This window comes from Chrysemys picta, chromosome 4, assembly GCF_011386835.1.
Source record: "Chrysemys picta bellii isolate R12L10 chromosome 4, ASM1138683v2, whole genome shotgun sequence".
Classification (NCBI taxonomy): Eukaryota; Metazoa; Chordata; order Testudines; family Emydidae; genus Chrysemys; species Chrysemys picta.
The window spans coordinates 14,068,609-14,185,267 of NC_088794.1; the positions used below are offsets into that span (position 1 = coordinate 14,068,609).

The following is a 116,659-nucleotide window of genomic DNA, read 5'->3' on the forward strand; positions in this document are numbered from 1 at the left end:
CACTGGCCTGCTGGGTGACCTTGGGCAAGTCACCTCCCCGCTCTGGGCCTCAGTTTTCCCATCTGTAAAATGGGGGCGATGATCCTGACCAGTTTATAAACTTGTTCAAGATCTACAGCTGAAAAGCATGGTGTAAGGAATAGATATTATAGATGAGCTAGGTAGTAACAGTTTTTATTGGACCAACTTCTGTTGGTGAGAGACACAAGCTTTCAAGCCACACTGAGCTCTTCTTCCGGTCTGGGAAAAGTACTGCCAGCATCACAGCTAAATGCAAGATTGAGCAGATTGTTTAGCAGCGTAGTTAACACACGTTTCCTGTTATTTACAGCAGAGGCTCAATATCACAGGATTGGGGCCTGAAGTTGGAGTTCTGAGATAAGCAATTGTGCCTGCCATTATTCCCTCCCTCACCCCCATGGTGGGAATTCCCACCAGGCACCAACTGGTTGTGTTTATTCCCTGGTTTCCAGGGAAGTGGTTTGCGGCTCCCTCAGGAGATCAGTGGGATTTAGCTCAGAGGATTTAGCAGTACCTCTGCAGGAGGATGCGGTCAGACCAGTCACTATCACAGTGCTCAGACTGTGGGTTTGGCAAGTTTCCAAAGCAGGAGCCTACTGCCTGACGCACGGAAACAGAGGTGACGGCCACGTCTCTCAGACAGAATGTGGTGCTAAGGGTGGTGGCAGCACAGACAATGCCTTCAGAGCAGCAGAGACAGCTCCCTGCTCCACAGCTTGGCTGTTACAGAGCATGCAATTATCTCCCTCAGACACGTCGGACTGGTCCCCAGGGCCGCCCCGATGGATTTTGTACAATCGCATTTGGCACCTGTCAGCTCTTTCACTCCTGGGAAGTATGCCGAGCTAGCTGATTAAAATGACTCAAAAACGGTGTCTTCCAAATAAAGCTTTATTTATTCATTCCCCAAAAGGTACAAATGGCAGAGAGCAAAGGGTAAAAATCAGGCACCGGCCTCTATGCTTTAGTCTGTCTTACACCTTCTTCCTTGCCGACTTGTCAGTTCCCCTCAGCCCAGCTAACCCCCATCTTGGGCTGGGCGTGGCAGACTGTCCTGCTCCCAGCCTGCTTGGCCCCGGGCCAGCCTATTGGCTTTCACTGGCGATCCTAGACAGCCGCTGGCCACTCACTCGAGCGCTAGGCTTGGCTAGGCCTGGGAGTTCTCGAATGGTTTAGTGTTCCCTTGGATCTCTCTCTTCTTGGCCTTGGCAAAGTAACTACAGCAGCAAGATTAGGGCCAAAGAATCACCTCTTCACCGCTATAAATCTGGCTGCAGGCTGTTCGTTGGGATGCTCCTTATGTAGGCCCTTGTTTTCTCTTTCCTGCTTGGTTCCTCAAACACTCCCTGTCAATCTAACTCCATTGCAGGTAACCCCTAACGAACACACACAGCGAGGTCTGCACCCCATTCATACATACTACAGTTACTCCCCTCCTGGTCCCAGCCTGCTTTCCTACCCAAGCTCTGAAGCAAAAAGCTGAACTAACACTCTTCGGTGTGTGTGTCCTTTAATAATTGCCCCCAACTACACAGCAGACGGAGTTAGAAACGTACTGTGTGCTGCATTATTGGGCTGATCCCATCCTGTGTGTGGGGAAAGAACCCCAGCTTCCTGACAGGACAGCAGAGAGCTGTAACTCCCACTAAACACAGCTGTGTCTGTCACCCCAAAAGGATACAGGCAACTCCCCCCAAAACTCTCAATGTTTTGAAAATTCTGTTCCCCCTTTGGAAAATCATGTGTTATTAAAGATTCGGGGGGAGGGGTCCATCAAAAATTGAATTTGGCAAAACATGGAGTCAAAGTTCAGAAGGCTGCACCCAGCTGCCTTAATTGGTGTGACCAGAGGCACAAGAGAACAGCCCACAGCTGCTCCCATCAGGCACCCACTACACAGCTGGCACTCCCGGTGCTCTCAGGGAGCTGCTGAGCTCTTTTGAATGTCTGGCCACATCAGCTCTGTGCCTAACCAGGAGCCAAGTCCTTCAGAACCCTGGACCTCCCCCAAACATGCCCCCCTGCTTCCCTGCCAGCCTGGAAGAACTAAACTGACATTTGGGATGGAGCTCATACTTGGTCTAAACCTAAGGCTTCTCCGGAGTCCTACAGCAGGCAGCCGTGTGTATGAACAGGCAGCAGAATGAGGACAGGAAGAGGTGTAAGGAGTGCAGGGCAAAAATAGCACCTTAGATTCCCAGGATCCCCAGGGGAACAGAGGGACTGTGGAAATGCTCTACCCTGGAACCACTCACACAGCAGAGAGAAGGGAAAGCACCTTCACAGGGAAGATTGGGGGCCAGGGAAGGGCAAATGCATCTCCCCCTCCTGTTGCATTTGTGCCCAGGCCATCAAACAGCCCCCACATAACCCTCCTTTCCCAGAGCAGTGAGCAAACACCCAGCAAAGCAAACCCACTCTGAGCCTCCTCTTGAGTGCGACAATCAACAGCCCAGCCACCAAAACCCCCCTTCTCTTCCCCAGCACAATAACAGCCCCAAGAAACACCCCAATCCCTTTCAAAGGGGAATCAGGGCATCCTCCCCTCCAGCCTGATCTCTCCCCTCCCACACTGTAGTGAGACTGTCCGTCATCCTCCTCCTGTTATACAGGGCCCAGACAGGCTATCGGGACCAGCTGTGTGTGTGCCACGCCCTTTAACCCTTTTCTGCCTGATGCTGTGCCCATGGAGATCACAGCCCATCACAGCTGCTTCCCGGCCCCTGCTGCTCATCGTACAGATAGCGCAGGGCCTGGTCTGTGCCTGCTGGGCTAGTTCCCAGTCCCGCGGTGGCTGTGCGCAGGGAGAGAGGCCGATCCTGTTGCCTCCCTGGTCTAAGACGCCACAAACTCCCCAGAATTGGGGCTGTGATTGTTCAGATCTGGGAACTTCCCTGGGCCCCCTCTTTGACTGTTCTTGGGGTGAGCTGAATCTTGAAGCTTTTCACATCACACACAGAGTGGATGCAATTCTGGTTTTGTGAGAAATGTTGCCACTGACTTCAGGGAGGCCAGGATTTCACCCTGTTTGTTTCAGCTGCGGTGAGCTGGGAGGCCCGCAGGAAGCGTTTCTATGTTCACTCCACTCCCTGCCTGCCCTCCTCGTCCAGCACCGCTCTCTTCCCCCATTAACGTCTGTCTGAAAAGCATCCAGATAAATTATTTATAGTTGTAAACAAGCTATCAATAGGCAAGCCAGACTGGATTACTCCCACAGCCGTTTGTTTCAGACGGCCAGTCCCCAGCGCCTCCTCATTTCCTTGTCTGGGTGCATAACGGAGGGGCTTGCATCCCATCTCCACTGCTCCCCCACCGCAGTCCTGGTCCCAGGTTGCACAGAGCGATGACTGTTGAGGCCCGTCTTTAAGAGGGGAAGCAGCCCAGCTTTGGGATACATTTGCAGGGTGGTAAAACACGTCTTCCTCCCAACAAAGGAGAGACGCCAGCATTCAGCCCCGCCAGCAGCAGTGCCATCCAGGAGCCATGGAGCTCTTGGCCTTTCCATGCCGGAATGGATCAGGGACCCAGCAACACCTGGGACTTCAAACAGTAAAATACCCAGCGGACTGGAGTAAAGAGACGGCCCCTGCTTCCTCAGACAAGATTAAAGGGGGATTTATTTAAACATTAAATCCTGGTAAGCTGTTCTACGTAATTCCCACCGTTCTTGGGGCCTTCCTCTGGGGCAGGGGGGCATCTGGGTCGTTCTGACACATCAAACGAGTTAGGCACAAGTCGGTGGAACAAGGAGTAAAAGGAACTGTTATCCTGAGCCTTGTAACAGCTGTCCCACTTCAACTGCACACACCATCCAAATGGCCAACTCGACTCAGGTCCCCGTGGTTCCAGGGATAAGCTCTACCCTGCCAACACGGGCTTTGCACTAACAGTGAGTCACCCTAAGGAAACCAATGGGCTGCTCAGCTATGCAGGAGTTATGGCTGCAGCATTGGGGTTGGAACAGGCACATTTGGATTTCAGCCGTGAGGCCTAGTGATCGTGCACTGGTCTGGGACTCAGGAGACCTGGGTTCTATTCCTGGCTCTGCCACTGACCTGCTGGCTGACCTTGGGTAAGTCACTTCACTTCCCCGTGCCTCAGTTTCCTTATTTGTCAAACGGGGATAAAGATACTGACCTCCTTCATAATGTACTTTTAAGTCGACTCATAAAAAGCACTAGATGAGAGCTAGGGATTATCACTATTCATTAATATTTTTATTGGCACGGTGGCAGTAGAAGCCCTGCCCCCCTTTCCCCCTCTCCGCATACTAAGGCCAGAAATGAGAGAAGTGGCTAATGGGCTTGGGTGCCTCTGTTCAGGCGTGTCCTGTCTGAGACTCCTTGGCTTTGATTTTCCAGAGGTGCTGTGCACCCGCTGTGACCATTGACCTCAGCTAGAGGCAGGCGTGCTCAGCAAGATGTCTCACAGTGGGCACCCAAAATCAGCAGCTCCTGCTGTGCTCAGCGTCTGTGAATGTGTCACGTTTACCGGGGAGGCTCCTGCCTCAATATGCTGTTCTACAATGCTCCTGCCAGAACATAGCACGCTGCTGCCCTTCCTTTGCAACCTAATTGCCAAGCCCAAGTTGGTCCAATAAAGGTATCACCTCACTCACGCTTTCCTCCACCCTGTGGCTGTCTGGTCTGTGAAACTCTTTGGGTCACAGACCATCTACAATTCTGAGTTCACGCAGCCCCTAGCACAATGGGGCCCCATTCTTGGATGGTCTGAGGCACTGCTGTAATAAACCTGATTCATAACAAGGGGTCCCAGCATGGCAAGGCTGACCAGAGGCAAGACAATGCTGTTGGATACTACAGTGATGAGCTTGGAAGAAGGACCTTTAAGTAGAACAAATACTGTTATCATGTTAGCAGCCTATGACATTAAGGGGCTGTATGTCCATAAATTATACAGTGTGGCAGGGGTCCTTAATTTTGTGGGTTTGTTTCATTATTACAAAGTGTTAAAAGCAGTGGGCGGGTCTTGAAAATCACCCAAAAAAGCATTATAGAGAGCCCCTAATATGCAGAGACCTATCAACCAAACCGGAATAGGACATTGTCTCTGTCAAGTCTTAACATTCCAAAGCTGGAAAATAGAGACTGGGACAAATTCATCCTTGGTGCTACTTCAGTGAAATCAAGATTAAGTTCAGCCTGCTGTGTGTAACATTGGGTGAATCCAACACTGTTCAGGTCTGGTTTGCTTACATGAAAAGAATATGCCTTTTTAATCCAACATTAGCCTGTGTAACTGACAGCCACAAGATTTTATTGAGCGAAAGAATGAGAGATTTCTATGAATAAAGAGAGCATCTGCAGTTGCATTAGCTAATCTAGAATGTATCATGGATGAACATTCTCATGCTTCAGGATGCACACAAACCACTAACTGCTGGGGGTCAGGAAGCAACTTCTCCATCGCTATGCTCTTACCTAATTGTCCACTTGGGAGTTTTACACTTTCCTTTGAGACATCTAGGACTGGCTGCTCCAGAGAGGGGATTCTGGAGCAGGTGGGACGGTGATTTGACATGGAAGGGGAACTCCCATTTCCCTATGTTCCTAAACATTGTTTTCATCTAAAGCAGGGGTCGGCAACCTTTCAGAAGTGGTGTGCCGAGTCTTCATTTATTCACTCTAATTTAAGGTTTTGCGTGCCAGTAATACATTTTAATGTTTTTAGAAGGTCTCTTTCTAGAAGTCTATAATATATAACTAAACTATTGTTGTATGTAAAGTAAATAAGGTTTCTAAAATGTTTAAGAAGCTTCATTTAAAATTAAATTAAAATGCAGAGCCCCCTGGACCGGTGGCCAGACAAGGGCAGTGTGAGTGCCATTGAAAATCAGCTCGTGTGCTGCCTTCGGCACCCGTGCTGTAGGTTGCCTACCCCTGATCTAAAGTCTATCTGAGCTATCGAAACCTCTGCCGTCTGCCGAACTGGGTTAGAAATATCACAAAACAGGCTTTGGTATGTGAATTCCCGTATTCTGCTTCGGGTTCAGAGCACAAACACTCTTTGTGGGGTCTAAATTATTCAGTGTCACAAGTGAGTCAGGGAAAACCCTACTCCGCAAGGGGCTCCTCATAGAAGGGAACAACCCGAAACCCACACGGGGCCTAACAGAGCTCCCTCTGAACCCAGGGGCATTTTGTCATTGACACCACTGGGAGCCGGGTCATGCCTCGGGTCAAGAGAGGAATGCGTGAGAGGTGCAGCTGGACTGGGAGAGGTGAAGGAACCAGGGCCGTGGAGAGGTGCGTGTGGCAGGGAGAGCGAACATTTCTTTTAGAAGGGGAAACCTGAGCAGATCCAAAGCCTTTGGGATCTGTCACCTGATAATGTGGGATAGTGAACTCCTGTTGAAGGCTGTGTTCACGCTGATGTCAGCACCCCGACTGGCTTGCTGTGAGATCCTGGCTCCATTAGAGACATGAAAGGAAGGGCTGATTCACAGCCCATTTAGGTCAAGAGGAGTCTGTCTGCTGACTTCAGCGTGCTTCGGCCCAGGCCCTATATCCTGGGTATTGCAGTGATTACTCCCTGCTCTCCCCTGCGCCAACTCTCCCGATTCAGTCGGCCCCACGTTCTGCGCTTGGAGCTCATCAGCCAGCCACCCTCGTTTGCTTCCATCAGAGATTCACAAAGGCCCTGCTCGCTTTGTCCTTGTCGGGCGAGGCGGGGGAGGGAGTAGGGAAGGGGGATTGGTGATGTGGGGTGCAAAGGGAAGACCACTTGAGAAGCAGAAGGAAAAGCGCCAACTACAGTAGTTTCTGCCTAATGACTGCAAGTACACTGGTGTAAGAACTCCTTGTCCTTGTGCATACAGCATAATGCAGAGACAGCGACAAGATAGTTACTGCTTACCCCACATGTACAACTAGGGGCATTAGCTTTGTTTGGAACTGGCCCAGGACTGTTTGATTTTAGTTATGGCATAGTAGCAGGACGTTTTCACTGGCCATGGGCTGTGCCACTCCGTTGTCTGGTTTCATTACAGGAAGATTAATGGGGACCTTTATTAGTCTCCTCTCATGTTCCGTGTCCCTACATGTGACCTCAGCTGTCTTAAGGGCCAAGGCTGTTTTTACTTAGGGCCTGATGGTGAGTTTGTGCCATACTCTGAGGCTGGCATGAATCTTGGTGCTCCAGAGGGGAAACTCCCTCAGCTGTAAATGGCTCTATAAGCAATTCTGACTGGAGTTTTGTTTGTGTTTGGGGGCTGCTGAATCACAAATGCTAGACCTATTACAGTGAGGTTCTACTAACCAAAACTGGCACTTTCTCACGACATCTGCTCCCGGTGTAGGTTTGGAGTCTGCTAAAAAAATTAATTGCTACTTACTTCTGCTAGCCCCGCAGAGCCAATACAGCTACAGGAGACTGGAGTCTGTTCCTGCTTGTGCATCAACAGAACTGCGGACTAAATTCAAGTCCATGACACGCCCACTGAAGACAATTGGTTGCACAGCCTTTATTACTAGTCATAATGCATGAGAAGGCAAGAATCCAGCTTCATTTTCCATTTGCAGGGCTGGCAGCTAAAGAAAAATATCTTTTTACTTGTTACACTGACTGCATTTGATCATTTGGAATCATAGACAATAAACGAGGCCCCCACTGTGCCATTTTTACAGTCCCATCTTGTAGAACCCCTGATGACAAGGCAGAATTGTGCCGTATATTTATATTCTCCAGGGCTTTGTCCGGTCTAATTTAAAATGCCTCAGGCAATGGGTCTCCCACCACTTCCCTTGCGAGGCTATTTCAAAGGCTAATGGAGCTCATTGTTGGGAAGTTTCTCCTGATATTCAGCCTGTCCCTGTTTGCAAGTGCAGTGTCACTGGAGGAGAGTTTAGTGCAGGATGGACAGAAGCGTCTGCTGAATATGTATATTAAACACAAACAATGGAATTGTATAATTCCTGCCATCCTCTGCAGCTCCTAAATCCGATTCACAGAAATCACATCTCTAGGTTCAGTCGCAACGTATTGTTCCCTCTCAACCACTCACTAAAAGAATTAAAAGAAACCCTAAGTCCCATGTGGTGTAGAAGCTCAGAGGACTAAAAAGCCAGCCACATATTTGAATACCATGGGAAAATAGTTATAAATCTTCCTTCTCTGATGACACTAGAAATCATTTTTATGCATTACAACCACTAATAATGGCTTAAGGGTTTCTCTTTCTCCAAACAGCAACGTCTCTGTACACAAAAAAGTTACTGCCATCCATGGCCAGTGCAAGCATAACTCAGGGATGCCAGAGAGAGAGAGAGGACGTGTGGAGCTAGAGAATTAGCAACGGCTCTTCTGACTGCATTCATCAGAGTGAAACACGAATACATCAGAGGCGTCTTAGGCAAATAAATGGCAGAAAGCTTATCAGCATGACAATAAACAGCTCTATTTTATGGAGCAGCTTTCGTGTTAAATGTATCTCGTAACCTGTCATAGAATTAATAATCTGGTTACAGAATGATAGAAAGGGGTAAATTATCTTTTTTTTTTAAATGAACATTGTAAACAATTCCTCCTGTTAAAGGGAAGCTCTACCAAAACAGATGATCATTCCGTCCTAGCGTTCACCCCAAAGGACCCCGAACGGCATGCAGAGCAGGCACAGACATGCAGCCACCTCTAGGAAGGCGGGAGGGCCACGACGGGGGGATGGGTGGGGAAATTGGATCAAAGACACTGAGGCAAAGCCTACAAAAAGCATTTGGTGTCCATAGAGCACAGACAGGTTTCAAAGTCCCATCTCAAAGAGGCACTTATAGTAAACTACACAGCACTGTGGAGAGCTGAGGGATGGTATCATTAGCTGTCTGCCTATCTATTTGTCTATCATCTTAGTAGTATCTAGGGGCTACTCATGAAAGATGAAACTTCAGGCTTTGGCCAGACAGAGAAGGTATAAATAACAGAGGAGCTATTGCATGGTATCTGTCCATCTGTCCAGCCAGGTACTTATGCGTCCCTCGTTATCACAGTGGCTGAGTCCCTCCCATGACCCAGCAGAATGGGGACACGTCATCCAAGAGCAGAACGAATAATTAAGAAGGATGCAGAATGGAGTTAGCAGCAGCCAGTGGGAAAGAGGGGGCTAGTTGGTCATGGACACATCTGGACGTGATAGGTGCCCAGGGAGGTCACAATCCACTTCTGCTTGAAAGTGATGAAGCACATTCAGTGCTTCCTTGCTTTTCCTATTCAGCAAGAAATACAAATCTGACCAATAGCTTGTGATTTCCCTGTCAGCCTCATAGCTCGATGTCAGCTACTAGGAAGCGTTTAACGCTTCCCTTTGGCTGGTGCAACTGATAATAGCCACAGGCCCCTAGGTATGGAGGGGCGCCAGAGTTTCTGCATACTTCACTCCAAAATGTTAGTGAGGCTTGGCAGAAATCTCCTCTTGATAGGTTTCCAGCTCAGGCATCAACCCTGTCAGACGCTGTTAGTTTTAGATCGATGTAACTGAATAATCTTGACCTCTGCCTTACAGGCAGGAAGCGTTACCAGGCATGTGACCACAGTGATTGCATTAATCACCTGACCGGAGGGGTATACCAGTGACAGCGGGGCATCTCCCTCAGCCCCGGCTGCTTTCTCTCTCAGAGGTTGTGTGACAGCAGGTCCCATTCATGCCAAATGGGCCTCTATTTAGGAGGGCAATATTTTTTTTTATTTTGAACCAAGTATCTATTGTTTTTACCACTCGCTTTTTCCAACATTCTCTCCTGGTCCAACGGAGCTTAGAAATGTGTCCTCCTTTTTCCTCCCTATTTATAGCTCTCAGTTAGCAGGGCTGGGATGTGCTGTTTGCATTAATTTCGTGATATTCTTTCAGAACACAACAGAGGTCAGGGTTGGAGGGAAATGCTTAGCCCTCAGCTCAACACTTAGGCTAAATGTCCAAGGCTGTCACTCACCACCCATCTCTCCACATCCACAATACATAATTAGACAATACGCAAAGCAGCACAATCTAACGCCTGTAGAACCACAGCCATGTAGTGCCATCATTATTTTCAGCCCTAAAGAAGGGAGAGGCAATGTCCCAATCTGATGACAATGAATCACCTACATGAGAAGGGCAGCTCCAAACCTTGAATGGGGATAAACAAAGGCACCAGAGACCCGCGAACAGAATGGAATTACACAGGTAAAATGACTGCTGACTAATTGACAAGAAATATCAAAAAGATCAGGCATCGTCCAGTGAAAAAGGCAAATCACCTTCCATTTTATATCCCTCACATGCCCCTCCCCAGAGCAAACCAACCAGACTACCCCCCCCCATTCACCCACCAAACACTTCATGGCCAAACCCCACCTAGGGAACAATGATCTGTAGTATTTATATGGTGCTTGCCATCCGTAGGAGCTTTACCAAAGTGGTTACATATTGAGAGGCCCAATTCTCATTGACGATATGACCCCTTTGCACCACTCTGGCAGTGTTAAGAGGCCTTCACATGAGTGTAACTGTAGCTTACATCTACTTCAAGGTCCTTTCACCCTAGCAGAGGGACTTCAGTGTAAATGAGAATCAGCCCCATTATTTCTAGATTGGAAACTGAGGCATATGAAGATGAAGGGCCTTAGCCAAGATCACCCAGTAAGTCGGCGGTAGAGCTGGGAACGTAAGCGAGGACTCTCTGTTTGCAGTCTTGTGACTAATTCGCTGCCTCCATTCACATAGCAGACCTATGCAAAACATATGCATGCCTATGCCTAGAAATCAGACCAACACAACCCTCTATGTGGAGCTTCACATACCAGCCTCATACTGTTCAATGGGCCATTAACTTACTTAAGAAGCATCCTTAAATATTAATGAAATTAATACAAGCCCAACTTTTTCACGGCATCTCCCTCAGGCAATAAAGTATTTGCAAAATGTTTCAGCAAGACACTGGAAGCTCATTCTTGTAAGTGGTCCCAATTTTCCAGCATTCTGAATGCAGGCCAATTCCTTCCCTCACTTACACTGTGCAATCCTAGGACAAAGTCAAAGTAAAAGCAATGGGGTAAGCAGGCGAAGGCAGGATTTGTCCCACTGGAACCATCGTCCTTCTCACAGTTATTTCCTATTATTATCCTCTAGGGTCTCAGAAGTGTGACTCTTGGAGGACACTGACTTGTCAATGGCCAGCACTGTGCCTAATGAAAGCGCAGAAGATAATCACGTGCAAACCCTGGTTTCTTGGGGCTTTTCGGAGATCATTCAGCAATCACTTTCTTGTATGCAGAAGCAGATGGCACCTTCCAGAACCGCCCAGAAGAAGTCATTAACCAGCTGGACAGAAGGATCATCAGAATCTCATGCAAAATCTGTGTGTTCATGAAAACACTTGTAACTGTGTAAAAAGGCTCCGGAGAGTTACTGCACGTTAGGTGCTGTTTCCATTCTGGCTAGCTACTCATTTTCATTCTGCACCATTGTTTACTATTCATATAATTGCTGCTGCCATATCACATAATATTTCTGTTCCCCAGAGCATCCTCAGCCTTGGCACGTCACCCCTTCCTGAATGTGCCACATGTATCTTTACCCATTGCAGATGCAATCAAGCACTTTGGATGCTTGAATATCATAATGTTTAAATCCACACTGAATGCTTTTGCCTCTCAGCTTCCCATTCGTATAGCTATCTATTCTAAGTCTGACGAACAAAAGTTTTCATGCTCCCAGGGAGGCATAAAGATCCCAATGTCTCTGCAGCTAAACCTTCTTTCTGTGACAGTTCCCTTCTCCCCTGCTGCTGCTGCTTGGAACAAATTCTACCGCAAAAGTATTATCTAGGTAGGGAGCATCCAGCCAGTCCTTCCCTTAGCAAACAGACAGTTTTCCCTGCCCATAAAAAGGTCTGTTCTGGCATCCAGTCTTGGTGCAACACCCACTCCTGATAGCAGGAGTTAGGTGCAAATATCTAAAGCAGATAGGACCAGAGAGAGAGTTCGGTGTGTCTTGTGCAGGGGCGGCTCTATGTATTTTGCCGCCCCAAGCACGGCAGTCAGGCGGCTTTTGGCAGCGTGCCTGCGGGAGGTCCGCTGGTAACGCGGATTCGGCGGCAATTCGGTGGCGGGTACGCCAAAGCCGCGGGACTGGCAGACCTCCCGCAGACATGCTGCCGAAGGCTCCCTGACTGCCGCCCCCACAGCGACTGGCAGGCCGCCGCCCCCCCCCGCTTGCCGCCCCAGGCACGTGCTTGGTGCGCTGCTGCCTGGTGCCACCCCTGGTCTCGTGACACTTGCTGCTCCTGCATTTCACTCACAGCGGGGAGCAGGCACTTTTCCTCTCTGTATACTTTACCAAGTTCCTATGGCATTTACTGATTGATTTTTCAGGGGGAACTGCTGTCTGTCATTTGAATATACCAGCAATGAAAATTCCTGTGAGCTGCACCAGCTGCTCCATGAAGAAAGAGTTTTGAACTAGCCCTGGGCAAGCTTCAGTGACTTATCCGCTTATTAACCTAATGACAGAAAGCCACATCCATTACAAATGGCCCGGTCCTTCACCCACACCCTTCAACAGCAGTAGAATCTGCCCCAGAATAAGGGCCTCACAAACCTTCTGCCCTTGAGTGGATTGATTTGATAAATACTCTTCAGCCCCCACCCTTTCTTTTCAAAAATGAAAAGATCCTTTGCAGAGATTAAAATGAATTTAATATTTCACAGTCTGGTATTTACATCGCATCTGACGCAGGGATTACATACCCCGCTACAAAAACGTCCCAGTAACAACTCCAGCAGGTTGTACAGTTGTAGCATAGACACCAGGCTGCTGCAAAACAGAACAGAGCCAGGCTGCGTTTGAAATGTGCTGCTGTTTGCTCCTTGCCTAGAACTTCCCACACCACTCCCTCCTGGTATTCCTGGAATCCATGTCATCTCCGCACCAGGTTTTGCGTCAGTCATAGGTCCCCTTTGGGTTACACTTTGCATTGTAGGCAACCAATGATCATACAGGTATTTTCACTTCCGAGGCTTAAATCCATGGGCCTTCTTGAGTCAAGAGAACCATAATGGTACCAATATCTAGGGGTATAACACAGCGAGGGTTGGATTTGAAAGACTTTTTAGGGAAGAGTAACAAGGTTTCCATTGAGGAGGCATCTGTTACTTTCACTACTACTGTCGGATTAAGTAGGTTCTAACTTCCCCAGCAAACCAGCGTCTACAACAGGCTTCTGTGACTGTTGGAGCTGGGACTCCCAAAGGAGCAAAAGGGGGGTTTAAGTACCACTGCAATTCTTCTTTGGGAGCCCAAAGCCCAGTCCTACTCCACTGACTTCAATGGCAATTTCTCCACTGACTTCTGGGGTGGGGCAGGAGATTAGTCCCCCAGACCAAAGAGTTTTTCCTTGTGATGTTTACAGCTGGGAGAAAGGGGGTAGATGGGGCTCCCCCCGCATATATTGTAGCAAATTTGGAAAAATAGTTTGCCCTGGGAAGGGATTTGAGCTCATTTCAGGAGCCTGGTAGGTTTTTCTCTCTTTTGAATGAATGGAGCTAAGCCATTTCAATCTTTCTCTGGATAACAAAGTAAACTGCACCAGGCACAACAGACCAAACAGAGAGAAATTTGCCCCCCTCTTCCCCCCCGCATTACTCTGAAATGCTATTGCAAACATGAGCAGTAATTTGGCTCCTATGACTTGGATCACAGAGCTCAGATTTGGAACTAACAGCCTGATCAGTGCAATTAATGAGCAAGGAAAACCCAGCCTTGCTTTGCTCAGCGAGTCTATTGTCTCACGTCAGGTGAATTCAGCAAAGCATCAGATGTTTCAGTCTGCACTGTCATTTCTGCTATACAGGAGGCCAGATTCTGATCTTGATCACCCTGAGACAAAGACAGAGCATCTCCCCACTGACTTCAGTGGAGTTACTCCAGTTTTATGCCAATGGAAGATAGATCGGAATCTGGCCCCTGTCTGCAGGAACTCTTCCTGGAAACCGGTCTTCATTAAAAAACAATGAAACAAAGATGGGGAAGATTTAGACACTGATTTCTAAAACCCATGACAATGACACCTATTCAAGACCTTGGCGGAAAATATGGTTCTCCTGGCAATTATTTTATCCTTTCTGAATATGTGGCAGGAAACGAAGGAAGCCATTTTTTCTCTTTGTAATTGTCAACAGATTCTATGTGACTCAAGAATTTCTTGGCATGTGCATCCCTGATGCAGAGGGGAAACATGGAGTGAAAGGGAGTCTTGCAACTGCATTCGGAACCCATTACTATTGCCTCAATAGCATCGCTGCTTCAATACCTCAGAGGTGGCATTAACCAGTAGCTGGCACGGTTTTTCACTTCCAGAAAGGAAGGTTTCCCAGTATGCCAGGCCAGAGGAGTGCATCCGTCCCCTTCTCTGTAATCCTCAGTGCTGCTCCAAGGAGTACGCACAAGTCCGCTGTCAGATGCACTGTAGTCAGAACCATAAAGTGCTCAGAGGGACAGCCATCCTGTCCCAACACTGCTGCGTTCCTGCCGCCACCGGAAAGTCCTGTTCACGGCTCTGCAGAACGCGACAGGAACTTCCCGCAACTGAATGAACATGATATTGTGCCATTTCACAATGCTGGCCGTCGCAACGCAGACGCCTGTCAGAGAAACCATCAGGAAAGAGTTCCACAGTAACTACCGGGTGACCTGTGAACAAAGGAGAAGAGCACGTCACACCAGAGCCTGGCAGCCTATTGACTGGCAAGGCAGGGCTAGATTTGGGCTTTCTCCTAAAACCGACGCGAACTCATATTGTTTTCCAGACCTACTAACTTTTAATTGCTTCCTGCATTCCCTAATGTAGAACACTGAGAAGGGATTTGGAAGAAGGCAAGATTTTGTTTCCTTGTGTTCCCCTGCCGGTCTGTATCTGCCTGAGGGCTCTGATACGTAGATGTAAGCTCTTTGCCGCTTATTGTTCTGGATTTGTAGGGCATCTAGCATAAGATGGGCCCGGTCCTTGATTCTACTGCACTAGATCATAGAATATCATAGAATATCAGGGTTGGAAGGGACCTCGGGAGGTCATCTAGTCCAACCCCCTGCTCAAAGCAGGACCAATTCCCAACTAAATCATCCCAGCCAGGGCTTTGTCAAGCCGGGCCTTAAAAATCTCCAAGGAAGGAGATTCCACCACCTCCCTAGGTAAAGTGGTCTCCAAACTTTTTTGATTGCGCACCCCTATCAGTAAAAAATTTTTGAGCACGCGCTCCCTGCTGCAGCAAAAAAAATAAAATAAAAAAAGCCACTCGGACTCCCGCCTGAACTGCCGAAGCAAAAAACCCCACAAAAACTGCTCCTCCTGCCACGCACCCCCAAGGATCCTCTTGAGCACCCCCGGGGGGTGCGCACACCCCACTTTGGAGACCACTGCACTAGATAACAATAAAGTCTTCAGGGCCATGGTGTTGGGAGAAGGAGGCAAAACTTAAAACCTAAACTGGGGTCATTGCCTGTGGTAAAAACAGCAGCAGGGGATTTTCCAAGGCTGGTTTCCCCCATATTTCCCTCAGGACCTGATTCTCCATTGTCTAGTGTAGCCACTGACCCCAGGGCAGAAGGGTGTCAAATACCATCATTCTGATTTGGAAGCACCACACACTGCTGCCAGTGACTACACAGTGTTGGGCCAGGCCCAAGCTGTTTTCATATGAGGGTGTGATCACAGTGGGAGGTGTGAGGGGCTTCTGCCCTCACCCCTGTAGCTCCTGCCCTCACCCCTGCAGCCCTGCTAGAGCTGGTAGGACCATGTGGGTGTAACTCATGGAACCATTAGACCCCAGGTGTCGTATCTGAATCTCCCCGAGTTCACACTAGCAGGGTTTCAGTCCCCCTCTGCACTCACTTTGCAAAGATTTCATTGACAACACAAGGTGCAGGACAATGGGGAATGGGTCACTCCTGATTTACATTGGTGTGCATTGGGGGTACCTCCACTAAAGATGACCCTTACACTCGTGTAAAGGCAGATTAAGAGCAGAATCAGGCCCACTGCACTGTACTGAAATGGCAGATCTGAAAGGTCGCTCTGTAGCGGGAGTGCTGTCTAGTGGTCATAGCAGAGACTGGGGCTCAAGAATCCTGAGCTCTATTTCTTGCTCTAACTCGTTGCATGGCCTCGGATGAGTCACTTCCCCTCTGCATGCCTCAGTTCCCCAACTGTAACCAAGGGGTAACAACCCCACTGCACAGGACTGGCCTGTGGCCTATTCAGTTCCTGTTGGTGGCAACGGAATAACAATCTAAATGCAATTCTTGCACCCTGCAATCTGGAAAAGAAGATGAAGCCTGCACAAGCCCCTTAGACAGGCTGTAGGGACGTGGGCGTGCGTAAGTGTGTGTCACATGTATGTATATTTCAGAGAGAAAAAAAAATTATTTAAAAATTGTCTCCCAGCCTTTTAAACGTTGGGTTATACGAGTGACCGTGGATAGTTTTACAGCCTTCAAATGTTCATATCCTATTTACCATAACAATGTCCTTTCTTACTGATTTCATAGCAGGTCTAGAGATTTCTCTCCAGGCACCCATCAGAGGTGTAGATGTATTTGAAATATTGCAATTTAAATTCCATTCCTGGCCACTTGTGCATGCCAAGTACCAGGCACGTTCAGCAGGAACAATTCAGCAAATCTATTGCAAAATGGCAGGAAGATCAAACTGGAAGCATTAAAAAAAACCCAAACAAAACAGGATAATTTGTGCACAGCACAGACCCACAGTTACAGGGACGAAATGTGCTTATTACTCAACTAGCCAGCTGCTAATACAGCACAAGTTAAACCCAAACATTCAAAGAGGAATGGAGAGAAGAGAAAGGAGCAGGGGAGCTGATTTAAATGATGCAGAGAGAGGAAGGAAGAGTGAGTGATTTTTCCAGTAGAACTGTTCAGACATTTTTCATCAAAACAATTTTTGATTAAAACTGCCCTTTTTGTCTAAATCAAAACGTTTCTAAAAATGTGTTTAGGAGGAGGAGGAAAAGGAAAGGAAAGGAAAGGTGGAGACTAAGAACTGGAGGTCAGGCTCAGTGGGAGTAGGAGTCTCCTAGCTTGTGGTAGGCCAAGCAGTTGTAAAGACTGTTTATAGTTGAAAACTTGTGATGGGAAACTGATCATGAATAAAGAACACGGGTGTTGCGCCAGAATGAAGTGTCCCTGATTCACAGAGGAGAGGGGCTTCAGAGGGGAGCAGCGTGGGTACCCCATTACAGGGTGGCAGCATATTTTCAGTGCTGCCAACTCCAGCAATTTTTTTCATGAGTCTGCTGATATTTAATGTTTTCCTTAACGCCCCAGGTCCTGGAGTCATGTGATTATGAGAAAATCTTAGCTTTCATTTATTTAAAAAAGAAAAATAAGTTTCTAGCTTTCCTGGTTGCAGAGAAAAGCTTGAAAACATGTCCCTTTAAATATTCAGAAACCAGATGGCAAATAAAAATAAACCAACATTTATTATTTTTTCATTCTTATGATTTTTAAATCAATGCCATGATTTTGGGGAGTCTGTCTCATGAGTTCTGACCACTCAGTGTTAATGATATTGTATTTTGCAGGGGTCAATTATAGAGTTTTGACAGGCAAATCCCCTCCTGGCTGAAAAATAATTTGTGACAAAGTTCTCCAGAGGAATGAGATCTCCCTCTTCGCACTCGGGGATGAACTGTGCCAACATCACACTCTCCTCTCATTTATCTGTAGTTTGAAATTATTTACCAAATGAGTTCCCTGAAGAATACTTGCTCTGGAGATTGTTTGCTAATGGAAATGGTCAAACTGCCGTGAGCAAGCAATCCAACACATCCAGCTGATTTTCCTGCTCGTGAACGGTGACTGAACAGACTTGAATAGATGCAAACGTATTCAATAGTTGCAATTATTTAACAGGATGTTTGATGCAGATTTCCCCCTGCGGATTGTTTATGCACACTCTGCTTTGACTGCTGCTTCCAGTCTTGACACGTTGTAATTTGCTATTCATGTGGAGTGGCGGGAGTGTGCCCAGAACTTTCTGAAAACCAGGCCTCTTTAAGCGGTCTCAAGATGAGCACCAAAAAACACTGGGTGCTTTGGAAAATGCCGGACTCCATCTCCAGCTTGCAGCTAGTCCAGAGCGAAGGGCAGAAGACACCAAAGTGCATGTTCGGAGGAGTACCATAAACAGCTTTGTCCCCTGGCAGTGCTGCTGGGGGAGACACCTGAACAGCAGCAGCTCCAGCACCCTTCACAACTGAACTGTCCCTTACAAGAACTTGGAGCCATCATGCTGACGTCAAATTAAGATAGCGATGCGGGGTGGAGGGGGGGGATTAAATAAGCAATATAAATGGGGGAAATGAGAATGGTCTGGAAATACAGCTGCAATTGCTCATCAGTATTTGAGGCCTGTGCCAGGGGAGGCAGCTCTGACATTCATAAAAACAGTTTAGCAGGAACGTGCAATTTGTGGAGGAAAATAATAATAATAAATAAATCCCTGCCTCACTTTTTTTGAAGGATAATTTTACAGCAGGGGGTGCAGGGTGAGCAAAGCTAAAGCATAAAGAATAATTATACTCAACTGTATGAACAATGATTACAAAATTATGCAACTGATTAACCATGACATACATGTAATTACTAATGAGTTTGATAAAATTTTAATTATACCTTGTTCTCCGGGGCATTCAGCAAGCCATGAAAATAATAATCATGTAGCTCTCTGTCACAGATGATTGCTCCAGCCGGGGGAGCACTGACATCCAAGAAAGCCCTTGACTGAATCACACTGCTGTGGCAGAAGGCAGGCGATGAGGAATCTGCTGCTTGGGGAATCTAGCACCTCACTGCAATGCCAGGACATACTGCAAACCAGTCCTTTGTTAACCAAGGACTAGCCTGGGAGCTGCTCTGATATCTTCCCCAGGAAAATCCCTCCACAGCTTCTACCTGGTGGCATCAGGTAACCACCTAACAAAAGCCACCAAAGGAGTTAAACTCAGAACAAAACCCAGGGCACTAACATGACGTTTGCCACTGTCACGTTGTTCACTCTGCTTGTGTGTCACAGCCCTGGCCCCACCCTGTGTCTGGCGGGTCTATTTAGATGGTAAGCTCTCCACGCCAGGCACTGTCTGCTACGCTGGGTTGGCGTGTGGCACAGGGCCCCATTCTTGGTTGGTGCTCGGGCATTACCATAATCAGCATGAAAGACAGAGAGATGTAAAAACTCTGGGCAAGGCGCCTCGCTTCTCTTCCTGCACCTGAGCGCTGTGGAGGGACATTCATGGGCTGTGAAAAGAAGGGACTAAGCGCACTGACGTGAGGGAAGGGTGGAAGCTCCTCACACCAACGCGGCCAAAGCACTTCGGTTCTGCCCTGCCCAGCTCTGCCAATGCCCCCTGCTCCGGATGGCTCACTCCATTTTCTATGGCAAACGTCTGGCTCCAGACAGCACCGCACACATACCTTGGTCGTCTTGACTTTGTTGCCAGTACTGCAGCTCCATCCCGACAAGTCGGGCAGCACCTTACATTCCTCCCCTTCTAGACACGGCTCCATCTGACACCACCACTTCTGGAGGACTATGGAGGCTGAAAGGAGAGAGGGCCAGTGAGGAACAGAGCAGATACGGGCAGTGTGCCTACAGTTGGGCTGGATGAGGGGAGAGATGGAGACAGGGTGAGGAGTTAGTATTTACTATTAGAGACGGCCGGCATTTCATCAGCAAGAAGCTAGTTTATGGAGCAGATAATGGCTTTTTGCACATGATGGAAAGTTTTCAAATTGTTCGTCAACACTGAATCAAAAATTTGGGTATTTGTTTTATTTCCTCCTCCCACTCCCTGTCCCCACCTTCTCCAGTGGTAAAAAAAAAAAAAGGGAGAGGAGGGAGAAAAATCAAACCCCAAAAGGAAAGCGGATACTACTTCTTTCAATTCAAGTCCAACTGAAACACATTTTTTCATTTTGCTTTGATGAAAAATCAAAAATGTCTGTGAAAATTTAAAAAAAAAAACATTTTTGATAATTTTTGCACCATTTTCTGGAATCCCTGTTTATTTATATTCCATCTAAATCAAACCGCTTTGTGAAATTGGGTCGATTTCACCAGACTTTTGTTTAGAAATGAAAAAAAGTTCCAACAATGTTGGAATGTCCCGTTTCGACATTTTCTGAACAAAACATTTCCACTTTTTATTTTGAAATGACTTTTTGTTTTGAATTTTTTAAATGTTGTATTATATATTATAATGTTTGCATAATTATATATTATACTGTATGATATAATATATAATTATACAACCACTATGTATATAAATATAAAATACTACCATGGGGCATAGCTGCCCCATAGCACACCCTACTGGCCAAACATGGCATTGCCAGTGCTTTCTGCCTCAATTTCCTTCCCTGAGGTGGGTCTCTTTGGCTCTCCACACACTGGTCTGTGCTGGAGATGTGGCTTAATCCCCTGCCAAGTCACAAACAAATGTAAACCCTTCTAGGGCAGCAAATGTCCAAACTATAAAGTCCCAACAAACAAAAAGATTCTTCTGCCCTTCAACCTTCCCTCTGGGCCCTGTTCCCAGCTCCTTTCTGGATCTGGGATGGAGCACTCACCCCCAGGCTGGTTCTCCTTATGGTTCCACGCCAGACTGATCTCTCTCAGTCCTTTTTCAAGGCCTACCTGTCCATTAAGCTAGGCTCACGCCCTCAGCTGGGACACAGCAAATTAATGATGGCACAGCTGTGGCTGGCCCCATCTTGCCTTACAGAGGCCAGTCACCCTGTGACAAATATATTATAATGCAATGCAAAACATTTTGAGAGTCTAAATTGAGATGAAACATTTAGAACGAAGCGAAATGGACACAAAGTTTGGAATTTACCCTTGTGGGGAACTTGGGGGTTTTCACTCCCATCAGAACAAAGCCTGATTTTAGAATCTTGAAATGTTTCCCAAAACGGCACGCTCCCCCTCTGCACAGCTCTAGTCCCACATGCTTCCAGTTAAAGTGCCAGGGCGTGAGACTCCGTTGTCGCCGTGTGCTGGGGTGCCCTGGCAGCCGCAAGCACAGCTGGGTGAGCGTCGTGTGGCCGTTTCTCTCCTGAGGTGGCAGTTCAGGGCTGTGCCACAGAGCCCGTCCCGAGGCCACCATGAAAGCAGGGACAAGCAACTGAACAAAGACAGGGCCCCCAAGTGCATTTGACTCACCCAGGAATCATTAGGCACAGAGCAGCCATCGTCAACTGTCCCAGCCCACAGCAAGCCGGCATCACCCAAGGACAGAAGGCATGCAAAAGCCCATCACCATAGTAACCTAAAGTTCAGCAACAGTGTGGTCTAAATTGACAGAGGCCAGAGAGGAGGCACCCAATGAAACAATGCCAGAATCACATTAACAGGGAGGTCATTAAGAATCAGGGATTCGACAGGAAATACCGGGCGGGCACGAGGCATACGGAGAGGCGTTTAACTGTGCTGAGCCACTGCTAGGTCTTTTCCAGTTTGCTTCTGAAGATGAAAAGCTTGTTAACGGTGGCAAACAAAGAGCAATCTTACCCCTCCTTGCAAATCTAACGGAGTCCTGCCTCGCTGCTCTTCCACCAAGACCCCTCAGCGTCTTTCATCCCCACAGCGGACTCCTTTTATGTGCATTCTGTCCCCAGCCGCCTGGCTGTTCCTGGTCACTGCCCACTGCACCTGGGCCACATTTTAATGCCGAGCAGAAGATGACTCGCTTCCTTTTTAATCTGCTTGTCTTTCTTCTGGTGCTGTGGGGGGTTCCCAGCGCCAGGTGTGTGTATGTGGGGGGGTCCCTCACATTCTGTCCTTCTATTCTTGCCCCTGGGGAAGCTATGGGAGAGAAAAGCACTTGGGAGGCCTAGAGGGAGGCCCCGGGGAACTGCGCAAAGTTGCATTGTCTGCTGTGATGTCAGCTGCTGGCAGCAGAGTGGGATGGGAGGGGCTGGCAGTGGATTGGATGAGTAACACTCAGAAGGCTGTGAGAGTTTAGGCACCTGAGACCATCTTGCAGGTGAGCCGAGCGGGGATTGGCGTCCATCTCAATGACGTGAGAGCAAACAGAGCCAGAGCCCTGGCCAAGATTATCCATGGTGGTTAGTGGTGTCAGGTGTCTAGAGTGCCTGACCTGTGAAATCAGGCCCCTTTATGGAGTCTCAGGTTGGGCTCCCCAAATGGGCTCCTAAATCACTTGTCACTTTGGAGAATTTGGTCCCAAGCTTCACTCAGAGCTCTGCTTTGCCCAGAGTCTCAATACAGGGGCTGTTCCTAATTGGCCCTGTCTGGCTGAAAACTGCTGCCAGGCACAGTGCCAGCAGGCCCCCTCGTGAGCATCCAGCCTGGTGCATGGCTTTAAAAACAGTCATGAACACGGAACAGTATCTGGAAACAGCTTTCAAACACGTCCATCCCTGTCATGTGGGCAGGGCCGTCACAGTCAGTGTGACACAGGCACGGACAAGTCCTTGGTGCTCTCATCAGGCTGGGCAAACATGAAACAGCTCCAAACCAGGGATAGGGAGGCAGGGCTAGGTTCTATTTCCGGCCCTACCACTGAGACCTCGGGCAGAATTCCTCTGCCCCTCAGCTCTCCATTCTAATAGAGGGAAATAATGACACTCACCTCCTCCCAGCTGGAGGCATCATGAATGAAAGTGAGAGCACCTGGGACAGATGGCACTAGACCAGTGCCAACTAGTTCTGTCTAGACTGCTGCACTTTGGGGAGGTTCGGGGTTATTTTAATTGTATTTGTAGGCAATCTCAGGAGTACCTAGAGTGTATGTACGGAGGGGTGCCCTGTTCAGTGTTGAAGACGTTCTAATGAAATAACTCAGGGATAACTACATTTTCCTGCTCATGTGGCAAGAGACTGGCACACCCAGGGGCACGAAAGCCGTCTCTGACACTTCTGCTTATCAGGCACTTGGCAGAGACTGACTGCGGTGGGAGAACTCGCCAGTTCAGCACGTTTGGATTGGGAATATTTTTTTTAAAACATTCAGTGTTACGGATGTATGAAAAAATCCCCACTGCTGGCAAAACGGGGGAGAATAACCCCATCCTCAGAGGCTGGAGGGAACGTTTCCTCCTAGTCTTTCCCAGCAAAACCAGAAAGCGATTACTCATCTGTGAAAGGCGGCGTGTACTCACCATCCACGCAGGAGGGAGCTGCGCGAGTCGTCCCCGCCACCTGCCCCGGGAAGCAGGAGCATTTCACCGTCTGGGAGCGCTCTTCGATCTTGTTCTTATTGCAGCATCTGTGGGCGGCGATGACTTCGCACGTGCCAGGCTCTATGTGCACTGTGGGGAGGCAAACAACCGCATCTGACCCGGAGCTGCGTGGCCGGAGCCCAGTCCCAAACTCTAGTTCAGCAGTTAGCCCGAGCAGGCTCCAGTGAACTCCTTTTACACCAGTGGAGCAATGAGAAAGGCCTCTCCGCTAGAAATAGACGGAGAAGCCCCATGAGCTGCACCAACACCAGACAGACCATGCAAGAGCCAGGCTTGGGGGATCCTTCCTAATGGGCATCGTCACAGACCCTCCACCATCTTGCCCTCAGTCCACTGCGTAACAGGGCAACGTTCCTCCTCAACGCAGAGCGCATGGGTGGAGACGTGCAAGGAGCTGGCATGAGCTCCAGATGTCTCAGCCAGAGGAGGGGACCCCGTTAGCTCAGCGGGGCAGCCTGGCACTCTGTAAGTCAGGTTCTTACGCCCCGTCCATCAGGGTGGTGACTGAGTGCTGACGGCTTGGGATGGTCAGCTAGAACTGCAGGACCCCAGATGTTCCACCATCATGTTCTCTCCCTCACCAGGGTTTGCGCTCTGGCTCCAGTAAGATGCTGGGGACACTGGTGCACACAGAGCCAATCCAGCCGCTGGCTCTCAGCCTGCACCAGTGCATTAAGTCCACAACATTGTCCCAACAGCAGTGAGCAGGTGCAGTGGGAAGCTCAGGGAAAGACAGAACATAGGGTAGCCTGCCCTCGCTAGCTAGCCCACTCAGTAAGAGCCAGCGGCACACAGGCCAATGGGAGTTTCACCATCTCCCCAGCAGGAGAGCACCACTCCATGGCTGCAAGTGATGAACGCAATGTTTCCAAGCCAGGGTGCCTGCTGGAAAATTGGACATCTAGCCAAGTGCTGCTGCTGAAGGAGTCTAAACCAGGCCTCAAGGCTGCTAAGGACACCCGGGTGGCTGTGTCCAATGGCTCCCCGGCCCCTCTCAAAGTAGGAAGAGCGCTGACCCTGGCTTAGTCTCATCATACTGCTTGAGTTCTATTTACTCCTAATCACCCGCCCTGCTGAGCAGAATTAATAGCCTCTCCCCATAGCTGAGGGAAGGGCTTTACTGAAATCAGCTAGTTGGTTAGTTAATTGGAACTGAAAATGAGATGCAAACTTGATACGAGCCCACAGAGAGAGAGGACGATGCCTCACAGTGCCTGTGGCTTCAGTCAAAACACCATCAGTTCCAGCCCCGAATGTTACCACCAAAGGGATGTTCATTTCTGGCACCGTATCAGTGTGCAATCTGACATGAGTTCCAGCCACGGGTGTATCTTAACTGCACAGCAACGCTGCAATTTCTTCCTGTTCAGCAGAAAGGGAGACCGTTGGTCTGCTGTTCTTTGCCCCCCCCCCATTAAAATATTAAGGAAGAAGGAAAACGAATGCACTGGCTTATCACCTCTGGGATCCCAGCTTAGAATCTAGTTAGCATCACAAATCAATGCATTTCACTGGGTAATGGCTCACACAGCCACCATACAAATTAGCCAAACAGGTCTGGATAGACTTTGATCCCATGACCTGAGAGTGAGTGATCCTTGAAGGTCTTGTTTAATGAGTCCTGAAAGAAGTGACTGCAGCGCCACACACGATGACAACATCCCAATGTGTTACCAGGAATACACTGTCTTTGATCGATGCAGTGATCAAGAGTCAGGCTGTGATGGGGTTAAGGCTGTTATGCTTTTCCTATGCACCAGCACCATTATGCAGAGATGTATACGGCACGTTTTCAAACCCTGCTGCCTAGCTGGACCCCCAAACCTTGCTCACACAATGTAGTTCCTGTTCCAAATGAACAAAGACTGCTTGACCCTGCAAGGGGCAAACAGACACAGTAAAGGAGAAAATCTTAAACTGATGGGCTCTGAATTCTGGGGGAGACCAAGCACCTTTCGAACCAGGGCTCTTTCTAATGACAGCCCAGCAATCCCGAGAGGAAAGCCGGTCGGCTCTGCACTGTCTTCTGTACCCGGCTGATTTAATACTGATTTAGTAACTGGGTGAAAAAAACAGTCTTGTTTTTAAGGCAAATTATTCATTTGGAAACATGAAAGACATTTAATGGATGAAACATCTTCTGCTGTCTCTGCCACAGGGCCCCCTACGCTGCAACATCTTCAAAAGCAGCTATGGGATTTAGGAGCCTAAGCCCCACTTTCAGAAGGGATTTTAACACTTGGGCATGGGCTACACTAGCGGGGGGGGGTGGTTCAAACTAAGATACGCAACTTCAGCTTCGCTACTCGCGTAGCTGAAGTTGAAGTATCTTAGTTCGACTTACGTGGCTGTCCTCGTGGCAGCGAGTCGACCGCTGCGGCTCCCCCGTCGACTTCGCTTACTCCTCCTGCCGAGGTGCAGTACGGGCGTCGATTCGGGGATCGATTTATCGTGTCTAGATGAGACGCGATAAATCGATCCCCGATACATAGAACACTACCCGCCGATCCGGCGGGTAGTATAGACGTACCCTTAGGAGCCTGCACTCCACAGCCTTTCAATGACAAGTGGACTCACAAGTGCCTCAGACATTTCTGAAAACAAGACTCGGGCTCCCAAATCACTAAGGTGCTTTTCAACCTTTTACCTAGAGTCTCATTTTTTTGCTGTCATTAATAATAAAAAACAGATAAAAGCCCATTTAAGTTTACCTGGATTTTCACCTTGCAAATGTCCAGACTCCCATGGTTGAGCAGCCAGCCAGCCAGATCTCTGATGCAGGGGCTCTGTCACCTCTACTGAGGACACACCCTGCTCACTCTGATCTCTCTACGGCAGCAACCACCTTCGCAGAGGTGCTGAGACCCTTCCGCTGTGACACCGCGAGCAAGTCATCAACACACGTCTCAGCCAACGAGCTGCCCTCAAAACTCCGCGGCAGCCCTGCGGCCGTTGCCGCCACACCAGTTGCAAACAGAGTGCAAGGTAAACTGCACAATGTGGGAAATCCACGTTAGCTGGATCCTCTCTAGCGAATGGCCAGGCACTAAATGCCATGGGAGCCTGATCCTGTCAGTACTGGGCTTTGTCCCAGAGGCCCCTGGCTTGGTCCTCTTTGCAGTTCAGCGCCCACATTCGGACACTGTCCCTTCACCCTCTTCTATGTTGTGCCCCCAGTGAATTGGGGCAAGTCTAAGACTGGCTGCTGGTCATAAATTAATCTCTTACATCTACTGATCGGCCTGTGCACTTGTTTCATCTCCTGGTGCTAGAAGCTGATGAACACCGGTGTAAAGAAATAAACCAATGCGCCCGAAGACCGAAGCGTGTGTCTTAGCAATCACAACACTCCCGGCTCAGCGCTGTGCCCGCCAGGCAATGCTTTCACTTGAGAGTTCATCAGGAAGATATATGAGTGAGAGCCATTTGATTTCAAAGGAGACACAGAAACTGAGAGGACTGTGAATACTGACCCCTGTGCTCACCACTAAATCACCTGCAAGATCTCAAGCTTCAAAATTGATCTAGGATGTATAGAGTGGTAATTTACAGCCCCCAAAAGTATTGCTGTATGAAGCCTGTAAACACAGTAATGGCAAGTTAAGTGCAAAAATACTCTGGGTTTCCCAAGCCAGGATCTATGGGCTGTCCAATGCTCTGCACACTGCAATAGCTGACAAAGATATTCAGCTCCACCTCCCTTCCTAGCTCTTACAGGACATTCATTACGGAGTGGGGCATTATGGAGAAGTCCTACAGCATTTAATAGAGAATACCAACCTTGCTGAAGGTAATCAGTCTGTAGATACTCATAACATGGCTCCCACTCACTGTTAACCCCCACAGACTGGGTGAGTAAGTTCTGAGGAATTCTATTGCTTTTATTTCTCTTTGATTCCATAAGAGTTCTCCCTAAAGATGGACACAGAGGTTGAGGAATTGGTCTGAAACTTTGCTCCAATTTGAATCCAAGTCAGAATTCTTTTTAGGATGTAAAAAGATGGTATTTTTATATGGAACATCCATTTCCAGGAACTCTCGAGAGACCCCAAGCAAGCACAGTCTCACTGGGGGTTGGGCTAAGATCAGATAAGCACAGAAACTGGAGGGTGCACCCTCTTTAGTGGCCGGTCCATCATAGCAACAGCAGGAAGATGGAACTGAGTTCATACTGAACACACTGTGGCTTGGTGGGTGGGAGGTTACCGTGAAATCCCTGGTTCCAATCCCTCTCTGAAGGATTTGGTGCCAGAGGAGGCCAGGGGTCAGGCCCACGCTGCTCTGTGGGTGGCCTTTGCATTTCTCTTGTTAACACAGATTTTGTCACTCTCTATGTTGAAGTTCCCTACACTGATCGGGGTGGCTCTAGGCACCAGCAAAGCAAGCAGGTGCTTGGGGCAGCCCATTTGCAGGGGCGGCAGCTGGCAGGGATCCAGTCTGGAAGCTGAGAACCAACAGCGGGGCCCTGGGAGCTGTAGTTCCTTGGTTAGCTCCCTGTCTATAGAGCCAGCCCTGGAGCAGGGAAAGAACTACATTTCCCAGCATTCCCGTGGCCGCTATCAACAGGAAAGGGAGGGGGAGGGAGTATGGTAGCTGAAATCTCATGCTGCAGCTTGCTGTGAATGGAGAGCTCACAGCTAGAGCGGGGTGGCACTGTGAATGGGGAACAAGTATGCCAAGGTAGAAGGCTTTGGCCCAGATATCCCCTTCAGAAGACATCCCCAGACTGGATTAGGGATACTGGTGTGACCTCACCTTGCAGCCCCCAAAGAAGGAATTGGGTGGACTAGATGGACAGTGCCCCCCTCTATCTGAAGCCTAGCAAGGGAGGTATGTGGATCCCGCTAGAATTTAAAATGAAAAGTAAGGGAGGGGAGGCTCTACTAGACTGGGCAGCTTTAGATACAGTACCAGGCACGTAGGAGGATTTCCACTTCTGAGCCATGGAAGCAGAAATTGACTTTTCCTTTCCAGATTTAGCTAATATTCAGAAAGGGAATCTAGCACCTGCCTTCCAGATTTGAACACCTCAAAATTCAGGAGTGCTCAAGCTCAGTTTGGGCAGCTGTTACTTCATTTCTCCCAAATCAAATATACTGATCCACTGTAACTTGCTGTAGAAAAAGTCGGATAAAATTGAGCAAGAAATGCTTCCCAGTGGTTATTAGGACTGGAATTGCTATTTTCAACAGCCATTGCCTTTTTTTAGTTTTATTTGTTTAAAAGGAAGACAGTGATATTGCATTGGCAAATTCCTCATAGAAACAAAGAGTGGAACAAAAGAATAATAAAGGCACCTCAACTTTTCCTCATTTATGGAGGACAGTCTTATAATATGCATCCAGATATCCTCCAGTCACACAAGCTGAAAATTGTTCCACTTCACTGCAGTTCTGTAACGATATGGGAACCAATCCTGTCTGTGTTCTGTGCACATCCAAAATTCCTGCTGAATGACCCGCCCTGGGAGCAAGTTACCAGTGACCCAGGGCTGGGGCAGAAGGAGGGTGCAGGCGGGGGTGGGGGAGAGAGTTCAGGGCTGGGGTGGCAGGGGGTGTGGGTGGAGGGGGCAGAGCCCAGGGCTGGGATGGCAGGGAAGTGCGGGTCGGGGGGGGGGAAGCCCAGGGCTGGGGCGGCAGGGGGGTGTGGGTGGGGAGAGGCCCAGAGCTGGGGCGGCAGGAGGTGCAGGTGGTGCGGGGGGGAGCCCAGGGCTGGGGTTGGGGCAGCCAAAAATGTTTTTGCTTGGGGCAGCAAAAAACCTAGAGCCGGCCCTGTTACTGATGGGTTATAAAGGGTTTCCACATGACTGGTACCAGTGATGGGCACGTTACAGACATGAGCACGGGTGTTCTACACGCCAATAAGGACATCAGATGGAGGAGATACAGATGGTTATAAGCCATGATTGTAAGCGACCTAGCAACGAAGCGCTAGCCCACTGATACACTACTGATTAACACATCTCTGACTCATGCGTTAGCCCTTTATAAGCTCTCTGTACACGGAACCTCGATACGAAGCGTGACCCATGTTTCATTAGCACTAAGACAGAAGTGCAGGCTTCTTCTTTGCATCAACATCATGTCAGGGACCTTGGCGCCGCTGAGCTGTGCCAACGGGAGCCCTGCAGACTGAAGGCCCTGCTAACCCATCCCAACAGGCTCATGTTTCTCTCACACAGCCCCTGGCCACCCTCGCTCAGCCCTAACCTGGAAGGATCCCTCTGCGGGGTGAGGGGCGCTTAGTCTGAGTCGTAGGGGCCCAGGCTGTCCGGGGTCTCTCTGCCAAGGGGGACAGAATTTCATGGTGAGGAGGAAGTGGACCAAGAGCAAACCCCATTCCCAGCCATCCCACTGTACCAGCCTTTGCTCACAGCTGATTCGGCTGGATGTGCAGCAGTGCCCTGGACTTACTGGTTCAGCTTTCCCACTGGCTTGCTCTGAGGCACCCAGCTAGACGGCTAACACCCCGCCAGAGGAGCACTGCAGCCCCTCCCGTCCAGTCAGACCGTCTGAGAGAGGCTGCCGTCTCCTGCCGTTCCAAAGCTCTTCTAACCTGGCCACATTTAAAGCCCAGGGCACCAGGCAGAATTCACCTCCTCCAGCATGCCGGCCTTCCAGCCCCCACAACTGTTAGTATTTCCCTGCCCATCGCTTTCTCTTTGCCAGCTGCTCTCTTTTTGTGGACATGCCCCCCTAGTAAGGGGGGGGGGGAGGAATAGCTCAGTGGTTTGAGCATTAGCCTGCTAAACCCAGGGTTGTGAGTTCAATCCTTGAGGGGGCCACTTGGGGATCTGGGGCAAAATCAGTACTTGGTCCTGCTAGTGGAGGCAGGGGGCTGGACTCAATGACCTTTCAAGGTCCCTTCCAGTTCTAGGAGATGGGATGGGCTGTTCAGTTCTGCCCCTCCCTGCTCTCCTGCCACTCTCTGTGTGCACTTCTCTCCCCTCAGCCCCTGCCCTGCAGGCAGCAGAGAGCTGCAGCATGGTGGCTGGCCTCTGCCCCCGTCAGCGTCAAAGCTAAATTAGCTTGAATTTTCCTCCATTCACGAGCGAGCTGGCTTCCCGGTGCGCTCAAGCCTCCGTTGGACACTCTGGAGAATTGTGCAGGGCATCAACCTGCTCTCTACCCCACTCCAGACTGTGAAAGGTCTCTAGTGGTCAGCACCCCTGGCCCCAACTCATAAGCCGTAAAAAGAGATTCGGATACAATTTTTCTTTGCGCTGCTATTAGCCCAAGCCTTCTTTCAGAGCTGCTCCTCAGACCCTCCCATCAGCCTGTGCTCTGACTTAGGGTTTGTCCATCAACCCAATGCAGCTAACAACACTGAACAGCACCATTGTCATTGGTATTGTAGAAACACTGGGAATGGCTCAGCACCTGCAATCTCTGGGCCTTGCTCAGCGCTTCAGTGGAGGTTTTGTTTGACCAGAGAGTGAGGCCTGGTCTACACTAGGCGTTTATGTCGAAGTTAGCGCCGTTACATCGAATTAACCCTGCACCCGTCCACACTGCGATGCTATTTAGTTCGACATAGAGGTCTCTTTAATTCGACTTCTGTACTCCTCCCCGACGAGGGGAGTAGCGCCAAATTCGACATGGCCATGTCGAATTAGGCTAGGTGTGGATGGAAATCGACGCTAATAGCTCCGGGAGCTATCCCACAGTGCACCACTCTGTTGACGCTCTGGACAGCAGTGCGAGCTCGTATGCTCTGACCAGCCACACAGGAAAAGCCCCGGGAAAATTTGAATTGGAATTCCTTTTCCTGTCTGGCCAGTTTGAATCTCATTTCCTGTCTGGACATCGTGGCGAGCACAGCAGCACTGGCAACGATGCAGAGCTCTCCAGCAGTGATGGCCGTGCAGTCTGTGAATAGAAAGAGGGCCCCAGCATGGACTGATCGGGAAGTCTTGGATCTCATCGCTGTGTGGGGCGATGAGTCCGTGCTTTCCGAGCTGCGATCCAAAAGACGGAATGCAAAGATCTACGAGAAGATCTCTAAAGACATGGCAGAGAGAGGATACAGCCGGGATGCAACGCAGTGCCGCGTGAAAATCAAGGAGCTGAGACAAGGCTACCAGAAGACCAAAGAGGCAAACGGACGCTCCGGATCCCATCCCCAGACATCCCGTTTCTATGAGGCACTGCATTCCATCCTCGGTGCGGCCGCCACCACTACCCCACCAGTGACCGTGGACTCTGAGGATGGGGTAGTGTCCACGGCCGGTTCCTCGGACATGTTAGGGGACGTGGAAGATGAGGAAGGAGATGAGGAGGGCGAGGCAGTCGGCAGCGCTCACAACGCTGATTTCCCCGACAGCCAGGATCTCTTCATCACCCTTACAGAGATCCCCTACGAAGCGTCCCCAGCCGTTACCCCGGACACAGAATCTGGTGAAGGATCAGCCAGTAAGTGTTGTAAACATCTAAACATTTATTTTTAACAAAACAGGAATATTAACAATTTAAAGAATGGGTTGTTCATGATTAGTGTGCCCTATGCGCTTAACGGTTTAGTCATGGGCAGTGCAAGTTTTGAAAAAAAATCTAGCAATGTCCGGTTTTCAGTGATTGTCCTGCACAAGCCGCTCTACTGTTTATTCCCTGCTACTGCAGCTACAGTAAAATGCGGTCTATATGTCCGGGGATAGAGCAGTAGTCCTCCTGGGATATCTCCACGAAGCTCTCCTGGAGGTAACTTGAAAGCCGTTCCATGAGGTTCCTGGGGAGAGCGGCCTTATTGGGTCCTCCGAAGTACGAGACGTTGCCGCGCCACGAGACTATCACGTACTCGGGAATCATTGCTCTGCATAGCAGGGCGGCATACGGCCCTGGTCTTTGGAGGCTTTCCCGGAGCATTCTCTGTCTGTCGCTCTCAGAGATCCTCATCAGGGTGATGTCGCCCATGGTGACCTGCTTTTAATTAGGTAGGGGAATGTTAGTGTTGGGACTGCTTTCCCGTTCCTTGACAGAACTGTAACCGCTGGTTTTTAGCCACGCGGTGGAGGCGGGAGAGGGGCAGCCGAAAGGGATCGTTCCCGGGGACAGCCGCGAGGGGGTGGGACAGGGGCAGAGTTCCCGCTTGCCGGATTGCTGGCTGCAGGAACTGACATAGCTTTAAATGTGAAATGAGGCCAGTGGTAATCTAAAAGTTTTAAACTGCCACAAGTGTACGGCTTACCATGTCTGCCTGCAACAGAAATTCCGTTGTGCTGCCCCGCTTCTCAAATGTGCTGTGCAAGACCCCAGGCACTGAATGCGAAGGCCGAAAATTCGACCTTGTGCTGAGTGCGCATGTGATAGGTGCTGTGCATGGTCTTGTTCACAGAGAAAGACTATGTTCTTTGTTCACAACTACATTTTTCTTTCTGAGGAATTCACTCCCTTTTTCCCATTTCCACAGCCCCATCTGTGACTGTCTCACAACCTAGCCTGGAATCACACTCCCAGAGGCTAGCGCGGATTAGGCGTAGGAAGAGGAGGACACGGGAGGACATGTTCTCTGAGCTTATGGCCTGTTCCCAAGCCCAGGCAGCACAGCAGACCCAGTGGCGGGAGAACTTGACCCGAATGCACCAAGCCAACATGGATCGGGAGGAGAGGTGGCGGCAGGAAGACCAGCAGGCGACTCAAACGCTGCTTGGACTACTGAGGGAGCAAACGGACACGCTCCGGCGCCTTGTGGATGTTCTGCAGGAACGGAGGCAGGAGGACAGAGCCCCGCTGCAGTCCATCTATAACCGCCCTCCCCTGCCACCAAGTCCCATACCCACCTCACCCAAAGTGCAAAGAAGGAGAGGTGGCAGAGTCCCTGCTAACTCTCACTCCACCCCTGCAGAGAGCTCTAGTAGCAGAGGCTCTCATTTCCCAAAATTTGAACAGTTCTTTCCTTCCCGCCTGACACAAGCCCCCGTCCAAGTTTCACCTCCCAATGCCATGTGTAGTTGATAATAAAAAATATGTTTCTGTAAACTACTGTTTCAATCATGTTCTTTTGGAGGAGGATGGGAAAGGGGGTTGGTAATTGGACAGGACAGTCACCTTTGGCAGGGTACATAGTCGGGGGCAGGCACAGCAGCAGGGCACATACACAGTGCAGTGATGCAGTGACTAGTTACCCTGGTTAGTCTGGGAGGTTGTTTTCATGTTATGTGGTGGGGGGTGGGTTGCTCTGTGACTTTGTGGCAGGGGAGGGCAGTTACAGATCTTAAGCGGCGGTCCTTAGGCAGGATCACAGAGCCACACAGCAGGGGATCTGTAACCGTCCTCCCCCTGCCACAAAGTCACATAGACCCCCCCATACACACAGTCCCGATCAGGAGGGGTGACAGGCTCCGTTGAAACAACCATCCCACTGCAGCGGAGCCTGTCAATCCTTGAGTTTAGAAGCTGCATTCGCGTCACTACACTACACCCGCTCCGCACCACAGTCTGCGTCCCAGTTTTAAAAAATTCCCGCGAAAACAGTATTAAAGAAAACGGTGTGCTTTAACAAAGTTGAACTATTTTTATTTCGCAACATGTGTTGGAAGGGGGGTGAAGGGGGTATGTAACTGGATAGGATAGTCAACATTACCTGGGTAAAGAAACGGGGGCAGGTTTAGCTTCTCAGTACACAAACTTTAAAGTCACAGGTTACCCTGCTCACTGAGGAACTTTGCTTTCAAAGCCTCCCGGATGCACAGCGCGTCCCGCTGGTCTCTTCTAATCGCCCGGCTGTCTGGCTGTGAGTAATCAGCAGCCAGGCTATTTTCCTCAACCTCCCACCCCGCCATAAAGGTCTCCCCCTTGCTCTCACAGAGATTGTGGAGCACACAGCAAGCTGCTATAACAATGGGGATATTGGTTTCGCTGAGATCACAGCGAGTCAGTAAGCTTCTCCATCTCCCCTTGAGACGGCCAAAAGCACACTCCACCACCATTCTGCACTTGCTCAGCCGGTAGTTGAAGAGTTCTTTTTCAGTGTCCAGGGCGCCAGTATAGGGCTTCATGAGCCAGGGCATTAGCGGGTAGGCTGGGTCCCCGAGGATGACTATAGGCATCTCCACATCCCCAACAGTTATTTTGTGGTCCGGGAAGTAAATACCTTGTTGCAGCCGTCTAAACAGACCAGAGTTCCTGAAAACACGAGCGTCATGAACCTTGCCCGGCCATCCCACGTAGATGTTGGTAAAACGTCCCCTGTGGTCCACCAGTGCTTGCAGCACCATGGAAAAGTAGCCCTTTCGGTTAATGTACTGGGTGGCCTGGTGGTCCGGTGCCAGGATAGGGATGTGAGTTCCATCTATGGCCCCACCGCAGTTTGGGAATCCCATCGCTGCGAAGCCATCTATGATCGCCTCCACGTTTCCCAGGGTCACTACCTTTGGCAGCAGTACATCAACGATTGCCTTGGCTACTTGCATCACAACAACCCCCACGGTAGATTTGCCCACCCCAAACTGGTTCGCGACTGACCGGTAGCTGTCTGGCGTTGCAAGCTTCCAGAGGGCTATGGCCACTCGCTTCTGTACACTCAGTGCAGCTCGCAACCGGGTGTCACTGCGCTTCAGGGCAGGGGACAGCAACTCACAAAGTTCAAGGAAAGTTCCCTTCCGCATGCGAAAGTTTCGCAGCCACTGGGATTCATCCCAGACCTGCAGCACTATGCGGTCCCACCACTCAGTGCTTGTTTCCCGTGCCCAGAATCGCCGTTCCACGGCATCAACATGACCCATTGCCACCGCGATGTCCTCGGCGCTGGGTCCCCTGCTTTCTGACAGGTCCGTGCTACTCTCAGACTTCAGGACATCACCGCGGTGCCGTAGCCTCCTTGCCTGACTTTTCTGTATCTGCCTCAGGGAAACCTGTATGATAAGCTGCGAGGCGTTGAGAGCGGCCACAACTGCAGCGATGGTCGCAGCGTGCTCCATGCTCGCAGTGCTGTGGCGTCCGCGCTGTCAATGACTGGAAAAGTGCGCGAAATGATTTCCCGCCGGCGCTTTCAGGGAGGGAGGGCAGGAGTGATGGACGGATGACGACAGTTACCCAAAAGCACCCTCGACACATTTTGTTACCCAGAAGGCATTGCCGGCTACACCCAGAATTCCAATGGGCAGAGGGGACTGCGGGAACTGTGGGATAGCTGACCACAGTGCACCGCTTCGAATGTCGACGCTTTCACCATTAGTGTGGACGCACAAAGTCGAATTACTGTCCTTAGTGTGGACACACACGTTCGAATTTGCAATATCGATTACAAAAATTCGATGCAAGTAAAATCGAACTACTCTCGTAGTGTAGACAAGGCCTCAACATCTGGACGACATCAACATCTGGCCTATTGTCTCTAGAGTCTTGTCTACATTAGGGGAGGTTTGCAAAATTGTCCTGCTGTTGTTAACCATGTTGGGAGCCCACTGGCTGCTGCTGCGCGTCACCTCCGTTAGAGCCATTAGAGCAAGGTTAGATGACACAATGCTCAGTGCACCAGCAGGCCATCTAAGCCAGAGCTCCCAAGGGTGCTAAAACTGGGGGGAGCTGACCTGGGGCTGCCAATGGTGGGAAACTTTTGCAAAATTCCTTTAGCACAGGTAAAGCTTTGCTGTGGGCAGAGTGATCCCTCCCAGGGTCATTATCAAACTGCCTCTGGACGGGAATTCTAATTCAATGGGATTAGAAGGTTACAGACAACCAAACTGCTTATCAACAGTAGGGGGAAAAAAGAAAGAAATCCCTGGGTGTTCCTGCTTCTAATAGACCCTTGCAGATCATTCACACACCCCCCCCCAGGGAGATTTCTGCTGGCCACAGGCAGCAGGGTGGCTGCTGCGGCAAATGCTAGCTGAAAGGAGAAACTAGCTGTCTTCCATTTCCAGGCTGATAAATACCCACTAGCAAGGTGCAGCTTTCCCTGGTTCAGCCCGGACTCCTGTGCTACCATTGTCTCATTCCTATGGGTGCTGGGAGGCGGGAGGTGGTAAGTGACTGGGCACTCACTGGAGGACAGAATAAACCTGTTTCTCCCCAAATTCAAGCCACCCTGAGGTGACAATAGCTTGCATTCCTTAGGTGCAGCATTAGGTCAGGCCAAGTCACCATCCTGCACTAAGCATTTGCAGCACACCTTACCGCCAGGGTAAGAATTTGGCTTCTTTCCTACCAACATGAATTTTGCTGCAGACAGGAGTTAGATAAAGGTAGAAGTTCAGCACAAGTTCAAGTCTCTGAATGCAAGTTTCTCACCCAGCATTTCCAGGCTTTCCACTTCATTCACACTGCGATTTTTTTGTCCTGGCAAAAGCCCCTCACGGGCCTCTGAGCTGTGTTATCAAACAGGAAGAGTCATTGGGAAACGTCTCTGGCTTTTCAGGCACATTCAAGTGAAGTTGACTGAGAAGCAGTAACACCCGGTGCCTTCCCCTGGGTGGCATTTCCATGATTCTGAAGGGGAATTTACTCTGCTTTACAACAATGCTTTCAACTCCCTGCTGGGAAATAACAACAAAACAGACCCTACTGGGCTACAACAGTGAAACCTCTCTGGTTATGCTGTTGCTACGGGTCCCTGATTTTAAACTCTGTGTGGCCTTGTCAGGGCCGGCTCTAGGCACCAGCTTACCAAGCAGGTGCTTGGGGCGGCCACACCAGAGAGGAGCGGCACGTCCGGCTCTTCGGCGGCAATTCGGCATTGGGTCCCTCACTCCAGCTCGGAGCGAAGGACCTCCTGCCGAAGTGCCGCAGATCGCGATCGCGGCTTTTTTGTTTGTTTGTTTTTTGTTTTTTTGGGGGGGCGGGGGGGGGGGCCGCTTGGGGCGGCAAAAACCCTGGAGCCGGCCCTGGGCCTTGTTCTGAATCGTTAATTTACACCCTGGATTACAAGCCTGTTAATTACAATCTCGAGGGGAGGGTTGAGTGACTGGGGCCACAGTTCGTTCCCATTGCATTTGCATTGTCTCAAAACCAACACCATCATAAAGCCAACACAAAGGTGTCCATTGTCGCAGTCAGGCAATGAGTCCCCCGAGCAGAACCGGCGCAGAGAGTTCAGACAGCTAGAACTTCAACATGAGCGACCTAAGGAGAGGGCGAACCAGACAACACGGTGGTGAAGTACTCTGGGCCCCCAGTGCAGGGTGAAATGGAATCTTACTACTGATGTGATGCAAAGGCGCATGACAGGCAGAACACCTGGGCACGGCTAGCCCCACAACACTGCACCCCGGGCAGTAGAGCGCATTGTGTTCTAACATTTTGGTGTACCTGGAACATATTGTTATGGTCCCTTGAGAGAAGTCACAGCTGCTTTGGTGGTTTGTGCAATTCACCTGGCCCATGTCTCATGGAGCCCTGCTGTGCCATGGCCTTCTGTGTTCTGGGAAGTGTACGGTCAGTTGGGGAAAGAGTGCAGCATGGACAGAAGCTGCTTCTGGGCACCCTAATTGTCACAAGCCTGCAGGGATTATTGCAGGACTAGTAAATTCATTCTCAGTGCACACTGTACAGGCCCACAAAGTGCCTCCTCAACACAGCGCGAGCGCCGCAGCCCCTTGCAAGAACGCTGCAGCTAGTGCCCAGGTGTGACATTCACACAGGTCACTGCTGTGGGGCACACAGCACACACACAACTCAGTGTGAGCTCACTTGGGCTGCCCCCTCCCACACCCTGCCAGAGATACACGTCCTGCGTTAGAGTCCAGCTCTGGTGAAATTCATCCCTGGGCAACAGGCCAGAACGCGGCCTGTGCACCACTGCCGTCCCACCCAAGTCCTGTCCTGAGGCCATCCGTGACGGTGACACGTGGGGCTTGCGCAGCACAGGGCTGAACTCCACCCTCTGGCAAGAAAAGCAGCAATATCATTAGGGTCGATAAGTGAGTTAGGGACAGAGTCTTATCCCCCTTGGCTACAGGGCTGCGTCGCTCCCCTGCACAGGGATTTCCGGCAGACCCTGCAAGCTGTGTCTTTAATCGAACACTCTCCTATTCCCCGCTCTGAGCTGGTTTTATTACAGCATTGGTAAGTAGCGTCCCTGCCACTCCAGAGGGAGCAGCCACCGCGTTTAATAGCCAATTTACCAGCCCTGACACCGCACTCTTCCTTCTTCCCCAGCTCGTAGATTGGCAAATAATTACCACGACAGGAAGGCATCAAATATTTATATCCCCTTAACCCAGGAATTTGTCTGGGCTGAGCTGCCGCTGATCTGAGCAAACAGCGCATTAGAGCGGGGTGCCTCACCAGAGGCATCGCCACATCACTGGGTAATTTCTTCCCATACAAGATGTTGCGGCTGTCTCTATTAATCAATTACTCCTAAGCTCTGCAAGCTCAGAGTGGCTTGGTATTTGATGCACCTTTTATGCTAACACCTATCTGGCTGCAAGAGGCAAGGGAGCTGAGAGGCTCTGGGGACAGTCTAGCTAACTAGGGAGCTATTCGTCCTCTTCCACCACCACCCCAAATCTGGGCACCTGCCCAGCATTTAAAAAGAGGTAACAGGCTTCTAGGGGCTGAACCACACCCACTTGCCAATGACGTCAATGGGATAAGTATCAGGAGCACAGGGTGGCATTCACCCTGTGCAGAGGGCTCATACAAAGGCTATGCACTGCTAGGCCTGGTCTACACTAGGGAAGTAGGTTGGTATAACTACATCACTCAGGGGTGCGAGAAATCCACCCCCTAGAGGGATGCAGTGACACTAACCTAACCCCCGGTGTAGACAGTGCTAGGTCAACAAGAGAATTCTCCTGTCAGCCTTGCTGCTGCCTCTCGGGGAGGTGGAGTACCCCTCCTGTCGGCGTAGGTAGCGTCTGCCCCAAAGCGGTGCAGCTAGCCGCTGTAGTGGGTTATGTGTAGATGTACTCGTCGCGAGCGAGCCCATGCTCTGTATGTATGGGGCCCCAGATTCCATACCTACACTCTCCAGCCTCTTCCGGGAGCAGGAAGTTTGGTCTAGGGTGCAGGGAGGGAGGTAAGTGTTAGGCGCTTAGGCTCTACATTGGGAAGGAGGTTTAATGATTTCTCGGTCATGTATCAAGTGCATGGCAGAGCAGGAAACTGAACCCAGGAGTCCTGACTGCCAGTTCTCTGTTCTAACCACAAGATCAGGTTACATCCTCTTGTCATGAAGTTGGGAGCTCGGTTCGCCTCCTGCTCTCCAGGCCTTCTCAATGCAAAACATGCTGTCCACTATTTTCACACCTGGGTGTCTAAAATTACAGCGCCAGCATCAACAATCTCACATCTCAATGAAAGTGGCCTGGTTTTCAGAGGCATTAAGCACCTGCAGCTCCCGTTCAAGTCACCAGGATCTGGGGAATGGGGGGGGACACCTCTGAAAGGTCAGGTCACATTTATTGGGATGCCTCGCTATGGACGTAGGTGCCTCACTTGGTGTGCCCAGCTGTGAAAATACTGGCCATGCTCCCACATGCGGAGGTGGTAATAACAATGGACAAGGCCACTTTCGGTGTCATATTAGGAACCAGGAGACAATAATGCAAACCTCTGAAAGTGGTAATAGTGCCTACGACTTAAAAATACCCTACTGACTGAACCCAAGTCACCAGCCATTCCAGGGTTAAAATCTATATACCAGTATACCCCCCATGGTCTGGCTTGCAATTTCCATCAGTTCTATTTGGCTTTATTTATTGTTATTTCATGGTCATTTTCTGCTAATGAACCATCACTTCCATTCCTGCCCATAATAATTACACAATTACCTATCCTGGAAGTATTTTGTAATAACGTCTCCGGCCGTAAATTTTATTCTTCCTTTTCAATTCCATCATAATTCAGTTTTAATGAAGGTTTGAATCTTTTCTGAATGTGGAAATGACAGACTTTGGTGAAAGTGAAAAGAAAAGTAACTTGTGGTGGACCAGATGTGTCTGTATTCTGCCGCAGTTTTAATAGTTAATGGGGTTGGCTGCATAATCTGAGGAATAAGCAGTGATCCTTGGACTTGCTTTATTGTGAACATAAATGCAGATCTGTGCGGGCCCTTCCTGCAGTTGTGCCTCTGGACATTAAAGATACTGTTACGGGGAGCTGTTGAAAAGGTACTTAGATCCTTGCTCTCCTTTACAATGAAGTGCACTATGTGCATGTCTCAGGGATAGAGGCTGTTACAGCGCCATCCCTTCCTTAAGAACAGAAGAACAGCACTCGGCACCTGCCTAACATCTACCAGCTGAAGATCTCAAATGACTTTCAATCCTGCAGGAATTTTTTATCTTCCTGTCCATCTGTCCACTCACCATGCTGTCCACCATGCCTGCCTGCCACTCACACAAATCCAGATGGAACAGACAAGAACTGACTGAAAAGGCAAAACCCATATTAGATGCATCAGTGTTCATGCTGTGGGGTGCTCCCAGATAACTCCACTATCTTCTTCCTTTTGGGTTGGAAGCAAACATGCTTAGGGGGAACACAAATGGTGGGTGTCGTTCCTGACTGCTTAGGAGTGGAGTTCTTGCCTGTCTATCACTAAGTAATTTCACTAGTCTGAATATTTTAAAAGGAGGAGGAAAGGCAAACAAAACCAAAACACCAGCACTCCCGCTTGCAGCCCAATGGCCTCACACTGGCCCCGAGAACATGTTAATCTAGGCCCTGACTCAGGAAAGCATCCCTGTTGAAGTCAATGGGATTTAAGCACAAGTTTAAGGTTAAGCACATGTTAACGTGACCCTGAATCTGAGCTCTATGGAGCAGGCTGGATATCTGATGGCCATTAGCAAGATTTCTGGACAACTCAGCGCAGAGCAGAGCAAAAACTTGCCTCTACAGCCAAGTAGCTTAATGCAAATGAGAAGGCAGGGGCTGAAGGGAAGGGGGCACAGGACCCACCACGCCGCAGATGTGCTGTGCTGCTGCCAGCCAGGCAGCCCTGGGAATGTTCACAATGTGCAGAAGTGGGAGAGTTCAGGGCAATCACACCGAACCCACTGAAACACGTTCACTCTCTCCTCTCACCTCGTAAACAGGCCTGGTAAGTGCTGCTCGTCTCCTTCGCTTCCTCCTTTTGCACTCAGCCAACCCTTTGCAGTGCTTAGTGGGCGCCTTTGGCTTGCTTAGCCCGTTTGTTCAGAAGACTTGGCAAGCAGGCAGGCAAAGAGAGCGCAGAAGCTAACAGTCAGCGCTCAGAGGCATGCAAAGCTCGGAGGAGACTTAGGTGTTTGACGAACCGTAGGCAGCTTCCCCGTCCCAGCTCCACGCCTGCCGCAGCTCAGCAATAAAATAACAGGACGACAGCCAGGAAAGAAGGGACTGAGGACAGAGCCGGGCCCTTAGCGTTTAGCTAGCAAAGTGGACTGAGTATGCCCAGAGAAAGGCTGGAGGCTTAGGTGCAGTTAAAAGCAGAGAAGCTGAGACTACAAGTCTGTCTACACTGGGAACAGGGGAGCGATCCCAGCTCGCACAGATGTGCCCACGCCAGCGCCGCTCGAGCGAGTGCACTGAATAGAGCTGTGTTGCCAGTACCATGGACAGCGGCAGTGTCTGGGCAGGTTTGTACTGCAGACAGCAACTGCTATGGCTACACTACTGTTTTTAGCATGCTAGCTCCATGAGAGCTGGCGCAAGTCTGTCTGCACACGCTGGGAATCCCCCCTTAGCTCCTCACGCAGACGTAGTCCCAGAGAGACCAGGGAAGGTGGGATTCGCAGCACTAGTTCGGTCCGCTGGCTCATCATGCTGGAAAGGCAACGCAATCGTCTTCTGGGCTTCTGCAGTGGGCTCCTTTCCCATAGGTCCCATTACCCACCTTCATGCCATGTGCCGCCCAGCCACCTGGTGAAGAGCAAAGCGAGGCTCAGAAAGGTTAAAGGAAAGATGGATCAATCTGGGTGCTGGGCAGACAGACACGTCTATAGACGTGACCTGATTTTCAGAGGTGCTGAGCCCCCTCCGCTCCCATGGATTTCAGTGAGAGCTGGGAGCGCTCATCTGGCCTGAAATTCAGGTGATACAGTTATCTGCCTCACTGCGGATTTGGCTTTATCACCCTACTTGGCAAATGCTGCCCTAAGTGACTTGCCTGTGGTGGGGGAAGAGCCAGGAACCCAGGAGTCCTGACAGCTTAATGCTGTTCTCTGCTCATGAGGCAACACTCCCACCCACAAGTTTTCTTCCCCTTTCTACATCCAAAACCCCATACAGCACCTGCACAACTCTGTGATGCTCCACCCAGCAAAAATACATCCTGCTGGATCCTAGGACAATGATACGTCACTATTCAGCCCTTTCCCTCTGCACCTACTGTGGGTCACACCCAAGATTTAATATCCTCTATCCCTCAGCATTCACACACACAAGCATACACTAAGTAACACATCTGCATGCTCACATGCCATGCACACACACACACACACACACTCCCATGAGCTCACACAGGTGCATGCATTTCTTCAAGTTTTTACACAGCTGACCTATAAAACTCGGGTAGCAGAGTATTCCTGTGAGGGTCCCCATGGGGGTGGAAGGGCACAGACCCCAAACTCCCCTCCAGGCCCTTTGACCTCAGGGCTCTGTCTCTTTTCATTTTCAGTGTGTTGGAAGGTGCAGCAGAGAGAGCAAAGGGAGGCAGAATGGGGGAAACAGCTCCTTGGGGCCATTCAGCAAGCGGCTCTGCCAAGCGCACTCATGCGCCGAAGCCTTTGGAATTTCCTCACCAAGGTGCGGCAGGGAGATAAAGAGAAACTTGATTCCTGGAGTTACTGTCACTGGCTTATCCCAGCAACAGCAAAAATGAGCTAAGAGACTCTAGGAAGCCTGGCCGCCCCTCCCCCACTGCCCGAAACCAGTCCCATTAATTTTGACAGGGATGCCCCATCACAGGCTTTGGCTGTTATTCCGTCATAGATGGGTACAGCACCCGTGCGCCACGGGGCGCTGTAAGCGTGGCGGGTGTGCGCCTCGGACTTGCTGTCTCGAATAGAAACACGGAGCAATGGGGACACAGAGCAATGACAGTTAAATGCCCCTACCAAACCAACCCCCCACTGTGCACACGGCTCTCCCCACAGGGGCAGGATGAGAGGATGGCCCACAGGTGACACTTCTACATCAGAGCGGCTCAGAGACTACCGCCATGAGGCCGTACACAAACCTGCCTAGAACAGTATGAAATCACAGACTCCTAGAAATGCAGGGCTGGGAGGGACCTCAAGAGGTCGGCTAGTCCAGCCCCCTGCGCTGAGGTAGGACCAGGTGAACCGAGACCAGCCCTGACAGGTGTTTGTCCAACCTGTTCTTAAGCACCCCCAAGGATGGGGATTCTACAGCCTCCCTTGGAAGCCTGGCCCAGAGCTGAACTATCCTGATAATTAGGAAGTTTTTCCCAATCTCCCTTGCTGCAGATTAAGCTCGTTACTTCTTTCCCTATCTCCAGTGGACATGGAGAACAAGTTTTCATCCTCTTTATAACAGCCCTTAACACATCTGAAGACTGTTCTCAGGGTGTCTACACAGTATTCTGGAGGGAGCGGAGGATGCCTCCCAACCTGGGTCGATAGATGAGTTATTAAGGCTCATGCTAATGCTCTGAAAATAGCAGTGCAGTCAGCGCTATGAAGCCGTGGCGGGCTCTGAAGCCCATCCTGACCACAGGCTTCAGAGCCTGAGTTCCAGCCGGAGCCACAACTTCCATGTGCTGTCTGTACAGCTGTTTTTAGAGTGCTAGCGTGAGCCCCGCTACCCCCTCCCCCGTCTATTGACCTGGGCTGGGAGGCTTGTTCCCACAGGTCCCAAAATGCTGTATAGAATTTCCCACTGGAACTCCAGACTAAACAGGCCCAGGTTTTTAACCTCTCCTCCAGGTCAGGTTTCTTAAACCTTGGATCTTTTCCTTGCTGTCCTCTGGACTCTCCCCAATGTGTCCCCATCTTTCCTACAGCATGACACCCAGAGCTGGACGTGGTACTCCAGCTAGGGCTCCACCAGTGCCGAGCAGAGCGGGACAGTTACCTCCTACGTCTGACCCACACAGAACAGAGCAGCTCTGAATCGAATGGAATAGGCTCCTGAGCTAAGACCCTCTCTGCAAAGCACTTGGGCTGAGATTTTCCAAGGCTCTTAAGGGAGTGAGGTGCCCAAGTCTCACTGAAATTCAAAAGGAGTGCTTCTAGCTCCTGTCCCAGTCCCAGGCTCCAGCGCATGCTAGTGATTAGTCCCCACTGACTTTAGTTCAGGGAGCCTAGCCAAGCCGGTGATTGCTTTAGACAGCAGTGCTTGGAGAGACAGCAGGGTCCTACTCTGCCCCACTGACTCTGTGTGTGCTAATCCACGCTGAAGTGCCTTGCTGGGCAGGGCCCTCAGGGGGAGGGAGGGAGTGTCTCTCCCGTTCTAGAGTAACAGCCGTGTTAGTCTGTATCCGCAAAAAGAAGAACAGGAGTACTTGTGGCACCTTAGAGACTAACAAATTTATTAGAGCATAAGCTTTCGTGGACTACAGCCCACTTCTTCGGATGCGAAGAAGTGGGCTGTAGTCCACGAAAGCTTATGCTCTAATAAATTTGTTAGTCTCTAAGGTGCCACAAGTACTCCTGTTCTTCTTCTCCCGTTCTAATGTGTCCATCACTCCCGTGCCCTCCTTCCCCCACAGCCTGCGGGAGATCTCCCCGCGTTTTCGTTCCCGTTTGCTCTTCATCCCACGGACATTTTTTGCAGCTTCGCGTCTCCGATTCCTTGTCCCTCTGCTCTCACGACAGCCAAACTCGCAGCACAGAGTTGGCACAAGGGAAAAGGCAGATCCATTCCTGTCCCGGTGCCAACGGGGCTGCTCCGGCGGCTATGACACGCTACAGCTTGATGCATGCCGCCGCGTGGGGCTGTCCCAGGTCCATAGCACACAGCAGCAATGAGGAGAGGAGAGGACGCAGCCTAAAGCCACGGGGGAGCAATGCAGGGACTAAGCGAGGAGACGAGCAAACAGTGTCATCCTCAGCCATGAAGGGCTGGGAGAGAGCAGGCCCCTGACGCCTCTCTGAACACTGCTGTCTGCAGCAGTCACCAGCTCGGCTACGCCTCTTGCCGCCTGATCAGAACCCACCATTCCCCCCCTCCCGCCCCCCAGGCTCTCTGGGATGAATCCCGTGTGGGCTGCAGCTCTGAGCACATAGAAATGCTGCTGCTGGATGCGTGACCTCAGCGGGACTACGCCTGGACTTCAGCGTAGGCACAAGCCAGCCCAGGGGCAGCTCTGGGAACAGAACCCAGGCATGCGGCTGTCTAATCCATTGCTCTAGTGCCCAACCCTCACTCAACACATGCTCTTCTGCGTATGCCCCACCGCCCTCTGCCAGGGGGTGACATCGGACATGCCCATGTGTTTATCACTGCGCCATTGTACCTACTCCTACCGGGAGCTACAGCAGCTTTGTTAGAGGCCGGCCTTTCGGGGCCATGGTCATGAGTTGTATGACAGAGGCACCTGACTGGGGTCTGTGCAGGTGCTGCTGAAGCCTCACAGACATTGGCTGTGTGCAGAAGCGAGAGACGAGCGCCTCATTTGGGGGATTGGTAAAAATCCAGCCTCTGGTCAGCGCGCAGCTTTTCACACGTTCCTCGATTCCAAGGCCGGGGGGACCCCGGAGATCTGATCCCCTGTAGCCCACAGGCCAAGAAACTTCTCCACTGTCATTCCTAGAGCACCTGTCTATGGCCAGTGTCTAGAAGTCAGCATGCAACTGTGCCTGGGCATCTGTCCATGGGGCCCCATGGGGCAAGGATAAAACCCAGCTCAGCCTAGAGAGGCTGTTGTTGGTGAGCCCGTGCCTCCCGCCCCGCTCCCAGACAGTGCTACCAGCTGCCCTTAGCCAAGCTGTTCGGCAGGCACCTGAGGCCTAACTGGCAACACCTGCTTTTCAAACAAATCAGCCCCTGTTCTGACAGCAGGCGGGCGCCTTCAAGCCAGAATTCTCAGCAGAGCAGCCCTGTGCTTCATCTGAATGGCATGAACTCTCCCTCTGAGCCAGTCGGCGGGCAAGCGCCTGACGGTAACGGACTCAGGCAACTAGCTCTGTGCACCCAGGACACAGCACGGCACACAGGGCACGTGGTCGCTGCCCAGCATACAGTAACCGTGCTCCTTGCCAGCTGCCACATGGAGCCACGAGTCAGACGCAGGCTTTGTGCTGCTCCAGAATTCAGGCCCCGAACAGCTAATCTGCACAAGAAAAGCGGGAGTTGCCAGGGAATCAACGTGGCATCCCCAGAGACAGGTCTGTTGGCGCTAGCCCAGGAGGCTCTGCCCACAGCCACCACTCCTGCCTCCCGTGTGCGCGCCCCACGGCCCGAACCCAGCTGGCTGTACTTCGCTGGCTTTGAAAGCGCCGTGCGGGAGAGCAGTGATGGCAGCGCACGTTTCCACTGGGGCTTGGCCTCCTGGCTTCAAGCTGGGAAAGGCTCTTGTTCCGTCAGTGATGGTGTGGCCTCTCCCCACCCGTTTCCCTGTCCTGAGTTGGAGATTTGCCCTGTGTAGATCAGGCCCTTTGGGCCGAGGCTATCCACCTCCAGCCGGGGCCCTGGGGCAGACACACGGCATTAGCTGCCCAGCTGTAATTGCTCCCAATAAAACCGCAGGCTACGCTGAAAGTGCTGGGGGCCTTTCCCTTTGTAGTCTCATAACACCAGCCCGGGCGGTGTAGCTGCACCCGGCGCAGTCTGCTAGAGACATTAGGCAGCCCTGTGGCTTAGCTGCCTTTGTAATAGCTCATTACTGCTCCTCTCCAGACTCAGGCAGCCCCGCTCCCACCCCGTTGTCCGTGGGGAAATCGCACGCAGCCTGCCTGGACCCCGCAGTGCGGTGTACAAACCTGCCCGTGCTGTCAGCAGGTCAGGGTTTGAACCATTGCCATCTGGGGGAAGGGAGGGTCTGAGTGGTGATGGTGGGGTGTGTGTATGGGAGGGGGGTGTCAGAGAATTGGGTGGAAATGAAAGAAAACCTTTGTATCTGATGTAAATAACAGGCTGCCTCTGCCAGCACTCCCTCCTTCTGGGCACAAGTCCAGCTCTGGCTTTACTAGGGCAGCAGAGACGCTTCTGTGAATCTGTTTTGGGGCCACCAATTATCCCAGATGACTCAACTGGGCTTCCATATTTTTCAGGCAGCTGCTCACTTGGTGCTCGAGTGCTGTCTGTATCACATGTTACCTGCTGTCAGAGCATGAGCAGGAAAGCCAGGAAAGCTGCTGCCCGCTCTCTGTTCAGCTCTGGGCCAGATCTGGGTCCTGCTGAGAATCTCTCAGCACTGGAAGCAGGATGTTGGGGAGGAAAGCAATGGTGAATGCATGCATCCTTAATGCCCGCTTTCCCTATACCCACTGGAGTGGAGGGGCAGGGCTCAGCTCAGTTGGAGGGGAAGGAAGAGCTTGCAGCTAAAGCAGTGGACGGGCACTCAGGCCATCTGCGTTCAGTTTCTGGTGTGGCCACAGACTCCCTGTGTGACCCCAGCCATGTCCCATTGATTTACCGCAGCTGAGGATCTGGCCCTTACTCTCTTCGTCCTGCAGCTCCCTGTCTGTACAACAAGGATACTAATCCAGCCTTTGTTTATTGCACGCTGCTAGGGACAGGGTCTGTCTCTCACTGTATGTTTGTACAGCGCCTAGCACAGCAGAGCCCGGATCTCAGCTGGTGCCTTTGGGAGCTGCTGTGATAAGAAGGGGAAGGGAATTATCAGCCTCTGCTCTTGTGAACTGTGCCACGGCCTCTTTAATGACTGCACGTCATGTGCAGGGCCTTGCCTTTCTGCCCCCTCAGACAGATTTGCATTCCTGCTCGGCTTCAGCCTGGCTGGAAATACCACAAACAAACAGCCTCCCCTTAGGCTTTGCCTTCGTCCCAGCACAGGTAAAAATAAGAGTTAACAAGAGCTCAGAAAACATGGGGGATGGGGACAGGTAACAACTTTGTCAAACCTCCAAAAGCGTGAGTGATTCAAGTTCCCTTTCAGCAAGGGGCTGGGGGGTGAGATCTGCAGCAGTTCTTATTTCATCTGGACCAGGTTTGCCTTATGCTAACCGTGGCCAACATGGGCTGGGTATTGTAGGACAAAGCTCTGAATTGGCCAATTCCCAGCCTATGACTAGGAAGATATTTGGGTTTTTTTTTTTACTCGATGCAAATGAATCATTTGGCATCAAATACTTTGATTCACAGGACTGGAACACGTGACTTTGCTGTTCCCTCATTCCAGAATTTCAGCTTAATGAACAGCAGCTCGTCAGGGCTGATGCTGGGCTGTGACGGACAGCTCTGGAGAGATTAAAGCCAGTTACGGGTTATCCAGGTGGAGGCAGCAGTTGCTTACCCAGGGCTCCACTGCTCAGCTCCACACTAGGTCTCCCTTTGCTGTCATTCAGCTGTGCAGAAAGAGACCTGAGTTGGGGAACAAGAGCAGTCAGAGCCATAGGATTTTTCTGAGCTCGCCTACAGGTGCTTCCTTTTTCTGCTGAGCTGTGGGAAACCTCCTATTGGTTCGGTCTGAAAATGCAAAGCAGATCCTGTGTTTAACCCTGAAAGGTGGGAAACCCTCAACGAGCCCAGGACAATTTCCTGGCTGCTTGCATGCCTTTTGTTCCAACCTAACTGTTACGTCCCCCCTAGAGCCCTTTCAAAAAAATGGATCTCCTAGAAGCACAAAGGATTGTAAATGCACCTGGCTTTTGAATCCTGCATGTAAAAATAAAACAAAAGCGGTGTCCTATTCTGGTTGACCTTTAAGTGAACAGCCGAACGTGGTTTTTATGGCATCACCTGAAACGACACAAGCTGTCTAGCCCCGGAGAGATGCAGCCTCTTCCCAGCTCATTTGATGTACATATCGCTCCGTTTACAGGTGAGGAGTGTTACAAAGTGCAGACAGAGAAGCTGAGAACATGACTGCGATGTAAACCCAGACTATTCCCGGGCAGGCTCCCTCCTCCCGTGTGGCTGAAATGAATCTGAGCCTGCCCACAACCAGCCCTGAAGAGCTGCTCTGCACCACCATGGAGCACACACGACCCCACCCCCCACAGCACATGGGTCCAGTCTCTGTACTGAGGGCCTCCCTAGGAATCCAGAGCCCACATAAGGCTGCTCAGGTAAGCCCTTCATTGTCCAGACTCTTCTTTGGGGACAGCGTGGTCTAATAGCCAGGGCAGCCGAGTAAGCATCAGGAGACCTGGGTCCTGTTTCCAGCGTGGGGCTGGGTGACCTTGGACAAGTCACTTCCCTTCTCTGTGCCCACATTCTCCCTTTGTCTGGCCTGTCCGGTGAGATGGTAAATTCCTCTCTCTTTATCTGCATTTCTACAACACTTGTACACTGGGGAGCTGGTCTCTGTTGGTGTTTCGAGGTGTTACCACAACGCAAAGGATAGTAACATTAAGGATCTCAGTATTACCAGCAGTAGCTTGGTGTGGGATGCGTACCCACCTGCGTTCTGTAATCTGCCCCAGCGAGCCTCAAACCAGAGAGGAAATTCTGCCTTGCACAGATTTGAAGACCGGTCCATTCATCCCATGCTACTAGTGATGTAAGCAGCCTGTATGCTGTGCCCTGTGCGATACACCACAACTACTGCTATTCACTAAATAATTAAAGTTTTAAACTCAGTACTGCCTTTTACACATACATTATTAAATAGTTTTGGAGAGAACCAGACCTGTTTTTATTGCTCATTATCACTGCACCTCTGTTGGATTTTTTACTGCACTGTCGTAGCAAGACAACAGAGCATACTGTGTTTCCTTTGCTAAAGTCACACACGCAAAGGCAAACCCACAAAATGTGCACATACAGACTCTCTCAACACAGAAAAACAAATGCAAGGACATACACGCAGTGCTGCAAGGATTAATTAGTCTGAGTTTGTACAGAGAGAAATCTGCCCAGAAATACTGAGTGCCTCCTACACATAGTGCTATTAAGGCTGAGAGTCTCAAAGCCACGAAATGGGAGACAGTGTGGCCTAGTGGATAAAGCACTGGACTGGGGTCAGGAGACCCGCATTCTAGTCCCCTCCCTCTGCCATTAACCAGCTGGGTAACCTTGGCCAAGTCACTTTCTTCCCAGTGCCTCAGTTTCCCTATGTGTAAAATGATACCTTTCTTTGTAAAGCGCTTTGAGAGCCACTGATGAAAACTGTGACATAAGAGCTAGGTGTTAGTATTACTATTGTTAATGATTAGGACAGACAATTCCCATTCATTTTAAATGGGAATTTGGCATCAAAATCCCATATACAGATTTGCAAATTTCCTCTTCAATGTCCAGTGGGGAATGATCCTGCACTGGCAGGGAGATGGATAAGATGACCTACTAGATCCTTCTCTTTGCCATATGCCAGGGCCTGACTCTCCCTTGTCCTGCCCCTTGGGTTGTCATTTGCACCTATGCAACTGGGTGTGAAAAGCTACTAAATCAGAATGCAAGCACTTCACACCTGTTGTGCACCTGGTGCCAATGACTGGGCAAGGTGCAGGGCACTGGAGAATCTGGCTTTGTAGTTCATCCACACATAGCTGTGCAAACACACACACAGCAGGGATTGCAACAGTGCCTGGCATAGAAGGACTTGGCAGAGATGCGCAAGTTTCATCAGCAAAGAGAATTGTTTCTATTCCTCTTCTCCTAGATCACTAGCATCATCAGGCAGGGCTCTGCATGCCAGCCTTTTCAAATGACATTCGGTCCTTTTGCTTCTGTCCTGTCTGAAGTAATTTTCCTGCTGAAAACTGCCATGTTTCTTGTTAAACTGAAGCTCCTAAATTATGGGGGGCTGTTTGCTGTTTAATGGGAGTGTAACGGGGCAACTAATGAAATAGGCAGCCTGGAGTCCAGGGTTCCTATCCAGGCGAATGCCTTACCACTTCCATCCAGCAACAGCTACCCAACATCAGGCTTCTTAAACAAGTAATAAGCCAGGGTACCAGGATAAAGAGAGAGTCAGAGCTGAAGGCCAGACGAGATCATTACGATTGTCTAGTCTGATCCCCTGCGTAGCACAGGTTAGAGAGCCTCGCCCAGTGATTCCTGCATCACATCTATTACTTGGCTGAGCGAGCGCAGATCTTTCAGAGACACATCCAATCTCGGTTTAAAGCATTCAAGTGCTGGAGCACGAACCATTTCCCTAGGCAAGAGGCAACGGATCAGCAACATAACAACAGAAAATATCAAGCTGCTGCTGTCAGTCCACATGATGAGACACCCGCTAGTAATTCTTTCAGCAAGTTAACCACAAAGCTGGGGACTACCCACACACAAAGGTCTCTGGTGACTAACCACATTTGCCCACACAGGCGTTCAGCAATGGACTTATATCCACGTGAGGATGGCGCTCTGATGATCAGCGCTAACAAATTCAATCTGGCAATGCCGATAATAACGTCTTACTAAAAGCATTATATGGACCAACAAACCCAGCTTGCCAATTAGAGGCCACCAACCTGTGCAGGGGATTAATTTCCCGGTGAGCCATTCTTCACCAAAGTGCTTCCCTATTCCATTTAGAAATGTCTTAATCTTAGCACTTGATTTATGTGGCTATTTAAATCCAACCTCGTAATCAAGGAAGCGGTGCTAGATCCCGACGTGTTAGCATTCTCTGTGTGCTAGGTGGATGTTAGTGATTAGATCTTCTTTCCAAAGCCAGACGTTTAAAATTCATTGTTTTCTTGAATTTGCACAGGCTAAAATGAAAATCTGAAGCGGGGGTGGGAGGAGAGAATCTGTAAATCCAAGAGGCTGGAGTGAGGACTATGGTATTAATTTAGGGTGACCAGATGTCCCGATTTTATAGGGACAGTCCCGATTTTTGGGTCTTTTTCTTATATAGGTTTCTATTACCCTCCCCCCCACGTCCCGATTTTTCACATTTGCTGTCTGGTCACCCTATATTAATTCCAACCCTGGGAACTTGGCATCACAAACCACCACTGCTGTGGTTCAGGATACCTCCACAACCCAGCAGATCATGGGAATCCATCCACGATCCTACATTTAGTGATGATGTAGAGAGAGAGAGAATGTGTGTGTGTACATTACTGGGGGTTTTAGTCCAGTCTTCCCCTTGCTAAGAAGTAGTGTGGCCTAGTGAATAGGGCCTGGGAGTTCTATTCCACGCTCTGCCACTGATCTACTACGACACCCTGGGCAAGGCACTTAGCCTGCAAGCTCTGTGTCCCCAGGACTGTCTCTCAGTCTGTGTCTGTACAACATCCAGCACAAGGAGGCCCTGATCTTAGCTGAAGTCTCTAGGAGACGCTGAGTTTCCTGTTTGCTCACCATGTTGCCAGCTATCGCGAGTCGCACAGTAATTGGTGCTTTTCGCAAAGCCTTGGCTCCTAGAGTCATGTTATTACACAAGAATCTCAGATTTCATTTTAAAAAAACTGAGTTTCTAGCCCTCCTGGTTGCAGAGAAAAGCTGGAGAATGTGACCCCTAAAGTTTCAAAAACCAGAAGGCTGTTTGGGGAGGCACAGCCTTCCCTACCCGGCCCTCCATACAGTTGAGCAACCCCGATGTGGCCCTCGGGCCAAAAAGTTTGCCCACCCCTGATCTAACTGAATAAACACATCTGCAAACACTGCATTTATCGTCCAGCAAGCTTCAGCCAAAGTATGTCTGAAAGGACTATTTCCCCAGCCAGGGCTGCATTTTCAGTTTCAGACTTCACAACCAGCAATCAAAGATCACATCTGGGACATCGCTCAAGTAGACCACAGATATCCTGGGAAGCCCTGAGCTCTTGCCAAAGATAATTCCAGAGATGATTATGGAGTTTATCATCATATGCACCTGTTACAGGTTACAAAGTGAGTAAAGCAGGTAAGTGCTGACTCGCTGGTTGAGATAGTCACATTGGGAGATATGTGTTGGTTTTAAGGATGGGGATTATGGGATTAGAACGGTTTTAACGGTCGGGGAAAATGTCAGAAATGGGAAAAGGGTTAGGTGTAGGGTCATGCAAGAGCATATTCAGTTTAATCCTTAAATACTGTCTCTCCCAAACACAGACCCTATTGCAGTGTCTGGTCTCCAGCGGCAGAACCATCTCCAGCCAGGGTTAATGGTTCTGTCTGGATTTCAGTTATAAGCCCCTCTTCTGGGTCTCTTTAGTTTGTGACCATCGCTCCTTTCGCGGCCCACACTGAGGCTGCTGTGCATGTGCACGGAATATAATGCAGCTCAAAACTGGTGCAAAGTTTTATGCCGGCAGACGGGGGCAGGGGAAGGCTGGGCTGACTGGCTCAGAGCAGCATGGGCAGGAGAAAAAGAATCTTCTCATTTTCTGGAACCCGGCTGGGCTGCCAGTTAAAAAGCCTGCCGTCCATGGCAAAATGGAGAAGAACGGGGGGAACAAACATGAAGACAAGGGAGACCAAGTGGGACCCATTAGCTGAATCTTAAAATTTCCAGGACGCATTTGATTGCTCAGAGTCAAGTCAGACTCCTCCCACCGCCAAACCAGTTGATCCAACCCACCCCAGGGGCTTGCTTTCAACGGAGACATGGAAAATAAACTGCAGGGCAGAATGAACAAACTGCATTTACAGACCAGCATCTCCAAGTTCCCCGGACAGGCTCAGCTGGGATTGGAGCAGTGGCTGCCTGCGTTCCCTCCCCAGACAGTTGCTTATTCATTTCCTTGATCCCACTCTCTCTTTGTCATTCCTACACTGTAAGAGAGACACCGTGCAAGGAAGCAACAGGGTTCAGACCCCTGTAGCAGGCTGAAGAGGTGCTGTCCAGACTGTGCACCACCGTGGCTGTAGATCTGCAGTGAGCAGCCACTCAGCTCTAGCTGTGGCACTCAGGGATCGTGCCAATGAAGCAAACTCATCCCGGACTCCCGTGAAGTTGTAACAGTCTGTGTCCCCCTCTGCCCAGTGCTCCCAACCACTTGCTTCAGAGATGGTGTAGAAAGTGAGACACCTCTGTGTCTGCTGGATTCTGATGTGTGTGCGCATATATGTAATTATATAGACGTATACGTCTGCACACCCACCAAAAAATCTGTGCGAACGTAAACTTCTGGCTGCGGCAGTGTATTTCTGCCCAGCGACGCAAACACTAGAGAGCAAGGAAGCCATGAGGGCAGCATTTGCACCTAACCCAGTACCAGTCTCCAAGCATTAGTCCTTTGCCATCCTGCTACAGAGCCCCAATACTTTACCGACTCTCCCATGCAGTCGCTTTGGCCCAGACCCTGAAAAAATCTGATCAGTTATATACAATACATACTCTTAAAATTCAGATACACACAGAGATGATATTGAAGTTCACAAATAGCGGATGGTTCGTAGGTATACTCAGGATATGCTGTATAAGGAAATCACAACGTCAGAGCTAGGTGTACTGCCATGTGATCTGGGTGCTACATCAGTTCACATTCCGTTCATATTTTAAGATTACCTTCACAACCGGAGGGATAACATTTTATTTTTTTAATGAAAGCTTAAAGTCTAGAGTGTCTATCTGATGACAAATGTACTTCGTGACAACCACTATGACCTAGATAGAAATGGGTATGACTAACAATATTCATCAATCAAAAATTAGTACATTAATAGACTTGAAACATAGATGCCTTAGATTTTGCTCTAGTCAAGAAGTGAACCAGTTTTCAAATCCAAAAATTCCGAGCCAAAAAAATGGTTAGACTCACCAAACAATCATTCTGAAAGGGCCCGTTTTAAAATAATTACAACTCATAGCCCAGTTAACAGATTTACTGGCAAATTGTTCACAAAAATCACCCTATTCCCTGAGGCGAAGTGCCGTAAGTTTTCCGAGGCTACACAACACTCCACACAAAGAGCTGCAGTCACTGCTTTATGTGAAAACCTCAACACAGCCCAACTAGGGTGTCTCTTCTATTGGAGAGAACACACAGATCCCCACTGGCCCATTTTTATTGGCTTCTGCAGGGGGCTACGAGGAAACCCAATGTTACTGCAGTGAATCCGTGAGGCTCTTGATTCATTGGGCCCAACCCTTGTGTTGGGCAGGTCATTACTCCCTCTAGCATGGCTTCAGCCAGTCCCTTCCTGAGCCCCAGTGACAGGACTCTGCCCTCAGCCCCTGATTATCTATTACAGTGTGGCTTAGCGCTCTCCCTGCTAATGAGGTGCTGCAGTGCCAGCTCTAGCTTTTTTGCTGCCCCAAGCAGCAAAAAAAAGCGACGCCCCCCCGCCAAGTGCCGCGCCCCCCCCCCCCCCCCAAGTCGAGTGCCGCGCCGCGCCGCCCCCCTGCCGAGCGCCGCCGGAACCCCCCCCCAGAGCTGCCCCCCCCCCCCCCCCCCCCGCCGAGCGCCGCGCGCCGGAGCCCGCCCCCGCCCCCTGCCAAGCACCACCGGAACCCCCCTCCAGCACCGCACCCGCGCCGCACCCCCACCAAGCACCGCAACCCCCAGAGCGCCGAGCCCCGCGCTGCCCCCCCCCTCGCTGAGCCCCGCGCAACCGGAGCCCGCCCCCCAGCAGCGCGCCGCCGGAGCGCTCCCCCCCGCAGAATGCCGCCAGAGCGCTCCCCCCGCCGCCCCTTACCAGGTGCCGCCCCAAGCATGTGCTTGGGTGCCTGGTGCCTGGAGCCGGCCCTGTGCAGTGCAGCTGACGTGCTCTGGTGGCAAGCTGGTTAATAAAGCAATGGCAACTTCATAGCCAAGAATGAAGCCAGTAAGACTGTAAATCACCCCCTGGAACTCCCCCCCTCACCCCCATTCAAGACACTCGGATGCCGTGGACCTGGGTTAGCATGCAGGGGTGTGATGAATGAAATAGGATATACAGCTCGCCCTACCTGAATGGCTTCTGTGTTGTGATGAGGCCAGTGTCAATCTTCCCCATAGCGTGATAAGGCAGAGAGTGAGCACCAATACCCATTTGCTCAAACTTCGTATGTCTCTTTCACTCATTCTACCGAAAACAAACAGAAAGAGAGAGATGCAGAAAGAGAGAACTCCAGCAACGTGCAGCAGGCCAGGGGACAGGTCTGCGGAGAGAGGCGGGTTAGAGGCAGCAGCATGCTGACACGCTGACATCTCTGCGGGGTGGCACTCAGTGCCCCAGAACACAGTGGAGACGCATAGGATTGAAGATAGAACTGCTGCAAAAGACTAAGCCCTGCCCACGCTTTGTTCACGGGGTGCACACACACAATTGCGCACAGAGCTTGGAAGGTATAATTATTCCCCTTTCACTAAACTTGGGTGCCTTCCACCAGCAACGCAGCCTCTGCACTTCCACTCTGGGAGCTGCCCTTGCTAGGGACAGAGACGGGAGTCCTGGAATTGCTCACTTGGGAGAGATGCCTGAATCTGACCAAATGCTTCTTTTTCACTCCTGCGCAGTGAGACAAGGGGCTCATTCTCCTGTTCAAGGGGGGGATGCCCCTTCTCTGGCTTTCCCAGCTTCCGCGTTACCTTGGACTCTCTTCCCCCTTTAAAGACAGCAGCAGTGTGGAGGCGGCGAGAGGGAACCTACCTTCTTTGCTGGTGTTTAAGAGGACAGATTCTGCTTCTCGCTCTACCGGCCTAACCCCCACTGACTCCAATGGAGTTACTCTGGTTTTACACCAGGGCAACTGGCACCACGGGTTTGGCCTAATGCATTTTCATGCTTAGAAAACAGAGGGTAAAAAGGCACCTTGTCATTTCAAGTGAACACCCCCGCAGGGAACACGCCCACCCACCCACACACCAGCGTGCGCCGTTCAGAACTCACCCTTCTCACAGAGATCTGTTCAGATTTCTGAAAGCAATATTGTCTGTTCAAGCAAGAAGAGGCCGTGCCACTTACACCGTAGCACTGGCAGAGATATTTACCTCTTACTGGGGTTTCGCAGCCACTGCTTGTGCATCCACCAGTCTCCGATAGATCTGCTCCTTACAGAGAAGGGCAAACATCAGGGCATCTGAAAGCAGAGAGAGAAACGGCCACTTGAATAATGATACCATCTAAGAGAACTCCACCTGAGCAAATCAGAAAGAATCACAGCTCCTTGGGAGCAAGCTGACTTGGAATGACCCACAGCTGCAATTATCCAGGCATCGCAACCAGGAGGGCCCAGCATTCACACCCACACACAGCCTCACACACCCACGTCCTCTCTCACACCTTCACACCCACACATGCCTGCATCCTCTCTCACACCCACACCTCTCTGGTTCGGACCAGAAATCCCACCCTGCACCTGAGAAACCTTTCCCGATGAAAGTTTCATTGAAGCGGATATGTTTATGCAAAAAGTCTCAACACATTGGCACTTTTCCAACAAAGCAAGTGTCATTAAGAAATTCCTGACCAGCTGTACTAATGACATAATACGCTGAACAGATTTCAGCCGAAGACCAAACCAGCCACCCAATCGAGAAAACAATCCTTTATTCAAGGGGACCCTTAAAAATCCCTTCAATGATCCAGTGGTCCTAATTCTGAGCTCATTTGTCCCAGTTTTAAACTCCACTGATTTCAGTGGAGCTAGTCTTGATTTCACTGGTGTCAGTGTTATCAGAACCAGACCCAATATACACCCACGCTATGCATGTAGAGCAGACACACTGATTCAGAGTATAAGTAAAGCGAGAGAGCAAACTAACAGTGATATTTTCACAGCATTGGCCTTCTTCAGACAGGGGCTGACCCCGATATTATCACTATGGTAGCACTACGGAGCAGGGCCCTGCTGTATGGGGCACAGTACATACACCTATTAGTAGACAGCTGCTGCTTTGAAGAGTTTGCATTCTAGGTAGAAAAGAGAGACAAAGGCTTGCAGAAGGAGCCGGCATTCTCCCTGTTTTACAGATGGGGAAACTGAGGCACGGTGCAATGACGTGACTTGCCCAAGGTTACATAAGCAGAGTGTGGACAAGCTGGGAACTGACCTCAGACCCGCTGAGTCCTAGTGCAGCATCTCAGCCACAGGACCGACCTTCCTTAGGAACAGCTGCAGCATTCCGCCACAAATAATAAATGATCCAGACAGACAGACCGACACTGGTTCCCCCAATGGTAAGGCACTGCCCTTACTAACCACCTGCTTATTGCTCTGATTACACAGTGAAACGAGGAACATGGGGAAAACGCACTGGGCTGGCAGAGACAAAGCTTTTATGGGCAGGTCTCCTGGGAACCTCAGCAGTGGCCTGGCAACACGAGGCACCCCCCAGAGTGCAGACACTGCCCCGGCACATTGCTACACAAGTTGCGGTTCGGATTTGTGCACAACCCGCCCCGTTCTGTCTGGCAGCTCCCAGGCAGAATCAAGCAGCAGCTAAAACCCTGAATTTACACACGGCTGTCAAGTTCCATTGCTGGGAGGTGAATCGTCACAACGAAGAGTATTTAAAATAATGCACTAATTCAGAGCCCTGTGAATGCGTACGCCAGCACGGGGGCTGAACCACAGCACCCCCCTGCTATCAATGCCCAGAACGATACACTTAGCAGGCAGAGGAGAGGAATCAGTCCTGGAGCTGGGCAAAGGACGAAGCACCTGCTCCACTCTGAAGTCAGATAATATCTGCACACCCGGCTCCCTGCCTCGGAGAGACCAGCTCTACAGGGAAGAGGGGAGCTCAGCCTTGCCCCTGGCACCTCTGCTGAGGCCTCCAATGGCGGTGATTAGCGCTGTTGGGGAGGAGAGGGGGTGGCTGTGTGATGCTGACACCTGTCCCTAGGTGCTACTGTAACCATTTCTACTATGGTAGACGCGCCAATGGAGATCAGGGCCCGGTTGAGCCAGGCTCTGTGCAGAAATCTAGGGAGAAGCAGCCCTTGCCCCACAGGTCGACAAGACAGACAAGGAACTGAGACACAGGGGTCAAGGGACTGGCCCAGGGTCACACGTGGAGCCTGTGAGCGGCAGGAACTGAGCGCACGGCTCCTGTGTGCCGCTCCAGAGGGCCTCTCCCCCCATGTAACCTGGTGCTGATTTTTAAAACAATTTCAAGGTTGTGGAATCTGGATTTGGGGGGAATCTTTTTAATGTTTGTGCAGGAAACAAAAAAAAATCACATCATGCTTCCAGGGACTGATCCGGCCCTCAGCACTGTGGTACCTGAGCACCCTCACGGGACTAGCTGAGATCCGGCAATAACAACCGCTAAGGCGCTGGACTGAGCACTTCTGAAAGTCGTACCCCAGGTCACTTACAGCAGCTCTCATACACAGACGGGACCAGAACCCGAGTCTCCTGCTCCTAGCCCAGGGCCCTAGTTAGGGGGTTGCACTGTCTCCCAGTCCCTAGCCCCACAGCAACAGTGCTACAACCCCACCCCAATGTGCAGCACATGAAGGGGAGGTGTGCAAACATCGATGCACCCACTTCATGGAGCTGGTGCACCTTCAGCACGCCGCAGGCTGTGCCCACAGAGCAGGGCAGGATGCGCTGGCAGGCGCAGAGCATTCATGTCGCCTCCGTTCCTTGAGTGAAATTAAAAAAATAAATCAACATTTTACTTTCTGCAGCTTTAAATAGATCCCTCTTAATATGTATGGCCGTGAGGTGGGGATGGCTCAGGGACTCTGGCACCGGAGCGAGGAGAAAGCAGTAATCAAGGTAACAGCCTGGATAGCAGAAAGCCCATTCTGCATCTGAAAGGTAAAATGACAACTTCATGGTCCTGTTTATTGCCTGCTGGGACCTGACAGGGTCCAGGGTAAATAACCACGTCCCCTGTAAAACTTCAGTGCCAAGCCAGGATTTATTACAGACAAGCTGGAGTCAGTAAATATTATCTGTGCTGATGCAGACGCTCACGAGCAGCTCCGGCTGACCTGACGCACAGCCAGGCAGCAACCGGCCCCGTTAGAACAGGCCGACGTGTCCCAGGCCAGGCAGCAACCGGCCCCGTCAGAACAGGCCGACGTGTCCCAGGCCAGGCAGCAACCGCCCTGTCAGAACAGGCCGACGTGTCCCAGGCCAGGCAGCAACCGGCCCTGTCAGAACAGGCCGACGTGTCCCAGGCCAGGCAGCAACCGGCCCCGTCAGAACAGGCCGACGTGTCCCAGGGCCAGCAGGGAGCTGTACACCCCGCAGGAGAGGCAGCCCCTGCCCCAAGCATCTTACATCTAAATAGACAAGACAGGCACAGATGGGAAGAGACTTGCCCAAAGTCATCCGCAGAGCTGGGAAGAAAACTCAGGTCTCCTAAACTCCAGTCCCGTGTCCTAAATGCGAACCAGCCATTACCTCTCTCCTGACAGCTAGGTAGGAGCCAGCTGTGTATAAGGAGAACAGGGCCAGCTGTAGGGGCACCCAGATGCAGGGCCACAAGGTGGGAGGCTTTTAAAGCCAGACTGAGCAATGCATTGGAAAGCAGCAATACTCTGAAAGGAACATGCTTTTACCAGGAGATGAATTAAATGGCCCTAAAAGATCTTTCCCACTCTAGTTTCTATGATTGACAATCACGAAGCTGTGCCCAGTCTCTCCCTATCCAGACAGGACCCTGCCTCTTCTACACCCAGCTCTCCGCTGCTTGCCCTGTGCTCCAGCCACGTTTGCTCTGGCAGGACCCCGTGACGGGACAGCGGGGCTTTGTTAAAATTCCACCACCCCATCGCAGGGAAGCTGGAATAATCCCTGCCTATGACAGAGTCACTCTCGCTCCATCAACCCCAGACAGAGATGGCTAATCCCTGTGTCCCAGTACAATACCCCTGAAGGAGAAATCATAGACCTTCGGAATAGCCTGGATTGCAGTCAGGTACCTGCAGAAAATGTACAGGGCGGGGGAGCACGGAGATGGGGGAGGGGAAGAGACCATCCTAGGAATCCACCGATAGGTCCCCTTTTCCCCAGCCCCGATGTTAAATTGCACACACAGCCAGTTCACACAGCCAGGTATTTTTCAGGAGCAAAGTCTCAGTATTTCCAGCAGAGACACGTTAAGTTTGGTTGCCCGCTGGCAGGATTTCCCCACCGCCTGCCCTCCTGTCTGCAAACACGTGCGCCCCTGGTTCGCGGGGGCATCGCAGCCAAAGGAGGGGTGGGGGGCGGGGGAGTTCTTGTGGAACCCCTGCGCTCTGCACTGAAAATACAGCACTTTGGCCTCTGCCAGGAGCAGGAGAGTGCTGGGGAGCGGAGGCTCTCTCCAGGAAAGAACATCCATCTCCTCACATTAACAGTGTTGTCCGCAGGCCGTAAGAAGTGAGCAAACACCACTGACCCATGGCACGCCATCCTAATCAGCTTGAAATTAATATTGGTTGCTAAGGAATGTCTATTCCTTCCCCACTTCACAGAGAGGCATGGTCACAAGAGGCTGTGATCCCACACAGACGCATGAAGCAGGACTGCAAATCACAACGAAGAGCCAGCGGACAGACAAGGAAATCTGCTGCCTCGGTCGCTCCTGGCTGCTGAGGACCCGGGGAAATGACACAGACTCGAGAGGAAGGAATTTACGGGCCATGCTTGGCGGACCAGCCCCTGACCGTACTCTGGGCTGCTGGCTGCCTGCCCATGTGGAATCCTGCCTGGCGGTGCCTTGTCAAGCACCTTCCTGTATTGTCTCTTTGCTGCCATTTAATTAACTCACACATCTGTACTGGCTCTTGGCACTGCACTTCTGTGATTGCAAAGGGGAGCAGCGCTGTCTAGGGACTGGAGCAGGGGCTAGGAGTCAGGATTCCTGGGCACTATCCCTGGCGCCACCACTGAGTTGGACAAGTCACCTACGTACTCCGTGCCTCAGTTTCCCCCGCTGTAAGACGAGGTGGGGGTTTGAGAGGCTCAGCTGGTTAGTGCCTATAGAGAGTTTTCCCTAATGGAGCAGCAAATGCTGGCGTGATGTCCCATGAACATGCAGCAGCGTGGCACCATCCCCGGACAGCACGGCGGGTCTGCCTGGCAGTGTCAGTGCCCCAGTGAATGCTAACCCCTCCAGGAGTGCAGTGCCAGGAAGGGAGCGTGCTGCCCTGGCGCCATCGCCCCATTGCTTTGGGAAGTCGATCTAAAGAGTAACCCTTCTTCCTCCCCTCTTCCCCAGGATATTTCTTCCCCTCCATCAATGTCCCCCTCCCCAACCTCCACCCGGAAATCATGCACTGACACCATAGGAGCTCAGACAGCTGTCACACACTGGCACTGCCAAGCAAGGGCTGTGCTCCCAGGGTCCAAACAGCAGCATTTACTGTGCCCATGGGCAGACTGGAGGGTACAGAATGGCAGATGGCCCCTCCAGCGCCACGTGGGGAATGTGCCAGGGATGGATCCAAGCAGTGGGCAGCTGTCCTTGTTCAGGCAGCTCAGCGCCTGGCCTGGCTGCTCCATTCTCCCCCGTTTTATTCCCCCAGGCTCGGGCTGCAGATGCGATTCCTAGCAGCAGCTGGTTCTCTGATGCCACATGCCTGTCCCACCAGGCCGGCTGGCACTGGCTGGGTTTTTCATAAGCCAGGACACAGCTGTGTTGCAGTTGAGCATGCATCCCACGATGCGCATCCCCGGACAGCAACGAGGGAAGGTGTTGGCTCATACCATGCAGCAGGGGCAGCATCTTGGAGCCAGTGCTCAATCCACTGTCACTGTCAACACCTGCCTCCCTCCTTTTCACTGGAGTGCCCTTGAGAGTGGTGCTGGGAGTCAATATGCCTGAGATCTGTTCCTAGCTCTGCCACTGCATCTCTTAAGTGCTCCGTGCCTCAGTATCCCTGCTGTAAAATGAAGGGGGGGCTGGTGAGGCTCAGATGGTTAGTGTCTACAGAGTGCCTGGCCTGCCAAATGCTCACGTCACCACACACAGCAACAAGGATTGCCAAGCTCACCTCAACCTAACCCGGGCAGCAGGTGCTGATGGTGGGCGCTGAGGTAGAATAACTCTTAGCAGGCCAAGCTCGCTTTATAGCCATCTGAACCAGGGAACCGCACCGAGGGCCAGCTGCCGTGGCTTCAGAGATTAACGAGGCTGGTGATCAACTGTCTCCGCTCTCCCAGCCCCTCTCACTGCCACCCCATGGGCTCTCTCTCCAGGTCTGACCTGGCCCCCCCAATTGTACTATTCGAGCACCTCACACTCTTTAAGGTGTTTATCCTCGCGCTCTCCTGGAGGCAGGGCAGGGCTGCTATCCCCACTGGGCAGAGCGGCTGTCACTGCCCCATGGGGGAGGGGGCTACGGTTGAAGCAGGAACCGAACTCATCACCCTTCAGGCCCCTATGCAACAAACCCGCTCCCCTGCTCCGAGCCCGTCGGCTGGCGGATAGCCCAGCACAGCCAGCCCACACCGCCTGCATGAGCCTGGGCACCCTGGACTAGGCACCGCGGAGGCAGAAATTACCCAATGTCCACTTTGTTGTCCCAGAATAAAATGGGCCGGTGGCTGCGAGGCGTGGCTAGCAGAGTCTAGAACAGCCTCGGAGTGGGACTGTCCCTGCACGCTGTGGCGTCACACACAGGAGAAGGAGAGTAAAACCCAGCCCGTCCTGTGGCACCACAACTGGCTACTAGGCTGCAGTTCTGCCCTCGCCTGGCTCTCCAGGCGCGAACAGAGCTCGCTCCAGAGGCCCTTATTTCCGGCAATCTCCACTCCCTCCCCTTTCCCTCGCTCCCCACTCCTGTGAGCCCCATTCACAGCCCTTGTTCTGGTTGAAGTTCAACAGGACCCTGCAGAGCGCATAGGACGACAGTGTCTGGCCCCTAGCTTGTGAGCCCCATAGGGAAGGGGCCTTGCCTTCCTCGCTGTCTGTATGGCACCATGCCCAGCGATGGCATGTACCGAGACAACAAACGATAATGCATTAATGACACAAGCCAGCAGTGAGGAGATGGAAACTGAGGCAGAGTTCAAGGGATATGCCCAAGGTCACAGAGCAAGCCAGCATTAGCAGTCAGGAGTTCTCACTCCCACTCGCAGGACACAGCTGAGAAAGAGACAATGCCACCTCCCCCACAGCCCACGGCTCTGCGTGCGTTATCCTTATGGCCTGCTTGCGTGGAGAAGTGACCGTCTGCACGTCTCTGGCTGGCTGGCGCTGACAATACAAACATGATCTCATCGGACAGTTCACCGTAGCGCACACCACTGAACTGCTCAGAAGGGCTGGGCATCACGCACTGACAGCAGCTGCCTCCACTCAGCGTCACAGCCAGCTTCTCTCCCCAGCAAAGAGGGGATGATTTATTTATTTATCGCCGGGGAAAGATGGTCCGACTGCAAGACAGAACCCTTCAAACATTTATGGCGCTAACTCAGCAGGGAGGGGGACTGCCCGCACGCGCTCTACTCACCTTATGGAAAATCCTGGGCAACAGCTCAGGTCTGACACAAACATTCCCTGAGCTCCTCTCTCTCTCTCTTTTCTATTTCACAGTGAAAGAAAAAAAATGGTCTCCCATCCCAAACGTGACAAACGCTGCCACTCACAACGTGGGTTTTCAGTCTCTTTGTTGAAAGGATCCTTCCTATTGGGAAAGCAACTTCATGCCCAGGGTGCAGTTAATCTACCCATGCGTAATGGGGCTCCAGCCCTGCGAGCGAAACACCCTTTGGAGAGACGGGAATGGCAGCTCGGTTGCTGCAATGTGCAGATCCCAATGGGTATTTGTAGCAGAGCGCAGACTCACCCCTACGGCACCTCCTGCTGGTCGTCCTCGGGAATTAGCGCTTCAACCCAGGAGCACTCTCTGCAGGTCGGTGATCCGCTTGCTGTTGGCCCCCCGTGTCCCTCCCAGGACCACGGTGCCCTTATCTCAGGGTTCTACCTTCTGCAGTACCCCATAGTCTTACTGGGTTTCCCCCACCCCAGGGGAACCCCCACCCCCTATCCCCACGTCGCCTCAGTCATGGCTACTGCCAGTCTCAGTTTAGCCCCCGCGCCCTGGGGCAGTCTGCAGTCTATCAGCCGCTCATCACAGGCAACAAAGGGTTTGGACTGGCTGCCTTTACCCACCCTCTGCCAGCCCAATACCTAGGAGGCCTAGAACTAGGCCCTGCAGCCTGGGGAGTTGCTGGCCTGGGGCTTCCCAGCTCCTAAGGCCTTTCCCCAGCCCTGTCTTCCTCTAGGTCCCCTGGGTGAGTTCCCAAGCAGCCAGACCTGTCTCCCTCTCCAGTCAGAGAGAGACTGCTCCCTCTGGCTTCCCTGGCCTTCTTATAAGGCCTAGTGGCTTAGTTTGGGGCATGGCCCCAGCTGCAGCCACTTCCCCCAGTCAGCCAGGGTTTTACCTTGCCCAGCCCCAGCCCTCTGCAGGGCTTTTCCAACCCCTCCAGGGCCGGAGCGGGTGCTCACCCCGCTACAGTATTATTAGGGGTATTCCCAGAGCTCTTCGAGGCCCCAGCTGAGACTGTGGACTCCTTGCGCTGGACGCTGCCTGGAACGACCGACAGTCCATTCATGCCCTGTCGAGTTTACAGTCTCATCAGACCAGAGATACAAAGGGAGGGAGGAAAGGAAGGAATATTAGCCCCATTTTACAAGTGAGAAACTGAGCCATCAAAACAAGGGGGCAGGTTTTCACAGGAGCTCAGCACGGCGGGAAAACCTGGCAGTAAGTGTCACAAGGGGAGCTCTTCGTGCAACCTGCCCAGGGTCACACGGGAAATGTGGGGCAGAGCTGGGAACTGATCACAGATCTCCTGAATCCCAGCCCAGTGCCCTAAGTGCAAACTCATCCCTCCTTTTGGGAATCCTGGTGAGGATGAAACTTACAGCCAGGGGGCCAGGCCCAGGACTGGCCCCACATACAGTCATGCTGTGAAAAAACTGCCTCTGCAGGAAGAGGATTCCTCTGTCAAGTGAAAACCCATTGATACCTAGAACCTGCACAGCAGATGCAAGGTGAATGCCGAGCGGGTCCAGAATTCACAGAGAGCATTTCCGGTGGGGTTTGGGTAACGGGCAGAGATGAAGCAGAGCACTGCACCTGGGCGACATTGATTGCAGGACTGCAGCCCCGTCCCTCGGCTACCCTCAGAGCCCATGGCACAGCCTTGCTGCCTACCCAGTCCCATTCCACACTGCTGCCCACCATTCTCTGGGTGAAATACTCCATTGTCTTGGCCAGGTCTCCTGTCACCTTGTGCTCCTGAGAACAGTGCCAGAAGGGGCCCATTAGATTACCTACTCCGAGGCCCTGCATTATAATCTCTCTGCGCCAAGGGACTTCTCCAGGAGGTGCTTTTCCAGCCACAATGTGAAAGTGTCAGTCACCAATCACCTCCCCGTGGATCCAACGCATGAGGAGGCAGCAGAGGGCTGGAGATACCATAGGGAGCAGACACAAGCCCCACCCCGAGCGTTAGCAAGTTCGTACGGACTGTCATGAGCACAGAACCCCCCATGTTGCAGCTGCTGTTCATTCCCGAGACTCCCAGTTACTACATCACGGTCTCCCTCCTCTGCCTTGTGCACCCAAGGAGAGGACACCTGCAGAGCTCCTGAATTCAGCAGGTTTCTAAATGGATTTGGCATTTCTATTGCTAATAGGAATATTCACTGTTATGCTAAATAGGACAAAACCGTAGCTGGAATAGGCCGCGTAATGTTCTCCATTAGAGTTCAACCAACTTCAGAAGCAGCTGGGACCAGCCACTGTTGGAGACTGGCTAACGGGCTAGAGGGGTCTCTGCTTTGTTTCAGGAGAACACTTCATGTGTCTCTACACCTGGTTAGAGTACACCCGCCCCGCCAGTGAAGGTGGAACATGCGAGGGTGAATCTAGCTAGCAGGGGTAAAGGATAGCAGTGTAGACTGGTGGCACAACTTTCAGCAGGGGCTAGTTCCTGGAGTATGTACCCAGGGGCCGAGCAGGCTTGCACTCATGCAGCTAGCCCAGCCAGCCACAGTCACTGCTATTGTTCCCCACGCTAGCCCAATCAAAGCTAGCCTGGGCGTGCCTGACCATGCTCCCATCCCTTCACCTGCAGTTTAGATGTACCTTACTCAGTGTGTTTTGTTCTGCCCAGGTCCCTTTTAGCAGACCAAGGGGAGCACCAGGCAACAGCAGGGCACTGAAAAATGCGACTTTCTCCCAGGGGAGAATTTCAGAGTTAGTATCCGTTCCGAATCAGCGAAAGGTCAAAATAGAGAGAATTTTCACAACACCAAAATGCTGAAAAGTTTCCAATGGGAACCGTAGACACAGAAAACATCAATATTCTCGATGGAAGCTGAACGATTCGATGTGGTGTTTCAAACAGGAATAGTTTTGTTCCGAATCAGCATCCCAGAATGTAAAATGTCTCCTTTAAAATGTCGATTCGAAATGACATTTTTCATCTGGAGTCTGCTGACCTGGAAAATGGAAACATTTTGTCAAAATTGGTATTTTCCCACAGAAAATTTGGATTTTGACAAACCTCATTTTTTCAGATGTGAAATTTTTTCAGGCAAAATATTTCACCCAGCTCTAATGATAACCCTTGGGGACAGTGAGCCCCGCCATTTACAGCCTATGATGATGAAATATAGCCCAGTGGATTGTGCACTGGACTGGGAGTCAGGAGACCTCCGTTTACTTCCAGCTCCACCACTGCCTTGGGGGTTATCTTGGGCAAATCTCTTCCCCGCTCACCTTTAGACTGTGAGTTCTCTGGGCCAGGGGCTGCCTCTTACCAGGTGTACTTACGTCACCTAGCGCAAAGGGGCTCAGTTGCAGCGGGGGCCTTCAGGAACAACCATAATACACCTCTACCCGATATAACGCGACCCGATAGAACACGAATTCGGATATAACGCGGTAAAGCAGCGCTCCGGGGGGGCGGGGCTGTGCGCTCCGGCGGATCAAAGCAAGTTCAATATAACGCGGTTTCACCTATAATGCGGTAAGATTTTTTGGCTCCCGAGGACAGCGTTATATCGGGGTAGAGGTGTACAATTAATAACATAATGAACATCACAAGACAGGCCAGGACTGAACCCCTTCTTGTCCAAAAGCACAGAAACAAGAGTGCCTGTCTGCAGTCTCTGCTCTTCCCAAGAGCCCTGCGCAGTTCCCCTGGTTATTACGCTTCCTGCAACACACCGCGATTCGTATGCAGTGCCCTCTGTTCAATAAATGATTCAGCTGGAGCTCAAAGCTGCTCTCAGTGACGTGAGGCAGGGACTGTAATGTACACCTCGAACCACTCCCCACAATCACCGGCGAGCCAGCCACTGCCTTCTCCCGCGATGATTATTTCATTACAGCGCTGTGCACACAGGCAGAGTAAATATTTATGAGTGAGGCCGAAGCTGCCAGGGGAAAGGGTGAAATGAAAGACGGCTGGACGCCATGCACAGGGAATAATTCATGGGGTGGAAAGTGAACTCGACTGAGCTGGAGAAACAATGGGGTTAAATGATAAATAAGCAGTGGGAATTTCACAGGCATTTGCACCTGGGGAGTCCAGGGGGACTGGGCAGCAGGGGTCAGGGATGCAGCAAGCCACATGGTCTATAAACGCAGGCTGAGCACAAATCAGAGATCTGGAGGCCTAAAGGACAAGTATGACCAACTCTTCTCTTAGCATCTCCTGGTTCCCAAGTAGGAAAGATGAGCCAGCCCAGGACAGCGGGGTGTAACCCGAGACAGCCTGGGACAGCCAGGCATGACACAGGATAGCTTCACTTGGCAGAACTCAGGACATGGGGTTGTTAGCGAGCAGGGTAGTTAACCACAGGAGCCATTTCCCAAGGGATGCAGCAGGTTGGAGTTTTTAAATCAAGACCAGATTTCTCTGTCTAGCTCAGACACGCTTGAGCTCACTCAGAAGCTACTGGACGCCCTGAAGGGATTATTGTGTGGAATTATCTGGCCCAGGTTAGTCAGGAGGTCAGATCAGATAACCATAATGGTCTCTTCTGGCCTTAAGTCTACAAGACTAAGCCGGCCTGGAATGGCCCAGGGTAACATGGGAGAATGACACTACGCGGGACAGGACAGCAGAGAGTGGCAGGGCCTGGCCCAGGGTAACATGGAAGAATGGCATTGTGCGGGACGGGACAGCAGAGAGTGGCAGGGCATGGCCCAGGGTAACATGGGAGAATGACACTATGTGGGACAGGACAGCAGAGAATGGCAGGGCATGGCCCAGGGTCACATGGGAGAATGACACTACGCGGGACAGGACAGCAGAGAGTGGCAGGGCCTGGCCCAGGGTAACATGGAAGAATGGCATTGTGCGGGATGGGACAGCAAAGAGTGGCAAGGCATGGCCCAGGGTAACATGGGAGAATGACACTATGTGGGACAGGACAGCAGAGAGTGACAGGGCATGGCCCAGGGTCACATGGGAGAATGACACTATGTGGGACAGGACAGCAGAGAATGGCAGGGCATGGCCCAGGGTCACATGGGAGAATGACACTACGCGGGACAGGACAGCAGAGAGTGACAGGGCATGGCCCAGGGTCACATGGGAGAATGGCACTGCGCGGGACGGGACAGCACTCAATGGCAGGGCATGGCCCAGGGTCACATGGGAGAATGGCACTACGCAGGACGGGACAGGACAGCACTCAGTGGCAGGGCATGGCCCAGGACTGCGCAGTGCAGCATAGGAAAGCATGGAATGGAATGGCCTGGGACAGCACAGCATCGCTGCTGTGGGACAAATCCCAGGGGGAGGAGGTTAGACCTGTCATAACGACAGACTCAGCTCCTGCCTTCTTTAGCCTTCCTTTGAAGAGCACCCTCCAGGCGCTAGCACTAATGGGATTACCCTGCTGCCTGTGGCTACGCCTGGCAGTCACTCCCCGACCCGGCTAATGAGCGGCTCATGGACCACAGATGAGTATTTAGGAGACAGGCCTTCTGAGCCCTGAGTACTCTGAGCTGGTCGAGCGGGCTGTGGGGCAATGGGGAAGGAGCTGGTTTCTTTCCTTTCCCTCTGCTTGACTCGCACATCGAGCTCTGCCCCTCTCAGCACCCGACTGGAAGGGACAGCGGCGGGTTAACACGCCCAGAGAGCAGCATTCCTCTGCTTTCCCGGGTCCAGCATCCCATCCTCCCACTTCCAGCTCTCAGGGAGCTCTAGGCACAGCACGCTGATCCCCATTCCCACGTGCGCATGGACGGGCACTGAATATTAACTGACTGCACCGGTATGGAGCCTGCAAGGTATCGGCGGGCAGCTACTAGACACGCAGCAGTTAACAACCCCGGGAACAGCAATAGGTGCCATCCGTGAGAGGGTGGGAGACAGCTGCTAACTCGAAATAGAGGAGCCGCTGCGACAGTCTCCCTCAGCCTGCTGCTGGCCACGGGGAACTGGACTTAGGATGTGCCCTTCGGGGTCGGCTATGGAGCACGGGGCATGCAGAGCCATTTCCTCTGTCAAAAGAATGAAATTACAGCCGGGGGGGTGTTGCACAGGTCATGGGAAGCAAAGCCAGCTCTGGTTCCCACCTGGTAGTGTGCATCAGGCTGGGCTGCCGCTACCCTGCTCATGTGCTCTGGGATGTCCTGAGCTACACACTCTGAAGATGGCACCCGCCCAGTTCAGCCTGGGAGGATCCCAGCAGTGCTGTGTGCCTGGATTCACACCAGCCTGCAAACCGCTTGGTTCTCCCAGCAAGCAGCAGCTTCTCCTTTCCTGTGATGCACCTGGCTGGAGCCTTCCCTCTGGACTGCTTCCAAGAGCGCAAAGTGCCAACAGGTCAGGCATCAAAGAGGAGAGACAGAAATGCACTGGCTGCTAGAAACGAGAGCCCAGCCACCAACACACAACTAAGCAAGGGGACAAAGGCCCCCAGAGACCTGGGCCTGATGCAGTGGGTGATCCCAGAGATGGCTCCAGCATCCCCACCTGAAACAGGGGCTAACAGCACGCACCTGCCTCTGAGAGGGGCTGAGGCATTGTGAGCATTAGCAAAGCACTTTGCCCTACTCCCCTAGCTCACCTGCTGTGCAGCCGTTTATACCGGCCCAAGTGGGCGTGAGATGCTACCACATCAGACTGCTGGCACGTGGCAGCCCCTGAGGAAGCAGAGATGACGGTGCTCACTGCAGCTTGTCAGAGGATCTGACCCAAGACATTTCTTTTCAAAACATCTCTTAGTTAAACTGCTCCTACCCAGAATGACCCCATCAGGATGCGTTTCAGAGGCATCTCTCGTTCTCAGGAGGAAGCTGCACACACAGATGACTGTCCGTGTCCCTCTCTTCTCCTCATTACCCGACAGGACAGGGAGAGGGGCTCGCACACCCCTCCAGATCCCAAGTGATCACTGCTCCAGGTTACCCAAGTTGGAAAACTGTCTTGCTTTCGTGTCCTGCTACTCTGGGGTATTAGGAAATCTACTAGAGCCAGTTTGTTTCCTTCGTCACCAAGATGAGTCCCACTGCAGGCAGAACAGCCACCCACAGCAACTTGCCAACCATCCCCACTTTGCTCACACAATCCAGCAAAGCCCATGCTTCACTTCGGTATGTGAGTAGCCCCTGAGCATCCCATCTGACTCCCTGGCAAGCTCAGGTTCAAACCCAACTGGCTCTAACCTTGCCCTGTATCTGTCTGAGGCAGAGAAATTAAGCTTTGTGCAGTTTATTCCATGGGGAGTCATTTGGCCAGTTCCCAGAACAGAAGTTCTGTGTGATCGGGGAGAAGCCAAAGATCAGGCTTACCCTCTGTATCAGAATGAGGGCTTGCCCCTGCGTTCTCACCAAAAGCCCCCGCCCTCCCCTTACTCCAGTCCTGCCATTAACTCTAGAACTACTGCCATCCTCCACCCCAGAAATGGGAGAACCGAGTCCTGTGTATCTGGTGCGAAAACTTTTTGGGACCTTACTGAGTGAAAGCTGGTGTGGCTGTAGTGGTCACTGCATGCATACAGAGCACTGCGTGCTACACCCATTCCTGCTCCCCTACACAGATCCTCCTTGCGAATGCTGGTTCTGGGGGCACTGTATCTTCTCCCTCCTCCACTAGGCTCTGTGGGGTTCCTTTGGTTTGATCCCCTACACGCTGCCTTAATTAAGGTTTGGATCGGTGAAGCCTTGGGCTGCCATCCTCTTTCCTACACACTACGAGTACCCAAGCCTTGGAGATCGCCAGAACGGCTTGAGATCCCGCTGTGGACTCTCTCTGCTAAGCTGGCAGTGCTCATACCAGGTATCCTAGCAGAAGGTGCTGGACTAGCAGACAGGGGACCTAGATTCTCTTCCAACTCTGCCACTGACCTACTGTGCAACCTTTGGCCAGTCCCCTTCCCTCTCTGGGCCTCGGTTTCCCCTCTCTCCCTGTGTCTATTTAGAGTGTAAGCTCCCAGGGGAGACACTCTCTCTCTCTCTCTCTCTAGGGGCATGTACAGTGCCTAGCACAACGGAGCCTCCCTGCGCCAGTGGCAGTGCACTCGGGGCAGGGACTGCATCCTGGGCTGCTAGCAGCCGGTGGGAGGTCCCACGGGTGGGGGCAAAGAGGGGGCTTTCCTCTAATAATGCCCCTCTGAGCCTGTCCTGCGGGATGCTGTCCTGTGGCAGGGCCGCAGCCGCACTGGGAGGAATGCTGGAAAGGAGCAGCAGTGAAACGCCACAGTTCACAGAGGTAATGCGCATTTCTGCCCTATCCCCGGCTGTATCTAATTACCCACAAGAGGGAAAGGAACGCTCCTCCCGGGTAAGCTGCCTCCACACCACGGGCCTTGCTGCAAGGGCTTGGGCTGGCTTCACGTGGCATCCTGGAGTCAGCTCCCACCTTGAGCGGGAGAGGAGCAGCTCCAAGACCTTTCCCAATCCAAGGCAGCTCTGCCCGCCTCACAGTCTCTGTTAGCGCCCTGTTCCAAGGGGGGACCACACAGCCTCTGCTCTAGAAGGCCCCTCCCAGGTGTCACAGCTCCTTAAAAGCTGGCATGGGCCAGGCCTCCCTGCTTCAGCTTCTGGCCGAGAGGGTCAGGAAGAATCGTTCTCCCCTCCACACACTGCCATGGTTTCTGCATTCTGGGGGTTCCTGCACCTCCCTCTGCAGCAGCTGGTGCTGTGATGTCAGAGACTGGTCTAGGCAGACCCTGGGTCTGACCCTGTCTGGCTGTTCCTGTTATTCAGTATTTCTATTTCAGTAGCTCCTAAGGACCCTGTCGGGAATCAGAGCCCCCTGGACTGGCTGCTGTAGAAGCAAACAGCACAGCACCCAGGTGCTGATCTCCAGTCTCCCCAGGGTGGTTTGTATTTCCTCTGCTAACCACAGTGTTTGCCAGCTGCATTAGATCCCAGTCAGCTGCACAGTTCGATAATGAGCCTGGCTCCGAGATGCACCCCCAGAGCTCTCCTGTCCCTCCCACACCGGTGCCTGCCTCCCGTTCAACCTTCGCTCACTTCTCTCTCCTTTGCCTGGCTCGTGATCTCCGAGTGCACGACATCTTCCTCCCAGCAGCTCTTCACATCCTCAGCTTGCAGATGCCCAATGCCCCAGCTCTCCGGCCCTGCCACTGCTGCTTGGTTGAGCCAGGGGCGGAGATTCGGTGTGTGGTGCCAGCCCTCAGGACGGCCTCGAGCCTGCTCAGCACAGGGGTCTGATTATCCCCACAGGAGCGCCGGGCAGGTGCCTGGTCTGCGTCTCCGAAATCGGCTGGAAAAGGTTTGTGAAATCTGCAGGGGGTTTGTCTCTCTCTGGCTGGATTCTTGTACAGCTCCCCACCACCACCCTGTTTATCTCCTTCCCTCAGGCCTAACCTGACTATTTGCATGCTAGAAAAATACCAATACAAATAGGATTATACAGCTGGCACAGCGGGAAAGCGACCAGAAGAAAGAACAGAAGCAGAGGGGGTGGGGGAAGGTGTAACTCCTGGTGAAGCGTATCAGCACAGAGACGATCTTGGAAAAGCACTGAGGAGATGGCGTGTCACAACGCAGGAGATGGGCCACAGGGCAAGAGAGGCCCCAGCGAGGCAGGATCGCCCGTAACAAGCGCTCCTTCACTTTGTTTTTTTTAGCGTGAATCTGTAGAATATGCCACGTGCTGGGCACCTTCCACACCCAGCTCTGCAAGTGCTCTTCCAACCTGATTTATAGCAACTCCTTCTATCCGAGCCCTGCCACCTCGCTCTGCCAATGCCCCTCGAACCCAACACACAGCCCCCTGCTACCCCTGGGATCTCCCCACCACACACACAGTTCTGCCAATGCCCCTCAATCCCAGCCTGTAGCGCCCCCCACATTATCCCAGTTCTGTGCTCCCCACCCAGCTTTGCAAAGACACTTGTGTCCTGGGCAGAGCCCCTCCAGAGGTGTGCTGACACCCGCCGGTCAGGACAGACAGTGCCCCATGGCGACATCCAATGCTCTGATGCAGCCCAGCAAGAAGGCTGGGTAGACCCTGTCCTTGGGGGAGCATGTTGTAACCCCCCATGTTCCTCATCTGTATAAAACTGTGATATTGCATACCTCACAAGGCATGCTTTGTATCAGGGAAAAGGTTATGCTTGGCTGAAAGTCACTGTTCTATCTAAATACATATATCTTTAGTGCATATGAAGTTATGAGAATTGTGTTGTATGGCTGGCACTAAAACATGCTGTAAGTTGGGGAATCAGCCAGATATTAGCTCCCCAGAGACAACAGCAAGGAAAGTAACCAGCGCCTGGGCGGGGTGTCAAACAACCATCAGCAACCATTGTCCAGCAAGGAAGCTACAACTCAATGACTCACGTGCCTGAGGCCACACCAGGGGAATTGCTCAACCTTGCCTGGGGACTCAGCAATGCCCACCAGACATGCCTGGACTTGTGCTCCCCAGAACAGAGCACAGGGAGCCACTGCTTGGCCTTTCTCCTGCCCCCACCTATGCTGCAAGCAACAAAAACAACAAGGAGTCTGATGGCACCTTAAAGACTAACAGATTTATTTGGGCATAAGCTTTCGTGAGTAAAAACCTCACTTCTTCGGATGCAAGAAGTGAGGTTTTTACTCACGAAAGCTTATGCCCAAATAAATCTGTTAGTCTTTAAGGTGCCACCAGACTCCTTGTTTTTGTAGATACAGACTAACACGGCTACCCCCTGATACTTGCAAGCAACAAAGATACTCAGAAGACTCAACAGAAGAGACTGGCCCAGGTTTAAGGGACAAACCTGTATATTAAGCACTGCAATATCCAATGGGGTGAGAAAAACAGCTTAATCTAGGTGTTGCCCAGTCTAATAGGGTTGAGAGCTTAAACCTTGTGCTTATATTTTATTTTATTTTGGTAACTAACTCTGACTTTTTGCCTATCACTTATAATTTTTCTTTTGTAGTCAATAAATTTGTTTAACTGTTTATCTTTACCAGTGAGTTTGCCTGAAGTGGGGTAAATCTCCTCAGGTTGGCAAAGGCTGGTGTACATCCACTTTCCATTGATGAAGGGGTGAACCAATTAATGAATTTGCACTGCCCATCTTGAGCAGTGCAAGATGGTATATTCCTGAGGTACAGTGCTGGGAGGTGCCTTTCCCTGTGTGATTTATGAATGGCTCTGGGAACATTCATGCAATCTAGCTGGGTGTGGGGCTCTATGTGCAGTTGTGCTGAGTGATCACAGCGCCTGGAAGGGTTTGCTGCTTGTCACTAGCAAAGCATTGTGAGAGACAGCCCAGGCTGGAGAGTTAAGGGTCACAGTGGTCCCACAGTCCCAGGCTGCACCTCGGGGATCCCGTCCCAGACCCCATCGCTGAGAGGGGACTGCCCCCTTCGGTCGCTGAATCAATGAAATGAATTAATACGCAAGCAAACGCTCTCTGCTTGAAGTGGGCATGAGTTGATGGGATACGACTGGGCTGACGCCCTTGAGTAAAGACACATCTAGGCAATTTCAAAAGCTCCAGTGGGTCTGTCGGCTAAATCCGCGCTCCAATTTTTACACTATGGCCTGCATTGTCCTGGCCCCTTCAGAGATGGCACAGCCTAGCATGGAAATATTGAGACCATTTTAAAAATGTGAACTATTTCCTCGATAAAAAAGGAACCAGCCGTCTCTGCGCCGCTGGGGCCAATTGTGTATATCCATCCAGAGGTGCCCACGCAGCACCATCGGCCTGCAGCACCCCGGCCAGCGCACGAGTGGGCGAGGGAGCCAGGAGCAGAAATGAAAGGCGGGCGAGGAGAAGATGCTGTGTACTGCTGTCTCACCCTCCCACCGACCTGAACTGGCAGAGTGGCAGAGGGAGCGGTGCACCCAGCAGCACACACCTGGCCTGCCTGCCCGCGGGACACCCACCGGCAGAACGAGAGCATGAGGCTTCCTCACCCTCTGCATTTCTCCCAGGGAAGAGTCTCTATCTCGCTAACACCCATCTCCCAACACCCCCCATCTTCTCCCCCACCCAATGCACCCCAATACCTCCCAGCTCCCCGACCCCCCCCCCCCAGCCCACCCACGCACACCCCAGCAGAGCAGGATCATAATTCTTTGTTACTCATTTCCAATGACTACGGCTGGAGGCCAGGAGCCCAGGCTTCCCCTTCCAAAGGCTGGTGGTCAGACCATCTCGGGAAAGGCCACGCTGCTTGTCACACTAGCATGTAGTGACTCAGGACAACTCCTACAACAGAGGCTGGCTCACGGGGGCTGTTTGCAGCACCAGGGTCCATTCCAGCAAAGAATCCTCCGGCAGGGGAATGGCCCAGGGTCACAGCCCATGACCGCAGAACAGTGAGGTGCGGGGGGCAGTGGGATTCCTGCCCACTTAAGGGCACCAGGGCTTTCCCCTTTGATTGGAGGATTTAGCTCTTCTAAATAAGGCCAGACCAGCTGCTGCTCAGCGCAGTCACATGGTGAGAATGCAGGCATGGGAGCCAAGAGGCCTGGCTCCGCCACTGTCTCACCTTGTGTTCTTGGGCAAGTCACTGCTACTCCGTGCCTCAGTTTCCCCCTCACCATAATGGGGTTAGTAATGCCACTGGGTGTGCATGCCTGGCAGTTTGCTGGCATTCCCAGGGGGTTGGAGGAGAGTAATTATTTTGCATTAGCCTGAGAGCAGAGGCAAACAGCAACCTCCTGGTGAAGCCATTCTGCAGACCCTGCTCCCCAGCGGGTGATGAGGGTGAAGGAGATCAGGGTGCAGGAAAGCCGCTCTGAGCAGAGGTCTGATCCTATTGCAAAGCAGCACTAGACAATTCCAGTGTACAACTCCCCTGGAGGGGAACCGCTCTTGCTGAGCAGGAAGAACAATGCCGTGTCCCCTCCTCTCTGTCAAGTCCGCAGGGTTAAACGCCTTGTCAGCCGTGGTGCTTACCAACCTGCCCTCGGCTGCCAGAGCAGGCTGGCTCCATCAGGGTCAGGGAGAGTTCAGCTTATGCAGGGAGGTTACAGTGCATTAATCAGCCTTCTCTCAGGGCTGGGCTGCTCCCAGCTCACCCACCCTACGTTTAGAGCCATGCTCAAAATGCATTCCTTCGCCAGGCCTTCCTCTGAACACGGGGTGCTGGAGAAGCCCGATCTCCCAGCACCTGCTGCTACAGGGTGCGGGAGGCCTGGGGCAGGAGCCTTTCCCAGACCATACTACGGCCTCTTTCCCACAGCAAGTAGATGCGGGGGAAGCCACAGCTCTTCTGTCCTGAGGGCTGCGGGCAGCTAGGATTTGCTGCCCGTGATGGTGAGGGGCCCACGGGAAGGGGACATGAAGGAACACATCTCTGAGATGTGCAGGGGGCCGAGCCCCTGCCATCCCCGTTCAGGCCAGCAGCAGGATTTGACCCAGTAGCTGGACCACGTTGCCCCTCCCAGGCAGGGCCAGCTTTAGGCCGATTCCGCCGATTCCCTGGAATTGGGCCCCGTGCCTAAGAGGGCCCCGCTCCCCCGGCCGGAGCATGGCAAGCCCTGCGCCCCACTCCCCCGGCCGGAGCGCCGGCCCGAGCCTGGCGGCCCCACTCCCCTGGCCGGAGTGCCGGCCCGAGCCCGAAGTGCCAGCCCGAGCCCGGCGGCCCCACTCCCCCGGCTGGAGTGCTGGCCCGAGCCCGGCAACCCCGTGGCCCCGCAACCCCGGCCGGAGTGCGGCAATCCAAAGTGCTGCTGAAGACTCGGAGCGCCGCCCGGTGAGTACAAGCCCCACGAATCGGGCCCTGCACTTGCTAAAGCCGGCCCTGCTCCCAGGCAGCTGCTGTTATCCACGGTTTGCGGGCTAAACCAAGGCATGGAAAGGTTCAGGCCCTGATTTCCACCCACACGGTGACTCCCACAGGAGAGCAGGTGCTTGGTGTACTGACTCGCGGTGGAGGGGACCTGCCGAAGGCCGTCATGAGGACATCTGTGGTGATGAGGAGACCAGGCCCTGCCACTGCACAAATGGATTTGCCTAGGTGGGGGGCGTGTGGGAAGAGAGCAGTGATGCAGACTCCTGGGTGTGCACCCAACCTGCAAAGCACCCGGGGGCCAGCTGCCTACTCCAGGAGGAGGGAGCACTGTGTGAAACGCTCACTGGGGCAGCACATACAGCTGTAGCAACGTGGCACGTTCACACGTGGAATGCTCACTAGCACTGGGCAAAGCTGGCAAGAGCTGCCTCCGAGAGGAAGCTGGGCCAAGACCATTGCACGGAGCCCGTGAACCTCCTCTGATCCGCATCCCCCATCCATCTGCTGAAGGTCAGTCAATAACGGCCAGATGTTTTCAGATCCTCCAAGGCAATTTAAATGCCAGCCTCTGTCCTTGTGGAAGTCAGAGAAATGTGGAAAATGAATGAATTACTTTAGCAACATCGTCTGCATATAGAGCAGCATCGCTCGCCTCCCTGGCAGGAATGGTGGGATGGGGGAAGAACGAGGCTACAGCAGCTCTGATGCAAGTGTCCTACTCCCCACGTGACCCGAAAGTGCTTGGCAAACAGGCACTTTCCATCATTAACTGGTGTCACTCGAGCCTCCTTTTCAATCTTCAATGACTCTGGTTCTTTGTGCAGGTGGAAACTGTGTCCTGAAACACCCACCCTCTCCCCTCCCCCCGCCTCTGCTGACTGATCTCCATGTGACAGAATGTGTCCTGAAACCAAACCCAGCACCTTCCCCGAGCCAGGCGTCTGACGCCCAAGAGAGACGTGTCACCACTACAAGTGGAGTTTGAACGCTTCATTGCTACACTGCGAGGGATCTGTGCTGCAACACGGAGCAGGGAGGGATAGCTCAGTGGTTTGAGCATTGGCCTGCTAAACCCAGGGTTGTGAGTTCAATCCTTGAGGGGGGCCATTTAGGGATCTGGGGCAAAAAACTGGTCCTGCTAGTGAAGGCAGGGGACTGGATTCAATGACCTTTCAAGGTCCCTTCCAGTTCTATGAGATAGGTATATCTCCATATATTATTATTATTATTATTAGTTTGCAGAAGGAGCTGCCAGGACCATCAGCTCCAGGCTTGTAACAACATTAGGCTACAGAAAGATAAGGGAGCAATGCTGAGACAGCAGTGCCTGGTGACTGAGGACAGACAGACAGAGAGAGGGTGTATATGGGGAGGGAGAGAGAGATTTGCTCACCACCTACTTCAGACTCCCCAGTGCCTCACTGCTGGTCTGTCCCATTGGTTTGACCAATGCACACTGACATAAGGCAGATATCGGGGAGTCATCTTGTCTTTGCTCCAGGCCTGGTGATTCTCCAGACCTCAAGCTCCTATATCACACCCCACAGTCATCAATCGTGTCTCTGACCTTCCAGGGCAGGTGCCCCACGCTCTCTAGGGCAGTGGTTTTCAACCTTTTTTCATTTGTGGACCTCTATAGAAATTGGAATGGAAGTGCAGACCCCTTTGGAAATCTTAGCCATAGTCTGTGACACCCCAGGGGTTGAGAACCACTGCTTTAGCATCAGCAGGGCCTGGGACCCCGTTCCTGGGGGAGAAGCTGTGACCCTGGCGGAGCAGCACTTGGAGGGGCATTGGCTGCTTTCACTGGGGGCTGCCTGAAGCCCTCCTCATGGCTGCCAGGGGGCTTGGAGGGAAAACGGGGGATCCCTACAGATCTCATTTGCTTGGAAACCAAAGAAATAATGCTTCCTGACTCAACCGGGGCTGGAAAACGCATGGTCAGGAGGAGCCTCAGCGAGTCTCTTTCAGCTCCACACCAGCATTCAGTCTATATCCCACCTCCTTCCACTGACGCCCCAGCTCAGCAGGCAGGGATGGAGCAAAGGGGCCACACACACCCCACCGTCCCGGGCAGGAGATGAGCACAATCTGACGTGCTCCAGCTGAGACCAGTTACACCGAGTGAACAGAAAACGCCTTGGGAATGGATCTGAATGGGGGGTGAACCCTCAGCCACAAGGCAGAGGGTGCTGGGATTCGGGGCGGGGGACGTTGCCCCTGGATGCACTGCACAGAGTCGGCTCCAGATGTTACCCAGGCAAACGGAGGAAGAATCGCTCTGTGGTCACAGTGCTGGACTGGGGCTCCAGAGATGTGGATCCAATCCCCTGCTCTGCCACAGACTCCCTGTGTGACACCTGGCAATTCATTTATCCTGCTGGGCCTCAGTTCCCCCATCTGGGCCATGGCGATGAGTCGATTCCACACAGGGACAGCGTCCGCCCTCGTCACCAGAGCATAGGAGCACCGTCCAGCAGGGCATTAAGTGATGTCACGAACGTCCTTCACATGCAATAATAGCAACCTCCCGCTCTCTGTGTGCCTCGTCTATTCAGATTGTGAGCTCCTCCAGGCAGAGACCTTCTGCTACTCTGGGCCTGTGCAGCGCCCAGCACAACGGGGGGTTTCTGGGGGAATCTCTTCCTGGGACAGACTCGAACAGCTGTAGAAATCAAGGCTGACCAAGTGCCAAGCACCCCTACCTTCTCAAAGCCGTGCACTCGCTGACAGATCCTGCCGTGCAATCTATAGTTAGTTAAGGAAGGCTGAGCTGTTTAGGATAGCTATGAAAATATAAATAAATTACAGCATTATTAATAGCGCATCTTCAGCTGGCCACAGTATACCGAGCAGGAAAGCTCTTGTGTGGCACTGGAAGAGCTGGGGATTGTACTGCCTTCATGAGCGCACTCCCTGCTGCTAAGAGAAGTGCAGGGGATCTAAAGCATTGCTTGCCATAAAAGACAAAGTGAGGGCACAATCCAGCCTTGTGAAACACGGCACCTGAGCCATGCACTCCTGCTCCAATCAACTTCACTGGAGCTGGTCCACATAGTTCCATCCCAAAACTGTGATTTTGCACAGTTCACTGTCTTCCATGGGAAAAGGCTGAATTCAGCACAATCTTCTGATTGTCCCAAACGGGAGACTCCAACCCACCCAGTTTGAGTTGGACATTTTGAAACAAAATGACATTTTTCATTCCGAAATGCGGCTCTGACATAAAGAACGCTGTTCTGACACATCAAATCATTTCCTTTGGTTGAAACCACTGATATATTTCCACTCGAACATTCCCAGCTGGAAAGTTTTCAGAATTGTCCATTGGCAGGCTGGATTTTCTTGTTGTGCTGGTTTTCGTTCGGATTTGGAAACATCTGACCCTCCCACAGTGTGAAAATGCCATTTCCCGTCCTGCTCTCACCAAATGCTGATGGGTTTGCTTCCTGAGACAACAATGCAAACACATAACTGTGCCAGAGACGTCATAGGAGCAGAGATTTCCTCTGCAAACAACTTCCAGTTACAGGCGCCTACTCCCAGGACTAGACACCGTTCCTCTTTCTGTCCTCCAGAAAGCCCCCCTAGTTCAGCACCAAACCATGTGCTCCAGAACCAAAAGGTACCGAGCTGGGAGTCAGGAGCCCTGAGCTTTATTCCAAGAGGCTCAGGCACCCAAATCTCACCAAAAGCCAGTGGGAACTAAGCACCAATACCCCCTTTCCCCCCCACCCCGCACTCCGAGGTGCTGGGCTCAGACTCAGGAGATCTCAGTTCAATTCCTGGCTCTGCCACAGATTCCCTGCGTGACCTTGGATGGGTCACTTAATCTCTGTGTGCCTCAGCTCACTGTCTGTAAACTGGGGATAACTATACTGACAAGCTTTATCCAGTGCTTTGGGATCTGAGGATGAGAAACACTGCACAGTGGGGTTCGGGTCCACCACACGGCTCCGAGGAGCTTGGATCATACAAATAACAACAGGTGTGAGAGGTGGCGAGCATTACCAGCACTCTCGTATTGCCACGACGTCCCTACGTAGAGATCTCAAACCTGGGCGAGGATGAGCACCCCTTCCCCCACACACCACAAAGAAAGTCCTTTTCACCCCATAACTGGAGCTTTCTTGCTAAAGTAACCATCAGCCCCCAGCTCTGTCTCTTTAATGGCGTGAGGGGAATTAGTGGCACCGCTGCAGGGGACTAGTCCTGCGGGGCATGGGTAGGTGAGGGATTTCAGTTCTCTCTGTGGTGATGCTGCCTAGGGCAGGCAAGAAGGGCCAATGCACCTGTGAATAAACACACACCACCACCTGGGGGCCTGGCGCCAGCCACTACGATGAGCAAGGAATCCTCTCTCCCCATTCCTCCCTTTGTTTCCTGTGTTAGAGCCTCTCAAAGCCCAGCCAAACTCCACCCATATGTCTGTCTCTCTCTCTCTCACACACACACACAGATGGGATACGCGCTGCAAACTGCCCTGTCAGATCTCAGCGACCTCTGGTGGGAATATCGAAGTCAAGGCTCTGTCGCAGGGCAAGGTGAACACAATTCTCCCGCCCTGCCTGGATGATTTTATGCAGGGTACCCCTCTGCCGGGTGCCGTCAGAGGGAACTGGGGCCCAGCCGGAGGGAGGTTTGCTCTGCTCTGAGAAGGAGGTGGCTGGGACACTTTCATTCACCAGTGAGTTTCCCCACTTGGTGGAGGCGGCTTCCACTGCTTTCCTTGCTAATGAGTTTGGTGTGACAGACACTTATCTCAGTGATGACAACGGAGCCGGAGAGCAAAGCAGGCACGAAAGGCTGAGCAGAGAGGAGACGGGAACCTGCCAGCTCCCTAGAGACAGGACAGGTATCCCACGGCCCGTCTCCAGGATTCACTGGCAATGTGCAGCACTCAGCCAACAGCCTGTCAGAGTCATGCCAGCTGCACAGGGAGCGAACAGCGACATCACTGGAGGCTCCAGGGCAGGGGTTCTCGGCCGTCGCTGTACCACAAGCCCACACCACAAACCTCGCGGACATGAGGGGAGGCCCCATGGGTCACGGCCCCAGATTGAGAGCCTGGGCTTTGGGAAATGAGCCCCATACACACTGGCTCCAATGCCAGAGGCTGAGTGTGCAGGGCCCATGGAGCCTGGGTTCCCTTCGCCACACCTCCAGGCAGCCCTGCAGATATCTCAGCTGCTGTTTGCATTCCAATAGCACCAAGAGGCTGCACTGGAAAGCGCTAGGTGTGAGGGATGCACACCGAGCCAGTGCCCACCCCAAAGAGCTTGCACAGACCAGACAGAGCAAAGTGGCAGAAAGGAACTAATCTCCACTGACAGGTGGGGAACGGAGGCACAGAGAAGCTAAGTGACTTGCCCAAGGTCACACAGGGAGTCGGTAACAGAGCTGGGAATTGAACCAGGATCACCTGCGTCTCCCTCAACTGCCATAATCACAAGACCAGCCTTGCTCCTGTGCAGCACACGCAGACGCTGCCCATGCTGCACCTGCTCAGTGGGTAGAGTCCCCAAAGCAGCCTCTTTCACCAGAGCTAATCCCGCTTTCCAAGGAGTGAAACGCTGAGCCAGAGAATGCCTGCCCCTGTTACCTGCTCACTAGCTTATCAGGATTTGGGGGGCGGGGATGGTTTGGCATCTTTTGTTTCTGTGCCCCAGTGGCAGAGACATACCCGTCCTATCCCCGCCTGCCCAGGGAAAGACAACAGCCACCGCGGGAACCAGCTGGCCAGCGTGCCTGCCAAAGCCCATGCCAACGCCGAGGAAACACTGCACTGTAACCTGCAAGGGAGGCGGCCAGACATGGATCCCTGACTACAAATGGCACAATGTGTTTCATGACAATGCCAGTTAAGACACCATGGGCTGCTGTCAGAACCGTTGCCAAAAGGCAGGCTGACAGGAACGCTGACGAGAGTGCCAAAGTGTCCGGGGCCTAGTCCTCCCTTTGTCTCGGGGTTCACATTTCATGTTCGTCCCCACCAACAATCTGATGCCCCAGAAGAGCTGCTAACAAACTGGGTAAGATGACATGATCAAGCTTACGGAGATGCTGCATTCGGTGACTCCTATGCAGCTCTGGCGAATAACTACCATGCTATCCAAATGGAAGAGAGCATTTTTAACATGGGCCATTTTCTGGGCCTGTTCTAGTCAGCCTCTATTGTGCTAGCGTCACTGCAGCAGTTGTGTTTAATTTTATAATGCATTCATTAAGTATGGTACAGAGCTGTGAGTGATGAAGTGTTAAAGAGAGTTAGCAGAGGTTAATCACCAACAGCCATGGAAATTATGATCTCAGCACTAAGGTGTTGATTTCATTTTTACCAAATTATATGGTCTGAAATCTAGAGCCTTGTTTTGTTGTTGTTGTTAAAGCAGCATTTTAAATGCTGAACCTCCAGTTGGTACGGCTCCAGCTGTAACGCCGTTTGGAATGCAGTCTGATGCCCAACAGCGTTAATGAGGGACTTTCTGTCACCATCAATTATGCTCTGAGTTTTGGAAGTCTGGCACATTATGTGCACAGGTTTGTGAGAGAGGATAATTATACTCAGCAATATTCCATGGGAAAAAAAAGAGGAGATGGGGGAATAGGAATTAGGCGCAAGGTTTTCAACGCAAAATAATACAGTACTCATCTCTAAAGTGATACCACATCACACCCCTCTGCACACATCGGGCCCAGGCACGCAGCCCTGGCAGGCTGAGGAGTTTGGGCCCCATCGCCTGGACTGGACAAGACCCTGGTTGCTCTTTGACAAATAGTCCAGCTATTTCAGCACATCTATGAGTTTGCAGCATTTTTGGTTGGTCAGAAAGGACCAACAGTGCCCACAACCCTTTAGGGACAACCTATCAGGTCAACCAAATGTGTGTATTTGGGGGAGGAGGGGTAGTTGAGAGGGGGAGAAACTGAATCTGAATCAAAACACTCTCATGATTGTGTTATTAAATTCCAGTACAAGGTATTGGTTGGTTGGTTGCTGAATTTAAACACTCCCCCTACAATGTTTGCAGCTCAAAGCAGAACAGCATTGGGCTAATGCATGAGAAGTAGAATTTGAAGCAGACTGTAATCTACGGTGAAACTGATTAGTCCATGTCAATTTTCCAAAAGGAGTGAAATACAAAGGGTAAACCAAGCACATAAATGAAAGTAAATTAAGGTTGTACAGTTCTGGACACTGCGTTCACCCCTGGTTTTGTTAATAACACAGTCACGTGTATGATGTGTATCTATCAATATGGAATATTCTCATGCAGCCTCCCTGTAGCACTAGGAAGTCTCTCTATGAGCCAGTGGACAAAACTGGAATACCCACTGCAGAGTAGCCCTTGGGAAGCAGTATCTGTAGCTACTGATGGCTCCATCGCAGTAAGTGTGCCTCAGCCATCCATGTCCTCAACCAGGGCCCAGCTCTACAAAGTACTGACCCCCATCACAATCCCACTCGCTTTCAAACGGCCAAGTGAGGCAGCAGTTTTGCCTTCCAGGACAGCACCTCTCAGAACCAGCCCCGAGCAAAGATGGCCACTTTCAGACAGGAGAGAAGATTCCGACCCATGCTCCAGCTCTCTCCGAGCACTCTGGGTGCTGCCTCTGCCGCCCTGAGAGCTAAGCAAGACCTCTGTGCAGGCGAGGGAGTCTGTCAGTGCAGTCCACACAGGGCACCATCGGCACAGCTGCGTGTGTCAGCTTGCCCTACTGTGGTGCCCAGCTGGATTCAATGGCTGCAGAGGTTAGCTACAGCAATAACTGAGCAAAGGTTCCCTGGTATTGCAGGGGGATTAGCCTCACCGGTCACTTCATGCCACATCCCACAAGGCAGGGAAATTGAGAGAGAGAGAGAGAGCACAGTGTCCTCTCCCAAGGCAAACCCCATGGTGGGTGCACAGCCTCTGGCTGCAGCTGCTCTGAAAGGCTGTTCAACAGGGTACCTCTTGGTGCAATAGCTAGTAGATAAAGGTGCCCACTGCAGAAGCACTCCCGTAGCTGGCACTAACTGGCATCCTACATGGGAGCCTCAGGAAGGAAGCTGAGGATCAGCCAGACCACGGAGAATGAACTCCTTCCAAGGCGTTGCTCCAGGTGAGGAGTGAGGCACAGGGCAGGAGATGGGTACCCTGCCGCTGTAGCTCAGGTGTCCAAGGACTGCTTTGGAAGGAGAAGGCAAAGGCAGTGGGTGGGCTGTAGCGAGAAAGGATGAAAACCAGCTGGCGCTTTGCACTACGAGTCTCAGCACCTCCAATACCCACCGCAGCCCAGGAGGCACGCAGCCCTGGCAGGCTGAGGAGTTTGGGCCCCATCGCCTGGACTGGACAAGACCCTGGTTGCTCTCTGACAAATCCTGCTGCTCTCCTCACCAGCAAGAGCTGCTGAGTCTGAAGAGAATCGGAGGATTCCTGGGGAGGTTGGCTCAGGAAGATGTTACTGTCCTTCGAACATAAACTGATCGTGACAGGGCTAGAAACTCAATACGAATCAGCTCAGTGTTTACAGTGGAACCCACGGGTCACACTGACGGGTTAACTTTTTCTGTAGTGCCCTCCAGGGGATGAATCATGCTTAAGAAGCAACTTCACCTGTTCAAAATTACACAAGGCAGAGCTCTAGCAGGGGGGTTGCTGATGCTGCTTAGGGCAAAGTGTCCCACGGAGCTAGCTTGCCTTCCCACTCACAGGCTGATTGGCTGATTGTTTCCATTTCTGCACAGTAATTTCAGGCATGCAGCTTCCGCCCTCTCACACGCTGTACTCCCATTGTCCCTCCAGCTTTCAGGCATGTCTCCGCCACTTGTTTTTAGACTCTTGATCCCTTTTTTTTTTTTGGTACTCCAAGTGACACACGTTAGAAAAGCCTCCGTGACATGACGGTGCCGGAGAGACATAGTGTGGGAGAAGGTTACCCTGCTGCTGTATCTCGGGTGCCAGGGCGCCCAGCGCCGTGGGAAATGGGAAAGCAGAGAACGCAGAACTTGCCAGAATGGACCAGCCCCAAAATCCACTAGTCTAGTATCCTATCTCCAACAGTGACACCAGCTGCATCAAAGGAAGGTGCAAGAACCCTAACAGCCAGCAGATGGGGGGATAATCTGCCCCAGGGGAGTTTCATCCTAACCCCCAATAGTTAGGCTCTGGCATAAGCCCTGAAGCAGTAGGTTTTATGCCCCTTTTCATTTTAGAATTAGCTGTTCCTGTTATCAGATGTCCACTCCGACCGTGAATCTTGCCAAGATGGTGGCCTCCATGACATCCTGTCGCAATGAGTTCCACAGTCTAATTACATGTTGTGCAAAACAGTGGGAGCTGCTGTGAGGCACAAACACACTGTCCAGAATGACAAAGCAACAGCAGGGAGCCCTGCAGAGCAAGACTGAGCACATCTGCCCATTAAAGGGTCTCTCTCCTTCTCTCTTCCAGTCTGATTTCCTTCCACCTCCTTGTTCATTCCTTTAGCGTTTGCCGCATTTTCTTCTCCGCCAAGGGTGAGCAAGGGAGTTTTTAACTCAAATTCAGCCCAAGTGCTGGGACTGACTCCTGCCCTTGTGCGCTGCAAATCCCATCTCCTGGTGCTACTGGCATTTTGAAGGTCAGCTCCACTGACAGCTCTATCCTCAGATTTATCCCGGGCCAGGAGTTTGTCTCTCAGATGGACAGAGGCAGCTCAGCAGGGGGGTTGATACCCAAGGTTAACAGCAGTTAAATCAGTCTGGTCATTCCAGGAAGGTAGGACAGCTAAAGTTGTTGTCCCAGTGCCGCCAGCACGGTGCCGTGCCCCGGGAGCACGCGTGTGCCGCCAGCACGGCTCCACGCCCGGGGAGCACGCATGTAGTGCTGCAGGGGAGAGCCTCTTAGATATCTTTGTGCCATGTCACCAGCAATGGCCAATCAACTTGAATCATGCAAGAGGGATTATTCAGAGAGTAACCCCTCCTATTCTCTCTGCCAGGCCAGTGCTAGGGCATGGGATCCCCCCTTTTCCATCTCTTTGGAATGGCCACGCCTCTGACTGGCACATTCCTCCTTCCTAGATGACAGGCCCCCGTTGGGAATCTTTCCCCAGGCGCAAAGGGGCCAATGAGAAGAGGGGGATGCTCGTGCCATGCGTAAGGACAGCTCCATCCCCTTCTGCCCTTACCTTGTTCTACGAGTCAGCTCGACAGGACGTAGAATCTTTGGGCCCGATTCTGACCTGATGTAAATCAGGAGTAGCTCCAGTAAGCCAATGGAATTACAGCAGGAGAAATGAGATGAGATCAGAATCAGACCCAGCTAGCATCTTAACTCCTGTCTGAACCCCCCTGCTGTCGGGAACAAATGGGGCCATTGGTGAGTTCTGTATTTTCCTTCCCAGAAAGAAAACCAACAGTTGCTATAATAACTGAGCTTTTATGCATTCTCAGGCTGCTTTCCCAAGGAGGTCAGTATAATTAACTCCATTTTACAGATGGGGAAATTGAGGCACAAGAGGGGATGTGACTTGCCCAGCATCAGCCAGCAGGCCAGCAGCAAAGCCAGGAACTGAGCTCTAGTTCAGCTCCCTATCCACTGAGCTGCCCTCTCTCCCTCCCATTTTTGGGGCGATGGAGCAACGGCAGCAGGAAACGTTTGCTTCTTTTTTGGTCCTGAGCCAGTCATTTCAGCCGATCAGTTTGCAAGTGCTGGCGCAGGGAAACAGCCTGGATGTGACTCTCCAGCCTCCATTGCTCCTGTGAGGCTGATGACAACAGAAGACTCAGCTATTGCATACGCTGGGACAGAGGGAGTGGGAGCTCTCAGACTAATTCTGGAGATTTTACAATAGCCAGGTACAGTGCAGGAAAACGCTACCTCTCTCAAACAGTAGCCAGATAGCAGGACTGACTTAGATCCCCGCTGGCTGGCTGGATGTCACCGTGCGCGCATCCTGCAAGCCACTGCAGCGGGGACAGGACCTGGCACTTGTGTAGACAGCAGCAGTGCCGGGGGAGCCTCTGTCTCGCTGAGCCAGCAAGAGCCGCCCCAAGTTGGTCCTAGCTGGGAGCTGCATTCCCCTGGCCAAGCGAGCCAAGCTGGAAGTCACTCGGCAAATCTCACAGTGCCAGCTGGCTGCTGCCGATCACCGTCACAGATGACTTCCACTGAGACCTGGAGAATCTGCCTCTGCCATGAGTCACTCTCCCAGCTCAGGTCTCTCTCTCGCCTACAAACTATGCAAGGTTTTGGGTTGGGTTTTTTAGATGCAATTTGCAAGCGGATAATTTAATTAGCTTCACTGTTGGTTCAGCCTTGCGCCTAGCGGGAGCTCACAGTTTCTTTAGAACCAGTCCTGTTTGGCATGAAGCCACAGACCTCCCTCCTCACATCTATGCCACCGTTCCCCCGGGTACCTGCATTCCAACACCTAGGCTCTCCCCTGGGCACGAACACAGAGCTGATCCTACAGGGAGGTGCACGATTGCCTCGCTCAGCAGGCTGGGCTGCTAGGTGAGACGTAAACGCAGCTAATGGAAACCAGGTCTCGCTGATTTAACTGGCTCTACATCCTATGCAGGAAAGCGCCTCCCCGTTGGCGGTGCCTCCGTGGAGAACTGCCCGCCTCGGGGAAACTCAAACAGAGACCAGGCTCCCACATACAGACGCATGCCAGCCAGGTGGTCACCCACCATACTTATGCTTCAGGAAGGTTTCCTGCCCTCGAGCTCTCCACATTCCCCCAGCCCTGACTCCTCATGCCACTGGGACACTCTCCTGCTGAATCTGAGATCACAGCCCACCAGTGCCACCTCACTGGGTTATGACTTCACAGCAGGGAGCGAAGGAGATGCTGTTATTCAAACCCCAACAGCAAGGGGAGAACCAGGAAAACACTGCCCGGAGGCACCTGTGTTTGTATAAACATTGCCCTACTCTGCCCAAGCCAGTAACCCATTAGTGCCGACCCTCTCCTGCCCTGATGCAAAGAGCCAGGGGGAGATTTTTAAACTCTCTCGCTGCTCCTCCCTGTGAGCAGAGCCTGTCCCCACACTCCCCTAACCCAGCAGAGGAATGGGAGGCTGTGAGGAGGTTCCAAGAACTCTACCCCGGGGAAATTACTCCAGATTAAGGCAGCGCGGTAATTTAAAAACACAGTAGCCAATTAGGACTAATGCCCTGTGTGGACGCTCTTATTCCAGAATAAGGGAGCCTTTGCTGACTCCGCTTCCAAAGCGATACTGGAATAAGTGTGTTCCCCCAGGGAGCTCACTGCAGTCAGTGTCCCTGTGGGGCGGTGGGGGCTTCTGATCTGCATTTTCTTTCCTCCCGCGCCCCCTTTGCAAGAGGTTGAAATCTCTGCAGAGAACCAAGTCCCCCTGTGACATGCCGAGGGAGGATGGAGCATTCCCAGGAGCCCTGGAAGCCCCAGCACGCCTCGTGCTCCCCGGGGAGCGCCCGCTCCAGCTCCGGGGACACGGCCCGGGGCAGCTTTCGGCCTCACCCCCGAGACTTTGCGCCGCGGCATTTGCAACCCGGGCGAACGGGGAGGAAAATCCGGCTCCCGCGGGTCCCTGGGCGTCTCTCCAGCCCCCCAAGTCTCCGGCTCGCTCAGAAGTTTGCACAGAGGCAGCCCGGAGAAAGTTGGCTGCCAGGATGCGCGCAGGGGGTCGCGGGGAGCTCCCGGAGCAGCGTCCCCAGAGCTCGCCTCGCCCTTCCCAGCACGGGAGCGCCCGGGGGCCGCTTTCCGAGCTCCGCACCTGGCTGCAGCGTCCGGGCGCCGAGCCTGGGGGGGGGGACGCTCCACAAAGAAGCCCCTGGGTGCGAACTGGGAAAAGGGGGCGCCCCCCCGGCTCTACCCCTGCCCCTCCCCGGTCCCCACGCACCTACCTGTTGGGTCCCGTCACAGGTGTCCCCGCCGCGCGCCCCAGCCGCTGCCCATCCCCGCCCTGCGCGCCGCAGCTCCGCGGCTCGGGCTGGCTGGGGCTCCCCGGGCAGGGCTGCGCTCGGCTCGGACGCGCAGCGTCTGGCGGCTCCGCTCGCTCCGCACCAGCCTGGCTCGCTCCGGCGCCGCCCGCCGCAGCCTCCTCGGGGGCCGCCGGGCAGAGCCTGGGCGCCGGCGAAGGGGCGCAGCGACCCCTAGCGCTCGCACGGCCCCGCGCTCTGCACCTCTCCCGGCACGGCCGGCTGCGCTGCGCGCCCTCCCCGCCTGCGCGGCCCCAGGGAGCCTCCCGTCCAGTCACCTCCGCGCCCTCCCCTGCCGGCCGGGAGCCCCGGGGAGAGGCGGGCCGAGCCCTGGGGAGCCCCTCGGGAGCTGCGGCGCCAAAGGGACTGTTAGTGCAGCTGGCCCCTCAGCCCCCGCTCCCACCCTTTGGCACAGCCCCAGGCACCGGGCGTAGGGGCTGCTGGAGGGGGAACTAGCGCCCCGCACCCTCTGCTCGGGGCAGGGCCGGCTCCAGGCACCAGCGCAGCAAGCAGGGGCAGCACGTCTGACTCTTTGGCGGTGGGTCCCTGGGGCCCTCTCGGAGGGAAGGACCTGCTGCCGAAGTGCCACCGAAGAAGAAAGCAGCGCGGTGGAGCAATCACGGCTCTCCCCGCCGCTGCTTGGGGTGGCAAAAACCCTGGCGCCGGCCCTGGCTCGGGGCTGCCCACCTGTGGGTCTTCACTTCAGCACTGGTCCCAGGGGCTCCAGGCCTGGCTCTGCCCAGGCACGCTGCAGGAGGAAGGACAGGCCCCAGTCTGATGTGAGCCCCACTGTGCTAGACCCTGACAGCCCCTGCCCCACAGAGCCTACAGGCCAGGGCTCCCACTCAGGACAGCACACACTCAGCTTTAAACCCTTGACTTCAATGGGACTTAAGCACAGGCTTAAAGTTGTTTTCTTGAATGGGGGGGGCCTAAGTAATGCAAAGAAGATGATCCCTGCGCTGGGAAAAGCATTTCAAATCACTCCTGGGAAAGCTCCCTTGCGAGAGGAGGAACAGACCAGGGCCGGATTTAGGGGCAGGCGACCGACCCCTGGGGTGCCAGGCTGGGGGGGCTGGTTTTATTGTTAGCGACAAAAGGGAAAATGGAATGTTTGAAGTAAAATGTTTCAGGTATTCCGTATGTGGAGTCATTTTTCACTAACCTCCTAGAATGTTCTGGACCTTTGTAGAACCTTCCAGACTTTTTGAGAACTATCTTTTCCTCCGGCCTCAAAAAATGTTGTCAGCCATTCCCTGTTCATTTTAAAATGAAAAAGTTTCTATAAGCTTAGCGGAAACTATTTTTTTGTAGTTGCTCATATATGGCATGAATAAATACAGATTCACAGATCCTAGTGTGCAAATTTATCGTCTTACATGACAGGAATCACTCATGCATCCAATTCGTGCACCAAAGTCATGAAATGGGCGACAAATGCAATACAAAGTAAGATATTCAAAAGTTTAACAAATGGGGGAGGCAGAGACTCTCCTCACCTGGGGCACCATTTGGTCTAGGGCCAGCCCTGGAGCAGATCTTTCCCCACCTTTCTCCCAGTAGGGGACAAGGAGCTGCAGCAGTGGGGGAGAGGGCAGAGCAGAGCCGGTATGAGTTTGTTTAGTCACCAGGGGCATAGAATCAGGCTTAGAGTAAAAAGGAGCTCGTTTTTGCTATATAGGAATTTAGCACCTTTTTTTTTTTAAAGAACCAAGTCAAAATTGCATTTTTTTAATATGTTAAATTAGACCAGGTTAGTCAATACAAAAGGGAAAAGTCCTACAAACCTATAAACCCAGCCTCATTAATAAGCTGTTAAGTAAATACAAACATTTTACTTTTCAGATCACAGAGTTTTAATAACAACAACAAAATCAATAAGAAGCTAAATGAAATCTGCCATTTATATTCATCAGATCACTTGAAAGAAAAACTCACAAAATTAGGCATCTATTGATATGATAATAAGTCAATACAAACATATTCCTTTCCAGATCACAAAGTTTTAATACAATCAATAGCAAACACTATAAAAACTACCTTTCATATCAGACAAATGTCAATTAAATTAGAATCATATTATTCAACAAGGAAATCTTCACAATTTAGACCCTTGCTGATGTAATGGTTTGTAAATACAAACACGTTACTTTCCAGATCACAGAGTTACAACACAGGGGGAGGGGGAAAATCGGATTTATGTAAAACTGATTTCATTCGATCTGAATCAGGTAATTGATCTGATTTCATCTACAAATTCATTTTTTGTTTTGGTCCGGTTTGGATTTTGTTTGTTTTTTCCCTTCTCCTTCCTGGATATCTTCAAGGATTCCACCACTTCATCATAATCATGCAAAAGAGATTTCGTAGTATCCTTAAAAAGACAAAGTTTGGCAGGGAAAAGAACTGATACAGCGAATCCTAATGAAGAAGATTCAATACAACAAAGGATTGCCTCTTAGCCTGGGTTGGACTAGACATACCTAGGCAAACATCATTATCCTGAGTCTTTCCTTCAGAAGTCTGATGTCAGTCCTTCCAACTTTGCTTCAGCAAGATATCTAAACACATGTCTAGGCCCATTAAAATCAATGGACCTACTCATCTGCTTAACGTTACACACATGCTTCAGCAATTAGTCTAAAGAAGTCTGCATCAGTCTAAAGAAGATGCAAAAGTTACAATGAAGGTTTCCGTCAGAGGATGAGAGCAGATGCTGGAGTTTTGTTGGCATCTCAGAAATATTGTAATGTAATATGAGTAGCTGAGTGCCAGAGCTGTGTGAATAACAGGTCTTTGATTTGCTGGCTATTTTGAAAAGTTAAATATATATAAGGTTGAACCAGAAACACAATTTTTCAAAAACTTTGATGAATCAAAAAGTCAAAAAAAGTTTGTTTGGGATCCACCAAAAAGTTTAATTTAAACAAAATTGAAATGTATCATTTCGATTTGGACAATTTTAAAATTTGTTGAATTTTTAAAAATAAAGTTAAAGGAAATTTTGAAATGAAATGTTGTTTCAAGCAAAAAAAATGAAGTTTCATTTTGAAACTGACATGAATTCACAAAAAAAATTGGTGTCGCTGAATCTGCATGTTTCAATGAAAAAAGTTTCAGCCAAAACTTTTCACCCAACTCTACTGAGCATGTGACATCCCCTACTGAGGACTTTTCTTTCTCTCTGTCTCTTTGGCTTTGTCTACCTTAGGAAACTTCAGCAAACAGTTCCCACTCATGGTTCAGTTATACCAGTGAGAACCCTAGTGCATCCAGAGCTATGAGAGGAAGGATGTTCCAGTGGTTAGAGCACCAGTCTAGAAGGTGGGAGACCTGGGTTAAATTTCTCTGCTAGAAATGTCCAATGTGCCCCCGGGCAAGTCACTTAGCCTCTCTGTACTTCAGTGCCCCATCTGTAAAATGGGGATACATCCCCGGGGTGTTGTGAAGATAACAACATTCAAGACTGTGAGCTGCTCAGCTACAATGGTGATGTGGTACCTAAGGTAGATAGGTAAGGCCCCACCATATCCATAAAAGCATCTCTGAACTGCTGACAAACTTTGGGAGTCGTCATTTGCTAATTGGGGGAGAAATGGATTTACGAGCTGACTGCTAGGCCCCCAGTGCAGCAGTGTCCGACTGAGGGAAACCAGGAAGGAAGATGTTCTCTTCTTGACATACGGTGCCCTAGAGCTGTCCCTGGGGTGCCCTTGCTAGAGAGGGCAGCAGCATGCTGCAGTCAGGAGACCCGGCTTCAGTTCCCAGCTCAGCCAGAGTCTTGCTGTGTGACCTGAGCATGTCCCGTAACCTCCTTCTGCCTCGGTTTCACAATCTAGCAAATGGGGATAGTCACATTCCCATTGTCTATGTGTTGTTACATTGCTGCAACCGAGAGCAGGCCTCTGTATGCCGGGCACCATCCAAGCACGAAGTCAGAGACAGCCCCTGCCCCAGAGACTTTAAACAGACAAAGACAGGGCGATTATCCCCGTTTGACAGGTGGGGAATCAAAGCCCAGAGAGACTGAGAGACTAAGTGACTTGCCCAGGGGCACATGGGGAGTCTGTGGCAGAGCCAGGAATCAATCCACATCTCCTGAGTCAGCGCCTGAACCACAAACCATCCTTCCTCTCTGGAACTGCTTTCAGATCGACCTGATGAAAAAGGCTAAGACTTTCCAATTGGCCACAAGGAGATAAGTGCCTAACTCCCACTGGCTCTCCTTAGAGCTAAATATTCTTATGATTAAACATTTCTCCATTAGTGTCCTCCATTTGCTCTTTTCCTGCCTATTCAGCAATATCCTGTGAAAGTGAGAGACTGAGAGGAAAAAGTCACTCCCAAATGCTAGGAAGTTAAAAGGAAGGGGGGGGGCAATTCCAGTAAAAAGCGAGAGGGTGTGGGGAGCAGCCGAACTACTCCAGCCGGGCTAAGCCCCTGGCATCAACCCTTTCTGTGGCAGCAGGCGAGGGCACAGCCAAAGCTGCAGGAAGTCTCTGAGGCTATGAGGTCACTTGGGCTGCAAAACACGGGCAGCGGGAAGCTGCAAATGGGATCACGTAAAGTGCTCGCGAGACACTAGAGTCTGGAGATTTCTCCTTCCCTGCACTGGAGTGGGAGCAGACACAAAATGAAGATGTGTGGCTGCAATCAAATTACCCCTTCAAAGAAATAACAATAAATTCTGGACTTCCCAATTACAGGGACAGGCAAACCTTGGAAACCATTAAAAGCGGCTTCTTGCATTGATGAATTAGCCAGAGTGCACAGAGCTATTTGCTGAGCTGTACTGTATTACACTAATTATAAATTAATATATTGCTCATTACACACTAAAGCTGTGTCGTCAACTAATGCAGTGCTGCACAGAGGCTATTTTCAAACATCCTTTGGTATTTTTTATGATCCAGATGTTTAATTTACTTTTGTATTGGTTTAAATGTCACCAAAGTGTCATTCTCCGAACTCTTTGGTGGGTTTGCCAGAAAGTGCATTACAACTCAGAAGGAAATATCCCCGACTTCATCCTACTTCCTCCAGGGCTTTGGAAACACATTGAAATGAGGAACCTTTCAAAGGATTTTTAGGCTGATCTGTCATACGCTAAATGGAGTAAAACGGCAGCCTTTAAAAGGCTAATTCCTTATGTATTTATTTTTAAACAGAGCCTTTCATACCACTGGATTGGCAGCCCTGGCTCCAGACATTCCCTGTTTAGCCATTGAACCAATACAGCATGGGCCGCAGTAGAGCAAGCAGCTCTTCTACACACACACACACACACACACACACACACACACACACACACACACACACACACACACACACACACACACACACACACACACACACACCCGTGTGTGTGAGTGCCTGGGAGAGGGAAGGGATAGGAAGAATCCTGGTGGAGTGAGTAGAACAAGCTCCCCGCAGCTGTTTTGGGATTATCAGACCCTCCGGGGCAGGATTCAGGGCATGGCCAGATGACTGGGTGGGTGAAGCAGAAAGGAGGCTCCAAGCCCAGTCAGGCAGAACCCATGGAGAGGATGAATCCAGCCAGCTGGAGGGCTGTGAAACCCTGGACTTAAGGGGAGCTCTGCAGGCTGGGGAGAGCACTATTTGGAACACACCGTTCCGAGACGGAGGAGCGCGGAGCCCTGAACGTAAGGGGAGAGGCTGTCTTGGGAGCTGGGTACTGTTTGATAAATTAGAGGGGGATTATTGTCGTAAAGCCTCTGGGCGTGAGTGGATTATCCCCAGAGGGAAACCGAGGGTGGGATGCGAGCAGGGCTGCCCTGTGCCCCAAGCGGATGTCCCTGTTACACAGACCCTGAGGATTTAATAAGGGAGGACAGGACACTAGGTGTGAAGTTTTCCATCTGTCCCTGGAGCTCTGACTCCCAGCTCTGAGGTCAGTCAATCCACCAGGCCATGCTGCTTCCTGCTGGTTTGTTTCATTGGTTTTCGGATGTGCCCATCTCCGTTGCCTCTGGAGTGTAAATAGCTGCACAGGAAAGCTGAATTGCAGCGCAGAACAAGCAGAACTGCTTGGACCCCTCGAGACATGCAGTGATGTCCTCGGACCCCAGACCAGTAAGCCAGGGGATGGTGGTAATCAATGCAGCTTTCCTTGAATGGTGAGATGAGGACACGGAACGGTGAATTAGAGCGCTCCCTTCAGTGTCTCCTCCAGCTGAGGGCCGGCCACAGGTCTTTGATCTGGTATTCGGTAGCGTTCCAAAGGCAAAGAGATGGAAGAGCCAGACCTAGACATGCAAGATTGCTTCCAGCATCACAGAAAGGAGTCTTAATTGCCTTTCTGAGGAGGCTGTTAAGTTCAGCCCTTGCTGTACGGTGCCCCAGCAGTGTAAGCTTTCGATAGCAGATCAGAGAAAAGCCCAAGGACTGAAACAGCCCCGCAAGGAGCCTAGGTGATTCATTTTCCCTGGCTCGTTTCTTCCAAGGACATTGCAGAACATCTCTCATTCCTCCAACTTTTTGTTCAAAAAAGCAATTTCATGTCTATTCAAGGGGAATCATTGCAATTTCATGACGCTGACAGGAGGCCTGGGGTTGCCAAGATGTGCAGAGGATTCTCCACAGCCCGGTTTGAAAGCAGAGAGGAGCTGAGGAGGGGTTCGGACAGGAAAACAGGGGCGGCAGATGATGATATTAAAGAATCAAACTACTTGCAGCTACAGCTCAAGCTGCTGTGTGGTCCTGCCAGACGAAGCGGGGTCTATACCTGGGGGAAAGGCCTCTAAGGAGAACCCTCAGGGTTGCTAGAAATGGTTTGGCCAATTCAGTACACAGCATTCATAGTTACCACTAGCCGGGCAGATACAACAAACATCTTCCAGGCAGTGGGGCTTGCTAATTCCTGGATGCTCATCACCAGCCAGGGCGACTCCTCTACCACCTAGTGCGCAGTTACGTGTGAAGGCATGTGCAAAAGGCCTGCCTATGATTCCAGAGCCGAGAGCCCCATTGGTGCCTTTCCAAACCAACCTACCCCATATAACCTGCCCTCAGGCCCCGCAGCTCCTGTCATGCTGGCTAAGGCAGACAGCACGCCCTCCTGAGCTCACTAAGGGGGCTGCAGATTTGGCCACAGCCCAATGCACCACGGAGCGGGAGAACTTCCACTTCAGAGCACAGTAAAGACAGGCCCTGCTCTCTTTCTCCACAGCTGGAACCCCATTGCTCAGCCCTGTCAGAAGCAGCCCTGACTAGGGTTAAAGGAGCAGGGATTTTCGGGAGCACTCACAGCTGGCCCAGCTCTTTCCCCGTTGGACTCAGTGGGAGGTTCCCCACTGGTTTCAGCCTGGGTGGAGATAGACCAGCGCAGGGAGCTTTGGAGAATCACATCGTGAGTGTCTAACTTGTGAAGTCAACTAGGGGCCCTGGGTGACCTACCAAAATAATAATAAGCCTCTGTTCAGAACCGCTTTAACAGCTGTGATGGGGTGGCCACCCAACACTCACCCTGTGGGGTCCAATGCAGGCCAGGTGGGCCAGTTAACCCATTAGGCAGCCGTTTAGGGAGGCTCAACTGGGCAGGAATAGGTGGAAAGCCCAGGAGCTGAAAGCAGAAGGGACGGTGGGAAAAGGAAGACACTGCCAGGAGAAAGGGAGGAGCAGGGACTGTGGACTGATGTCACTCCCTGGGAAGAGGGAGGAGGCTTTGGGAACTGGTAGGCCCCAGGAAAGAAAGGGGAACCAGTAGGAGGAAGCAGCCCAGGGATAGAACAGTGAGGCCAGAGAGAGAAGGCCCAGATTGCTGAGCTGAGGGCCTGTGACAGGGCAGCCCCACCCCGCACTGGCCCCAGCGACGTCAGACCAGTAGCTCTGACAGAGGAAGTCCCGCCCCGTTCGTACTGGGCATGCTCCGGATGCTCACTGAGTATAAAAGGAGGGAACTCAGCTCAGTCAGGGCTGGTGGCTGCAGGGGAAGGACCTAACTGGTCAGAGGACCAGCTGACGCTCTTGAAGCCGCCAGGAACAGAGGGTTCTACAGGCCGGCACGAACCCCTATTGCGGGAGGAACCAGAGGAGGCGACAGATCCGGAGACTCATGGAGAACCCTGGGATCCGTGGGAGACCCCCAACTCCCCAGCCGGTAGGGAGTGACCCAGGGGAGGTGACGGACTGGTACCTTGACCCTGGTAAGCCTCAGCCTGTTTCGGTAGGACCCCCTCACTGAGCCAGTAGTAAGGTCCTACGGCCCTGCAACCAGGGGCGCTTATATGGACTTTGGCCATTGGGCCATGCTGCGCTGCAAAAAGGGTTGATCCTATGGACTCTGGCCACTAGGCCGTGCTGCCCTGTAAGGAGGGGCATGAACCCAGAGAAGAGCGCAGGTCCAGGTTCCCCTACCGGCCACTGGGTGAGTGGCACCAAGGCAGTGAGCGAGAGGACTGCCTAGGACTACTGAGGGTGCACAGACAGTGACATGGCCGGAGGGCCGAGACACGAAGAGGACACTGTGGTTCCTGAGGCTGCGGGAGGAGCTGCAGGCGGACAGAGTGACGGTGTGCAAACCGCAGAGCGGGGCATCGGCCTCGAGCTAATCCTTAGAGTACCAGGAGGAGGCGCCAGTGCACCTCATGACACAGCCAAAAAACTGAGGTCTCCCTAATGGGAACTCTAAGGCAGTGGTCCCCAACCTTTTCCATGGGGCGGGCGCTGGATGACTAGCTGCCGAGGACCGTGGGCGCTAGACAAGCAGCTGCCGAAATGCCGCCGTGAAGCGGCAGCATCAAGCGGTGTCGCCGCCGAAATTCGGCGGCATTTCGGCGGTAGTGCTTCTTGACGTTGCCGCTTCTCAGCAGCATTTCAGCGGCTGCTTGTCTGGCGGCCAGTAGATGGGCACACATGGATGCCCCAGCGGGCGCCAGGACACCCGCGGGCACCACATTGGGGACCCCTGCTCTAAGGGGATCAGTATTATAAAGGGAACAGTGGATATGTAGGCAGGGGACCCTTGCACTGAAATGGAAGGCGATTGGGTTTTCTTTCTTGGTAAATGAGCATTAGCATTGCATTGTGTTTGATCTGTGGGCCGTGCTTTCCGTACAACAGTTATTTCATGCCCAAATAACACCATGCGAAACAAACAAAACCCAGAAAAAGAGTCCATGTGGAATTCATTTTGGAAACACCAGTGTCCTCCTTTCTGAAGTCACACTTCAGGTTGATGAAAGGTTTAAGCAAACTCCAGAATAAATAAATAATGCAAATAGCATCAAGTCTGGGCACCAACCGCCCGGCACACACAAACAAATGAGAAAACTCTGGGACTTAAATAAATCCTCCTAAAACTAGCAAGTGTCAAGCAGAGCTGACAGGATGTTGCAGCCATTTCATGCCTTAGAACAGTGGTCTCCAAAGTGGGGTGTGCAAGAGGATCCTTGGGGGTGCACGGCAGGAGGAGCGCTTTTTTTCTTTGTCAGGCGGGAGTTCGAGTGCCTTTTTTTTCTTTTTCCCTTTGCTTCAGAAAAATGGTAGAGCCGGCACGGCAGGGGGTCCGTGCTCAAAAAATTTCTACTGATAGGGGTGCGCGATCAAAAAAGTTTGGAGACCACTGCCTTACAAAACGGCATGTGTCTGATTATGAGAACTTTTCTCTGTGTTTACTTTTTAAAAATTGCACAGGGCAGATTTGTGCGTGTGTGTGAAAACATGATCCTTGGGTGGACCCATTCCTGCTCTCACATGTTGCCAAACCTATTTTGCCCCCATGTGAGAGCTAGTCTGTACAGACATGGTCTTTCCTGAGCTGACCGTCCCATCCTGGGATGAGCTCCTGACACTTGGGAGCCCCGGAGCTGTTCTGTGACTTATATCCGTGCAATTCAACATTTTTATTTTTAAAAAAGGGAAGATTTTACAATGATACATGAAGGGTAATTTAGCACAAACTAGGGACTGATTTGTATTTCCAACCTGCCATTGTCACAGCCCTGTCTGCTCCCGCCCAGCAACAATCCCCGCAAATCTCCCCATTCCAGCTATTTGAAAACGTAATCTCCAGCCTGTCACATTTGCCTGGGAATTAAATAAACAGCATAATGGGTCAGTTCTTATGGTTCCCATCTCTTTAAATTGCAGTTTAATGGCAGGGGGGAAAGTGAGGCCATCTGTGGCTGCAAACTACCTCATGAATTCATCTTGTGTCGGCGCTCGCAGAGACGGGGCCAGCGGCCCAGTGAAAATTAAAAGGCAAAACTACGGGCATCGCAAAAGAGCATCAGAAAACAAACAACAGGGCTAGCAACACCCTGGGTGTGCTAAGAGAAGACTCCAGGGCTTCTCTGGTGGCACCCAGTGCTCTTAGGAGCTTGTGGGCCTTCCAGGGGTTATTTTTATTTGCTATTTTAGTAATGCCCAGAGGGTCCACTGGAGGCCAGTGCCCCATTGTGCTGAGTTCTGGGCAAACACACAGAGGCAGTCCCTGCCTCAGAACCTCTAGAGTCTAAACAGCCAGGACAGGCAACGGAAGCATTAGCATCCCCACTGGGGGACAGACCCCCAGAGAGATGAAGTGACTGGCTCAAGATCACGCAGGGAGTCTGTGGCCAAGTCAGCAATTGAACCTGGGTCCCCTGCACCCGGCCAGCGCCATAACCACATGACCAGCCTTTCTCGTGTGCAACACTTCATTGTCCCGACCTGTGTGCAGGCAGCAGCAGAGCGGGACCGACGTTCACCGGGCTACGCAGGAGCCTAGAGCTGTGCTCATTTCTGCTCTCCTTCCTTAAAGCAAAGATGTTCCTTTTTCTTGCCGCCAGCGTGGGGGAGCCGAGTGGCGCTGCTGCCCCGCCCCCAGCCTGTTTGCAGGGCCCTTTGGGATTAATGCACATAACTAGCTTCCTGAAATGCTTCCCATCCCGCTCCCTGTCTCCAGGTGAGAAAGGCACCAAGGACCTCAGGCAAGACTCGCTGAGCTCCATGGGAATTGGGGCTGCATCAAGGGCCTGACATCGTTGGAACGATTTCAATGAGCTTTGGATCAGGCCTCGATTGGGGCCGTAATAAAAGCAGCCTGTCTTGGGTGAAACGCTGCTGTTCCGCTCTCACCTCCAGGCCAGAGCCTCGGCTGGTGCAAGCTGCTCTACCACCTCACACTGAATAGCTGCCCATGTCAGGCCTGCTCTGTACCCATCATCCAGTTTCCGCTTTGAAACATTTGCCCTTCTGCGCAGCAGGGCACTCCCATTCCCGGGGCACGTGGCAGGCCTGCCCTACTGAAACAGGAGGAGAGCTCTGCATATCAACAGCTGTTTCCCAGGCAGACCCCAGCCCTGCGAGCTCCACCGCAGTTGGCCGTTCCTTAGTGAGATGCCAAGCCTGCATCATTTCATTCCCATCAGTCCCCGGCTATCAATCATGTTTGCAGAGCATGACCCTCCAGTGCCTGGGGAAGCTATCGAATTATCTTCTGCCAATAGAGAATAACCCACTTTGCAAGCTGGCACTCACCTTCCACCCAGGAGACCTCTACAACAGCCCGACCAAGACCCGGGCTCTGTAGCAGATTGCCTGTGAGTAATAAGTCACTACCATCAGCCTAAATTGTTGTGGCCGGGCTGGGAGAGGGGAGGACTGGCTGAGTGACAATAGACACCAAGCCCAGGAAAGGGCAGAAAGCTGCAGGACAAACCTCTCTTCTGAATGCAGGTCAACTCAGTCAAGGGTAGCGAGGGAGGAGCAGCTGCTGGGGGGAGAGGGTGGCAGGAACTGCCCCAATCCGGGGGACGTACCTGGCCTGGCGAGGAGAGCAAATGTCAGACTAGGCACCTCCAGGAGCAAGGGGAGCTAGGTTAGAGTGCACATGTATGACATTAACCCTTTGCATCCTGGGGAGTAGTGCAAGCCAAGGGCAGAACATCCCACGTATGGCAAAAGGCCATAGGGAACTGAATGCTTCCAGCGTTTCTTATAGAGCCATAGGGGTGATTCATTTCCATAGGTTATGAAGCAGATACAGTGCATCAGGATCCGTAGAGCTACTGCACCGTCATAGGGCTTCAGCTCTAAGGTGTGTCTACACTGCAGTAAAAAGCCCGTGGCACCGAGTCTGAGCCAGGGGCAGCTGCGACGGGCTCGCGGGGCTCGAAGTGCAGGGCTATAATATTAAGAACATGGATCACTTGATGATGACCCATTCTGTTCATTCCCTCTGGGGCACCTGGCATTGGCCACTGTCGGTAGACAGGATACTGGGCTAGATGGACCTTGTGTCTGACCCAGTATGGCCATTCTCATGTTCTTATCCAGGGGTACAGCATGTCAGCGAAGCTGGTCTGTCCAGCACACGGCTTGTTAACTCCATGTCTTTAGATCTCATTTCATTTCATTTTTAGATTTCACTGTCGAGATTTTTTTCCCCCTGATAATCCAGCCATTAAGATTTCCTTAATGCCATCCCATTGCTCCTGTGATAAACCCAATAGTCCCGTGCAAATCAGTGCTGGACAGTCTTGTGGCCCACGGCCTTTTCAATCACGCACTATCGAGGTCCTCGATTCTTATCAATCCGCAGCTGCGCTCTTTGTTTTTGCAAAGTGAATGCCAAAAGCAAAATAAAATCTAACTTACCCTGGGGGGCTGCCAGGCAATAGAATTCAATTAAGCAGAGACAATAGGAGTCTGCACATCTCAGGTGCAGGACAGGGAGCCATGGCTGGCTGCTTTCAGGTGGGAGCTGCCTATGCTGGCATGCAAGGAGAAGCTGTATCGGGGCTGCCACAGGGGAAGAGGAACAAGGAAGCGCTGTAAATCTCTGAAGGAGGGCTCGCCTCCCTTTCACATGGGCAGGGAGACCCTACTGCTACTCACTCCTAAGCACACTCCCACACACCTTGGGAGGATTTGACCCTCACGAATACAAGGCTTGGATGCTCTGATTCTGGCCCACCGCACACGCAAGGGGTGGCAACTCTTGTCTCTGCTTCAGCCCCTAAACTCCTAAACTTCAGCCCCTTGGTTTTTGACACTCTCCCTAGAGGCAACTCAAACGGTGGCCCCTAGACTGGCAGTCTGTGTGGGCTCAAGGCCTCCCAGAGATGCTAGACAATGCAGATCTGCAGATAACGCGGTACCATACATTACCACTGGGACCGGTGCTATTATCACAGTGGGTGAGGTCATATCTTTTATTGGACCAACACCTTTGCAGCTGTACTACCTTACAATACGTGTCAGCCCCTACGATTTTAGTTTAAACCAATTTTTACCAAAAAAATCCTGGGTTTTACAAAAAGTATTATTCAGTTTTTTCTGATTTTTCACCCTGCATGAGATCTATGTATTACAATAATACATTAGTCTGTGTGTATATGCCAAGCTGCCTCGAAGTAAGGCTCTGTATTAGTCTAGGGGAGATACACACACACACACACACACACACACACACACACACAAAACAGGCACGCACGCCAGCTCTGAAGTGCGTGTGCATCCGAACGTACTGATGAATCTCACACCCACCACGTACATGGTCCAAGCTGTTAGCAGATAATGATTTAAAGATCTGACACACTAAACTGGGAAGAAAATTAAAATTTGTATCAGAACACAAGGAAGTATTTGAAAGTTTTAAAAAAAACAAAACCAGGAGAAAAGGATGAAGTTGAGTGTATGCGCTGCAAATGGTGCGGCACAATTATTAAATGTAAATATTTACAGGGGGTAATAGTCATAAGTCTACAATAGTAAACTGTTTATTCAAATAAAAAGTTTTGCGTGGGGACTAGTGAGGTATTGTTTTCTTAAACTCCGAGGTGCCATTGTGTTTTGAGTTCTGTTTTAGTTCTGCAGCAAGCCACACTGATGAATGGAATTCAAAGCATTAATCTGCTGAATACTTTTTTCCACCATCTTTCCGTCCCCCAAAATAAACCCCGATATTTACCCAGAAAAATTGAAAAAATGAATAGTTTTGTGGCATTAATTTTCACCTGTTTTTGTTGTGGTGGTAATAAACACTGATAAATTCCCAAGAAAAATTAAATAACAAAAACTGAAAACAAAGGGCCCTAAATATGTGCTAATTACTTACGCTAAACCATCTGTTCCCTCTTGCATTTAGCTGTGACGCTTGGAGTATCTTTCCCAGCCCTGATGAAGAGCTCTGTGTGACTCAAAAGCTTGTCTTTCTCACCAACAGAAGTTGGTCCAATAAAAGATATTACCTCACCTACCTTGTCTCTAATATCCTGGGACCGACACAGCTACAACACCGCATACTATTATCACAGTGACAACCAGCTCAAGCTCCGCCTCCCAGCGGAAAACAATAGCAAGCAAATAAGTAGGGACCAAGACAGAATCCAAACAGGGTTGAGATGGACCCCTCGCCTGCAGCCATTGAAACACTGATTGTAACTCAGAGAGCCCTACACCGTTACGGGCTCCCTCCTGCCTCAGTGAACCTTATTAAAGAGCATTTTGAAGCCCAGCAGCCATCCCGGCTCCCTCATCACATTTGCACATATGCAGCACCACTGTGAGAAACAAAATATTGGGGAGACATGCAATTTGGCACCTTCTGCAGAACTGCATGTTTAATGAGCATCACCACACTGAGAGTCATAAGATGTGAACCCAGGCATCTTAATGAAGATGATGCTCACACTTGTTAATAATAACAAGACCCATTTGCAAGGCTTGCTTGGGAGCAGCCCTGAGGGGAGAAAAACTGGTAGCTGAGAGCAAACCATTTGTACCTAAAATAATTATCCCGTGCCCTATTCCAGTAGCTGGCAGATGCGGATCCCAAAGCACTTTACAAACCACTGTTACCTAAGCATCACAACACAGTTACATGGGCACTGCCAGACCAGTTCAGACTCGTCGTCCATATAGCCCAGCCTCATGCCTCAAACATTGGCCAGTACCAGGTGCTTCAGAGGGAGGTTCAAGAAACCCTGCAGCAGGCAACTATGGGATAACCTGCCCCCAGGAAAAGTTTCTTCCTGCCCCACTCCTCCCATCAGCACGAGGGTGGCTTGTGCCATTATTAGTAGCAATTATTGTGTCGGCATACAAGTGCCAGCTGAGATCCAGGCTGTGCTGACATGGCAGGAGAGATCGGCCCTGCTCCTAACCTGCCAAGACAGACAAAGGATGGTGGGGGTGGGGAGGGACTTACATAAGAACGGCCATACTGGGTCAGACCAAAGGTCCATCTAGCCCAGTATCCTGTCTTCCCACAGTGGCCAATGCCCGGTGCCCCAGAGGGAATGAACAGAACAGGTCATCATCAAGTGATCCATCCCCTGTCGCTCATTCCCAACTTCTGGCAAACAGAGGCTAGGGACACCATCCCTGCCTTATTCACATAGTTGGAGTGGCGTAACTTAGGTCGACTTACCCCAGAAGTGAAGACAAGCCCCTAGAATCGAACAGAGGAACAGAAGCACCGAGAAGCTTCTCTGCGGAGTACAGAGGTGCTCTGGGGAAAGTCACTTTGCTGGCTATTGCCATGTGTCCTCTGGGGCTGGAGCAGGGCACTGCGCTCCCAGTTAACCCGCCAGAAGGATGAGACAGGAGGAGGGGCTGGACTAGTTGGGTCCCCAGGATCCTGCTCCTACAGCATCTGATGGGTACTGTGAGCTCGTAGAACTCCTCAAGGCACAACACACCCGTGGCCTTTCATTCCTGTGGTTTATTATTTACACTGTGCTCACCCGTTGGGGCCCCAGCCTGGACCCGGATCGCAGTGTGCTAGGTGCAGTGCGCATGCACAGAACTAAGAGATGGCCCCTGCCCCGAGGAGCTCACAGCAGCCTTCTCCCGCCTGCCCCTGTTCTGGAGCATTTGCTCCTCTGGGTGCTGGCAGCAGAGCAGCATGGTGGGGTGCCGGGTGCTGGGGAGGGGAGCTCACCTTGAGTACGAGTGTGCAGCAGCCAGGCAGAACTCTCCCGCTGAGGGGCTGCTGGCGTTTTTTCACCCTGCATCCCAGATTCTGACTTACTTTTAGGGTCTCCCACCTAAATTAAAGGCTCACGCCTTAGGGTGACCAGACAGCAAGTGTGAAAAATCGGGACGGGGTGGGGGGTAATAGGAGCCTATATAAGAAAAAGACCCCAAAATCGGGACTATCCCTATAGAATCAGGACATCTGGTCACCCTACTCACACCTAGAAAGCTCAGTTGCCCTGCTGAGACACCATATCACCTGGCTTCCTTTATGTGTCAAACACCTGCCTGCCAGGTAGGCACCAGTCAAGCACGCCCCACTTAGACAGTGCCTCTCCCATTGAAGGGAATGTCTCAGGACGGTTAATGGGCAGCTTGGAAAGCCATGAAGGGGCCTCTCTGGGGCTCTTAATGCTTGCCAGCGTTCCCAGCAAATCACGTATTTACAACCCCGCTGAGATGGGAAACGGCGCCAAAGGAGCCCAGTGATTTTCAGTCTTAATAACACGGAGGATATTGCGCTAATAATATTTGTAGTTCCTGCTGTGACTGGCAACGGGATGGAGGCGCTGGGATGCGGAAGGCCGGGAGACAGAGCAAGAAGGATCCGGGGGGGAGGGCAGGATGCTTGCAAGGGGTGGGGTGGGGACTGTGACCCCAGGCACTAGTGCAGCAGTTCCCAACCAACCCAGACTGTGCCAGCCAGTGCCCATCACCTCCCATTCTCAGTGTGCATCCTAGTGCAGCTTAGGCAGCTGCCAGACCATGCAGCAGCCCAGACCACTGAGCAGGTGAAAGCGTGCATGGGCGGGCAGCCGTGACCTATCGCGGCAGGTGCCCAGATGGGGAGCAAAGGACCATTCATGGCAGAAGCCCCAGAAGCTGTAAGTGTCCCAGGGGCTGGGAACCACTCTCTTTCTGGCCTGAGCAGTGAGCTATGACGCGCCCTGGCACTCGGGACTGCTGAGTGATATCAACGAGGAAATGTACGGCAAGGGGGGGCAGGTCAGAAAACAGGGGAAACTGCGCAGGGGAACTTTGGAAAATACTTTCAATTGGTGGTTTCAAAAAGAACCAACTTTTGGTTTTGATTAAAATTTACTTTTTGGGGAGCTCGCTTTTTTTCCTTCCCTTTCTCCCTCTCTTTCCTTTTTCCTTCTTTCCATCTTACCACGGACGAAGAGGAGGGGGGAGAAAGAAATGAAACTGGAGCTTTGGGGGGCTTCCTAAAAACAACTGAAAATTTCAGAAAACATTTCTGGTTTTGGGGAAAAGGCCATTTTTGGACAAAAATGTTGCCCACCTCTGTGGAGAGGGTTATGGGCGATATAGAGCTCAGACAAACAGTACCTCTGAATTCCTGCAATTGCTCCCCATAAGAACAAATATCTGCATTGCTCGGGCTGCTTTGTTAAAGCCGAGATATTACCTCACCCACCTTGTCTCTCTTGTTAAAGCTGAGTTAGTGCTAAGTAAGCATCAACTAATGGCAAAACCCCAAAGAGACAGGTACTGGAATCTTTCTTTAGCTCCCTTCCCTCGTCCTCTGTTATGGTCTCAGATCCCGTTTCCAAATAAGCACTTCTGACAGCCGTAATCTAAAGCTTCCTGAATTGCTTTTCTGTGGGACTTGGCTCTGTCGGCAGTGGACCGTACACATAAATTGCAGAGCAGCACAACCCTAAACAATAGAAATATGTGAGGTGTCCGCAATGCCCTGCTCTGCACTTTGCCGTAATCTCCAGCAAATGTGATAGAGGAGATGAGAAATGGGAGCTGGCTGGTGCCCTGAGGTGACATGGAGCCTATTCAATTCAGTGTTTTATGGCAGAGCAAGAGGTGCCCACGTGACCCTGGCTTTGATGGGGCCCCTTTACTCCCATTCACCTTCTGCTGAGTAACCGTCTGATGGGCGTTTGGAAGGAATGTCAGTACAAGGCAACTGTAGGAACTGGGCACCCCAGAGAACCTGGAAACTGAATCCAGGAAAGAAACAGGGTCCAAGATTTCCAAAAGAGATCAGTGATTTTGGGTGCCCAGTTTGAAAGGCATTAAAGGGGTTTGGTTTTCTGAAGGGGCTGGGCACAGGCCCTCTGGCAACCAGGCGTTTTTAAGCCTTCTCAGGCTGTGTGCCCAAGTGCTCAAAAATCATGGCATTTAAAAAAAATAATAGATGTTGGGTTCTTGTTCTTTTCCTTCTGGTTTCTGGACCTTTAGGTGGCACTCAGGTCACGAGCTCTTCTTCACAACCATGAGGGCTAGAAATTTGCCTTTGTTAAAAAACAGAAGCTGAGATCCTCACACAATCACCTGACTCCTGGAACTTGGGCTCTAAGAAAAATGCCCGATATCAGGAGAGTCACGCCAAATGGCGAGAGTTGGCACCACAAGCTAGCACAATGCCTGCCACTTCTGCTCCATCCCCAGTGAATGTCACATTTTGCCATTGCATTTCTGCCTGAAAGGGGGAAGGTGATTTATCTTCCCATCCCAGACCTGTGCTCCTGCATCTCTTCCCATTCCCTCAGCCCATGAATCACCTCCCTCTGTCTCCTGCTGGAGCCTGCTGCAGCCTGTTGATAGGAGAATTTCTAACACAACCATTACATACTGGGTAATGATTAGACAAAGCCAAATAGCCTGGCCATTAGGCAGACAATGAAGTGTGAGCTCCCTGTCGGAGACACAGCTAAATCCTGTCAGAATGGCTCTGAAGTGTCAGCCATACAGGGAAAATGGAGCTAGCAAAGCGTGGACAGAAAAGGAAGGATGGAGTGGGACAGTGCATCAGTGAAGGCTGGTTTGCAAAGGGAAAACAACTGGGGTGTCTGGGGACTAATTTGCTGCTTTGTGACATGGAAAGAGGGCTGGGATTCCCCCACACTTTATAAGTTTAATCCTTGTTTGCCCTCTTGTTCCTGGGTGACTCTCTGGGTGAGCAGAGAACTTGCAGGGTTATGACATTACGTGCCCCAAGGAAGTGAAGTGGGGCCCGGATCATCACAGCCAGTTCCAATCCCCCACCCAGCCTGTGCCTTGCTCCACAGTGACTCTACAGGAGCCCCCATGTACAAGTGCATCAGCCTCTGAGTGAGGAGTGAGAACAGCCGGGGGGCCCTAAAGCCGCATCCTGGGGAGCCTGCCCTGTTCTGAAGACTCGCTGGGGAGAAGCATAGAGACCCCATCACTGCAGTAGTTAAGAGATGAGAGACGGGGCAGCCCTGCAGGATGCCAACTGCATATACCCATTCCTGGCCTGGACTAATTTCCAGAGGTGATGAGCACCCATAACTCCAAGCCAGGCCCTCGGCACCCATAGGCCCTGCCCTTGGGGATCCCTCATGTTTGGCTATTTGGAGGGGGAACATTTGGCTGCTTTTGCCTTTCACCATCCTTACACACAGAACTAGGTTTCAGAATACAGCCGCTTGGGACATGAATTGTTTGCTTTTTTCCACTGGAAAAAAAATTTCAACCAGCTCCGTTGCCGAAGCTCTCCTCTCTCATGAGCCCAAACAGGGCCCCTCTCTGGCTGGATTGCATCCCCTGTAAGACCTGCTTTGTGGTTTGAGGGGCTCCTGTGGCATTGGGATGGCGAAGGACAGGTCCCTTTGTGGGGTCGAGAGCGTACAGCCTGGGAATGCGCCCCACTCCTTGTCCCAGATCACTCTCCACTTTCCTTTGGCTCCTCCGAAGAGCCACCCGCCCTGGAGCTGTGACCAGCTGCAGCCAGCCCCCTGAATGGCTGGCAGCGTGAAAATGCCTCTGGAACAAGTTTGCTCCCTGGCTCTGTTTCTGGTGTCAGGGCTGTTGCACGGGCTGTGTTGCCCTCTAGCGCCTCCTCGCCTAGCTACAGTTTTTATTCATTGTCATTTGTTTTTGTTTTATATTTCCAATGTGGACGGAGCGCTGGCGGAATGTGCAAGCGTAGCAGAAAGTCTGTGTGTGCCCCCAACATGCTGTGGAACTAGGGGGCTTCACGTCTGCCCTGGAGGGACCCTGCCCTGGGGCTAGGGGGAGCTCAGCTTCCATGCCCCATTCAGCCCTTGGCCTCTTGCCTGAAACTGGCGCAGGCAGTGCCCGTTCTGTTTCTCCATGACATGGGCTCCTGTGGACTGGCAGAGAGGGGGCCACGTTGTGATTTCTTCTGCCACCTCGCTCCTAAAAGTGCAGAGTTCCTTGTGGGCGGGGAAATCCAAGGGATTTTGCTGCTGCTGTTCCCCTGCTGCCACAACAACTCACTCTCACCCTTTGCTGAGACTCGAGGGGGGCAGCTAAAGGGGCCCCAACAACGTTTCACCGCTAGTCATCGGAAAGCAAAGACACCGGGTACTTGGCACTATTTCTCATTATTTGTATGATACAGGGCTCTTTGCAATAGACGGGAAACTCAGCACCCTTTCCCCACAGGGTTTCCTGCCTGCTGCCGGACATGGGACAAGAGGCCACATTGGGCAAGACTGTGGAGACAGTGTGTGAGGAACCCAGGGCGAGGTGAAGTCAAGGGGGGATCTGCTGGTGGAGCAGGCGGGCACATGGGCACCCGGAGGGAGGCTGCCCCAAGCACAGGCCAGAATAAGAAGAAATGTGCAGTGCTGGTCATGGGAGCAGTGAGGATGTGCAAGAGGACAGGGCAGCCTGGGTCTCCGGGAGCTGATCTCCCCTGATCCCGTTGTCTCAGTGCTCGGCAGGGTGCTGGATTGAAAGCAGTTCATTGTTATGTGCTGCGGAGCTTGTCATGTTTCAGGGTAAGAAGCTGGTGAATGATGGGGAGGGGCAAAGGGATGGAAGACAGAGATTCACATACTGACCCATTGTTATATGCATTATTTATATACTTCCTTGTACTATGGAGGCCCCTAAAACAGGCCGCCATGGTGCTAGGTGCTGTACAAACACAGGATAAAAAGACAGCCCCAGCCGCAAAGAGCTTAGCTTCGCAAAGGGCGCCAGCCCCATGGGCAGTCATCCCCAGGCTCTTTAGCAAATAAAGTGACTCCACAGTGAATGGCTGGCAGTTAGAGGCGCCAGGATCTTACTTTACTATTTAACTCTACTGCAAAGGCAGAGCATAAACTCCTGGGAACAGAGTCCTCTGTATTTACTAGTGGCACTTTAAGGAGCAGCTACATTAAAAACTGCCCAGATTACTGAGGGCATCAGAGAAAGCAGCCCTTAGTGGGTATCAAGGGGAAATCTCTGAGGGTCACCGCACCACTGTGAGTCCAGGCAGGGGGAGTCTGCATCCAACCACACCACACAGTCAAGGCGGGGGAGGGAGGTAATATCTTTTATGGGGACCAACTTGTGTTGGTGAGAGAGACAAGCTTTCATGCTGCATACACAGAGCTCTTCTTCCGGTCTGACCATGCCCACGCAGAGTCACTCTCCCCACTGGAGGGCAGCAGATACCTAGGCTGAGAACCATCGCTCCACAGCAGTGATTAGAACAGGAAATACCCTTCCGGATCATCTATGGCTGAGTTTCCCTTAGGCACTTAAGCTAACATTAGCTGTGGTGTGGAGAGATACCAAGATCCTCGAGTCCCTTTGACCTGCCTCCCCTCCCAGCTGTAAGGAGCATCTGTGGCTGGGAACTGCAACCCCCTTTTCCTAAGCAGAAGCACATTTCAGTTCTGCTGGGGTCAGGGACATGCGCCTGGTGTCGGGACTGAGGGCAGGTGGCTGGAAAGGCCTGACAGGGCCATCTTCAGTCCTGCTATGAAACCTCGCAAGCCAATGAACTTGCATCAAGAATGGAGTGAGGGGAAATGTGGGATGCTGTTGGAGCTGCTCAGTGCTTGTGTTCGTGTGGCAGCCAGCGAAGAGGTTCAGCAGGTTCATCGGTTCCTTTCTGTGCTGCCTCTGAAGTGCTGGCGGAGGGGAACAGAAGACGCGGCAATGAAACAGTCATTGGGAGTCACCACCAGCAATGAGAGCAGCCATGCCCAGGGCCGGTGCAAGGATATTTTGTGCCCTAGGAGAAACTTCCACCTTGTGCCCCCTCTCCTCCCCTCCTCCCCGCCGAGAATCGCTTCTTATAAACTTTCAAAAACGAATACTGCATAATGTGGCATTGTTCATTAGAATTAATACAAGGGGGTCAGAGGAGATAATCACAATGGTCCCTTCTGGCTGGGGGGAGCCTATGAGCAAGGAGGAGGCTGAGAATGCCCCCAGCTCTCAGGGTCTCTAATCGTTCCCAGGGTACTTCGCCCTCCGGGGGGGACCCAGGGGCAAGGAGGGCAGAGCCAGGCTCTCCCAGGGAGCAGGTGAGGATCTCCCTGGGGATCAGGGCCGGCTCCCCGCATTGGCACAGTGCCAGCGGGGGGTGGTGTCAGTGTTTGGAAGCGGCACCTGTGCCAGCCCTTTCCCCTCCATCGCGCTGCAGGGTTTAGTTTCACTTTCCCTTGCCCCAGGAGGTGGCTGCGCCCGGCCCTAGGCACGGCGCATTGGAGGGCGAAGCTCAGGACCACGTCCTGCCTCCCACAACGGCTCCATCCCTTGGCCGCGCTGGTCGCTGCACTCGGCCGGCTGTCTCCTCCTTGCTCTGCTGCAGGCTCCCACTGACTGTCCTGCGCACCCCTTGCTGCAGGGGCGGATTTATTATGGAGGCCTCGCTCCTCACCATGCCCCGCTCAGCTGACTCCCGTGACGCCGGACACCGCTTTTCGGTGCCCCCAAATCTTGGCACCCTAGGCAGCCGCCTAGTTTACCTAGTGGTTACACTGTCCCTGGCCACGCCAGCAGCAGGCACTGCCTGAGGGAGGGGAACGGGGTTTTAAACCATGAAAAGAGAGGGAAAGGGAGCCAAAGAACTGGGGCTAGAAGGAGCTGGGGTAGCATTAGACTGAGCCACACCAGTTGAGGAATGCATTGCAGGGAGCTGGGGAAGAGGGCTGGGGGTGGGGGAGCTGTTGGGGTAGGGGGAAGAGATTGAAAAGGGAAGGGCAGGGCACGGCAGCTGGCTAAGGAGTCAGAGAAGACAAGTCAATGAAACGAGAAGAGGGTGACACTTCACGGGTGGGGTCTAACAAGAGAATTTTGGCAGCCTGGCATCTCAGAGGGACCTGAACCAAGACACGACGGGGCAGGGCTGAGATGTTCGCTGCACAACAGAGAGGAACGTACATGCGGGTTTAGAAGTGGGGTTCTGCTCAGGTTTCACACACAGCTGTTCAGCTGCCGAGTGCTTTACAGGCATTAAGCCCCCAACATTCCTGTGCGGGAAGGAAAGAGCGTTCACCTCATCGTACAAATTGGGAAACTGAGGCAGAGAGTGGGTAAGACCATGTTTTCTGAAACGGCCTCTAATTTTGGGTACCCAGCTTTAGACCTCTGGGACCTGACCTGCAGATGTGCTGAGCCGCTCCCATTACAGTCACTGGGAGCTGCAGGTGCTCAGCTGAGGTGTCTAAAGTTGGGTTCCTAGAAACCCACACCCCAAATTAGACACCACTTCTCAGATTTGCCCTTAAGTGACTTACACAAGGTCACCGAGTGAGTCAGCGTCAGAGCTGAGCTTATCGGCCTGGAGTCCCAGGGCCCACTCCTAAACTCAGGCAAAGAACTAAAATACATGGGCTGGGTGCACTCCAGATCAGCCAGCAAGGGGTTTTCCATCCTTAGTTCCTATCCTTCCCCTCAGGCAGGTGCTGCGATTTCCTCATGAACCCGGACAAGGATAAGGCATCAGAGCTTTTCTGGGTGTATGGTGGTGAGCCGGCTGGTTTGTTTGTGGAACACACCCTGGCTACACACAGTGATCTCTGCAATTCATCTGTCAGGCTTTCCAGTCCCACAAGAAAAACAGGTCTGGCTGCGGAAACCAGTGGAAGCAGTGTGGGGAAACCAGGACTCTCTCGCCAGCATAGCACAGATTGTTTCTCCTCAGCTCTGCTCGTCAGAAACTGGTCTCCTAAGAGCAATAAATCAAACAGAGACAGCAGGGAAGCCCCGCTTCTGTTTGCTGCTCACTGAGTGTCTCACCTGTCCTGTGGCAAGTGAGGCAGGTGCTATTGGAAACAGGGTAACCCCTTGGGTCAGGTTCATTTTGTGATGCACAGTCTGCATGGCTAAAAGAAATCAGCGCTCTTGGGTTCTGCACCAGTTTGTGTCAGGTGCTCCCTGTGTGACCTTGGACAAGTCATTTCGCCCCTCTGTGCCTCAATTTCCCTGTAAGACATCTCCTTTGTAACGTGCTTTGAGAGCACCGAATGGAAAGCTATATTTTCCTAACGCATGGTGCAGTAGTGAAAGGGTCCTTGCTCCTGTCTGTGTGTTGCCCTGCTCCACTCCCTCCCAACTGTCACTCTGCCTCCCCTCCACACTCCGCTCCATCTCCCTCCCCTGGAGAGGACAGGCTAAGGCAGCAGACTTTTTAGCAGCGCTCCATGTTGTCATAGAAACTCTGAAGCTCACTAGGTTGGAGCTGAGACAGAGCGATGAAAAAGGCTGGATTGCATGGAAGGATGCTGGGTGAAATGCCTGGTTTCTAGTGCCCGGGTGTCTGCTCCCAATTGGTGCTTAAAGCTTCACTGTTAATCAAAGGATTAAACCGAGTCCTAGCCCTCCCCAGGGCTGGATTGTGCCTGAACTGACATAACAGGGAGAGAGAGACGCTGTCAATCCCTTGGCCACATTAACTCCTTGCTTCCCTAGGGGCTTGGCCTAAACAGCCCAACAGGACACAGCCAGAGCTCCTCCAAGGGGACAGATTGAATTTCCCTTGATAAAATGAGGGGTAGCAACCGAACACCAGTTATCATGGAAGTAGCTGTGATATCCAAGGGGCCGAAGGGTGACCTCCGTGTGGGCTGGGGAAGAGCCAAGCCCTCATGCCAGTGACAGACCTGTCTGTTGTGCAGCAAACGCAGCAAGAAAGGCGGTGAAGAGCGAGTGCAAAAGGTGAACGGATACACGCCAATGCCTTTGACCAGTCAAATCCCTCCCGCAGCCAATAAAGGGCACCTTCCCCCTCTTATCCCACCCAAGGCTCAAAGGGCCATGCTGTGAGAGGCTGTAACATTGTGACCCGGCTCGCCGTAATTTAAAACTAGCTGCAGAAGAGGCAGCCAGCGGGCCTCCCCAGGCAAAGCTCCTTAGCTAGCATTTCTGTGGCACAAAAAGATATCGCCGTCTTTATTAGCAGCTCTCTTTCTCCCTGGACTCTATGCCAAGAAACACTAAAAGGGTATAAATCCCCAAATCAGTCAGAACTCTGCCCCTTCACCCCCGATGCAATTTCAAGCGGATGCTAAAAAGAGCCTTCTACTTATTGCAACGGAAAACAAACCGCCCCGTGACCTTCTTCCATTGCCCTTATTCAGTCATCCTTACTTCGATTTTAGCACGGGGGAGAAGTGCTGCATTGACATTCCCAGAGACTATTTCCCTCAGCTACTGCAAAGGCAGCAGCGGTGCATGCGCCAAAGGGCCTCAGCTCTGTCCAGGACAGACGACTTTCCAGGGGTCAAGAGGAGGAGCTCCTCTGCTGAGCTTGTCATTTAGCAATGCTGATTCTGAGCTTAATTGGGCTAAATCCATATGTCAGTTATAAA

At 51.8% G+C, this 116,659-nt stretch overlaps 2 protein-coding genes across 4 annotated transcripts; one reads left to right on the forward strand and one right to left on the reverse strand.

The window, feature by feature from the left end:
* Positions 1-12,685: 12,685 nt before the first annotated feature.
* TAFA3 (TAFA chemokine like family member 3) lies at positions 12,686-91,349 on the reverse strand. Of its 3 annotated transcripts, XM_042852656.2 has the most exons (7): positions 91,101-91,349; positions 67,153-67,508; positions 57,099-57,187; positions 56,075-56,190; positions 23,213-23,362; positions 19,502-19,626; positions 12,686-14,701 (listed from the first exon to the last, which is right to left on the reverse strand). In XM_042852656.2, exons 3-7 carry the CDS (start codon positions 57,131-57,133, stop codon positions 14,690-14,692), a joined length of 438 nt encoding a protein of 145 aa, XP_042708590.1. In that variant the 5' UTR covers positions 57,134-57,187; positions 67,153-67,508; positions 91,101-91,349; the 3' UTR covers positions 12,686-14,689. The 3 variants fall into 3 exon arrangements, with proteins under 3 accessions (XP_042708590.1, XP_005303598.1, XP_065447513.1); XM_005303541.4 differs by lacking the exon at positions 67,153-67,508 and having other exon boundaries at positions 91,101-91,346; XM_065591441.1 differs by lacking the exons at positions 67,153-67,508; positions 91,101-91,349 and adding an exon at positions 64,843-64,863.
* LOC135982896 (uncharacterized) lies at positions 30,730-33,267 on the forward strand. Its single transcript, XM_065591439.1, has 2 exons — positions 30,730-31,704; positions 32,699-33,267. The coding sequence occupies exons 1-2, from the start codon at positions 31,128-31,130 to the stop codon at positions 33,241-33,243; spliced, it is 1,122 nt and encodes a 373-aa protein (XP_065447511.1). The 5' UTR covers positions 30,730-31,127; the 3' UTR covers positions 33,244-33,267.
* Positions 91,350-116,659: the final 25,310 nt, after the last annotated feature.

Coding starts and splice junctions, on each gene's coding strand:
- LOC135982896 (XM_065591439.1), top strand. CDS start 31,128: ATGCAGAGCTCTCCAGCAGTGATGGCCGTGCAGTCTGTGAATAGAAAG. Junction 31,705..32,698: donor ATCTGGTGAAGGATCAGCCA/GTAAGTGTTGTA, acceptor CCATTTCCACAG/CCCCATCTGTGACTGTCTCA.
- TAFA3 (XM_042852656.2), bottom strand. CDS start 57,133: ATGCACAAGCAGTGGCTGCGAAACCCCAGTAAGAG. Junction 56,191..57,098: donor CTGCGAAACCCCAGTAAGAG/GTAAATATCTCT, acceptor TGTTTTCGGTAG/AATGAGTGAAAGAGACATAC. Junction 23,363..56,074: donor ACAACACAGAAGCCATTCAG/GTAGGGCGAGCT, acceptor GCCTCCCCACAG/TGCACATAGAGCCTGGCACG.